Source organism: Cryptomeria japonica, chromosome 1 (genome assembly GCF_030272615.1).
Source record: "Cryptomeria japonica chromosome 1, Sugi_1.0, whole genome shotgun sequence".
Lineage (NCBI taxonomy): Eukaryota > Viridiplantae > Streptophyta > Pinopsida > Cupressales > Cupressaceae > Cryptomeria > Cryptomeria japonica.
In genome coordinates this window covers 191,562,114-191,706,292 of record NC_081405.1, presented here as the reverse complement: position 1 = coordinate 191,706,292, position 144,179 = coordinate 191,562,114, and positions in this window count along the sequence as shown.

The window sequence follows — 144,179 nt, the reverse complement described above, 5'->3', positions numbered from 1 at the left end:
TTTCTACTATTTTGTTAGATGATTTGATCAGACATTTAAATGCTTTGCTTCTAGAAGAATATCCTAGAAATGTTCCTTCTTCACTTTTCTGATCAAACTTGCCATTTCTATCATCCTTATGAACATAGCATTTGCTTCCAAAGATCTTAAAATAACTTACGTTAGGTTTCTTGCCATACCAGATTTCATAAGGTGTCTTCAAAGTACCTTTCTTCAATTGAACTTGGTTCAAGGTGTAAAGAACTGTGCTTATTGCTTCTCTCCAAAATGTTTGTGGAACCTTCTTCTCAATCATCAGTGTTCTAGCACAATCCACAATAGATCTGTTTCTTCTTTCAACTATTCCATTCTGTTGTGGAGTCCTCGGTGCAAAGACTTGTCTTTTAATATCATGATCATTGCAAAATAGGTTGAACTCATCAGATGTGAACTCTCCTCCTCTATCTGATCTAAGACATTTCAGTTGTCTTCCTATTTCATTTTCAACTCTAGCCTTGTACCACTTAAACATTTGAAAAGCTTCTAATTTTTCTTTTAAAAACATTACTGACACCATCCTTGAATAATCATCCACAAATAATATGAAATACTTATCACCATAATAACTTTGAACTTTCATAGGACCACAAAGATCAGTGTGTACAAGATCTAAAATTCCCTTAGAAGTGTAGGACTTACTTGTAAAGCTGGATCTTGTCATCTTTCCCATTTGGCATCCTCGGCACATAGCATTCTCAGGTTTTTCAAGACTTGGTAGACCTCTTACTCTGTGCTTCTTACTTATCTTGATCAGATTATCAAAATTAACATGACAAAACCTTTTATGCCATAATGAGGTGTTATCAATCTTTGCATGCAAGCAATTGTTGTGAGTAGAGTCAAGGTGAAATGTATTACCTTTTGTTTGTGTCCCGGTAGCAGCTAACTTTCCATTTTTGTCATGAACTTTGACAATTCCTTTCTAAAATTCTATTCGGTAACCTATGTTGTTTAGCTGTGCTACACTCAACAAATTATATTTCAAACCTTCAACCCAATAAACATCAATGCATCTTGCTTTATCAAGAAGTGTTATGGATCCTTTACCTCTTACCGGACATGGTGCATCATTACCAAATCTAACATAGCCTCCATCATATCTTCTAACACAACAAACTTGTGTTTATCTCCTATCATATGATGTGAGCATCCACTATCTATAATCCAATAATCATTGGTGTTTATGTGAGATATTAGGGCTTTTTCTTCATACCTTTCTTCATCTGATCCATCCTTGATAGCCACATAAACAACTTCCTCTGTATCAGTCTCATCTGATTTATCATCTTCAGATTCCTCATTAGCAATTAAGCAGGTCTTTCTATCTCTTCTTTTGAAGTCTCGGTGACCTCTGTAATGATTATCTTTCTGTCTGTCATCTTGGTAATCTCTCTTTTCTTTGAAATCATTGTCAGGACAGTTAGAAGCCATATGTCCAATCTTATCACAATTGAAACATTTCAAGGGTAGTTTTCCCTTATACTTACCTTTGCTGCTCTTGTAACCTTTTGGCCAATAGTGCTTCAAACTCTTCTTGCTTTCTGATTTCTTCATACAGTTTGTGTACCTCCTCCATGTTCTTCTGAAATCTTTCACTTGCTCCACTATGATCTCCTCCAGAGTACTTATACATTCTTTCATTGTAATCATTAGATTCATTCAGATGAAAAGAACTAAATGCAGATTCAACTTTATTTACCAATGACCCACTGTTATCAAAATTACTTAACTCAAATGCATTTAGCTTACCAATAGTAGCATCCAAGGAAACTGGCATATTAGGTATAGACCTCAATTCATTGATTGCAGAGACTCGGATTGCATAGGCAGGTAGAAGGGTTCTTAATAACTTAATTGTCACATCCTTTTCTTCAATAGTTCCTCCTGCTCCCTTGATTTGATTTACAATCTCCTTTAGTCTTATACTGTACTGGGTTATGTTCTCACCTTCATTCATCCTCATAGATTCAAGTTGTCCTCTTAGACTATCAACTTTTTCTCTTTGAACATGTTCATCTCCTCCATATACAGATGAGAGCTTAGTCCACATAGCCTTCGCATCATTGCAGCCTTCTAGATCATTAAACTTAGAATCGGTCAATGCAGATGTTATTTCAATCATTGCTTGAATGTGTTCTTGCTTTGCCTTTATCTCTCCCATAGTTAATGGATAGTTGCTCAGTGTAACAAAATCATTCTCTAGATAGTATATAGCATATTCTCCAACTCTTGATAGATGTAGCTTCATCCTTTTTTGCCATGTAGAGAAACTTGACTTGTTCAGCTTAGGTGCATCCCTCTTATACATCTTTGGATCTTTAACTCAAGTGCCTTTAAACTTTCCTTTCGGAGTCCAAGGCTCTGATACCAATTGATAGTTTTGATACTTAATATAAGTACAAATCTGATAGCCAACAAGATGAGAGGGGGGGTGAATCATACAAACTTAATCATCAATGAAAACATCAGATTCAACCTTGGTAACATATATCAGCCATAGAATAAAAACTGTCAAACATGCAAACTCAAAAGCATATGAACAATATAAACCTCATAACACTAGATTTAACATGGAAACCCAAATAGGGAAAAACCACTATGGGATTTCGAACCCACTAAGAAATATACTCTTCTAGAGTATGCTCGGTTAAAAGCCAATCCTGTTAAAGATTACAAAACACATTGCTAGATGTGACCCAGTTAAGGGATTTCCCTCAGATCTGTTAGGATCTTCACTTTGTTAGAAGTGACCTTGTCAAAGGATTTCAAACAGTCATTTAGAATGTCACCTTGTTAGAGGATTTACTTATAAGACTGTTAAGTCCACTTGGTTAAGAGATTTCCTGTTACTTTCACAAGCTAACAGTAATACAATCTATCTGCAACTTTACATCTAAAATGCTAAAGCAGATTCTTATTTGTTCAACACAATCTACACAGAACTATTCTTGTCTATCTGCTGGGCATCAATACTCTGTTATTCCAATAGGTCTTCAAGCTTGTGTGCTCGGTGATCACTATGTAGCATCCCTGTGCATACACTTGCCTACATCCACTGTTTATCAACAGTTCCTTATTTATAAACAATTATCTAACCGCTTAATCTCCTTGATCACATTTCCAATGATCAATCATAGCCATCAAATCTTCAATCTTGTCCAGGTTCATTGTATCTTATGATCTGAAAAATGTTTTACCCTACCTCGGAACTTGCACAATCATCTTGGAACTTGTGTTAGGGTAATGCAGTTCAATCTGAGCTATAGATCTTCTTGCCGACTTTCCATTGCCTTAGATTTGTTAACAAACTTCTTCCACAGCTTGCCAATCATTGATCTGCTCCAGCTCATCAACTTCTTTCATTAAATATCACATGTAAACATTTAATGCATTCTGTTATAGCTCGGTTACAACTCGGTGAATACTAAACTTTACTCGGTAGACATTCTGTCTTCATTAACCGACTACGATAACCTTAGGGTTTACCAACTAGGTTCCTTAGGGTTTACCGACTAGGTTCTTTGGCTGATAACATAGTGTAGTATTAACCTTTACATTTTACAACATATGTATGATGTTAAAACAATCTAAAACATCAAGATCTCATCATTGTCTGACTCCGTAGAGTTGCCCATTAAATAACTTATCCCTTTATTCATCATATTCTTTCATGTGTCTTTACCGACTTCTTTATAATCTTCATATCATATTCCTTAAGATATGGCAACATCATACTGAATTAGAAAATCAACTTGACATCAATGACAAAATAATAATATCAAGATAGTAAAACATCTTTAATCAGTTATGTCCATAATCATCAACAACCTTCTCAATATCCTTGTTATATTGCCAACAGGGAATGACCCGACATATTTTATCTTTAAACCTAAGAAACCTTCTTTGATGCATCCTTCCTTAAAAGAATAAAAAAATCCTACACCCGATGATCCTAAAGCTTCACAACCTTAAGCTAAAACTAAATGAAACCATTGTGCGAGAGAATGTTGACAGAGACATCCTGTGAGGGCTCGCGATCTTGCTTTTCAAAATACTTATTCCCCAAAGACACCACATCTTGATATAATTCCATTTGTTCAACCTTCTCCTAATCAAGAGGTGCAACCTAATTCTCTAGGATGTAAAATGATTAAAACAAATGATGGTTCAAGTTCTATTCCTATTAGAGCTCCTATTTTTATTAATCTTGATAAAGAAAAAGGTAAGATTATTGTTCATGATGACAATTTTGATCATAATATTTCAGATGATGAATATGAATATGTTGATGTTGACAATTATTTATCTAAACAATTTTGAAAATCATTAATCCTAGATCCTAGTAGCAAACAAAGTGACTCATCATTAGAGAATGATCCTTGTTTGGAACTTGTGATAGCTCCATCTGTTGTTCTTGATGTGGCTCCTCTTGCATATTGTCCACCTTCTCGAAACAATGACAAGCAAGATTAGGAGGTAGATGACTTGCTTGATTAGCTCCATTCACGCTAATGATTCGCTCTCCCTCTCCCTCTCTCTCTCTCTCTCTCTCTCATCTCTTGCGTGTTCATGATCTTCCTCTATTTGTCTCTGAATTCTTCTATTTGTTTTCCATGGTTTTGTTTACTTGAGGATGATGCAAAGCATTGAGATATCTTTCAGTCTCTCCTATGTTGACTCAGAAGACACATGTGCATTTCTTCCATGGTGGTTTTTATTTCTTTGGTGGATGAGGACAATTCTATACATATATATACATGATATACATCATTTATCATAAAAAGAATGCTGACCCCAAAGTTAAGCGAAACCACCCTGTGCTTTGCATTTTGTGATATCACTATCCTTTGATTTGTCCTCTCTTGGGGGTATATTATTGCAATAACATGCTTTTCTATTTGGGTGTATCCTACCTTAAAGAAATTGCTCCTGATGAGGCATATGCAATCGCTTTAATGTGGGGGCATACACTTTGCTTAATGATTTTCTCTATTGGATATCTTGATACTTGAGTTACTGTATTGTCATAAAGTTGTGACCCTTGCAATTTTAACCATATTTTAGGTCCTCACCTCGGCAATGACATCTTCCTTACTAACTGAGACCCCTATTTCTGCATTCTCACCCCTTCACCCTTCCTCCTTCAAGACATGTGGCTACTCTAGACCCTGTCTAGGACCCAAAATAGGGCAAGATAGGGGTGTGGTGCCCCTGTCTCCACCCCTTAGGGTGGCCCTAAGTTAGGTCTGCCTGGTTTCCTATGCATAATTTTCTTTTGGGGTTTGTAATTCCTCTTTGTTGGCCTTTAGTGGTTGAAAATTAATCCTTGAGGCATGTATAAAATGGGATTTTAATTCCCTCATTGAGGGAACAAGAGGCATAAGGAGAAGATACATGATTTAAAGGTCATCATCAAGCATTCAAGTCTTCTTCATTCATCCATTCGAGCAACATTACAACATTCATTTGCAAGCATGTGTGTGTGTTAGGGTTTTTTCATGTTACATGTCATTTCATACAACATTTGTGGTTACATTCAAGAAGCAAAGCAATCATCATCAACATGTTGGAGATCTACAAGGTATACATTTTCGTTGTTTACATTCAAGCATTTGCAATTACTTTCTTTCCAGGTTGATTCCTCAACCGGGGTTTGACTGAGGGAAACCCCTATCCACAACCATTCTCCCTCTCTTTTCTGTGTGTAGGTTGTAGGTGTACAATTGTAATTGCAGATTTGGGCTTCATTTACAGAGATGGAAGAACCCTTTTTATTTCACAGATTTTGTGAAGGACCATGTACATTCCCACCATAGTCCCAATGACTTTTCTCCAAATTTACAGGACAGATCAGTATCAGTCTAATTAGCTCAAAGACACGTTATAGCTTGATCTTGAACTAGTAGCTCCTCATTTCACTCATTTTTTCTCTCTTTTCTGCATAGTCAACAAGTCAGCTTTCTCATTTACAAAAGAGGTTAAATCACATTTCAACCCTTGCAATCCATTTGGAATTCACATCCTTGGTTCCCTTGGATTTGGATCTAGTGGATTGAAGCCCCTCTCTTGAATGTAAAGTTCCCCCCAAGTGAAAATCATCCTAGTGGCTTCCTTTCTCTCTCCTAGGTGGGGAGTCACTAGGATCCAATTTTCCACTTTACATTTTGGTGAACTCGACATATTACACATTAATTATGATTTCTCATTCTTAGATTTGATTAATTGCAATTTGAATTTCAAATTTCATTTTCAAGTTTGATCGATTTGCAAATTTTAGAGGTTAATTGCATAAAAACCCCAGTTTTTCATTTTGAGAAAATTAAGCTTGTGAGGTGTAAAATTTTAATTTCTTGTTACAGATCTGATTTATATTTCAAATTTGCAATTCAAATCTATCTCTTTATTCTAAAAATTCAGTGGTTAAACCATAGAACCCTAATTTTTAAGATTCTTTTATTTTCGACCTTTGACTGCAATTTTGACCAATCTAGACATCTCCAAATCGGTTGTTTTTTTGGATTCCGCATTAAAATCATAATTTATATCATTCCTAAAAATTTTGAAAAAAATTGATCGGACCGTGTGTGTTCTCGCCACGATCCTCATTTTTTTTCCCAAAATTTTGGGAGATGGAATCGATAGTATTTTTCTACTCAAATCCAGAAAATTAGTGTACTTTATCAATTTTAACACTCTCTCAGGTCAAACACAAATTCAAAATTCATCAAATTCAAATCTTAAAATTAATTTTCATAGAAAAGTCCTAATTTTAGATATGCTTTTCCAGCAAATTTAGATTTCACTTAAGAGACTTTTATTGGAAATTAATAAATTGGATTTACTTTCTCTTTCGCATGTGATTGCATTGTTTTTTGCATGTATTTACTACAATCATGTGTTAGATAAGAGTTTCTGATAGCTCTAAAAAATGACTGCATGAAATTTTCAATTTTGAGCTAGAAAATTGATTTTCGGGTTTTATTTTTATCCTCTACAAATGATCCAAGGTCTAGGGTTTAGGGTTTATCAACATTTCTTACGTTTTATGAAGAAAACCCTAGCAATGATATATTCTAATTTTATTTTTTCCCACTTAAAGCCAAGGGCTTTTTACCATGGGCAGGGCCATTTATTTCCTTAAACATTAGGCAATGGTCTACCGGTTTAGATAAAATGATTTTTTCCTAAGTCGCAAAAAATTTCCTTATAACCGGTTTCATTTTTCGCACCCACGATTTCCCTAAGACTGAAAAGTCCTAAGTATTTAGACCGTTTGCTAAATACAGGATAGATCCAATGACTCACGCTTCCCCGTGATCAAAGATGCAAGGACTATAAAGACCATGACACTGCAAGATTGTGCCACATGTTCTTAGCGGAAACCTGTGATGTTGGGAGTATAACCGGTCAAAGCATTCTTACCGGTTCTCAGGTGGTAAAGGTCAGTCTACTAATAGTCCAATCAATTTTCACATGTTCAAAATGAATGGAGATTTTTTATCCTAAGGTAAAAGGTGCTCAATATTTAAATTTGAAAGAGTTAACGGGTATTGTGCAAAGTGGTAAAGATTGAACAGATCTGATGGCCCCCGTGTTCCTACGATGGAAGTTGCAAGGAGGTTACGGACCGCGGCATCATGAGATGATGTCACATGTCCTAGGCTGACTAGGAAGATATAGGGTGGGGTCGCTAATGGAATCTGGTCGAAGGATGAAGTGGTGCTGATAGGACATGATTTGGTGGGTCCACGGATGCAGATGGAAGGACAAATTCCATGTTGGCATAAAATGACTGTTAGATTTGCCAAGCCGGATAGGATCTGCGGCTGATTTTCAAATGAAAAATAAGGAGGGATCACAGAAGGCGCCAGTCATAGCTTGCGCATGAAAAGTAGAATGAATGGGATATAGACTCGTCCCCTCAGGATGATTAGTGACCATTTGGGAAATTTTGATGCCGAGCCAACCTAGGAGGATTATTTTCAAAAAATTTATTGAGCAAAGTACCGATTAGACAAGATGAGGACAATATCTCAGAGATGTGAGAGGATATGGATAAGCTTCTGGTTCAAGTATGATGGATCACAAGTTCTCTGATGAATTTAGAGACTTTCCTATTGGCAGAGATCCTAAAGCAGAAGAATGTACACCTGTTGAAGAATAAAATCAGGATAAAATCACTCGCATCCGATGAACCTTGACAGAAGAATACAATAGATGTGATATGCATGAATTCTAGTGTCCATAGCTAGCAGAATAAATTGAGAACACCAGAGTGATGATGTTTCAAGAATAGGCACTACTTGATGAAGTATGGTTTAAATTATAAATACAGCAAGGTGGCGATCAAAATGGTAGGAGGAGTATGAAGCCTTTTCATTTTCTAAATGCAGTTTTTCCTTCTACAAAGGGAATATGTTTGAGAGAGCTTGTAGATGGAGTTGCAATATACTCTGTGATACTGGATGGGATTTTTCTCTCATGTGTGAGTATGTCTATTGCCAAAGGGGATGTGAAAGTGGGAAGGATTTCTATAGGGGTCGTGAAAGCCTTTTCTTATGAAGAAAGGCCATGCATGGCATAGCCTCTGTGCCTACTTCATCAGTGAGTGGCAGGGGTTTTTGAGAGAGAGCCTACAGAGGAATGAAAAAGGAACATGTCAGGGTAGGGAGTGGCAAAAATCCATCTATGTAGTTGCATGGAAGCTATGACCCCTCCCTAGCATATTATGTTTACCCTCTAACTCCCCCTCCCATTGCTTTTGATACTGGGCATGAAGGTTGGAGCTCCACCTCTAGTTTAGAGGCGAATTTTCTTCTTTTCGGGACCCCGTTTCCTTTCCTAGGAAGGGAAACACTCAATAGGACAAAAGCACAACATCTCACACTCCATCCAAAGGTGTTAGGGTGATAACAACATGGCTCAGACAATTTTGCCTCTACCAATTTTCAGTTAAGAAACAATGATTCACATGTGCCAGCGCATAGACATGTAAACATTTTGTAACAGGAATTGCATACAGCCTTTTAGGGAAAATTGTTAAGGATGAATCTTCTATTAACATGTGTCTTCTGGCTGGCAGCTTGTGGCTCCCTTTATTCTATAAAAAGGGAAATCATGGCTAGAAGAAGGGTTCTAATTTTGTTGAAAACATCTTGTAGGTTCATTTTTCTTGTCCCTTGGGTTTTCCTAGTCTGTTTCCAGTAGTGAGTCAAAGTGAAGCAAACAAGCTATAAAATCTCTTACAGAGAAAATAAAGAAATGTTTTAGTGTCAAATTTTGTACAAGTTCTTGAAGGAGTTATGCATAAATTTTATCTTGTAACCTAGATAGCATTTTACTTATAAAAATAGAATTTTGACCCTTTTATCTCCATTATATGATTCTATCAATTTTTAAGTGAAACGAATCAAGGGTTTATTTCATTTAGTGCATTGTTATGATGTATGTAGCTTTTTGTTTATGCTTGGGTCGAAGAGGTCAATTAAATTGCTTAAATGGAGTTGTAGAATGATAGGACTTATGCAAGGATTTTAGATAAGTAGTTTTGGGTTAGGGTTACGAATGGGATACATTGTAAGGCAGTATCATCTCAGATCATATGTTATCAAATAAAGTTTTGTCACACTTTCAGGTTTATGTTTCACATCTTTCAGGTGCCCAATGAAGTAAGGCACTAATCAGTGCTCGTAACTAGTTTTGTTTATCAACCTTGTTTTGGTTTTCAACTGGTGAAGCTCTACAAATCTTATAAATGTTAGAATATCTTTTATGTTTTATGTATTTTCTAAGAGTTGTCCTGCCCCATCTCATACTCCAGTATAAGGTTGAGGATCACTGAAGGATTTTCCATCCTTGAGCATTCTCCCTTTCTGTTGAGTCTTTTTATGAGATAATCTACTTTGTTTTCAGCAAATTCCTCAGTATCATTGCAGAGAGCAGGAGATTTACTGAAGGGATCACCCTCCCTAGTTCCGTAGAGCCTAAAGTGCAGAAGGATTTTGTGTCCTTGTTAATGTTGGTCCAATCTTGACAAATATTGATAGTTGGAGGTGGCTCTCCATTGATATTTGGAGGAATCAGCTTGGTCTCTACCTGGTAGCAGTGTAAACCCGTCATTTTTTGGGAACCAACAGTTTCTTTCATTTCCTGTTGCTTCTTTTTATTCATAGCACTTGTTCATATTGTGTTGTTAGGATTTCCATTTTTTTTTTCTTTTTAATTAGATCTCAAAGCTTTCATGTATCATTTATGTTGCATTATGGTGATGTTGTTAACAAATTGCATTTCCTATGTTAATCATCCTAAAGCTTTTATGGACCCTAAACCTAGAGATCCTAACCTTTGTACCTCTCCTAGGGTATCTTGTGTGGATGAAATGAGATCTAATGTCTTACCCAATGATCTTTCTACAAGAGAGAAAGCATTGGAAAGTAATATGGACCCATTTTCTCCTCATATACATACCCTTGAGCAAGGGGGTCAATATGAAAACATCAACATTCTTACATCTTTAGATCCTCCTTATTCTCCTAAGACCTATCTTCAACATCAAAGTCTATGTAGGGAGGATGATGTCATGCATTTTATTCATCACCTTTCCCCTCGCATATAAATCACTACAAACAAGCTTTTAGATGATGAATATCTTCTTCCCTAATCTTCCAAAAAGGATAAGCTTGATAAAGGAAAAGAGATTGTCCTTTCATGTGATACTCTTCCTTCATCTACAAATCCTTTTTTGCCTCCTTACATATCAGATTTCAAAGAAACTCATGATCCTATTCCACCATCTAGTCAACTGCAACATTCATATAATCATGGTTTTCATATAATTACAAAACAAGGTTTTAAAGGACAAGGAATTGGGAAATTTGAGAATGGAATTTGTGTCCCTATAAACCCTCCTACATAAACTACTACAAGAGGCCTAGGAAGTGGTACCCCTCTTTCTATGGAGCAATTCCTTAGGACTCAAAACTTTCAAGATTACCTTCAAAAACAATAAATCAAGAGAGCCCGTAAGAATGCTTCTTCTTTAAAGAGTCCTTTTTGTTTATTTCATCAAACCCATAACCATAATGCTGATGATTGCCCTAATTTTCAAAACTCTATTCAAGATGGCATAGATAGTAGCGAAATAAGAATTATGGATAATGAAACTTCTTCTCCTAACAAACCCTCTCCTTTATGACAAGATGATATTTACCATCCTGACATATTAGCCACAAGAATCTATTGGAGGTTGAAATATGACAAGAACATTTCCTTTCCTCCTCAAAATAAAAATAAAAATCTTAAGCAAGTGAAACGTATTGAATATTGCATTTTTAATGATTCATATTCACACTCTCTTGGAAAATGTTATGCATTTAATAAATTTATTCAACCACAATATGATCTTGCTCACATTTGTCTCACAAAAGATCTAGTTGTATTTTTTAGTAAAAACATCGTGCCTTAGCACTTCTTTTCCCTTCATGTTTTTGTTCAGCCTATGGCATAATTAGCCCATTTAATGGGAGCTCTTTATCATTAGTGGTGGTATTGTTTCACTTTAACGTACTTTGGGGCAGCAACATGAAGTCCATTTTTCTTCTTCTTTTGATACCTTTATCTCTATCTTTGTGCTTTATTCATTATTAGATCTCTTTTCTTACATAGGGATATTCTTATGTGAGCATATAATTGTTCTTTGGTTTTCCTCTTTGCTTGGAGAGGGGCATCTTTAATGAGTACTTCACTTCTTCTCTTTCCTTCATTCTCTTGTAAATCTTACCTCTTCTATGGTTTTGATTATTCGCAAGTATGATATGCCCCTTAGTAGGGAATGATCTCTTGAGGAGTATATATCTCTTCCTTGAAAGGATTTGTTCCACTAGGATGACATATCACTTGAAACTTGTTGGGTGAATATTTTGTTACTAGCGTACCAATGACAAAATATATAATTCACACACATCTATGTTGAAAAATTAATCTCTCCTCTCATCAAGGGGAGGTTCCCTTTGAAATTTCTTCTCTAATTAACAAGAAACTAAAATCGGTGGGTACATTTTGGGCATATAACTCTCTTTTTTCAGAGTTTATGTATTTTCCCTCCACTTGTTACTATTCTCTATCACTTATGATACTAAAATAAATAAACAAATTACTCCAACAAATTACACCAAAACTTATAATCAAGAAGCACAAAGTCTTTCTTGAATGTAATTCTAATTAAGCTAATGATTACAAATGATAAGAAATTTAACTTGCAGCTCAAAGTCTTCAAGTATAAATTCCCAATTCTTTAAACTTCAAGTAACATCAACAATACAAAACCTTCTACTAATCACTTAACATTAGAAAATTTCCAAAATATGTAAACAACACAAAGTCTATTTCCACAATTAGAAAGCTCTTTCATAAACTCGCAATTTCACCAAAAGATTCAAGATCATAAAGAATGATTATGAGAACTAAACATAAGAATGATTCCAATCACAATCACAATCTCCAGTCCAACACAAAGTTTGGAAACTAGGAGGTTGCTATCTTTATTTCCTTGAATCCACTTTTTTACATCAAAAGCACAAAGTCTTAATTGAGATAAAAATTTGGCAGAGTTTTTCTAAGCATATTCAAAGATAAATATTTACAAATGAGGGTCCTCCTTATATAGGAAAAGAGTGGAGAAAAATATGGGCACAGTTGCCTAATTCAACTGCATAGTCCCACTTGACTACAACTACATCAGAAAGAAAATATGCAACTATGAGAAAAAATGCAGCATCTAAAAATGCAACTACATGAAAAGATGGTGCCAATGCAGACACTTTGTGTTAGGATAATTGGTGAACAACTGAGAGGGGGGGTGAATCAGTTGTTAACAGATTATAACATTTAATCCACTTAATAACCTTTAACCATATTATGTACTGGTAAAGAAGAAACAAATACCGGTAAACAATGCAACTTAACAATTAAGCAGATAATCAATGCAAAGCAACCATACCACATAACACTATGATTTGTATGTGGAAAACCCAGAAAGGGAAAAACCATAGTGGGAAGCTTACCCACAGTTAGATGATCCTTCTGTAGAAAGTATGTGATACAATGAGGGGCCTACACATATAGGAAGGCACACTACCTAGAGCATACTACTCATTACAAAAGAGTCTCACTGACTACAGAGAGGCTACAACCATCTTAAAATAAATGGACAACAATCAAATAGAGTGAACTGCTAGAGATAGCATCTACCATGCCTGATTATAGTCCCGGTTAAGCTCAATACTGGAGGCCTTTGACCTCTTCCTTAATCCCAATTCGATCACCTATGATCGACCAAATCTCCTCCGCATATGATATTGCATTCCAAGACCACAAAAACTTATTCCATTCCCATACCCATGATCTACAATGAGATCTTACATTATTTTATACAAACCCTAAGGCCTAAACCAATTAGGTCGACCACCTAAATGATATTACAATAATATCATTGCATAAATCCATATTACAATGATATGCCATGTTGGCTTAAGACCAAAACAACAATAAAAAATCCATAAAACATCCTGAAACATCCCGGTAACGTGTAGAGTACACGTTAACATGATACCGGTCCATAACCTAGATAGGTATCGAACCTATTTTGGGTCCACCATGCCAAAGAAATGTATTCAAGCAGTTGAAGCATAATCAAATAACATCTTCAGCATCCTGAAATCCACGTAGAAGCTGCACCAACACCAATTATGCATCTTATCACGATTCCTTAGTGAGAGCTTTGTCGGTAAAGCCTTAAACTAGTGCTAGTAAGGGTTTACCAGAGTGTATGATAGCATCTGATTACCAAGTCAATACCATCTGACCAAGACATGTTCCAGAAGAACGTACCACATGTAACCAATCACATTCCATAGATCCAAACATGGCAGAAGTGTCCAACAAATAGTCTCTTCTATCGGTAACACTAGATCTTCTACCAGTAACCAAAACCTTTCTGTCGATAACCAACCATAACAACTAGTGCTGAAATCAATGACAAAACATCATTGTAAGACATAATCAATTCATCCAATAATGCCAAAAATGTCCCCCTTGGGCATTGGTGGCAACACTAGATGTGAAAAACATCTAAGTACCAAGAAATGCCAAACAAGTCTCCCCCTGTGGAAGACAACCAACAATCTCTTGAATATCAATAACTTTCTCCCTAATGTATACAACTCCTTTTATTATTTTTCACATCAATATCTCTCCCCCTTTGACATTAATACCAGAAATCTGACAAAAATATCAAAGAAAGAATATAAACCTCTGTATCTCAAAGCTGACTACTCCCCCTGAGCAGTAGCACCACTCATCAGTGCCGGAATGAACAATGTCTCTGATAATGCATGTCAGACTGATGACAAACTGCATCAATCAAGTCTTTGTCAGAGGGGAAGAAACCCCTAACCTGTCTCTAATACTCAAATGATTTCTTAGACAACGGTTTAGTGAATATGTCTACAATCTATTCTTTAGTGTTCACATAAACCAATTTGACTTCCTTTCCTTCTACCTTGTCCTCCAAAAAGTTGTACTTTATTGATATATGGTTAGTCTTAGAGTGAAATACTAGATTCTTAGACATGTCAATAGTTGCAGAGTTATCACAGTATATAACTACCGGTTCACTACAATTTACCCAGATATCCTTCAACATTTGTTTCATCCACAAGACTTGAGTGCAATTAGTTGCTGCTGCAACATAATCAGCTTCTGCAGTAGATAAAGAAATGCATGACTATTTTTTGTTGATCCATGAAACCAGTTTCTTTCCAAGAAAGAAAGCTCCACCAGAAGTGCTCTTCCTGTCATCAATATCTGTTGCCCAATCTGAGTTAGTATATACACATAATGTGAAAACATCATTTTTAGAATACCATAAACCATATTTTGTTGTTCCTTGCAAATACCGGAATATCCTCTTTACTGCACATTCATGAATTTATTTAGGATTACTTTGATATCTTGATACAATACTTATTGCATTCATAATATCTAGTCTAGTCTAAGTTAAATATAATAGACCACCAATCACAGACTTATACCTTGTCGGATTTACTAGTGTAGAAGTATCCTTGATAGATAATTTCTCACTAGTCACCATAGGAGTACTTACCAGTTTGGAATTATCCATACCAAACTTCTTCAACAATTCCCTCAGATACTTAGTTTGAAAGATATTAATGCCTTTGTTAGTTTGAGTAATCTGCAAACCTAAGAAAAATTTCATCTCACCAATCATGGACATTTCAAATTCATTCTTTATATTGTTAGCAAATTCCATGCACAATTTATCTTCTCCTCCAAAAATGATATCATCAACAAATACTTCAATAATCAGAATATCATTATCACTAATCTTATAATATAAATTACTATCAACACTGCCTTTATTAAAACCAAGTTTCAAAAGATATTTATCCAACCTTGCATACCAAGCTCTAGGAGCCTGTTTCAATCCATATAAAAATTTCTTCAATCTACAAACCATATCTTTATCATTTGTCAGTGAAAATCCATCAGGTTTCTCAATGTATACTTCTTCTTCAAGTTCACCATTCAAAAATGCACATTTAACATCCATTTGATAAACCTTATAGTTCTTATAAGTTGCATAGACAAGAAATAGTCTAACAGCTTCAATTCTAGCTACAGGTGAAAATGTCTCACCATAATCAATCCCTTCCATCTAAGAATATCCTTTACAAACCAATCTAGCCTTGTTTCTTACAACTTGACCATCCTCATTCAGTTTATTCTTAAAAACCCATTTAGTTCCAATAACATTCTTATTTTTAGGGTGGGGAACTAAAGTCCAATTTTCATTCTTCTTTATCTGAGCTAATTCATCTTCCATAGCCTTTAACCAATGTTTATCCTTACAAGCTCCAATAATAGATGTTCGTTCAACTTGAGAAATAAGACATATCTCTTTATTTGCCAGTCTTCTTCTTGTCATAACTCCCTTGTTCCTATATCCAATGATTTGATCTTCAGAATGATTTAATCTTACATACCTTGGTGTCTTCTGAACTTTAGGTTCACTGCTCTGATCATCAGTCACAGTTGAACTTTCTGATTGTGTCGGTGTAACTATCTCATTTTCTTGTACCATTTGAGCCATTGTCGGTTCAGTTATGATCATTTCCACTATCGGTTCCTTGTCATATGCTATAGAATTATTTCTATACTACTCATCTACTTTCACATTAGCACTCTCCACAATTTTTTGCAATCTTTTGTTATAACATCTATATGCTTTGCTTTGAATTGAATAACCAAAAAATATCCCTTCATCACAAAATTTTTGCAATACTTAACAGTAGGTGTATGTCCAAACCATAATTCATAAGGGGTCTTACCGGTTTCACCTTTGATGTGAAGTCTGTTTAATGTGTAAACTGTTGTACTCACTGCTTCTCTCCAGTAGATATGAGGAAATTTGGCTTCTATCACCATAGATCTTTCTACATCCAAAATGGTTTTGTTCTTTCTTTCCATCACTCCATTCTGTTGAAGATTCTGAGGTGCAGATAACTATCTCCTGATTCCATTTGTCTCACAGTAACTGTTAAATTCATGAGAAGTGAACTCACCGCCATGATATGATCTTAGACATTTGATTTTCAATCCAGTTTATGTTTCAACCTTCTCTCTAAAGATCTTGAATTTCTCAAAAGCTTCAGACTTCTCCTTAAGAAAAGTCACCCACATCATCCTAGAATAGTCATCAATAATCGACATGAAATGCCTATCGCCTTGAAATCTTCTAATCCTTGCTGAACCACATAAGTCAGTGTGAATAAAATCAAGTACATCATTAGATTTATCATGTATTCTCTTAAAATAATTTCTAACTTGCTTTCCCAATTGACATTCCTTACATACCGGATTATGAGGCTTCATAATCTTAGGTATATCTCTAACTGCCTTAGTTGAACTGATCTTAACAATACAATCAAAATTTAACATGACACAACCTCTTATGCCATAACTAACTCTCATCAATATGAGCAATCAAACATGTCTTATTGCCAGTGTTCAAGTGAAAGATATTACCTCTAGTCTGAGTACTGATTGCAATCTCCAAACCAGTCTTGTTAATGATTTTGCATTTTCTATCTTTAAACTGAAGATGGAAACCCTTGTCTACCAATTGACCAACACTCAAAAGATTCTACTTTAAACCTTCTACATAATAGACATTATTAGTATTATGCTTTCCATCCAAAGAAATAATACCTCTACCTCTGATCATACATGCTTTGTCATCTCCAAATCTGACTTGACCACCATTGTATTCTTGCAAGGACATAAATTTCCCTTTATCTCTAGTCATATGATGTGATCATCCACTATCAATTACCCATTCATCCTTATCTTCAACTTTTTTTGCTAGGGCCTTTTCTTCATTTTTGATAGCCGGTTCTGATTCATCTTGCTTTAAAGCATAGAACACCCATTCCTTTCCATTGCCAGATCCACTAGTAGAGTCTTCTGTTGATTCATCTCTAGAGTCATCAGTTACTCCTTCCTAATCTGCTATGTAGCATTGTTTACTTTTCTTGAATCTATATCTATTCTAATTAGGCTTAAATGATTTCTTAACTCTTTCCTCAAATCTTGCATTCTTTTTAGGACATCTAGATGCAAAATGACCAATCTTATTACATGAAAAACATTTAAAAGGTGCTTTTCCTTCATACTTACTTCCTCTCAGACCTTTAGCTACTCTTCTAGCAAATAAGGCTTCAAGTTGCTCAAATTATTCATCTTCTTTCCTTATGGCTTCCAATTCTTTTGCATATAAGACTTTCCAATCACTTTTGTCGGTAGATGATGATGATGATGCATGAAAAGAAGGTTCAGAATTTATAGCTCCAGAAGATCCAAATTATTCAAGCTCAAAAGCAAATAATTTTGCAATCAGAATGTCTCCATTAACTGAAGAGTTTTCCATTGTTCTCAACTCATTAATTGCAGTTGCCTTCATCCTATATGCCGGCGGAAGGGCTATCAATACTTTGGAAACTATTTCATCTTCACTCAGAAATCCTCCACAACATTGAATTCCCATAACAATCTCATTTACTCTTTCCATAAACATGACAATTCTTTCATTATCTTCCATCTTTAAGTTTTCATATCTTACCCAATAACCATCAAGTTTAGCAATTTTGACAGTAGGATCACCTTCATTCAAAGTTTGTAATTTTTCCCACATAACCTTAGCCAATGATTTATCAGCCAATCCCATGATCTGCTGATTAGTAAGTGCACACAAGAGGGCTTATCTAGCTCTGCAATCATTTTCAATATTCTTGTCCAAATCTGCAGAAGCAGGATTGCTATATGCTAGATCATAAGGTGTATATCCTTTCTCAGTGATCTCCCAAATGTCTTTTCCAAGACATCTAAAATGAGTCTCCATTCAAATTTTCCATATCCCATAATTTGTTCCATCAAGCTTAGGGATTTCTCTGATAATAGTTGCCAGTGGATTAGAAATGTTAGTTGCCATAGGATCTACCTCAAGCGGTTAAGCTTCTGCAAAAGAGGACCAAATCTCTGATACCAATTGTTAGGATAACCGATGAACAACTAAGAGGGGAGGGTGAATCCATTGTTAACAAATTATAACATTTAATCCACTTAATAACCTTTAACCATATTATGTACCGGTAAAGCAGAAACAGATACCGGTAAACAATGCAACTTAACAATTAAACATATAATCAATGCAAAGCAACCATACCACATAACACTATGATTTGTACATGGAAAACCCGGAAAGAGAAAAACCATGGTGGGAAGCCTACCCATAGTTAGATGATACTTCTACAAAAAGTATGTGATACAATGATGGGTCTGCACATGCCGGAAGGCACACCGCCTAGAGCATACTGCTCATTACAAAAGAGTCTCACTGACTATAGAGAGGCTACAACCATCTCAAGATAAATGGACAACAATCCAATAGAGTGAACTACCAGAGATAGAATCTACCATAATTGATTATAGTCTCGGTTAAGCTCAATATCGGAGGCCTTTGACCTCTTCCTTAATCCAAATTCGATCACCTATGATCGACCAAATCTCCTTCGCTTATGATATTGCATTCCAAGAACACAAACAATTATTCGATTCCCATACCCATGATCTACAATGAGATTTTGCATTATTTTATACAAACCCTAAGGCCTAAACCAATTAGGTTGGCCACCTAAAAGATATTACAATAAGATCATTACATAAATCCATATTACAATGATATGCCATGTCGGCTTAAGACCAAAACAACAATAAAAAATCCATAAAACATCCTAAAACATCCCAGTAATGTGTAGAGTACACGTTAACATGATACCGGTCCATAACCTAGATAGGCATCAGACCTATTTTGGGTCCACCATGCCAAAGAAATGTATTCAAGCAGTTGAAGCACGATCAAAGAACATCTTCAGCATCTAAAAATCCATGTAGAAGCTGCACCAACACCAATTATGCATCCTGTCACGATTCCTCAGTGAGAGTTCTATCGGTGAAGCCTTAAACTAGTGCCAGTAAGGGTTTACCAGAGTGTATGATAGCATCCAATTACCAAGTCAATACCATCTAACCAAGACACGCTCCAAAAGCACATACCACATGTAACCAATCACATTCCATAGATCCAAACATGTCGGAAGTGTCCAACGGATAGTCTCTTCTATCAGTAACCCTAGATCTTCTACTGGTAACTAAAACCTATCTGCCATTAACCAACCATGATAGATAGTGTTAACATCAATGACAAAACAAGAATGCAACACATAATCAATTCATCCAATAATGCCAAAACTTTGTTCTTTATTTTCTTGCCTCTAGATTTACTTGGAGAAAGATCAATTATCCGCCAAAATTTGCAACATTTTCATCACAAACATTGATATTCACCATCAGATTGCCAGCTTCAAAGATCTAGAAAGATGCCCAAAAGATCAAAATTATCCTTAGACAAAAAGACAAAAATCAACATGTCGGGTTTTAAAACCCGATTTGCACTTGGGTAGGTCAAGGTTGCAAGTCGGGTTTTAAAACTCGATCTGCAATTGGGAAAAACCTAGGTTGCAGGTTAGGAAACATTTCTTGACATGCACATAGGATAACTTGCATGTCAAGAAAAATTCCCCAACCTACACTTAGGAAAACTTAGAGGTTGAGAAAAATTTCCTGACTTGCACTTAGACCTGTAGGTCAGGAAAAATTCCCCGACCTGCACTTAGACCTGCAGGTCAGGAAAAAAATTTATGGCCTGCACATAAAGGTAGACCTGTCGGACCTGCACATAAAGGTCGACCTGCAGGTCGGGAAAAGTTCCCTGACCTACACATAAAGGCAGACCTTTAGGTCGGGAAAAGTTCCCCAACCTGCACATAAAGGCAGACCTGTAGGTCAAGAAAAATTACTCGACCTGCACTTAGACTTGCAGGTCGAGAAAAATTTCCCGACCTGCACTTAGACTTGCAGGTCGGGAAAAATTTCTCGACCTGCACATAAAAGCAGATTTGCAGGTTGGGTTTTAAAACCCGACCTGCATTACTTGGCAGACCAAAAATACACTTCGGGTTTTAAAACCCAACGTGTAAGAAAACACAAGAAACGCTGCATTTTGGGTTTTAAAACCCGAAGTGTAGACAAAAGATGAAATAAAAGATGAAGGTAAAAAACATGAAAATGAAAAAAATGAAGATGCAAATTGACACGACTTATGAGGTAAGTTGACTGACCTTGGAGGACATAGGCTACAAAATGGATAGGTTTCGTAGGGTTGCCTCATGATTTTAGCTATACTGAAATCAAGGACAAAAAAACTAATCACCATCAAAAAATGTGTAATGTTTCTCCTTGTTCTCCTCACTTGGGGGGCAAGGATTTTCACTCCTTTCCCTTTTCTTTCTTATCATTATTTCTTTTAGGGGCTGCATTTTTCATATGTGATTATCATTTCTTACAATGGTATGCTTTTATGATTAATCCCCCTTGGGCAATATATCATGTTTTTTTCCTTTCGAAGATTACCACTTCTTGAGAGGTGTATTTTACATTTGCTAATGTCTTTTCTTGCATTTGTTCATGTAAGTTCATTGCACATTTTCTTATGTTTAATCTCTCTCTAGTAGATTGTGTAAGCTCTTCTCATTGTCCCTTAGATTGGGGGGCAATGATCCTTCTCTCTCTCTTTCTCTAGGGATCCACTTTGCCCTATTAAGTGGATGGTGTGAGTTCTATTACTTGATGTCATTACTTTTGTGGAATTGTTGTTGTTCACTCAAGGATTCTCTCTTATATAAGAGGTGTTAGTCCTTGAATACGACCTCTTTTATACTTGGTAATGTACATCTATGATAAATCCAACAATCCCTTTGGGGGATAAAAGTGAGTCATCCCTCATCAAGAATCCCTTTCACCTACAAATAGGAGGAAGGATTGCAATCTTGTTCTTTCCTTTTCTTGTTCTAGAAGATGTTATATTTATCTAAGACAACTCCTCTTGAGGGAAGATGTTTTTTGAACAAAGATCTCTTCTCCTCCAAGGATCACCTTTAGACTTACAACAAGATATCTCTTTTCAACCATCTTACCCTTGTTTGAAGAGTATTCCCTCTCTAGCTTGGATTTATGACATTGTTTCATAGCGGATATATTATTTGTCATTAAGGTAGGTATCCTTGTTCTAGTTTCCTTAAGATATCAACATCAATCTATGTTAACTTCTTAAGGGTGTCAGACAATTCAAATAACTAGAAGACAATTGAGAGGGGGGCTGAATTAGTTATCACAGATTACCAAAACCATTAGAAATTAAGACTTTAATGTTAGAACCCAAAACATTAATACCAGAATAGTAGTTAAACCAGTTAAGCATAAAAAATAATCACATAATAAATACCATCTACGTGACACCAAGATTTATACCTGGAAAACCCGGTAAAGGGAAAAAATACGGTGGGAAGCCTACCCGTGCAGTCAGATAATACTTCTGCAATAAGTATGTGAATTACAATTAAGGGGACTGCACTTGTAGGAAGGCCAATATCCTAGAGTTCACTTCTCATCACAAAAGGAGTCTCGCTGACTACATAGAAATCTAGACTACAATCCAGAGAAGTATTGAACTACAAAATATAGCATCTCCTATTTCTGAGTACAGTTCCAGTTAAGCTCAATACCGAAGGACTAAATCCTCTTACATAAACCCAATTTTATCTCCAATGATCGACCAAATCCTCTGCCCAGATGATATTACATTATTTGCACATTACATACCCATTTCCCATTCACATTATAATCTCTACCATATATATAATCTACAATGAGATCTTACATCTATATATATAAACCCTCAACCATAAACAATTAGGTCAGCCACCAGATAATAAACCAATTACATAATTACAAAACATGTCAGCCTTAGACCAAACAAATAATATCCAACACATAAGACATCTCAAAAACATATCGAGAAGTCCAATCCACACGCTTCATTAAACCGGTCCATAACCTAGACCAACTGGGACCCAGTATAGGTCCATATGCTACAACAATAATCTCCAACTGCCAAGTCTCGAACATGATCACCAACAACATACAAAAACCATACCGGAAGCTACACTAACACCACTTATGCATTTCATCAAAGATATTTATCAAAAGCTCTGTCGGTGAAACCCTTTCCCTAACCAGAAACTAGGCTTCTAAGCAAATAGGATAGCATACGATCACTAGACCAAAACCCACTTACTGAATATGAGCATGAGTGTCATGAATAAGCCAATTCCATAACCAAACTATATCTAAGCCTATCAGATCATGCCATATCCAAACCAACCAGAAACCAATCATCCTACTAGGACCAGAAGGGTTCTAGTAAAGCATCCAAACAACTAGTGTTGGCATCAATGACAAAACATCAATGCAACACATAATCAATTCCTCCAAATGGCCAACAATCTCCCCCTTTGGCATTGATGGCAACACTATATGTGAAAAACATCTAAGTACCAAGAAATGCCAAACAAATCTCCCACATATAGATGTAGCAATGAGGTTCTAAATCAAAGACCAAACTCCCCCTATGAATGATATATCTGTAAAACTCTAAATTATACATGTATCTTTCCCTCTATCAATATCTCTCCCTTTTAATTTTCTTATAAAAATCTCTCCCCCTTTTATTTTTCCTTTTTCACATCAACATCTCTCCCCCTTTGACATTAATGCCAGAATTCTGACAAAAATATTAAAGAAAAAAAATAAACCACTGAATCACAAAGCTGACTACTCCCCCTGAGTAGTAGCATCCCTACATCAGTGTCGAAATGAATAGAATCTCTAATAATTCATACCAAACTGATGTCAAACCACATCAATCAAGTCTCTACTAGAGGGGCGGAAACTCCCAATCTATCTCTCAGGTACTTAATATTAGGGCAAGTGCAAGGTAATGAGTCACAAATTCGCGGAAGTCTGCGCGTTGGAAAACGTGCTCTTATAAACAGGGGCCCGTTTGTGCTTCGGGCTCCCGAGCTGAAAGGTAACGGGGGTCCGAAGCAAAAAAAAAGGGCCCCCGTTTTGTTCTAAAATGGGCCCCCGTTTTGTTCTAAAATGGGGGCCCGCTTTTAAACAAAATGGGGGCCCGTTTTGTTTAAAAGCGGGCCCCCGTTTCTAAATGGCATTTTTCCTTTTTTTCCCTCAAGCCGCCCTTGTTTGAAAACGGGGGCCCGTTTTGTGGAAGTTGATTCCACAACCCACCACTTGGCTCGGGATTAGGCCCGGGATAGGCCTGGGATGGCCACACCTGAGACATGGACCTGCAAATTCAAACCTCCATGAATGAAAGCACAAATATGAACTTTAGGAATAGTTTACGCGCCTCTAATCAGAGAATTTTTATACGAAATTAAAACCCATTTCAGATTATACTGTCTAGATTCTAAATATGTAAATTTATTTAAAAATTGATTATTTTAACTATTTTTCATTTAATTTATACTAAATCGGGTCCATAAATTTGAAATATTAACTAATTTTGTTAATTTAATAACTTTTTTATTTTAAAGAATTTTGGAAAAAAAATTATATGTCATCAATCTACACAAAATTCTTTTGTATTTAAAAAAAAAAAAAATCAAAAAATGTTAAGTTTATATCAAATTATGTGGGTCGTACACGTCAAATTTTTAAAACGATAATTACGGCCATTAAAAAATTAATTAAAAAAAAAATATTAGAAAAAAAAATATAGAAAAATATGCTCATCAATCTTCAATGTGTTACAAACCATTTCCCAAAACGGTTTGAGAAAATAATTTTAATTGTATCAAAAAGTGTGGGTCATACACATGCATGGTATGGTCCTGAAACAAGCATTTTTAAAACATAGTTTTCAGAACTCCATTTAAAAAGTTATTTTTTATTATGTGGGTATTAAAATAAATTATATATTTGGAAAGTAAACTCAGAGGGCTATCTTTTATATTGATGACTTTTTCCAAGATTCAATCTCTAAGTGTTTCAAAATTTAAGCTCAAATGAGACAAAATCTGAAAATCAGGGAAAACACTTCCACTTTTTGGCCAAAAAGTGGACTCATCTTCTTGCACTGGTACTCAAACAATTCCTTGGGCAAAGGTTTAGTGAAAATATATACAATATGCTCTTTAGTGTTCACATAAACTTGTCTAACTTCATTTGCTTCTACCTTTTCCTTCAAAAAAGGTATACTTGATATATATGTGTTTTGTCTTAGAATGAAATACTGAATTCTTTGATATATCGATAGCAACAGAGTTATCACAATGAATAACTACCAGTGCATCACAATCCACCTTTATGTTTTTTAACATTTTCTTCATCCATAAAACATGTGTACAGTTAGTAGCTGCAGCAACATACTCAGCTTCAGCAGTAGATAAAGATGTACATGACTATTTTTTGTTGATCCATGAAACCAACTTCTTTCCAAGAAAGAAAGCTCTACCAGAAGTACTTTTCCGGTCATCAATATCTCCAGTCCAATCAGCATCTGTATATGCACATAAGGTAAAGTTATCATCCTTAGGGTACCACAAACCATATTCTGATGTAGCTTGCAAGTATCTAAAAATCCTTTTCACCATACTCTCATGATTTTCTCTAGGATCACTCTGAAATCTTGAAACAATACAAACAACATTCATTATGTCTGGCCTAGTCTGAGTCAAGTAAATCAGACCTCCAATCATAGATTTGTATCTTGTAGGATTTACCAGTGAAGAAACATCTTTTCATGTTAATTTCTCACTTGTAACCATAGGAGTACTTACCGGTTTAGAATCTCCCATACCAAATATCTTCAACAATTCCCTAGCATACTTAGTTTAACAGATGAAGATACCTTTATTAGTCTGAGTAATCTGCAAACCTAAGAAAAATTTCATCTCACCAATCATAGACATCTCAAATTCTTTCTCCATATTCTTAGAAAAATCTATGCACAACTTATCTTCACCTCCAAAAATAATGTCATCAACAAATCCTTCAATAATCAGTATATATGTTGGAATAGAAGGAATCCAAGAACATTGAGAGGGGGGGTGAATCAGTGTTTTGCCGGTGTTATAAGATTTTACCTTATTACAGCATACACATATAAACCGGTAAATGAAGAAACCTATAACATGAAGTAAATAAACCAGCCACATGAATGAACACCATAACACACTGAATTTTATACGTGGAAAACCTCAAAGAGGAAAAACCACGGTAGGATTTGTGACCCACAATATCAATTCACTAGCCATATGAAAGATATTACATAGCATGGGGGCCTGCACATGCAGGAAGGCACAATGCCTAGAGCACACTACTCAACACAAAAATTCTGACTGACCACAAGTTTCTGTTGTGATAAAACAATAATGGTGAACTCACAAATAACATTTGCAATGCCAAAAAGAGTTCTGGTTATAGCTTTGTTCTATATCGGTTCATAAACCCTAAACCATTTTACCAGTATCTCCTTTTCTCTAAGAATGTTTTATAAACCATCTACTAACCATTGCATGATATTACTTTCACAAACAAATGATCTACATACATATCATTCACATCATTTTTCTTCTCCACATTGTTATATATCAAAATGACCTAATAAACTGACTTATATACCCTTTACAAATAATATGCCTTATGTTGGCCTACAACATGTTATAAAATATATTCAATGTCGGCTCTATACAATAATTATAAAATGATACTGATGTCGGCTTCACTGAAGTGTTGGATGCCGGTGTTGGTGCCGATGTCGATATTTATCGGTGTATGCCTTCTACAGAATATTGTTTCCATCAGTGACAACATATGAATCCAATGAGTGTCAATTGCCATCAATCTCCCCCTTTAGCATTAATGGCAACACTCATGTGAAAAATGGAGTCCCTGTCGGTTCAACTGAAACTGAAACATACTCCCCTTGAGCTGATTGACTACGATTGCATTTATCTCCTCCTTTGATTCATATACTCTCTATCTAATATCCTCCCCCTAGGATTATATACATACTTTCCTTTTCATTTCATTTTTCACATACATATCCCCCCCTTTGTCATCAATGCCAAATACTGCTGAAAGAATTGAAATAATTGTTAGGAATCTATGCAAAACAATGAATCAGATTACTTACCAAAGCTTGACCAATTTCAAGATTTTCAGATAAGCTTTCTCTAGTAACTCTATATAAGTATCCCAGCCGGTTTTGAATGTGTTGGATATGGATAAAAGTCTACTCAATAAATGTGCAAGTGATTCTTTCTCAGTGACTTCTGTCTATGTGGGCTTCCCAAGCATATCCATGCATTCCCTCTTATATACACCAAGTGAATCCAATCTCGGACTCACCAAACCTCTGAGACTTCTGGCTCTCCGAATGATCTTATCTCTTTAAAATTCTTTACATACTAGATTATAGGGCTTCATAATCTTAGGTATATCTCTAACTGCCTTAGTTGAACTGATCTTTACATTGCAATCAAAATTCACATGACACGGCCTTTTATGCCATAACCAACTCCCATCAATATATGTAATCAAACATGTCTTCTCACTAAAGTTCAAATGAAATATATTACCTTTTTTTTGTGTACTGGTTGCAATCTCCAAACCAGATCCGTTAATAATTTTGCATTTTCCATCCTTGAACTCTAATTGTAATCCCTTATCCACTAATTGTCCTACACTCAAAAGATTATGCCTTAAGCCTTCAACATAATAAAAATTGTCAGTATTTCTCTTACCATCCAATTAGATAGTTCCTTTTCCTTTGATCATACATGCTTTGTCATCTCCAAATCTGACTAGACTGCTATCAAATTCTTGCAAAGATAGAAACTTCCCTTTATCTCTAGTCATATTATGTGAACAACCGTTGTCAATTACCCATTCATCTTTGTCTTCAATTTTAGCAGCAAGTTCCTTCTTTTCAGGAACATTCTCTTTTAGTGTTGGAACATCTTCCTTGATAGCCAGGAACACCCATTCCTTTCCATTGTTAGAAACACTAGTAGAGTCTTCTGCTAGTTCATCATCAAGAATCAGTAATGCCTTCCTCATCCGCTTTGTAGCATGATTTGTCTCTGCATTTCTTATACTTGTTCTGGTATGCAAGGTTAAGCTTAAAAGATCTATTAACTCTTTCTTCAAATCTTGAATTCCTTTCAGGACATCTAGATGCAAAATGACCAATCTTATTACATGCAAAACATTTAAAAGGTGCTTTTCCTTCATACTTACTTCCTACCGGTCCTTTAGGTACTCTTCTAGAAAATAGTGCTTCAAGTTTCTCAAACTCATCATCTTCTCTTTTCATATCTTCCAATTCCTTTGCATATAAAACTTTCAAATCTTGCTTATCAATTACAGATGTAAATGCATGAAAAGAAGGTTCAGTCTTCACAGCTCCAGAAGGTCCAAATTCTTCAAGCTCAAAAAGAAACAGATAGTTTCCCAACCAAGGTATCTCTATTCATAGATGTATTAGCCATTGTTCTCAACTCATTAATTGGAGTAGCCTTCATTTTGTAAGCCAGTGGTAGGGCTCTCAAAACTTTAGAAATAATTTCATCTTTGCTCAGAGTTCCACCACAACATTGAATTCTCATAACAATCTCATTTACCCTTTCCATCAATGCGGTAATCCTTTCATCTTCTTCCATCTTTAGGTTTTCATATCTCACTCAATAACCATCAAGTTTAGATATCTTCACTATAGAGTCACCTTCATTAAGAGTCTCCAACTTATCCCATATAGCCTTTCTACATGATTTATCAGTTAATATCATTAATTGCTGATCAGAAAGTGCACACAAGAGGGCTTCTCTTTCTCTACAATCATTCTCAAGCTCCTTATCCAGGTTTTCCAAAAGAGGATTTCCAGATACTAGATTATAAGGTGTGACACTATAGTACCCCTTCTCAATTGAACTTATTAGACTCATATTTTGCTATTGTTTACTTTTAGTGGATACATTACCATTATGTGTTATTTAGACTTATATGACATTATTTCATGCTTTATTTGGATATGGGATGCATGCTTTATTTACAGTATTTCAGTACTTGTGAATTGTGGTATTTTAGGGATTATTGCTATGTACTGACACTTCACCTTATCTATGTGATGTGTCAATTATATGTTGCGTGTTTACAAGTGTATTAGATATGAGGGGATGATTTTCATTGACTCACTCTGACAAGATAGGGAACGTCACAATTCTCCTTCATCAGTGTGTATGCCATGTATTATATATTTGTATATATGCATGCATGGTTCGATGATGCAGGACATTGCAGGTACAAGTATCGGGTAGGTATGGGGTATCGTCTCCACCTGGCTTCACAGGTCTAAGCGTGCCTTATTTGTTTGATGGGAGTGGAGGAGATAATGGTTGACCCTAATTCCACCCCTGTTACACTCTTGTGAGTGTCGTCAGTCAGTTGTCCTTTCTGTTGGTCTCCCAAATCTCCTTACTAAGACATCTCAGATGAGTCTCCATCTGAATCTTCCATACTATGTAATTTGTTCCATCAAACCTAGGAATATCTCTCTGAAATATAGCTCTAGATGAACTGAATGAAATTGAATTGTTAGATGCCATAGGATCTTCCTCAAGCAGTTAAGATTTCTACAAAGAAGACCAATTCTCTAATACCAAATGTTAGATAGTTCAAATAACTGGAAGACAACTGAGAGGGGGGGGGGGGTGAATCAGTTGTCATAGACTACCAAAACCATTAGAAATTAAAACTTTAATGCTGGAACCCAAAACATTAATACTGGAATAGTCGTTAAACCAATTAAGCATAAACAATAATTACAGAATAAATACCATCCACATGACACCAAGATTTATACGTGGAAAACCTTGTAAAGGGAAAAACCATCATGGGAAGCCTACCCATAGTCAGATAATACTTTTGGAGTAAGTATGTGAATTATAATTGAGGGGCCTACACTTGCAGGAAGCCCAATAGCCTAGAGCGCACTTCTCATCACAAAAGGAGTCTCACTGACTACATAGAAATCCAAACTACAATCTGGAGAAGTGTTGAACTACAAAAGATAGCATCTCCTATGCTTGAGTATAGTTCCGGTTAAACTCAATGCCAGAGGACTAAATCCTCTTACATAAACCCAATTCAATCTACAATGATTGACCAAATCCTCTACCTGAATGATATTACTTTATTTGCACATTACATACCCATTTCCCATTCATGTTATAATCTCTACCATATATATGATCTAAAATGAGATCTTACATCTATATATACAAACCCTCGACCATAAACAATTAGGTCGGCCACCAGACAATAAACCAGTTACATAATTACAAAACATGTCATCCTTAGACCAAACAAATAATATCCAACACATAAGACATCTTGGAAACGTATCGAGAAGTCCAATACACATGCTTCATTAAACTGGTCCATAACCTAGACTAACCGGGACCTAGTATATGTCCATACACTACAACAATAATCTCCAACCACCAAGTCTCAAACATGATCAACAACAACATCCGAAAACCATACCAGAACCTGCACTAACACCACTTATGCAATTCATCAAATGTTGTGCCAGTGAAACCCTCGTTGGAACCAGAAACTGAGCTTCTAAGCAAATAGGGTAGCATCTGATCACCAGACCAAAACCAACTTACTGAATATGAGCATGAGTATCATGAATAAGCCAATTACATAACCAAACTATACTGGATCCTACCGGATTATGTCGAATCCAAACCAACCAGAAATCAATCATCCTACCGGGACCAGAAGGGTGCCGGTAAAGCATCCAAACAACTAGTGTTGGCATCAATGACAAAGCATCAATGCAACAAATAATCAATTCCTCCAAATGGCCAACAAAGGGCGGGTACCCACAGTGGTCCTTTGTACTATACTTGTCTCATACATTATACAATGGGACATTCTTGGAACTAGAGGGCAACCTCTTAGAGCAAGGTGTCATTACTTTTCTTGTACAGTGAGACATCTTGGAACCAGAGGCAAACCTCTTAGAGAAAGATGTTGTCACTTTTATCTTGTATAGTGGGTCATTCTCAGAACCAGAGCAAGGTCTCTTAGAGAGAGATGACACCACTTTTATTTTATGCGGGGTGATTATTCTTGGAACCAGAGCACATACTCTTAGAGCGGGATGTCACACCTTTCTTGACACTTGTACTATACATTCTATATAGGTTGTAGCATACTCAGGCATAGACTCCTATGAGGCACTTTGAACCTCACATGCACACACTTGCATGAGGTTGAGTGGAACTAACGGTGTTCTCACTCTCTCCCTTTACATGGATCACCTAGACAGGTTCTAGGGATGAGATTTTCCATTTCCTTCTCTCCATGGATCACTTATTTTTAGGGGTGAGACATCCATGGTTTCTTTCTTCTTCGCTTTTCTTCTCATGGATCACCAAAGTGTGTATTCATGTTCTCTCTCTTCTTCCTCTCATGAACTCCTAGTTTTACTATTGATGGTTCATGGATGATGTCAGCTTTTCCCTTTTATGTGATTATTTGTGTTTATGTGTTGGCATTGGTCTTTGTGTCCTGATTAGTTGTTGAGACATCTGAGTATCAAGGTCTCTTTGGCTAGTTAGTTTTGTGTCTTTTTCTTGTCGTGTTTCTATTGCGCTTTGTCTTTGTTCTTTTGTGGCTTGTGCCTTTTTGTGTTCTCTTGCATATGTTGGTGTGAGTTGAGACCCTAAGATTGGGCCTTTTTGCTCCTCAATATTAGTGGTGTCTTATACTCCTTGTGGTATTTCTCCACATCCCTCATCTTCATCTTTTCTTTTCTTCTACTTTACCGACAGTATTGGTGTAGGCAATACTCCTATTAAAGTGGGGGATAAATGTAGTGTCATAAAATTGCAACCCCTACAATTTTAACCATATTTTAGGTCCTCACCTTGCCGACGACATCTTCCTTCCTAACCAAGACCCCTATTTATACATTCTCACCCCTTCATCCTTCCTCCTTCAAGACCTGTGGCTGCTCTAGACCCTATTCGAGCCCCAAAATAGGGCAAGAAAGGGGCATGGTTCCCTTGTCCCCCTAGGATAGGGGTGTGGCACCCATGTCCCCACCCCTTAGGGTGGCCCTAAGTGATAACTCAATGATAAAAAGTGAGTACCAAACTGGTACTGAGAGGCAGGGTGAATCAGTACAGGCACAAAATCTTTTCTTGAACCGGTTTGATTGCAGACTGTAAACTACTGGCAATCCCTAACACCAGTCCAAACTAGATTACTACCGGTTTAAACACACTGCAACTGTGAAAGATGTGAACCGGTCAATCTTCTTAGCTTTCCATACAACCTACTCCCTCATTTCCACTTTGTCCTTATGCATAAATGGATAATCTATCATCAGAAATATAATAACTTGCTAGATCAACATGATTCATCATTTGATAGAAAATAACAAAGCATCACATGAAAAACACATCACATATGACACACATATTTTTCATGTGGAAACCCAACTGGGAAAAACCACAATGGGGATGAATACCCACAATCTATTTTTGAACTCTTTAGAAGTCTGCTCTGTTAGAAGCCTAGTCCGGTTAAAGACTGTTACAACAAGTTCTATTAGGAACCGGTCCTATTAGGGATCACTTGGTTAAGGGATGGCTAGAATACCTGATTAAGGGTTAAACCCTGTTAGAGGTTACCTTGTTAGAGGATTTTATGATCTCAATGGCTTTGAGTCACCCTGTTAAAGGATTTACAGCAAGCTAGTTAAAGCTACCCTATTAAGGGATTTTCCAACTATTGAAGTGGTTAGAGATCAATAGGTATCACAATGATCTGGTAAAAGCACTCAATGCCAATGCAGATCCACTTTAGTTCCTTCCTTCTGCACACACACTATGCAGGTATCAATCCTCTCAACTGTTTTGGCAAGAATCATGTATCTCTGCACATAGATACACACACAACATTTGCCAACAACCTCAACATGAAACACCACATTGACCTTATAGGAAACAGATACGTCGGAAGCATAAACCCTAAACCCTAAACACTTAGGTTGAGAAATTTAGTCGATTCAATCCTGACCATTGAACACTTTGCATTTGAATACGACGGTCTTGAAAAGATCTCAAGACATTCTCCATCGTTCATTCTTCCCCACTTCTTGGAGGTGATAACCAATCATGCATTCTCCACCGTTTGTAGAGACTTCGCACATTCTCGAGGTAGATAGGATCAATCTCCTTCATGCAAGATCCTTGATGTGCACGAGGCTGACATGGCAACATGGTCTAATCTTCGTTATAATGCTAACTCATCACACAATGCCATCAGTTGAGACACACAGGCTCGAAACACTTCAACCAGAAACCCTGAAGCTGAGACTACCAACTAGTAGTCATGCCATATAAACCCTTGACACAAAACATTCCATATACCGGTTCTCAATCTGACATACCTGTTCTGGTTCACAACATCATACTGGTTCACTTTGTCAGTTACTTAACTTCAATAATCCTATTCACTCTTTATCATGTTACCGGTTCACTCTTCATCATATTACCGGTTCTCTTTCAGCATATTGACATCAATGACAACACAATATCATCATGTCAATATATTCTACACATATTCCAACACTAAGTTATATCTTCTCGGTCTCCTAGATGCATAATTTTTCTTCGAGGTTTGTAATTCCTCTTTGTCGGCCTTCAGTGGTTAAAAATTAATCCTTGAGGCATGTATAAAAGGGGATTCAATTACCTCATTTATGGAAAAAGAGGCATAAGGAGAAGATACAGGATTTAAAGGTCATCATCAAGTATTCAAGTCTTCTTCATTCATCCATTCGAGCAACATTACAACATTCATTTGCAAGCACGTGTGTGTGTTAGGGTTTTTTCATGTTACATGTCATTTCATACAACATTTGTGGTTACATTCAAGAAGCAAAGCAATCATCATCAACAAGTTGGAGATCTACAAGGTATACATTTTCATTGTTTACATTCAATCATTTGCAATTGTATTCTTTCCAAGTTGATTCCTCAACTGGGGTTTGACTAAGGCAAACCCCTACCCACAACCATTCTCCCTCTCTTTTATGTTTGTAGGTTGCAAGTGTCCAACTGTAATTGCAAGTTTGGGCTTCATTTGTGGAGATGGAAGAACCCTTTTCGTTTCACATATTTTGTGGAGGACCATGTACATTCCCGCCACGGTCCCGACAAATTTTCTCCAAATTTACAAGGCAAATCCATATGAGTCTAATTATCTCATATCCAAAGTTACATCACAATCCGGATCTAGTAGCTCCTCATTTCACTCATTTTCTCTCTTTTCGCATAATCAACAAGTCAAATTTCTCAATTATAAAACAGGGTAAATCACACTTCAACCCTTGCAATCTATTTGGAATTCACATCCTTGTTTCACTCAGATTTGGATCTAGTCGATTCAAGCCCCTCTTTTGAATGTAAAGTTACTCCCAAGTGAAAATCATCCTAGTGGCTTCCTTTCTCTCTCCTAGGTGGGGAGTCACTAGGATCCAATTTTCCACTTTACAGTTACTTAGCGAACTTTGTCTTTTGATTTGTAATTTTGGTATTTTTCTTTTCATGACTCATAGTAATAGAACCTTACTAGTTTGTAGTCATGGTTCTCTCTTTCTCTTTCCTTCATGATGTCCCTTTTATTTTGTTATCAAATTTGTGAGATCCTAAATTCCATTGGGGGCTTGGTGTAACTTGCCTCCTCGATGAATTGGTGAAAGTTTTTCAATGTTAGCCCTTTGTACTTTACTAAGAGTATAATTGACTTCATACTCATGCTAAAATAGGGACTAAATGTAGTATCCTAAAATTAAACCCCTTTGTAATTTTGACTGTATTGGGTCCCTACCTTAGCGTTTTCACCCCTTGGACTGATTGGGACCTGATTATGCTCATGCCTCTCATGTATTACATCATTTTTTAATTTTTTCATGCATTTTTTACCTTGTCCTAGCTCCAAAATAAGGCAGGACCAAGGTGTGGTGCCTTGGTCCTCACTAGGAGGGGCCCTCACTCAGACCATAGCGTGGCACCATGGTCCTCCTTATTTTGGGGCCCTCAAAACCCAATTTAGCATTTCAAATTTGCGTGGGATTCCTATCTTTATGTCAGCTCATGTCAAAAAATTAATTAGTTTTGCCGATAGAAAAGGATAAAAGGATGTTTCCCCTCTAATTTAGGAATGACATGATATCAAGCATTCAAGAGCAATTGAGAAGTAAACAGTCTTTCTTGAAGCCTTAGAGCAATAATAAAGTCAAGATTCAAGCATTGAAGTAGACATTTTCATCTTATTTTGTTGAAGACTTCATAAAACCCTAATCCTATGTGGAGACAAACAAATCTTCACAAGGAGGTATATCACTTGATTTTCACTCATTATTCAGCATCTCCCTCAAAATAAGAATCTTTCATTACAACGATTTCAGTTATCTTTATCTCAATTTCATGGTTAATTCCAAATTTGGGGTTTGACTTAGGAAAGCCCCTATTCCCAACCTATTTCCCTTTCTTTTTGTGTGTAGGAAGCAGGTATGAAGTTGTGATCTTCATAATCAACATTATTTTCATAGATGTATCAATCCCCCTTTGGTGTACAAAACGTTTTGAGGACCATGACGACTGGCACCATGGTCCTGACATTTTAGGTGTTGTTTTGTGGATCAAATCCAAGTCTATGAACATTTCTGAGATCTAGTTCCACAGCTCAATCCTGCATCTGTAGCTTGTTGTTTTCATGTTTTCACCTTCATTTCCAACCCTTTATCTAAATTCAAGTATTCAATTTATAAAAGAAGAAACCTCCAAAGGAATCCAACTGGTATTTAATCTTAATCCTTACTAGTTTTTGAATGAATCTATTGGATTCCCCCTTTTGAATGTAATGGTCAATTTAAGCAAAAATTAGTGGTTTTCATCTCTCTTGTGGTGGAAACCCTAATTTTTCACCATTATAGGATCTTAGAGATTTTTGATGAAATTAAGCTAAACCTTATCAATCATCACCTTATTGTGTGAAATTATCATATGTTTTTGCATTATCTATATCTTGATGTATCTTTAAATGATTTCAAATGAAGGGAAACACACCTAGGTTTTTCAAAGCCTAAAGTGTAGAGAGAATTCAAAATAAATTTTCTATTAAGTTGGACACTTACTTGAGATTCTTAAATATTAGAAGTATCTTATCTATCAAGGCAAATCGATAATTAGTTTGAAAACATCAATATGGTCTACAATGAGAATAGGTAAACTCTCTTTCTCTTCGAGATCAACTTAAAATTAGGAGGGCGTTTGTAGAGGCAATCTAAATAGGTTTACACATAAAATAAAATGTAACATGATTGCAACATATTTATAGTTATACCCAAATGTACACTTGATACCTATAAATGTGCACTTGATTCCTATAAATATGACTAGGTCAAGATCAACTAGCTACTTTAAACCTTCATAGAAATAATAATGTACCTTTCACATGCATCTTTTTTTTTTTGCTTTATTATGATCCCTAAAGATGATTTAATTTATCAATTCTTTGACAATGACAAGTATGCATGTTCAAATTGTCTATAAATTTTTCTTAAAATAGTTCCTTGGTTTATATTAATAAATAATGAATAACATGATTAAACCTAATCTAACCTCCAATCGACTATAATAGAGATGTTATTTAAATGGACGTGTTTTATCTTAAATTAACATGGGTATATACCCACTTCATTAGGTAGGCAAGTCATAAATAGTAAAGAGGAGGGATATATAACTAAGAAAAAGAATCAACATAACTAGATGTATGAACAAAAGTGAAAACCAAGAAGAATAGTTATGCAAATGAAATGATTAATAATATAGAACCAAAGATAAAATACTCCATATTGGATAAAGGATTGTGTATTAAAAATTATTTTAAATGCATTAAAGATGTTGTCACACACACACCCCAAATTCTTACTACATTCATGCCACTATATGTGACAAACAAAAACATATAACAATGATTATACATTTCCCTAAATCACCATAAACAATAATGGAGAAATTGATATTACAAAATGTTGTCAATAAAAAACCATACCTATGATATCACATATCATATCTTTCATGTATAGTTCAAACATGCATCATTTGATGTCGTAAAATAACTTGTAAACTTTACTAGACCAATTAAGTTGATTGATGGCAAACCCTTCAATATGAACAAATGACTAATTTATAGAGACCTATTATTTGGAGTACAAACCATAAAAAAAGCCTCAAGATGATAAATTTCATGGCATGTGAAAGATCACCATTTTATAGTTGTATTTTTCAATCCTCCAACATTAAAATTTGAAAACATGTAAAATCAATGAATGCATTTAAATTTGTGCATACATCATGACAGAACTTTTATCAAAGGTCTACAAATTCTCTTAATTTATTACTCCTCCAGATATGGTATGGAATATCATGAAAAATATTAACAAATCTACTATGGACACATCAATTTGGGAATGTATGAAAAAGATAAATGAAAACCTAATAGTTGCATTAAACATAATATGGGATAATCTTGTCATTTTTCATCACAAATTTACATTTACATGAATAAATATGACTTTCATAAATATGACTTTCATGTGCTATTTGATTTGATTTATAACTTATAAATCATTAGTGTATTTAATTTAGGTTATTTAGGTATTTCCTCAATATTATTACAAATAATAAGAAAATCCACATACCTTCAACTAAAAGTAGTTTCTAGACAAGATAAACCTTGATTTAACTGTTATGACATAATTCCTAATCAAAACATGATTTATTGAGAGCACAAGGAGGTAGGTGAAGTATAATAGTAAAAAGAATAGGAATTTTAAATTATTGAGGGTTTTAGAAAATCCATATTGCATTCCTTTAGTTGGAGTATCAAGAATAAGAGGTGGAAGGGAACTCATGCCAATGAGGCATCTACAATGGAGGAGGTTTGAAAGAGAAAAATCAAACAGAAGTTATTTTTTTTATAATGTTAGGGACTAGGAGTCAATAATACCTCATGAAAGGTACTAATATGAAGGGGAGGGCACTCAAGGATGGAAAAGTCCAATTTAGGTTAATAGGTATATAGGAAAATTCAAAATTTAAATAGGTGGTATGAAAGTAGAGAGAAGTCCAAAAGTATAACAAAAATAAAGTAAAATTAGATCATTGGAGCCTAGGGGAAAGACATTCTAGGAGAACCAAGTTTGTAGTACTAAAAACCTTAGGTAGTTTATTTCTTTGTTAGCGATTTACTCCATAGTTACACCTAGTTGGTGATTTGATGATTTGGTGAATTGAAGAACCTATGAAATTGTTAGCACCAAGACTCTCCACATATTCTACACTTGCATGTTTTGGATTAAGGAAAAAAAAGGTTTTGAAGGGGCCCTAAAACCCTTTACAAAAATTATTCTAAAAGATTTAAATCAAAGCTTTAAAAAGTATGCAAAACAAGACAGGTTGCAAAGTATAGAACATTACAAACAACAACCAAAAGACAACAAAAAACTAGCAAAGAGACCGAACCCACAAACTAACAGAACCAATAGCCCAATTACATGAGGCTCTTTATGGTTTCAACCACCTCCACCTCTAGGGTACTCATCATCTCAGCTACAGTCTTCATTCCCTTGTAGTCCACATTCTGAGTGGCCACTTTCTTCTTGATATTGCCTCAAGTCCTCTTACTAGGTCCTTCATCAGCCTGGATCACATCAATATCATCTCCAATGGTAACAATAGTTTTGTCCTGCTACATACTATCAAAGTTGTTTACCATTGTATTCATGGCATCTATAGTTTTCTTGACAATCTTATGGCTACTAGACATAATAGTCTTGAGGGTAGCCTGGATTTTCTCATAGCCAGCTTCCACATTGGAGATTCTATCCTCAAACCCTTTTTTCATTTGGTCAATACCTTCTCCAACCCTTTTAATGCACTCCAACATAGATTTCTTCTCCTCCTCCAATCATTGCTCAACATCTTTTTGATTGCCTTGAATATTACCCACAGGAATGGCCTCCAAATTGCTTCCTAGAGCTCTCTGATTAAGTCTGATTTATTTTAGCTCTTGAAATAGCCACTTGAACATACTAAAAGTATCAATGGAATGTTCCCTATCCATACCCAGCACATCATCATGTATTCCTCCTTCTTTTCACTAAGCTCAACACATTTAGGATGAAGATCCTCATGAACTGTGACACCAATATTAGCAGTAGTAGCACTGGGGGCGGCAGAGGGGGAGATTGAAGTTTTTTGCTACCCTCCTTCTCACCTCTGGAAACCATAGGGTTAGCTTTACGTCCACTAGAAACATGGGTATCCTTAGCCACTAAAGTAGAAGAATAAGAAATCACAACTTTCTTCTACCCTTTTCTACCTTTTCCCATAGCAGACGGTCATTGGGTTCTTTTTAGACAACTTTTTAAAGAGGGGGAGGAGACTCAACATCAAAATCTGAGTAAGTCTCGACCACCCGACTCTCTAGCACTAGTAGCATCCTAAGAGGAGGCATGAATAGAAACATTTGGAATAGGGAGGGCACAAAAATGGGAGTCTATTAGGACTAAAATTCCTTCATGAAGGATGGGGAATTTAGAAGGATTCTTTGGTCATTGAAATTGGCCCTTAAAGTAGACATAAGATAGAACAAAAAGGACATTTTGACCCAATAACAAAAATGGTTCATAATAAAAAAATGATATCCATAAACTCTAGAGAAATGACCATCTAGGGTTAAATGCTCCATAATTACCTTTAGGAATCTTGCCCAGAAGACCTTGGTCACAGAAATATCGTAGTAGCTAGTGGTCTTCTTCATAAGTTTAGCTCTCTTCTTCATTCTTTGGGAAGTTCTATACAACCTACTTAGTATAAGTCCTAACTCTGTAAAACTTCATACCATCAATCAATAGGTCAGTGACTTGGGAAATAAGGCTCTCATCAATCAACACCTTCCTCTCATGGAGAGTAATAGTTTTATTTTTCCAGTGCTTGGCAAAATAGTTGGTGATATCCTTGTTTGGACCTTGCAGCCTTTCAATGTAAGGGGTAAAACCCCCTTTCTCCAAGATCCCCCAAATCTTCTACTCTTTCTTCAACTACACACTACTTAGTGGCTCGGCTCTCTTCCTAGTGCCCCCCATTGTCAGCTTCTCTCTATGAATAGAAATCTCACTACTTGCAATCTAAAAACAAATCCTACAAAATACCAATATACACCCACAAAGCATGCGAAATAACTTCACACTTATTATTCTATCTTCTTTGTCAACATGCCAAAATCGGAAAGGAACCAATCTTTCTAGACTCACTTCTAGTCATGATGGCAAAAATTATCATTAATATCGCTACCTTGACTTCTATAATGAAAGATAAGCATGAATAGTTCAGCCTCCATCTTGTCCCCATTGGTCCAACTCAACTGACTCTTACTAATAACTCCTTTATTTGCAAGGTAGTTGGCCACAACATTAGACTCCCTATAGATATGGGATATAAAACATTTATCAAAAGTTTTAATAATATCCCTAGCTTTTTATATCCAAATATCAACATTCTAAGAGGGTTTAGAAATACCCCTTAGATAGTTTATAATATTTTTTGAATCTCCCTCCAACCAAACACATTTGAAATTGTGTTGTCTAGCAAGAATGAGGCTTTGGTAGGCTCTAATGGCTTCAACAAGTTGGTTAGTCTATGTTCCCAATGGGAGGGCCATCACTAAAAGAAAGTTGCACTTAGATCATGCAACACTCCACCACATCCTATCGACCCAGGGTTACCTTTGGCCACCCCATCAAAATTAATTTTGGCCCAACCCTAAAGTGGTTTCCTCCAATCAATATTACGTCTGATATTAGGATTGGGCCCAACAAACTAATTGTTGGCCATATGATGAAATTTATTATGTGTTGCATTGATATTTTTTCATTGATGTAAACACTTGTTGTTATGGTTGTTTACTAGCTTCTAGTAGAAGGATTGGATTGGGAAGATAATCAGTTGATTGTCACCAGTATGATCTGGATGATGGAATAAGTTTGTATGGATGGTTCATATACTTCTGAAGTATGTTTCAGTTAGTTGGTATTGACTTGATGATTAGATACTATCTCATGTTCTAGTAAGCCTACTTTATAGGTCCGGTAAGGGTTTCACTGGCAGAGCTTTATTGAATATCTTTGATGTAATGCATAAGTGGTGTTGGTGCAACTTCTAGAAGGGATTCAGGATGCTAATGGTGATTGTGTTCATGCCTCCACTGATTGGTGTCATTTCTTTAGCATGTGTGGATCTAATTTAGGTCTGGTGCTATCTAGGTTATGGACCAGTTTGCATGAAACGTATTGGTGGATCCTTTGATGCGCTCTCGGGATGTTTTATTGATTGGATGATATTTGTTTGGCCTTAGGCTAACATGTGTTATGATTTTATTTTAGGATTATGTAATAGATCTATTTAATTATCATTTGTGCATCTGACCTAATTGGTTAGGTCTCAGGTTGCTATAAATATATGTAAGATCTCATTGTAGATAATGGCAAGGAGCAAATAATGTAATAATCATTTGTACAAAGTATTTAGTCGATCATAGGTGATCAAGTTGGTTTTATGTAAGAGGTTTTAGACCTTTGGTATTGATCTTAACCAGAACTATAATCTGGCATGTTTGATGCTATCACCGGTAGTTCTTCTCTCTAAATTGTTGTCCAAATATCTTGAGGTGGGTGACATCTCTGTAGTTAGTGAGACTCCATTGTGATGAGCAGTGCGCTCTAGGAAGTGTTCCTTCTTGCATGTGCAAGCCCCTGTTTTAATCATATACTTGTTGTAGAAGTATCATCTGACTGTGGGTAGGGTTTCCCACCATGGTTTTTCCCTTTACCGGGTTTTCCATGTACAAATCATGGTGTTATGTGTTATGGTTGCATGGTATTGATTCTCTGGTTTTTAATTATGCTTTAATGCTTTATTAGTTATTCCAGTATAAGGTTTTAAGTGCTTTAATTCACATAATCTGTTAACAATTGATTCACCCCACTCACTCAATTGTTCATCAGGTATTCTAACAATTGGTATCAGAGCCTGGTTCTCTTTTTGCATAAGCTTTACCACTTGAGGAAGATCCTATGGAAACTAATAGTTAAACTCCTATTTTTCAAAAGGACAACCTTCAGCTTGATGGAACAAACTATGGAGTATGAAAGATTCAGATGGAGACTCATTTAAGATGCATTGGAAAGGAAAATTGGGAAATAACTCATAATGGTTATACTCATGATCTGGCATCTGGCATTCCTACATCGATAGACTTGGACAAGAACATTGAAAATGACTGTAGATCTAGAGAAGCCCTCTTAAGCACCTTATCAAATCAGAAAATCATGGAACTATCAGACAAATCATCGGCAAAAGCTATATGGGACAAGTTGGAGACTCTAAATGAAGGTGATCCTAGTGTTAAAATTGCAAAACTTGAATGTTACTAGGTAATATATGAAGGCTTGAAGATGGGGGAAGATGAAAGAATTTTTACATTCATGGAAAGGGTAAATGAAATTGTATTAGGAATTCAATGTTGTGGTAGATCTTTGAGCAAGGAAGAGATTGTTTCAAAAGTGTTAAGGGTTTTTCCACTAACATATAAGATGAAGGTAACTGTAATTAATGAGCTAAGAACCATTCCTAATTCTTCTGTCAATAGAGATACTCTTGTTGGGAAGATATCTTCTTTTGAGTTTGAGGAATTTGGTCCTCCTGGAGCTACAAAGATTGATACTACATTTAAGGTATCTACATCATCAACCAGTAAGCATAATTAGAAACTGTTGTATGCAAAGGAATTGGAAGAGATTAGGAAAGAAGATGAAGAGATTGAGCAACTTGAAGCCCTATTTTCTAGAAGGATACCTAAAGGTCCATTAGGAAGTAAGTATGAAGGAAAATCTCCTTTCAAATGTTTTGCATGTAATAAGATAGGTCATTTTGCATCTAGATGTCCTGAAAGGAATTCAAAATTGGAAGAAAGAGCAAGAAGACATTTTAAGCCTAACCCTAAATATCAGATCAAGAATAAGTACAGGAGAAACAAAAACAAATCATGCTACTATGTTGATGAGGAAGGAGTAACTGATGACTCAGAAGATGAATCGGCAGGAGATTCAGCTAATGGATCTGGAAATGGAAAAGACTGGATATTTTATGCTATGAAGGAAGATGATCTGGAATCAGTTATCAAAAATGAGGAAAAGGCCCTTGTAGAAAAAGTTGAAGACAAAGATTGATGGGTAATATACAGTGGATTTTCTCATCATATGACAAGAAACAAAGGAAAGTTTCTAACCCTGCAAGAATTTGATGGTGGTCAAGTCAGATTTGGTAATACAAGGCATGCATGATCAAAGGAAGAGGAACCATTTCATTTGATGGTAAGCATAACATTGATAATGTCTATTATGTTGAAGGTCTGAAGCATAATCTTTTGAGTGTAGGACAATTTCTAGACAGAGGATTTCAATTACAATTCAAGGATGGAAAGTTAAAAAGTTATTAAAAATCAGGATTGGAGATTCTAACTGGTACACAAACAAAAGGTAACATCTTTCATTTGAACTCTAGTGAAAAGACATGTTTGATTGCACATATTGATGAAAGTTGGCTATGGTATAAGAGGTTGTGTCATGTAAATTTTGGTTGCATTGTAAATATCAGTTCAGCTAAGGCAGTTAGAGATTTACCTAAGATTGTGAAGCCTCGTAATCCGGTATGTAAGGAATGTCAAATGGGTAAGCATATCAAAACTTCTTTTAAGAGCATAACTAAAACTTTAATGATATTCTTGATTTGATTCATAGTAACCTATGTGGTCCTAATAATACAAGAAGCTTTCGAGGAGATAGATATTTCATGTTAATCATTGATGACTATTCTAGAATGATGTGGGTTTCTTTTCTAAGGGAGAAATCTAAAACCTTTGAGAAATTCAAGATCTTTAAAGATATGGTTCAGACAAAGATAGGAATAAAAATCAAGTGTTTGAGATCAGATCAAGCTGGTGAATTCACATTCAATGAATTCATCAGTTATTGTGAGAAAAATGGCATTAGGAGATAGTTATCTGCACCCTGGACACCTCAGTAGAATGGCATTGTGGAAAGAAAGAATATAACCATTTTGGATGCAGCCAGAAGCATGATGATGGAAGCTAATTTACCTAATATCTACTAGAAAGAAGTAGTAATTACAATGGTCTATACATTCAAAAAATTTCATATCAAAGGAGATACTGATAAGACACCTTATGAATTATGGTTTGGTCATTCCCCTACTCTTAAGTATTTCAAAATATTTGAAAGTAAGTGTTATATCAAAAGAGATGATTCTATTGGAAAGTTTGACCCTAGATGTGATGAAGGAATATTTCTTGGTTATTCAACTAAATGCAAAGCATATAGATGTTATAACAAAAGATTGTAGAGAATTGTGGAGAGCGCTAATGTGAAAGTGGATGAGCAGTATAAAGACGAAGCTAAATCTTATGACACTGAACCGATAGTGGAAATGATCATAATTGAACCGTAGTGCCTGTACTGGAATAGAATACTGAACTAGTTACCTTAACATCATCATAAAACTCAACTGTAACTAAAGAGCAGCACAAAGAACCTAAAAATTAAAAAAACACCAAGGCATGTAAGGCTAAATAATTCTGAAAAATTAGATCATTGGAGACAAAATATGGGAGTTATGACAAGGAGAAGATTGACAAATCAAGAGGTATGTTTCATTTCTCAGATTGAACTAGCATCAGTAATTGAAGCTTGTAAATATATATGTTGGATTAAATCTATGGAAGATTAATTAGATCAGATAGAAAATAACAATACTTGGACTTTGGTTCCCCGACCTAAAAATAAGAATGTCATTGGAACTAAATGGGGTTTTAGAAACAAAATGAATGAGGATGGTCAAGTTGTAAGAAACAAGGCTAGATCTGTCTAAAAAGTATATTCACAAAAGGAAGGAATTTATTATGGTGAAACTTTTTCACCATTAGCTAGAATTGAAGTTGTTAGACTATTTCTTGCTTATGCAGCCTATTTCTTGATGATTGGTGGTTTGCTATATTTAACTCAGACTAGATGGGATATAATGAATGCAATCAGTATTGTATCAAAATTTCAAAGTAATCCAAGAGAAAATCATGAAAGTTCAATAAAAAGGATATTTCGTTATTTGCAAGGAACAATTAAATATGGTTTATGGTAGCCTAAAGATGATGACTTTACTTTATGTGCATATACAAATGTAGATTGGGTAGGTGATGTTGATGACCGGAAGAGAACATTCGATGGAGCATTCTTCCTTGGGAAGAAGTTGGTTTCATGGATCAGCAAGAAGCAGTCATGCATTTCTTTATCTACTGTTGAAGCTGAATATGTTGTAGCCGCAACCAATTGCACTCAAGTTCTATGGGTGAAGCAAATGTTGAAGGATATACAAGTGAGTTGTAATGATACAGTAGTTATTCATTGTGATAACTCTACAACTATTGACATATCAAAGAATTTGGTATTTCACTCCAAGACTAAGCACACATTGATCAAGTATAACTTTTTGAAGGAAAAGGTGGAAGCAAAAGAAGTCGGATTGGTTTATGTGAACACTAAAGAGCATATAACAAACATCTTCACTAAACCTTTGTCCCAGGAACCATTTGAGTATTTGAGAGACAGATTAGGGGTTTACTTAAATGATGTATATGTGCATCAATCCGGTATGCATTATCAGAGCTATCTTTTGCTCTGAATTGATGAAACAATGCTACTACTCAGGGGGAGTAGTCAACCTTGAGATTTAGAGTTTTAGTATTTTGTTTGATTCTTTGGCATTGTTGTCAAAGGGGGAGGAATATATGTGTAAAATCATTACTATTTATTTTTCAAATTGATTGCACTCCTTAGGGGGAGTTTGGCGGTATTTTCTTTTTTGATTTAGATCTGGTTGAGAGCCTCATTGCTATATCATTTTATGGGAGATTGTTGGTGGTCTTCCATTAGGGAAGACTTGTTTGGCATTTCTTGGCACTTGGATGTTTTTCACATCTAGTGTTGCCATCAATACCAAAGGGGGAGATTGTTAGCCATATGATTGAATTGATTATGTGTTGCATTGATGTTTTGTCATTGATGTTAACACTTGTTGTTATGGTTGTTTACCGGCTTCCAGTAGAAGGATTGGATTGGGAAGATAATCAGTTGATTGTCACCGGTATGATCTGGTTGATGGAATAAGTTTGTATGGATAGTTCATATGCTTCTGAAGTATGTTTTAGTTAGTTGGTATTGACATGATGATTGGATGCTATCTCATGTTCTAGTAAGCCTGCTTTATAGGTCTAGTAAGGGTTTCACTGATAGAGATTTATTGAATATCTTTGATGTAATGCATAAGTGGTATTGGTGCATCTTCTAGAAGGGATTCAGGATGCTAATGGTGATTGTTTTAGTGCCTCGACTGATTGGTGTAAATGCTTTGGCGTGTGTGGATCTAATTTAGGTTTGGTGCTTTCTAGGTTATGGACTGGTTTGTATGAAATGTGTTGGTGGATCCTCCAATGCGCTTTCAGGATGTTTTATTGATTGGATGATATTTGTTTGGCCTTAGGCTGACATGTGTTATGATTTTATTTTAGGATTATAAAATGGATCTATTGAATTATCATTTGTGTGGCCTACCTAATTGGTTAGGTCCCAGGTTGGTATAAATATATGTAAGATCTCATTGTAGATAACGAAAAGGAGTGAATAATGTAATAATCATTTGTTCAGAGGATTTGGTTGATCATAGGTGATCAAGTTGGGTTTATGTAAGAGGTTTTAGACCTACAGTATTGAGCTTAACTAGAACTATAATCTAGCATGTTTGATGCTATCGCCGACATTTCTTCTCTCTAGATTGTTGTCCAAATATCTTGAGGTGGTTGACATCGTTGTAGTTAGTGAGACTCCATTGTGATGAGCAGTGCACTCTAGGCAGTGTGTCTTCTTGCATGTGCAGGACCCTATTGTAATCATATAATTTCTACAAAAGTATCATCTAACGGTGGGTAGGGTTTCCCACTATGGTTTTTCCCTTTACCAAGTTTTCCACGTACAAGTCATGGTGTTATGTGTTATGGTTGAATGGTATTGATTCTCTAGTTTTCAATTATGCTTTAATGCTTTATTAGTTATTCTAGTATAAGGTTTTAAGTGCTTTAATTCATATAATCTATTAACAGCTAATTCACCACCCCTCTCAGTTGTTCACTGGTTATCCTAGCACAGACATATCCCATAATCAATTTCCCAAGCATTGGCAACCTTGATCTCATAGTCTATAAGACCATTGTTTTGAGTCTTTCACTTTAAGCTAATAATAGAGAGATTATCAATTATGGCCTGATTAATTTTCCTGAAAACAATCTCAGGCTGAAGATAGGTCTGCCTAAAGATTCAATTATTTCATTGCTTCCATAAACCCCATGTCACATGAGGAAACATAAAGGACCATAAAGTTTTTAATAAATATTTCCTAGTAGGCACCCTCCATTGGTCAGAAAACTCCTTAACCATCCCAAGAAAGATCCAGCAAAGGTCCCATCTCTGAAGAACTTGACTCCAAACTTCCATCACATAAGAACAATACAAAAAAGATGATCAACAGATTTTGCTTCCTTCAAAAATAAATAACATCTATTAGGTATAGAAAAGCCCCTCTTACAAAGATTATCTGTAGTAAGGATTTTATTCAAAATGAGAAGCCAATAAAACATGTTGATCTTAGGTATTAAATGCTTAATCCAGACTTTCAACCACCATGGAACATGAGGATCATAACAGCAGGTGGAAAAAGCAACAAAAAATTTACCAGTAGAGGAGAGCCTCTAGATCAATGCATCTTCAGAATGATTCTCTAACCTAAAGGAGTTTAGAGAAACCCATAACTGGGCAAGAGACAGGTGAATAATAAAGAGATTCACCCATTTACCTTCAACCCAATAATCCACCACCATCGACCCAAAAGAAGCAATACAAACATCTCTAAAAGCTCCCAACAAACGATCAAGGGCCAACAAACTCTTATCGATCCAGCTGTCATCCCCAAAAAATATACTCCTTCCATTCCCAACCTTCCATTAAACTCCACAATTAGCCACATCCCTAGCCTTAATAATTTTATTCCAAAGATGTGATCCAACAGGGATTTGATGGGAGTTCAAAAAATCCTAAAAAGTATGAACATTGTAGAGATATTTGTTATGCCAAAGAGTATTCCATTCTCTACTACAATCATAAGTTCTCCACACTTGTTTAGCTAAGATAGCTAAATTAAAAGACTTGATGCTCCTAATCCCCAAACCCCCATATTTTCTAGGTTTACAAATATTATCCCATGACGCGAGAGGGATTATTTTCCTTTCCTCCACCCCCAACCAAAGAAATCTTTTTTGAATTTTTTCAATAACCTCTGCAAACTTTGAGGGAATCTTGAACAAGCTAAAGGCATACACGGGAAGGTTTTGTAGTGTAGCCTTTAGCAACTAAATTTTCCTTGCTTGACTAAGAAGGGCACCCTTCCATCTCGCCAGTTTCCTATTGAAGTGATCAATCAAGGAAATCCAAAATGACTCAAAAGGTTTTTGTAGCGTCGTAAATTGTACGCACTTGCTAGGGTGGTACAATTTCACACCTAGTTTAGCACCCGCCTTGGCGCATTTTGCATTTTGCATTGCATTTCCCCTTTAGCACTTAATTAGTCAAATTAATTAGGTCTAAGGTTCTATTTTATCATCTCCCATATCATAAAGTTGGGCCCTTTTCATTAAAGTGTGCCCCTTTCATTTTATTCTTCCAATGCATCATTTAATCTAAAACCCTAATTAGGTCCTATTTTGAACTTGGGGGCTTGATTAGTGGGGGTCAAAACATCTCAAAATCACCTGTAACTTCGTGATTCTCTCTAAAATCATCATATCCGATGGCCCTAAAAATTTGGTGAAAAGTTGTCAGGACCATGGCGCCCGGCGTGCACATGGTCCCGGACATTTTTCCCGAAATTTTAGGAGCACGACCCAATCATAAAATAAAGCTTAACCCCAAGAAATTGGCGGGAGATTCAATCTCTAAGTCAGCCTAAAGTTGAAATTAAGACCTAGGGTTTCATACATAAGAGCTCTCTTTCTTCATTTGAAAGGATCCGAATTTTGGCTTTCGAGGACCTTCTATGCAGCGAAAGAGTAGATCTTTGAAGACTTCAATAACATTCAACATCCATCCATCAAGCATTCATCAATTTCATTCATTTAGGGCTTGGGAGACATTGAAGAACAATAGGAGATTACCGACTGAAGATTGGCTTGTACTCCTCCCTTGAGGGTTGGGTATGATTTCATGTTGTTTTCATGTCTTTGCATAAGCTTCAATATATCCTTTATTCATGCTTTAGATCACTTTGCATCTTGATTTAGAGCATTTACATTATAATTTACAAGCAATTAGGGTTTACTATCTAGGTTGCTCTAGTTTGCTTTCTTGCATTTAAGGACCTTGCACACACACTAGGTCTGCACACACAATACATTTTACAATACAACTTGGCTATTCGTGGAGGTGGAAATCACCGAAGTGGGGGTTTGACTAAGGCAAAACCCTATATAGCCGCCCACCACACCTTTTCAGATATAAGTGCAGGTTTCGAAATTCGGACGACGCCGCAAGTTACAGATCCGGAAGAAGCAGACGGAGACCGAACTTCACACCAAATCTCAGAGAAAAAGACCAAGACAGGGGCGTGGGGCACCCTGGTCCCTGGGACAGGGGCGCTGGGCACCCTGGTCCCTGGGACAGGGGCGCTGGGTGCCCTGGTCCTCCTGACAGACAGCATTTTCAGCATTTTTGACAGCTTTTTCCAGAGTGCAAAACAACAGTTTCTAGAGCAGTTTCAGGGGCAGAATCAGGACAGTGGCGCTCGCGCCCCCGTCCCGAACATTTTCAGTCAGATTTTAACTCTGGGTACGCATTTGCATTCTTGTCTTGTCCTTGTGTTTACAGCTTTCCATCATTTAAGTTCAATTCTGTAATCTTGTTGTTAGTTCATACTTGCACTTTGGGGTTAGGGATTGAACTTGCATCATTTCATCTTTCAATTACAACAAAGGAATAGAAATCCTAATAGGTAGCCCGTGGCTCTCTCTTCCACAAGAAGAAGTAGCCAATTGTGTGATACCTCTAGGCTCTTTCGTATTCCACAAGTGTGTGGTTGAAAGTGAGATTAGGGCATGTTTGCTTAGTGTCACTTTTTCCCCCACACATTTTGGTGAACCCGACGTGAATCTATCATTGCTTCCTCTTGCATTGCATTTGTTAGATCTAGATCTAGATTTAGTGTGTTTTCATTTCATTTTCATTAAAAAGAGAAAAAAAAAAAAAAAAAAAAGTGTGTTTCTTTGCATTGTGTGTTTAAATTTTATGCAATTTCAAAATGTCAGATTTTTATTTGCAAGATGTTCATATTTGTGATGATTATGAGTTAGATGAAGCTTTAGATGAGTTTTTGAAACCTAAATATACCAAACCTTCATTTTACCAAAAACTCATAAACATTGTTACTATGCCATTTCATTGTGATGAGAAAGATAAGTCAAATGATTCCTCTCAAGGGTACATTGCTATCAGCTCTTCCACTAAATCTAGTAACATGGTTGTTTTCAATGATCCCCTCTATGAAGAGATATCTCCTTTTGAATCAAAAGATAAACCTTTTAATAGATATGATCATGCTTTGTTGAATGAGGATCCTTTTGTGCAAGAAGATGACATTATCCCTACATTTCCTAGTGATGGCCTTTCCTTTTCCAACAAAATTCCCACTAGAGATGATGAATTAATGGTAAATGCTTACCCTTCTCCTAAAGTTGATCTTACCCATAAGCATCCCTTAGAGAAAGAAGATGAAATAATAAGCAATTTCCTTAATTCTCTCTCCCCTATTGAACATATTTTGAGGAAAGAGGATGAGTTTAACACATCTATTGATGCTCTCCCTCCTAAGGATGAGGAATTAATAAACAATGTTATCTCCTCTCCCGAAATTGACAATACTTCAAACATTCCTTTCAACAACCTCACTATTTGGGATGAACCATTAGAAGAAGGTATAGATTATTCTCTACCCCTAGCCAAAGGGGATGAAATCAAGATTGGAAACTCCCTTGATAGTTTCTCCCCTTCCTTGAATCTCAATTATTCTCCCTCTCCTCAACTTGGTTCTACTCATAAGGAAACCCTAGTTCAAAGCAAGATGGTTAACATTTCTTTCAAAGATCTCCCTCTCAAAAGTGAGACTTTAGAGAGTAGTGTTGATCCTTCTCCTAGAGAGTTTATTCCCCATGTAGATCCTATGATGATAAAGGATGATATGACCTTTCCTAGTATTACTCTTCCTACTAGAACATCAATGCCTATCCCTTGTCTCTCTCCTAAAATTGATTTGATCCGTGATAAGATTTTAGTGCAAGAGAAGACTATCAATAATTCTTTTAACACTTTTGTTCATTCCTCTAAACCATCCTCAATCAATTTGATACATGTGAATGAGACACCTAACAAACCTCTCTTCACTGTCCAAGGTGCTTGTCCTTCTCAAAATTCTCAACCTTTAAATAAGACTATCTTAGTGGTTCAAGGTGGTTATGCTAATGATTCTTTTTGCACTCCTAAGAAACCTATTATTACTGTGCAAGGAGGTTATTCTTCTAAGAGTCCTTATGAGTATGCTAAGCAAATGACTAGAGAGAGTTATCATGCGGTTGCTCATACCTATAACACAAGAAACAATAGGCAACGTAATCCTCCTCCAGTTATCCCAACTTCACTTCCTCCTTCCCAACCAATTCTTCCGCAAGCTCCACGTATTTCACAAATGCTTAGTAAGGACTATGATCTCATAGAACAACTTAAAACTACCCCTGCTAAGATATCCCTTTGGGATTTGATCCAAACTTCTTTTGCTCATCATGGAATGTTACAAGATGCCTTGAAAGATTTGAATGTTCCTCCACCTAATACATCTAGTAATATAGTGTCTTTGGTTAACTCTGTGATGAATCCTAAAGCTCAAATTGTGTTTGCCCAAGATGAGTTGCCTACTAGTGAAATTCAACAACAATATGATCCCTTGATGATTGTGGTTATCATAAATGACACTGCTATAAGACGAACACTGGTAGATAATGGTTCTGGCCTTAATGTGTGTAGCATTAATCTATTGCATAAGATGAATGTGGATACATCCCTTATTGAGCCCGACTCTCATCCCATTCGAGGCTTTGATAATGTGGCTAAGTCTTCATTAGGTATTATCACCTTACCCATCACAGTGGGACCTGTTACTTTGCCTACTCCTATCCATGTTATGTCGGGAAATCTAACATACAACTTGTTATTAGGGAGACCTTGGATTCACAGTATGCAAGCTGTTCCCTCTACATTGCATAGACAAGTTAAATTCATTTATAACAATAAGACATATACCTTGATAGGTGACACTAATCTTCAAGCTTGTTTGCAAACATCTAAGCCTTCCTCTTCTAGTAATGACTCGTTGAACAAGATACCTATGGATGAATCATCACCCTCTAATAATCAAAATTCTTTGGATGAGTGTGAAGCTCCTGAAGAAGATCCTTCTCGACTTGAGTCTACACATGAAAAGGCTTTTGATCCTGAGAGGGTTCTCGCAGAAGATGATTGGGGATCCCTTGATTTTAATCCCACCTTTGTAGGTGAATATAGGGTTCCTCCTAGAGATCTTAAAGGTAAAAAGAAGGAAGAAACTAGAGATCAATCAGTCTTACTTGAACCTATGAGCAATAATTTGGTGGCCGCTTCTCAAACTTCTTCTCCTCACACTTCTAATTCCGAAGGATTTGATTCTTTGTCTTATGAAAAACCACTTTCTCTTCCTAAAATGGCTGATCGTTATGGTCGTGGTTTTCGCATTTTTGCTAAGCATGGGTATCATGGAAATGGTTGTGGCGCTCATGAACAAGGGATAAAAGTTCCTCTAGAGACTAATTTTCACAATTATGCCTTTGGACTCGACTATAATCCCTGCAAACGTACCAAAGCATCTAAAAGACCATCTCTCAATGTGAATGCTATATTTAGTAGTGATGATGTTCTCACTTCAACTAAATCATCTTCTACTTCTATCAACTCTTATTCCTCTCATAAGGAAATCTTGGCAATGAACAAATCTCTTTATGAATCCCCTCAAATTTCTAAATCCACTTATGAATCTTTATCTCCTATTCATCATAAAGTCCTTTCCTCTAGGGATAAGGCTCTAATAAATTACACTCATTCCTCTTCTAAGATTTCATGTGACTTTTCGTCTTCAATTTTTATCATTTTATACATGTTTTTGATCTCACTTATAGTTGAGCATTTAGCATGTCATATTCAAATACCTCATTCAATCTATCATGTCTTTAAATAACATTAATGGCTATTATGTTGCTCATCATTATGTGACATTGGTAGCTCATATACTGGGGGCTCATTGTCATTCATGATGGTACAATTTCAAGTGCAATCATATTTTTGAAGCAACATAATAGCCTAATTTTCTTGTTCCTATGGGGACAAGAGTGATTTCATACATCTCTTCTTTTTATGGTTAAAATTTCCCTTTGGGGTAATAGTGTGGAAATATTGATCATCTTTTCTTTAGAATCCTCTTTTCCTAGATATGGGAGAAGATGTGTATTCTCTTTCCTATCCTACCCACTTCTTGTGAGGAGCATTTTACATACACTAATGTCTTGCTTGCATGAACTCATGTGAGTATGTAGTACATTTTGTTCAAGTCCAAATCTCTCCCTAGAAGACTGTGTAAGTCCTTCTCATTGTCCTTATCCTTGGGAGGCAATGATCTTTCCTTATTTTTATCTAAGGATCCACTTTTTCCTATTTTGTGGATGGTGTGGACTTTATTACTTGATGTTATGCCTTGTACGCATTTGTTGTTGTTTGTTCAAGGATTCTCTCTTACAAGAGGTGTAAGTCCTTGACTACAACCTCTTTTGCACTTGGTAAAATACATCCATAATGAATTCACTCTCCCGATTGGGTTAAAAAGAGCGTCATCCTTCATTAAGAATCACTTTCACCTCGCAAAAGAAGGAAGTATTGCATTCTTATTCTCTTCTTTGTCTTATTCTAGAAGATGTTATATTTGTCTAAGACAATTCCTCTCGGGGATAGGTGTCTTTTGTACAAAGATCTCTTCTCCTCTAAGGATCTCCTTTTCACATACTACAAGATATCCCTTTTCAACTATCTTATCATGGCTTAAAGAGTGCAAAACTCTCTTGCTTGGATCTATGACATTGTTGCATTTTTGGGGTATCTTCTTTTGTGATGAAGGTAGGTAGCCTTGTTCTACTTTGCTTATAACATAAACATTACACTTTTTGAGCAATGGGTCATTCTCGGAACCAGAGCACAGACTCTTAGAGCGAGATGTCTCCATTTTTCTTTTATGCAAGGTGATTATTCTCAGAACCAGAGCACAGACTCTTAGAGCGAGATGTCACGCTTTTGTACTATACATATACAGGTTGTAGCATAATTAGGCATAGACTCCTATGAGATGCTTCTAACCTCACTTACACACACATGCACGAGGTTGAGTGGAACTAGCGGCATAAGGCTAGACTTTCTCACTCTCCTCCCTTACATGGATCACCTAGACGGACTCTAGGGGCTAGTTTTCCATGTCCTTTTCCCATGGATCACCTAGACAAGATCTAGGGGCGAGAAGTCCATGTTTTCTCTCTCACTATTCTTCTCATGGACCACCAATGTGTGTATTCATGCTTTTTTCCTTTCTTTTCTTCTCTTTGCATTTTGTTTCCATTTACATCCTTCATCTTGTGTTAGAGATCCTCACACTCTTTGTTGTATTGGAATTGAGATTTAGTCCTCTTTCTTACCAAATGATTCTCCATTAGTTTTTGATCTCATATCAAATCTTCTTGTGAGCATTTGTCATCAATTTTCTTTAACAATTCGAAGTGGTAAACATGATACCCTGTTTCAACTCACTAAAATTAGCAAGCCGAAACAGGGGGGGGCATCTAGCTACCCTCGAATTTTCATCACCTTCCTTAGTAAGAATTAGGTGATTTTGTGATCTAACATGTGGTTTTGTAGGTTGTGGTTCCTAACTGTGTACTGCAGATACCGCTGGGGGCTTCGTTCGACAGACTTATGGATATATCCTTTTTCAAATAATGTTTACTTTTCTGTACTTTAGCTTGCATATGCACGTAGTGTTCATATGACCGCTAAAGTGGGGGCTAAATGTAGCGTCATAAATTGTACGCACTTGCTAGGGTGGTACAATTTCACACCTAGTTTAGCACCCGCCTTGGCGCATTTTGCATTTTGCATTGCATTTCCCCTTTAGCACTTAATTAGTCAAATTAATTAGGTCTAAGGTTCTATTTTATCATCTCCCATATCATAAAGTTGGGCCCTTTTCATTAAAGTGTGCCCCTTTCATTTTATTCTTCCAATGCATCATTTAATCTAAAACCCTAATTAGGTCCTATTTTGAACTTGGGGGCTTGATTTCGGGGGTCAAAACATCTCAAAATCACCTGTAACTTCGAGATTCTCTCTAAAATCATCATATTCGACGGCCCTGAAAATTTGGTGAAAAGTTGTCAGGACCATGGCGCCCGGTGTGCACATGGTCCCAGACATTTTTCCCGAAATTTTAGAAGCACGACCCAATCATAAAATAAAGCTTAACCCCAAGAAATTGGCGGGAGATTCAATCTCTAAGTCGGCCTAAAGTTGAAATTAAGACCTAGGGTTTCATACATAAGAGCTCTCTTTCTTCATTTGAAAGGATCCGAATTTTGGCTTTCGAGGACCTTCTCTGCAGTGAAAGAGTAGATCTTTGAAGACTTCAATAAAATTCAACATCCATCCATCAAGCATTCATCAATTTCATTCATTTAGGGCTTGGGAGACATTGAAGAACAATAGGAGATTACCGACTGAAGATTGGCTTGTACTCCTCCCTTGAGGGTTGGGTATGATTTCATGTTGTTTTCATGTCTTTGCATAAGCTTCAATATATCCTTTATTCATGCTTTAGATCACTTTGCATCTTGATTTAGAGCATTTACATTATCATTTACAAGCAATTAGGGTTTACTTTCTAGGTTGCTCTAGTTTGCTTTCTTGCATTTAAGGACCTTGCACACACACTAGGTCTGCACACACAATACATTTTACAATACAACTTGGCTATTCGTGGAGGTGGAAATCACCGAAGTGGGGTTTTGACTAAGGCAAAACCCTATATAGCCGCCCACCACACCTTTTCAGATATAAGTGCAGGTTTCGAAATTCGGACGACGCCGCAAGTTACAAATCTGGAAGAAGCAGACGGAGACCGAACTTCACACCAAATCTCAGAGAAAAAGACCAGGACAGGGGCGCTGGGCACTGGGTGCCTTGGTCCCTGGGACAGGGGCGCTGGGCGCCCTGGTCCTCCTGACAGACAGCATTTTCAGCATTTTTGACAGCTTTTTCCAGAGTGCAAAACACCAGTTTCTAGAGCAGTTTCAGGGGCAGAATCAGGACAGTGGCGCCCGCGCCCCCGTCCTGAACATTTTCAGTCAGATTTTAACTCTGGATATGCATTTGCATTCTTGTCTTGTCCTTGTGTTTACAACTTTCCATCATTTAAGTTCAATTCTGTAATCTTGTTGTTAGTTCATACTTGCACTTTGGGGTTAGGGATTGAACTTGCATCATTTCATCTTTCAATTACAACAAAGGAATAGAAATCCTAATAGGTAGCCCGTGGCTCTCTCTTCCACAAGAAGAAGTAGCCAATTATGTGATACCTCTAGGCTCTTTCGTATTCCACAAGTGTGTCGTTGAAAGTGAGATTAGGGCATGTTTGCTTAGTGTCACTTTTTCCCCCACACAGTTTTGATCCAAGAGGAATGCCTAAATAGGTTGAGGGGAGCGAGCCAATCTTGTAGCCAAGGATATCAACAATCTTCTTTTGTGTAGCCTTAGGAGTATTGAAGAAGAAAATGGAACTCTTCGCTTTATTAACCATCTGTCTCGAAGCCTTTTCATAGAGGCTTAATGTGGACTTTATAACTCCATCTTCCCCAACAAAAGAGCTCCCCATCTGGATAGTATCATCAACGAATTGTTGATGAGAACAAGTTAAACAGGTAGATGACGTGCACTTACATGTTAGATCTTTTGAATTCATTTGAACCTTTTTAGATGTTCAATAAGTTTTGACACAACACAAGAGAATTTATTTTCTTTCACTTTGAAACTTTAGACAACTTTTTAACTTGGTTGGAGGTTCAAAAGGTTATTGAACCATTGGATTTTTTTGTCTTTGCATACAAAAACACTCATGGCATACACTAAGGCCATTTTTGGATTCTTCACCTTGGGCAAATAACATAGGAATGGGGGAAACTAGCACAACACACCTATCTTAGTTAATCAAAGTAGCCCACTAAGGATCTCTCAAATTAGGTATAAATAATGGGAAAATGAGATTTATGTGCCCAAATAAATTGGGGCTTAACATAATGATACATAGAATCCTCACCAAAACCATCTTGGGGAGATTTCTTTCTCCCAACTCACCTATCCAATAGGTATAACTTTTCAATGACTTCACAAATCCACTCACAAGGCTAAAATAGCCCAAACACATCCAAGCTTCTCAATCCCTTAACCAAATTCTCACACAAATTCTTCCATACACATTCAACCATCTTGAACCTCAAACCATGCTCCACAACTCTCAAGCACCTTCAAACTCCTTACTAATCACTCAACTAGGAGTGCCCCCAAATAGGACTTCCACTCTTCCTCTAATGCCAACTCACATCTTGCAACAGCACCCCAAACCAAGTACTTCATGGAACCCTTGAAGACTCTTCTTCCTTGACCAAATCACCTTTGTACACACCCCCATCTACCCTAAGGGATTTAACATTTATTGCATATTTACTGTATTTAGGACAACCTAACTCCATGTAGGGACAATGATGTGTTGTTTTGGACACTCATTCTTCATAAGACACTCCTTCCCCCCAATAATATTAGACATTAATTTAGATGAAAGTGGACCTCCTTACACCTCCTACCAACACCAAACTTCAATTCCAAACTCATCCCAACCTTGCTATTTCATATATTCAATTCATTGTCAAATTGTAAAACTCAAGGCCCATTCTTTGAGACAGTCATAGACCCTTAAGGATAGGTTAGTTCTAATGGTTATTAGCCACTTGGGATATGTTGGTGACACCTCCTCACACACTTCTATACCTCTTATCAACCTTTAAAACCCTACCCTTTGCAATTCTTAATCCAACTTGACATCAAACCTTTGTCCAGGCAAACTGAGACACCCAAAATTAGACCTTCCAACTCCTATAGCACATGCCAAAATCATTCATGGTTTCCTGCAAGAAAAGTGAAAAAAAAATACATACAAGTTTTTTCCATTCCACCAATATTAGGCCTTTTATCAACATGAAATGGAGGTTTATACATTTTATTTTCTCACTGTTTACCCTAGTAGGGTTTTGACAGTGTTTTACAAAATTTATTAGATCTCTCACAAAAATCAACCAAAATAAATGAAATAAGAACCAAACTAGAGAGGATTCAATCCTCTTTCATTCCCAATGGGTTTCCAATGAAAATGAATCACTTTTTACAAATAAAAGAAATAAATATCAAATTGTTACGTCTGAAACACATAGGAAAGTGCATGAAATCACAATTTTTTTTAATATTCTTCTTCAACACATTGAACAAAAACCACCTCCAAATGTTTACAAGGATTTTATAATTCCTTCCAATCCTTCATATGGTTACAACCACCCTCATAATTTATTTGGGACAAACCATGTCTAATTACCCCTTACAAACTCAAAAATTGCATGACAACTTTTTTGTCAACTTTGACATTTTTTGCTCAAAATGAACACAGACCTAATATATGACTTCCATGACTCCATAGTGATTCAAATAGGTCCAATTACATCAAAAATACCCTTATACATCATAAAATAACTTACATGACTCATTGACACACATTTGTGATATCTTGACAATTTTTGACAATCTTGTTAATATGACCTCATTATGACTCAAAACCCTATCTAAGGACCTCAAAGAAACTTATTAGATCAAGAGTAGTCATGATTGACCTTATTACATAAAATTAACTAAAAAAACTTAGGATATTTCATCATGGCTTCATTAAGCCATGAAGGTCTATTAGGTGCTCCTCCACCATACTCTCGACCTTGAAATCTTTCCAAATCTCTTGGAACTGTTGTACCTACAAAAAAACTTGATTAGATGCTCCTCTCTATCCTTTAAATGATCTCATCTTCACTTTAGGCTTGTACATATCCTCTTCTTGAATTTTCATTCTTTCTTGGCTACTTGGATCCTTCATGGTTGCTCTACCAACTTGGATCTACACCTCTAAACTCCGATTTGCCTTCTTCCATCTTTTTCCAATCTGTCCTTCAAATTCCTTCATGACAAAACAACCTGTACCCTGACTGTCTTCTTTCATTTTTACCTTTTTTTAATCATTCATCAGGAAAATCAAGAAGCAACAACAAGCTCCTAACACCATCTGCCTCTTACCTTTCCTCCTCACAGTCATTACTAACTTCCTTATGCTTGGAATCAATGTTAAAATAGTATACATTTGTATCACAACTAATCTTACCAACCAAAGATAACTCATTGCCTTGAAATTAGCATATCCTCTCATTTCCATCTCACTTGGAGACGACACACTCTCTTTAGCCTTCTCATGGCCCATCACAATCAACTTTTTAGTCTTAGTCTCTTTCCTCATTGAGAACCTTTGCTCAGTCTTTACCTACTCATCTTCACCCTTCATGGTGACTACAACTTCCATCTCTTTCACAATCTCATTACCTCTACTTGTCATGCTCTCATCGTGGTTTACTTCAACCAACTTCTTCTCCATGACATGCCATTCCGTTTGGCACTCCTTCTCACTTACTTCCAACTTATTATCCACTTGTATCATTGTATCTTCAACCTCATAACTCACTATCATTGTGGCACCTTGTCGTCCTGTACCTTTTCCCATCTCCAATGGACACAACATAGTCCCAATCATGATCTTCTTACCATCTTCAAGCCCTTCAAGACTTATTTCTTTGCTATCATTTTAAATACCTATGTCCTTTACCTTTATCTCATTTTTTAGAACCTCCTTGCCAATAGGTTCACTATCCTCTTCATCAACTATTTGTTGCATCTTACATTCTTGTCCATTCAGTAGACAACTCACCTCTTCTTTTATGTCTTCACTATCCCAATGTTGCAACTTACTATATTTTCTCATGTTCTTATAGTCTTTCCTTGTTAGGATCTCTTTCCCAAGCATCTTCTTGTCACAAATCTCTTCATTCTTCATGGTTATCTACTCCAAAACACCATCATCATTCATTGAACAAACTCTTACTTGTGCCTCATCTTCATCTTCATTTTACTCATGCATTAGAACTCTCTTCTTCCAATCAACCCTATCCTTGCCACCTTCTTTGATGCCTCAACATCCTGCAATGGAATCAACACACACTTTTCTCCATCTTTGTCAATGGTATATGCATTCTTCCTACCATCATGTAATGAAAATCTATCAAAGTGCCAAACTTTACCCAAGATCAAATGACAATCCTTCAAAGGCATAACATCACAAATTAAAGTATCATGAAATGAACCAATATTCAAATCCACAAATGCTTGTTCTCTAACATCAACCCATTGATCATCATTCACCCAATATTCTTTGTAGGGTGTTTCATGAAGTTTTCTTGGCCAATTTAGTTTTTCAACCATTTCCACTGAAACTATGTTATCAAATGAACCATTATCAATAATCATCGCACACACCTTGCCTTGCCATTTTCAAATTTTCATGAACATGGATTTCCTCTGAGTCATATCCTTCAACTTGGCAGACCTTGCTCACATTTCTTCAACCTCCTACATGATGGCTTCAACTCCTTCAACCTCTCAATCTTCACTTGATCTAATTGATAGCTCCAATACCAATATGATGTAAAGCATCCTCACCAAAACCATCTTAGGGAGATTTATTTCTCCCAACTCACCTATCCAATAGATATAACGTTTCAATAACTTCACAAATCCACTCACAAGGCTCATAATCCACTCACAAGGCTACAATAGCCCAAACACATCCAAGCTTATCAATCCCTTAACCAAATTATAGCACATTTTTCCATAAATATTCAACCATCTTGAACCTCAAATCATTCTCCACAACTCTCAAACACCTTAAAACTCCTTACTAAACACTCAACTAGGACTACCCCCAAATAGGACTTCTACTCTTCCTCTAATGCCAATTCACAACTTGCAATAAAACCCCAAACCAAGTACTTCATGGAACCCTTGAAGACTCTTCTTCATTGAACAAATCACCTTTCTACACCCCCCATCCACCCTAAGGGATTCAACAACATTTATTGCAGATTTATTGTCTTTAGGACAACCTAACTCCATGTAGAGACAATCATGTCTTGTTTTTGACAATAATTCTTCATAAGCCACTCCTTCCCCTCAATACTCTTAGAAATTAATGAAGATGATAGTGGACCTCCTTACACCTCCTACCAACACCAAACTTCAATTCCAAACTCATCCCAACCTTGCTATTGCATTAATTTTGTTGGCATTACATGAAGATTGCATTGATGAAGTATAGTGTTGCCATTGATGTCAATAGAAACTAGTAATGAAGTTGTATTATAACTGGTAGTGATGTAGTAAAGCAACCGGTAGTAAAGCAGTGATGGAAACCAGTATTATTATTGAAGCAAAGTAACCAACTGGTAACCCTAACCTATTGATAAGAAGAACCCTAACTGATGGATCTTGGAGAATCGATTGTGATGATCTATGACCGAATGATGATCAAAGATGAAGATGCCACATATGCATGATGCACGTGATGATTTTTGAAGTGGATTTGGGATGTAGAGATAAGCGTTTATCTTGGGAATGATCAATTTCATAGTATGGAGTGACAAATGTGTTATGAGCTACAAGATCCAATGTGTAGTGATCCAGGAGTGGTTGAAGTTGTCTTGAACAATGCGTAGTTGATTGCTATGTAATCTAACGGTCAAGATTGAACCGATATGTTTGTAATCTCTATGAGATTTGTAGATTTTGTGTTGTTTTACCAACCTATTGTATTTGTTTTTAAGGTTGATGAGTTGTTTGTAATTGTGTTGGAAAATTTGGCTAGGTGTGTGAGTTGTTGTTTTCGAACCAGAAGGTGTATCTGCAGAATTTTATGAAGGAAGATAGGAGCAAGAAAGGATCTGATTAAGAAAAGTAGTGCTATTACCAGATCAACAAAGAACATATTGTTCTCTAACCATTACAACAATTAAATCTCCTAACCGGGTAAGATTTAATAGGATTCTTGTTGAAATCCTCTAACCACGAGATCCATTAGTTTGGATTTTAAATCCTCCACCGAAGTTACCTTTAACAGGGATTACCTTTGACAAGGTATTGTAGTCAATCCCTTAACCGAGTGGTCCTTAACCAGATCTGTTCTTAACAGAACATTTTTGCAAAAGCTTCTAACAAGGCTTGGATCCTAACGAAATGAACTTCAAAAGAGTTCAGAATACTTGTGAGTGTTCATCCCCACCATGGTTTTCTCATTTGGGTTTCCACGTGAAAAATTATTGTGTCAAGTGGTGAATAATTTTGTGGATGTGTTCTTGATATAGTTGATATGAATGACTAGTAAACCCACTTAGACATGTTTGAATGACCAGAAGTGATCTGAAATGAGCTATTATTGATGTTAGTAAAATTGTTTAAAGTTTTGGTTAGATGGTATTTTAGTTTCAGATTTTTTACACTGTATCGTTGATATTTTGGTCAACCAGTAAAGTTTGATAGTGCAGTTGCAGTTTTTTATATAGAGACTAAACCGGTTAGTTTAGTAAGTTGTTTCTAAGTTTAAATTAAGTTTGGTGAAAGTTTAGTATATTTTCTATCTATTGATTCACCCCCCCTCTCATTAGTTGACCAGATCATTATAGTTTCATCATATTATCAAATTCAACTCACTGTCAAATTATGATAGTCAAGGCCAATTCTTTGAGACAGATATAGACCCTTGAGGCTAGGTTAGTTCTAATGTTATTAGTCACTTGGGATATTTAGGTGACACCTCCTCAAACCCTTCTAGAGCTCTTATCAACCTTTCAAACCCTGACCTTTGCAATTCTTAATCCAACTTGACATCAAACCTCTATCCAAGCAGACTGAGACACCCAAAATCAGACCTTCCAACTCTTGTAGCACATTCCAAAATCATTCATGGTTTCCTAAAAGAAAATTAAAAACAAAATACTTACAAGTTCCCTCCATTACACCAAGATTAGGCCTTTGATCAACGTGGAATGAACGTGTATTACATTTTGTTTTCTCACTGTTTACCCTAGTAGGGTTTTGATAGTGTTTTACAAAATTTATTAGATCTCTCACAAAACTCAACCAAAATAAATGAAACAAGGACTAAACTGGAGAGGAGTCAATCCTCTTTCATTCCCAATGAGTCTTCAATGCAAATGAACCAATTTTTACAAAGAAAAGCAGTAAATATAAGACTGTTACATCTGAAACACACATGAAAGTGCATGAAATCACAAATTTTATTGATATTCTTCTTTAGCACATTAAACAGCAACCACCTCCAAAAATTTACAAGGATTTTATAATGCCTTCCAAGCCTTCATACGGTTACAACCACCCTCATAACTTATTTGGGACAAACCATTTCTAATTACCCCTTACAAACTCAAAAATTGTATGACAACTTTTTTGTCAACTTTGACAATTTTTGCTCAAAATGAACATAGACCTAATCTATGAATTCCATGACTCCATAGTGATTCAAATTGGTCTAATTGCATCAAAAATACCCTTATAAATCATAAAATACCTCACATGACTCATTGACACACATTTGTGATATCTTGACATTTTTTAATAATCTCGTCAATATGACCTCATTATGACTCAAAACCCTATCTAAGGACCTCAAAGACACTTATTACATCAAGAGTGGTCATGATTGACCTTATTACATAAAATTAACTCAAAAACCTTAGGATATTTCATCATGGCCCCATCAAGGCATGAAGCCCTATTAGGTGCTCCTGCACCATATAAAGATTTGGTACTACATAATTGAGTCCCAACATTTCAACCCTAGAAATTTATGTTATCATTATAGATGAAGGAATAGTTGGTTGTTCAAGGAAATGCCACAATAGTAACTCACTATCGGAGACTACATGTTGGATTGCACATGGGCTTCACTCAATGAACCTGGGTATTCATTTTATTTATCTATAGTATTTAATTAGATATAATTTTAAACATGTAGAATCTAAAATTCAATAATAAATAAAAGAAAATAATATATTGTCATCAAATTTAAAATATTACATTCGAGGTAAAAAGTTAATAATTATCTAGGATAAAATTCAAAAATAGCTCAACATCCTCTAGAAGATTAGTGACAAGGCCTTGTAACTACATGACCCACTCTAGGAGGTACCTATGTAAAAAATACATGTTCCTACACACTATGTCACTACATGCACCAAAAACCTTCAATAGGGCAATCACAAGTGTGCTTTATACCTTGGCTTAGAGATATTCTATAAACCCCCTCTTATGCTTATAGCATACTTACAAAACCATTGGCTTCCAACCATCATATATAATCATTACAAAATAGTGAATATTATTATTTTTTTAATTCACTCCTAATAAGAAACACTATAATCCAAATGCTTTTTATTTTATAAGGTTTTCAAAACCTCTTAACTTGTTTTTAACTTAAGAGTAACTTCTTTTCATTCTTTTATTTTACTATCAAATAGACTATTATTCTTTATTTCTTTGAAAATTCATTAATAAAAAATTATAAACTTTATTTGTGTAAATATTCTTATGGGTGAAAAAGTTGTATATCAATTTTTACTTTGGAAGTAGGACACTTGAACTAAGAGGACTTTGTACAAAATGTATGTAGCTAGTAATCTCTCACCAAGTGAAAAAGATGCTTAATAATGTGATGTACAAGGGTGTGCCTCTATTGCTTTCATTACAAGTGCAATAGTTAAGGGTCGTATATCACTAAATCCACATGATATTATAGATGGTCACTCAATAATTTTGGGGGATAGGCCAAAATGATGGCTTCCTAAAAGAGATTGAAATTATGTTTGAAGGCACCCTCGACCATCTATCACCTCTTCTTTGAAGGTAGACTAAAATGTTAAAGTAGTGAAATAAAACATTCAATACCTGGATGAGCTACTCTCAAGTCTTAAGGAGAATAAGTAAATGTCACAAAATAAAATGATTAGCAAGTTGATCAATACACAATTTCAACCTAGATATGATTATTAGGGCTTGATGTGAAGGGTGGAAACTTATTAGTACTTGAAGGAATCCTTATACACAAACCAAACAATGACACATAATGGAGAACACTACGTATCTAATCAAGTGAAAGAACAAAGATGCATCAAGTGAAGATGAAGCATCCATAGATCATCAAAATCGAGGACAGTAATTTTAAGGGGAGTGACATGCTACAACTTTATTCTATAACATGCATTGGGACATGTGATAAATCATTATGGTCCAAAGAGTTGTTAATTGAGTCTTTGATGAGTGCATAAGTATGGTTATAATACAACTATGTTGTCCCCATTGAGATCAAAACCCTAGAATATTCCAATTATGCCTATACGTAGGATGTGATGAGAAGTTTTAATCATAATATTGTGAATTATGTTCTTATTTAAAACTTATGATGGCCTTCCCTCTATAAGAGATATGTTATTATCAAGTATTTGCAATGTATTATTATATTCCTCTTTTGTACAAGTTATTTCATTATAAAATATATAGGCATTGAAAGTCATTAGAAGATATATCATATCAACACTCAAATTCTTTCTTCTCTATCCTCTCTTTTTGGACTCAAAGGAGAGGGGTTATGCATTCACCAATATTTTCTAATAATTTATCTTCCTTCAAATAGACTTTATTTCTATTACAATACTTCCTTCCTACCCCAATGTGTAAGGAAGGTGGAGTCTTATACATCATATCGATAAGAAAACAAACAAACATATAAAATATCACTCTTACAAAAATATTTAAAATTAAGACATTTAAAAAAAAAAAGTTATAACATCAAAATAGATGAATGAAAATATTCACACCTCAATGTTTAAGAAAAATGGAGTCTTATAAATCATATAAATAAATAAATAAATAAACAAAATAAAATCTTAAACGTCACATTAAAGAAAAACAAACAAACAATAGAGAACCTTATACATCATATCAAAAACCAACAAACAAAACTTTAAGCAGCAAAACTAAAGTACCAACTATAAAAGGTGGGACACATCTAATTTCCCCAAAATTATTCTCATTGTTACCCAACTAGATAGATAGTGCATCTTCACATTGCCTAAATTTGACGGTCTTCCCTGCCTGCTAGGCAATTTTTTCTGTGACACTTACCCGTTGGAAGTTGTCGTTTCAAATGCTACTTTTAACGGTCACAATCTTCCTTTTAATGGCAGACATATTTCCAATAGTTTTAGTTATACTTTACAACAAAAGTGCTAAATAAGTCCACACGACCATTAATTTTTCTAGCTATCATCAGATTACAGTTGGAATTCCAATGCTCCCCCACTACCATGAATCGATGACTATCCGTCAAGCAAGTGACATCGGACATATAGCATCCTTGTCGGATGTTTCATTAGTTTTCATCACAATTACGATGGTATCAGATGTTGTGGGTCAGACGGCTTGGCTATCGATGCATGAAAGCATTGCATGAGTTTAGCTACTTTTAAAATTTTCATAAAACATTTTTAATTTATTTAATTCTATGTTATTTAAAAAAAAAGATTATCAATGATGTTTCCTTTCTCCAAGAATTGTCTAGGATCTTTCCATCAAATAATATGTAACATCCAATGACTAAATATTTTCTTTACAAATGTTTATTTTATTTAATTATCATCCAAGCATGAATTATAATTTATATCTATGCGGAAGAAGAATATACAAGCTGAAGACTCATGTGCAAGTAAATTTCGTAAAACAAAGCAAGCAAGCATTATCTTGAATGGCATGGAAACAAGCTCATTAGTTTCCTACAAGAAAGCAATTGGAGAAAAGCAGAGGAAAGTGTTAAAGGGTGATAAATACATATAGAGTATGTAATACAAACAAATAATGTCTGGAGTGTGTGATGTGACCTCTCTAATTTATGTCCGGAGGGACTAACTGGTTTTGGAATTCTTGGGAATCCTATTGGGCTACACTTGTAGGAAATCAATGTGTTCATGCAAGGGCCACCTTTTTTCTATTATGAGAATGATTCTTTTGTACCAAAGGATATTTGGAAGGCAATATCCAAAAATTTCTATAGTGCATGGAACCAGAGTTGGTGGACTCGAAGTGCTTTTCGGCTTCTAGAAGACCAAGAGGTTATGTACACAATCTCCTAATAGAAGGGTGATTTCAAGCATTACCTCTCCCCCCCATGAATATTCAGGAAGCACTTCCTCAGATAAAGGAATATTGGCCTCCATGGGATCAAATAGAAAAATTGAAGCATAGACTCTAGATGATGTGGTGGTGTCCTTCGTGAAGAAATCTTCACTATAATTGAAAATTCATGAGGGAAATTGCAAGATAGTGAATAGAAATACATTCTTGAAAAGTGCAAAGAATGGAACTTGGTTTGGGTGGGGCCAGGTCAAGTGGCTCCTCTAGAGGTTGATGAGATAGAAATTATATTAGGATTTGAAAAATATTGCACTTGTGGAACTTCATGTGCGACTGATCGATTGCGTTGTTTGGGTAATGCATTCTAAGTAGATACAGTTGCATACCATTTATCTATCTTGAAAGCATTTTATCCTGATGGCATTAAATTTCTTTCTCTATTTTCTAGTGATCTCTGGAGAAGAAGTTGCTTTGCATCAACCTCGGATACATTTAAGTTGTGTTGTATCCGCGAAAATATGTATTCGAGGTTGATGAAAGCAACCTCTGCTCCACCAATACCAGAAAATACAGAAAGTACTTTAATTTAATGCCATCAGGATAAAATACTTTCAAGACAAATAAATGGTATGCAATTGTATCTATTTGGAATGCATTACCCAAACAGTGAAATCGACCAATTGCACACGAAGTTCCACGAGTGTGATCTTTTTCAAATCATAATATAATTTCTATCTCGTCAACCTCTGGAGGAGCCACCTGACCTGGCCCCATCCAAACCAAGTTCCATTCTTCTCACTTTTCAAGAATGTATTTTTGCTCACTATCTTACAGTTTCCCTTGTGAATTTTCAATTATAGTGTAGATTCCTTCACGAAGGACACCACCACATCGTCTAGAGTCTATGCAATTCAATTATTTTATTTGATCCCATGGAGCCAATAATCCTTTGTCTAAGGAATTTCTTCCTAAATAGTCATGGGGGGAGAGGTAATGCTTGAAATTGCCCTTCTATTGGGATATTGTGCACATAACCTCTTGGTCTTCTAGAAGCCGAAAAGTACTTCGAGTCCACCAACTCTGGTTCCATGCACTATAGAAATTTTTGGATATTGCCTTCCAAATATCCTTTGGTGCAAAAGAATCATTCTCATAATAGAAAAAAGGGGGCCCTTGCATGAACACATTGATATCCTCCAAGTGTGGCCCAATAGGTTTCCCAAGAATTCCAAAACTAGTTAGTCCCTTTGGACATAAATTAGAGACGTCACATCACACACTCCAGACATTGTTTGTTTGTATTGCATACTCTCTATGTATTTATCACCCTTTAACACTTTCCTCTTATTTTCTCCAATTGCTCTCTTCTAGGAAGCTAATGAGCTTGTTTCCATGTCATTCAAGATAATATATGCTTGCTTTCTTTTACGAAATTTACTTGCACACGAGTCTTTAGCTTGTATCTTTTGCTTCTGCATGGATATAAATTATAATTCACACTCATATGATAATTAAATAAAATAAACATTTGTAAAAAAAAGATTTAGTCATTGGATGTTACATATTATCTAACGGAAAGAGCCGAGATCTAATTCTTGGAGAAAGGAAACATCATTGATAATCTTTTTTTCAAATAACACTGAATCAAATAAATTAAAAATGTTTCATGTAATTTTTAAAAGTAGAACTCATGCACTGATGACCAAGTCGTCTAACCCACAACATTATCCATAATAGAAAAAATCGCCATAATAGGCTATTATAAAGTATCTATACAAAAATATGAAAGAACATTAAATTACCATTACAAACCAATAAACCATAAAATAGTGAAAATACAACCATAACCAAAAAAACATAAATAGCAAGGGATAAATAAAAACTCAATAATTTCAAAATATTGAATTCACTATACCACATTACTTACCACTAAGTATTCAACCTCTATGCCCATTGTCTCAACACATTTTAAGCTATTCTGATGCCCAATGAGACTAACAGGATAACTCTCATTGATCAGCAAGAAGAGAGGTCATCGACTTATGTTATCTCGATGAGTACGAAAAAATCAATGATAACACAAAATCATATTTAAAACATCTCCCCCTTTGTCATTGATGGAAACACTAATGAAACCACCAAAACACCAATATATCTCTCCCCCTTTGACATCAAAGATAAGGACGTCTCTTCATCATTGTACAAACTCCATCAATATCTACAAAATTTCTTCCCCTATCTTCATCATCTCCCCCTTAGTATATGAACAAAATTGAGAGCCAAAATTGTGCTCCAAAAATCTTCTACTCATCTACATATGTTTGTACAAATAGAGAAAAATTCTTACCTGCAAAAACTAAGTAGCTTTCATGGTAGGGGGCATGATGCCCTTGTGAACGAACTTAATTTGATACCAAGAGGTCTTCCAATCTTCTTATGTAGAGGCCAAAATATTGTATTAACTTTAAATATTCAAAAGAATATCCTTTGCCTCCCTACAGTTATCTGAAATCTTCACCATCAAATCAAGCTTCTAAGAATCTTCAAACAGTCTCACCATGCTGGTAGGTTGCAAGTCTACAACATCTCTCAAATGATCAAACTGTTTCTTAATTTTTTTCTTTTGATTAGTCAATGGATTTAGTTGCATGTACAAGTTTTCTATTTGAAGCCTTTCATTTCCTTCTGCATTTTTTTCATGTCTATAGTATTGGATAGTTGTACAATTTGTGATGCTATAATATCTATGTGACCCTTAATGTCCTTAGTATATTTAGGTCATTTCTTTTAAAACATGTATGTCACCACTACATCTAATCACCAAAACTTCTAGTCTTTTCTCTTCCACCTTCTTCTCTACATCCTTCAAAACTTTGGCTTCCAATTTGAAAGCGTGTTCCTTAAATCAATTAAGCATCAATTGTATTTTCTCTGCACTTGACAAAGACTCATCCAAAAATACTTCTAGACGTCCTTCATGAAGGACTTTCACTGAATCATTAATAAGTTATGAGCCCTATATTTGAGACTTAATAAAATTCTTGTGAGTAGATTGGTGAAGTATATCACCCAAACAAATCATATGCAAGGGAGACAATCACTTAAGGTCCATCTGATCTTGAGACATTGATGCCCCCACTTTAGCATGTCCCATCCTAAATATCCCCTAAGCATGTTTTGCTTTGTGCCCACTTTGATTCTACTCACATCATCTTGAAATATGCATTTTCAACTCCTTCCTCAACCTTTGTTCAATTCTAAGTCCTCATTGACAAGACTAGGATGCCTTAGGTGCTCTGGTACTCGTGATTGGGACCCAAAATAGGACACCTCATTTCTTGCCACATGTGTACGATTAAAAATTAGCTTCATGTCAGTCGGCTCCAAAAATTCAAACATTTGAAGGGGTCTACCTACAATTCAAGCGATCTCTTAATTATAAAATCAATTCAATTCCAAGTGAACCAGCAATCAAGCATTCATCAAGAATTGAATGAGAATTCAAGTTAAAGCACAACATTCATGATCAACATTCTACATGACATCCTAAAACCTTGTGTGAGGATTCAAGAAAGATTCATCAAGGTATCATGTTCAATTTCAAGCATTTTTAGATTAGATCTATCCTTTCCCTCAAAAGGAAAACATTATACTTCAAGGTTAATTCACAACTCAATGTTTGACCTAGGAAAGACCCCATCAACAAACCTATTTTCATCATTTTGTGTGTAGGAAATTGATTCAGGAGTTGCGTGTGAAGAATTTGGCAAAGTAAATGATGGCAATCAATCTCAAATTTTGATGGCATGAAAAGCAGAAGACTAGGCCAGTTCACACCTCCTAGTCCCAAGAATTTATGACAACCTTTTGATAGTATATTCTATGTACCATCCTAATCCAAAAAGCATTCATTTTGTCTACATCCGACAGGTGGAGGATCTGGTCGATCCACACTTCCTAGTCCCAACAATTCTACTTGAACACTCTGTCACAGGAGAAGAGATATGACTTCTAGGTCTACTAAGGAGATGCTTACTATTAGTCATATGATAAGAGAAAAGAGAAGAAACGTGAATACTACTAGCTAACAAGTTGTGTAATGCTGGGTGATTCATGCTACATCATGGATTTCATTGACTAGCAAGTTGTGTTATGCTAGGTGATCCATGATAGAGAAGATTCAAAAACAAAACCATTTGTCTGCAAGGCAATTGAAAAACTCTACTACAAAATGGTTGTTGTAGTGACACAAAACACAAACAAAAATAATAACCAACACTTGCAAAGGTGTAAACAAAAATAATGATCACACTAGAAATCCATGCTATTCCAAGTAACCTTTAACGAATCTCAAAAAAATGATAACCATGCCCTAGGGGGCGCTATGTAACACAACACTTCTAGTTTGAGGATATAACATAAATACATTAACATGAGAAAAAAGGAGAGCTCATATGCATCCCCTTAAGATGTCAACATACCTCTAGGTTGATATCTTAAGGTAGATAACGATCAAGGATAAGCACCTTCAACACCAAGAAGATACCCTTAATAAACATACATGCATTCCAAGCTAGGAAGAAAGATCCTTGTACATGCCTCATTGCTATAAGAAAGGAAGAGATGGTTGTAAAAGAGATATTTTTCAACAAGTGTAAAGGGATCATTTTAAAGAGGGAGGAAGAGATATTTTCCTAAAGATGTCTACCTCCAAAAATAGAGGAGATATTTAATAAAGATATCATCTTTTAAATTAAGAAATGGGCAAGAGATTAAGAATACAAACCTTCCATATTGCTAGGAAATGGTATCCTTGATGAAGGATTGCACACTTTCTATCACTAAGGAGAGATCATTCATAAAATACATACCATTTCAAGAAAGAAAGAGGTCCTAATAAAGGAACACACATGTCCAAGCAAGGAGAGAATTTGGATTGAGGATAATTCTATGCAAGGAAGGATATCAAGTTATAAAAGATAAAAATCAACAAAGGTAAAGTGGATCCTTAAAAAAGAGGAACAATTGACAACTATTATTGCTCCATAATGTAGAGACAAGAAGAACTAGGCTATTACATTGTCTCCCAAGTATGATTGCACATGAAATCGTACGTAGTACCATGAATGACAATGAGCCCCTAATAGGTAATTTTGTCTTAATTTTGTTTATGGTTTTTTCTTCAATTTTTCAAGGGGAGAGTAATAAAGTTGGCTTTAAGAAACTCATACAAAATTATCTCTTGTTGTGATTAAAAGTTGTTGGAAAATTCATAGATATATTTAAAAATGGGGGAGGGGATGTCAACAAAGGAGGAGGATAGAAACCTAAATCTTCTTCAGAAAAATGTAATGTATATTTCTCATGAACCTCCACACTTCATTGAACACATCCTAAATCATGTCCATTGCATCCATGTTTATAATTAAATGTGGTATTTAAATCATGTCTAGAGGAGTGTGTTCATTCATATTTTCAAAGTTTAAAGATCCTCAACCATCATCAAGACGTGAGTTGGAAGAAGAGGTTGGAATAGATTTAGAAGAAGCTTGAGTAATTGACACATACAACTCCCTGGAGACTTCATATTTGGATAGAGGGACCTTATATAAAATTAAGGAAGGCATGAGAGTGATATATGTATTAGTGTAATTATTATACTTTTTGAATATTTATCCTTAGTATAATATTGGAAATAGTATCTTATACTAATTAGAGAGTCGTAATTAGGATATTATTTTCCCATTTTTAGTTGTTGATCTCATTATTTAAGACACAAATGATTTTCATCATTTTAAGATATGAAATAAGAGGAATTTGAGGTTTCATCATCACACGCCCATTTTCTGAGGACTCTTGACAATTGTTTGACATAATGTCAGCAAGCTAAACATTCTAATTTTGAGTCTAATTTGGTGTTAGATCATCATAATTTGATTGTATATGCATTCTTGGCTATCATTCTTTCACTTGCAGTCAATTGTAGTTGTACATTTATGAGAAATATGTGATGGTTCACCTCTATACCAAACTGAAAAATTCTGAGACAGTAGTCCGCATAACATGCAACAGTAGCAAACATCATAACACATAGATTTGACAATGAATATTCCTTGTTTTTCATTCATCATTGGACAAGGGATATTACACAATCATACTAAATAGATTTCAAACCCCATAATTTGTATAGAGAACAACAAATTTGCTTGCCTAAAGGAATAGTTTCATGAAAATAGACATCAGTTAGGAATACGATATCCAAATTTTAAAAAATAAATAGACATTGGAATGTTGATTCTATGATACAAAACATCTTTAAAACATGTACCCTGGCAATTGTAGCTACAAAATGTGACAAAACTACTCTAGTATTCATCTTATGATAGATGTTCATACCTTGTTCCAAAACTTCCAATTTCTCTGAGGCAGTCTGTCAAACAGTCAGTGTGCCATTTCAAAGCTCCCATTTTCACACAGGCCGGGGGATGTTGACAGATCCTTACACCTGCGCCTAGGCCAATGGAGAATCAGAAACGTCACTATCTACAGGTACAAAATAGATGGGTGACTGATACTAATGAATGAAAGAAGGGGAATGAAGCCTATTGGTCTTTATCCCCTGGGAGCATGCCCCTATTCCATGAGTCGACAGTGCTCCCATTTTTGCACGAGCTGGTGGATGTTGACAGAGATTTACACCTACCCTATTCCATGAGCCAACATTTCTCCCATTTTCACAAACCCTATTCCATGAGCCAACATTGCTTGGAGCTGGCATTAATCGGTCAAAATGGTTCACGTGCCTCATCCAAAACTTGGAGTACATTGTTGCGGCGACAACATGAGAATTGAAAGAGGCCGCGAAAATGATGTTTGAAATGTCTTGGTCTTTTTTTTTTTAAGTAATGCCCACAGTTGTCGGAATTTCGACGAACACGAGCACTTTTTGTAAAAAAGCACAAATTTCATTGCCAATTCCTTCTTTGTCGAAAACAGATATTGAATTATCGTCGGAATTCCAAAGAATGCGGGCAATTTTTCAAAAAAAATCAAATTTGTTCACAATATACCTTCTTCGTCAGAGAGAGAGAGAGAGAGAGAGAGAGAGAGAGAGAGAGAGAAGGAGGGAGAGGGAGAGAGGGAGAGAGAGAGAGGGAGGGGAAGGGAGGGAGGGAGAGAAGAAGGGTTATGGAGGAAGGGAGAAGGGGAGAGAGGGAGAGAGAGAGGTAGAGGGAGGGAGAGGGAGAGGGAGAGGGAGAGAGAGAGAGAGAAGGAGAGAGAGAGAGAGAGAGAGAGAGAGAGAGAGGGAGGGAGAGAGGGAGAGGGAGAGGAAGAGAGAGAGAGAGAGAGAGAGAGAGAGAGAGAGAGAGAGAGAGAGGAAGGGGGGGAGGGAGAGGAAGAGAGAGACCATAACGCACTTGATTTATTTCATGGGTATGTACCCTTTCAGGCCTTTTGACAAGTGATGATCATCATATACTACCACTACCATGCTTACAATAAACTTAATTTCTTTAGGTGACAGGCATTATGTAACAACATGGGAACTCTCGCATACCCACCACTATCATTCTCCAGGACATCATCTGTGTTACTCTCCCTCTTTCTCTTCCTACCGGTTGTTTCCTTTTGAAAAACACATTGTAGGTACTCTGACTCATCATTTTGCTTTTTTGACACTATTTTCCACATCTGCTTTGCTCATTAAAAACACATTCAAGAAGAATATTGTTGCAGGTTTCCTTTTTTGTCACGGTAATGCACCCGTGGTTCAATTTCAGACCCTTCTTTCTCCTATTCAGTACACACACACAAATCCATCAATCAATTTTCTTAGGAGAGCATACATGATAAACATAATTTAAACAAAATTAGCGAGTACGCGATATTTATAGTAAGAATAGAACGTACACGTTATTTATGGTAAATATAGCGCGTAAGCACTGTTTATAGTAAACATAGCACATGCGGACTACTTACAACATAAGTACTCCATATGCACTTTTGACTGTTTAGGCTTGGAAATAGGTTTGGATGACAAAGCTACAGTTTGGAAGTTTGATATCCCTCCATTTCTCTCATTTTTGATGTGTTTCATTTTATCAACTTGGTTTGTTGACTTTGTCATCATCAGGTTTACACTTCATCAAGTGGATATTTCTAAAATTGTCACCATATTTTCACCCATCTTCTGAGCTTTCTAACCATATAATTTTTTTAAAATTTGAACAACAATAACATATTATTATTGAATTTATTTTACCAGTGTCTCCATAGTTCTCACAGACATAAGTGCACCATGTTTTCAATAACTTTTGATATACTTATCCAAATTTAAAAAACTTTATATATTATTGTAGTGCACTTGATTCTTTACAATTAAAAATAAATAAATTATATTTTCGATTTGTTTAGTGCAACTTATGCTTCGCGCACGAACATGTGCCTAATTTTTCAGAATGTGATCGATTGGAAAAATCATTAAAAAAAACACTCAACAAAAAATTACAAAAAATACACATCTTCTATTGCTCACTCTTAACTATCTTTCTGCCAAAGGATGTGTTAAAATACTAAATGTAACTATGACGTTTTTGATGCGCACGTCAGACACTATGTTATGTTTCAGAAAAAATCAGGGTTTTTTTTTCGTGTGCGAAAGATTTGACCCCCTTAATCTTATCCAATTTTGAAAAAGTTTAGTAGTTTGGAAACTAGATTCAGAGTACTACAATATTTGTTCTTTGATTATCTTCATATCTTGAGTGGATGACTTTCAAATTTTGCCTCCAAGTTCAGGTTCACCTGATTTCAGAAAAAAAGTGTCCACTTATACCTCCCTTTTTTACCACCATCTTTGTACACTTACTCTACATTCAAGGTAAAAAGTTAATAATTATCTAGGATAAAATTTAAAAATAGCTCAACATCCTCTAGAAGATTAGTGGCAAGGCCTTGTAACTACATGACCCACTCTAGGAGGTACCTATGTAAAAAATACATGTTCCTACACACTATGTCACTACATGCACCACAAACCTTCAATAGGGCAATCACAAGTGTGCTTTGTACCTTGAGTTAGAGACATTCTATAAACCCCCTCTTATGCTCATAGCATACTTACAAAACCATTGGCTTCCAACCATCATATATAATCATTACAAAATAATGAATATTATTATTTTTTTAATTCACTTCTAATAAGAATCACTCTAATCGAAATGCTTTTTATTTTATAAGGCTTTCAAAACCTCTTAACTTGTTTTTAACTTAAGAGTAACTTGTTTTCATCTTTTTATTTTACTATAAGTAGACTATTATTCTTTATTTCTTTGAAAATCCATTAATAAAAAATTATAAACTTTATTTGTGTAAATATTCTTATGGGTAAAAAAGTTGTATATCAATTTTTACTTTGGAAGTAGGACACTTGAACTAAGAGGACTTTGTACAAAATGTATGTAGCTAGTAATCTCTCACCAAGTGAAAAATATGCTTAATAATGTGGTGTACAAGGGTGTGCCTCTATTTCTTTCAGTACAAGTGCAATAGTTAAGGGTCATATATCACTAGATCCACATGATATTATAGATGGTCACTCAATAATTTTGGGGGATAGGCCAAAATGATGGCTTCCTAAAAGAGATCGAAATTATGTTTGAAGGCACCCTCCACCATCTATCACCTCTTCTTTGAAGGTAGACTAAAATGTTAAAGTAGTGAAATAAAACATTCAATACCTAGATGAGCTACTCTCAAGTCTTAAGGAGAATAAGTAAATGTCACAAAATAAAATGATTAGCAAGTTGATCAATACACAATTTCAACCTAGATATGATTATTAGGGCTTGATGCGAAGGGTGGAAACTTATTAGTACTTGAAGGAATCCTTATACACAAACCAAACAATGACACATAAGGGAGAACACTACGTATCTAATCAAGTGAAAGAACAAAGATGCATCAAGTGAAGATGAAGCATCCATAGATCATCAAAATCGAGGACAATAATTTTAAGGGGAGTGACATGCTACAACTTTATTCTATAGCATGCATTGGGACATGTGATAAATCATTATGGTCCAAAGAGTTGTTAATTGAGTCTTTGATGAGTGCATAAGTATGGTTATAATACAACTATGTTGTCCCCATTGAGATCAAAACCCTAGAATATTCCAATTATGCCTATACGTAGGATGTGATGAGAAGTTTTAATCATAATATTGTGAATTATGTTCTTATTTAAAACTTATGATGGCCTTCCCTCTATAAGCGATCTGTTATTATCAAGTATTTGCAATGTATTATTATATTCCTCTTTTGTACAAGTTATTTCATTATAAAATATATAGGCATTGAAAGTCATTAGAAGATATATCATATCAACACTCAAATTCTTTCTTCTCTATCTTCTCTTTTTGGACTCAAAGGAGAGGGGTTATGCATTCACCAATATTTTCTAATAATTTCTCTTCCTCCAAATAGACTTTATTTCTACTACAATACTTCCTTCCTACCCCAATGTGTAAGGAAGGTGGAGTCTTATACATTATATCGATAAGAAAACAAAGAAACATATAAAATATCACTCTTACAAAAATATTTAAAATTAAGACATTTAAAAAAAAAAAGTTATAACATCAAAATAGATGAATGAAAATATTCAAACCTCAATGTTTAAGAAAAGTGGAATCTTATAAATCATATAAATAAATAAACAAAATAAAATCTTCAACGTCACATTAAAGAAAAACAAACAAACAATATAGAACCTTATACATCATATCAAAAACCAACAAAACAAAACTTTAAGCAGCAAAACTAAAGTACCAACTATAAAAAGGTGGGACACATCTAATTTCCCCAAAATTATTCTCATTGTTACCCAACTAGATAGATAGTGCCAAGAACAATCTTCACCTTGCCTAAATTTGACGGTCTTCCCTGCCTGTTAGGCAATTTTTTCCGTGACACTTACCCGTTGGAAGTTGCCGTTTCAAATGCTACTTTTAACGGTCACAATCTTCCCTTTAATGGCAGACATATTTCCAATAGTTTTAGTTATACTTTACAGCAAAAGTGCTAAATAAGTCCACACGGCCATTAATTTTAGTCCAAATCTATACATTGATGTGCTTAAATAGCGGCGCTCTACTTGTTTAAGCTTTTTGGAGACAATCCAACAGATATTCTTCACAGACCCAAAATAAAATAATCCCAACTATTATGACTGGACTTTTGCAGTGCACCTTAAAATTAGATCTATTTTACCATTGTGTTGATATTTCTAAAAAATTAATATTTATTTTAAATTACATATAAAATGTATTTTTGATCCTAAGGTTTTACAAAATATCTTTCTGAATTCAAAATTGGAGACCCAAATCATCTGTCAAAATTGTTTGGCAGAATGAATACCCCTCAATTCTTGTCTGTGAATTTTATATAAAACCCCCAAATCATTGTGTTACATTCAACAACAAAATCCACTTAAATTAAAAATTGTATTTCATTGAAAATGGGTATTTTTAAACAGTAATACCCATTTTAAATTACATACAAAAATGTCTTTTTGACTGTAAGGTTTTACAAAATATCTTGCTGAACTCAAGTTTCTCAAACTACAAGTGAGGAGGCTGAAATCATGTATCAAAACATTTTTGACAGAATGAGTACCTCTCAATTCTTGTCTGTGAATTTGATGTAAAATCCCCAAACACCATTCACCATTGTATTGCATTCAACAACAAAATCAGTTTTAAAGTAAATAAAAAATTGTATTTCATTGAAAATGGGTATTTTTGAAAAATCATACCCATTTAAAATTACATACAAGATGTCTTTTCTGACTGTAAGATTTTACAAAAAATCTTCCAGAACTCAAGATTCCCGAGACCAAAAACATGTGAAAACAATCTTTGACAGAATGAATACAGCCAATGAATACCCATCAATTCTTATTTCAGATCTGTCTAAGATCCGTACTTCTGTGAGTTTGATATAAAACCCCCACCAAAAATACACTTAAAACCCTAATTTCGACATCAATACTACTGCACAAAAACTACTACCCCTTAGCCCTGCAAAACTAATCTGCCCTTACTACTAAAAACATGGGCAGAAATTGCTAATTACAATACGCCATCTTCCTAATTCTGAATACCCACATGCTTCAACTGATTCAGAGCCTCCACCCATGAAGTATTCCTGAGATAACTGTTTGAGCAGAGACACATTTTACAGAGGAAGAGAACAATCTGATTATAGTTCAGTTTGTTCAACTTCTGTCCTCTCTTTCTCAGGGCTCTCAGAAATTCAACCAATGAGTCAGCCATGGAAGCAAAGATCTGCCTCTTTATATCCCCCCTTCTTGGTGGGAGCCTTATCATTGCCCTCCCCTGAAGCTCAGTTAGCAGAAAATATTGACCTTCATAACTGTAACCACCATTGATCTTCTCCATCTGCACACCTTTGCCCACTAGAAATCTGCTCTCTTCTGATTCAGAAGACTTCACAAAAACAATTGCAATTTGCAAACCGACTTAGAAGCCTGAGAATATATAGAAACAATCAAGAAACTTGGCCCTTAAGGCAACTCGAACCCTTCAAAAGGGTTATAACTTTACTCAGCTTATCTTTACAACAATTCAACTTGCGGTTAACCATTCTTTTCAAACTTTCCCAGATACAGTGAATCCAACTCTGGATTGAGTTATATGATTGAAGTAAGATATCTAATCATGGGTTTGTTGATGACCTCCATTGATTTTGGAGAATATTCGACAGATTATTTTATGTCAAAAACCAAAAACTAAAACCTAACGTTCTTTAGCGTTTCTTCGACAGCAAGCTACCTGAATTTGTTTAATTTTTTATTGGGAAACTTCGACAGATTCTTCCTTCGAAGTCTCAGATATTTCAACTTTTGGAAAACTCGGTCTGAAAATGTTTTTCACTTTTCTAAGGCGGCAGTACTTACAATGATGCTTAACTTCTTTTTTATTCTCATTGGATAAAAGTATATTATTAATATTGGTAACAGATAAATACGAACTAAAAACAATTTTTTTTTAAATTATAAAAGATAGGGTTAAAAATATAAAAAACTTTGAACAATCCAACTTTCTAGAATGTTCTAGCACACCCTTCTTTTGTCATATAGTTAAAAGACTCACTTTTTTTATGTGTAATTTTTAAATGGTAATAGAGACACTATTTATTAAAAAAAGAGATTAATATTGATGGGTTATTGTCAAGTTAGCTTTTACTTATATTTATTTTAAAATGAAGTGTAATAGTGAAAATTGTATGTGTGTTTTGATCTACTAATAAATGTATAAGTGGTATGATCTTTGCTAAATGCTAGTAAATCATTTAAGATTTGTGTGATTCTTAGAGATCAATCTTGACCTTTATTTTAATCATTTATTGTTTAGGTTTAAATCTACAGTTTATAATGTTAATATAGATTAATAATGTGTTTTGCAGAATTGAATCTAGAATTTTTTAAATTTGTATTTGAGGCTAACCTAATCCTTCCATCCAAGCATTGTGTGTGAACTCAAAGCGTGAACCATTTCACTTGCGACTTATGAAATTATATTTGAGGACTAAACTTAATTTATTTCCAATCATTTTGTAAGAGAGATACATTAATTTGTATAACCAACACATTGTTATTGTATTACCCACCATCCTAGGATCTAGGTTATTCTCTACATGATTTCATATTGTCTTTGATATTTTCCAAAAGTTAAATTAGTATCCTACAAGTTGATCAAGGAAGAAACCCCTTACCTAGCAATTTCCTTAAAAGTGTTCTTAGACATTGCTATCTTGCTATAAAAAATTATAGACATTGAGACAAACAAAAAATTTAATATCATACTTAAAAACAAGGATCATATTCATGCACAAAGTTGAGATCTATCACACACATCATTTTTATAGTCATGAAAGTGGCATAGAACAACAAATAGTCAATTTATTGATTTTGAAATGTTCGTCTTATAAATCCATTTTAGCACACTAATGAATCTGTAGAGTGGGAAAAAGGAACTACTACAAAGGATAATAAGTCCTTCGAGAGCTCATATTCCTACCCTCCACTCAAACAAATATGAAGGTAATCACAACCAAAACTAGTTTATCTAATTAATAATAAAACATAGTTTTTAGTGAGCACATAGTTAAATTAAAATCCCAAGACTTCAAGAATAGATAATGCAAACTACAAAGGTCTCCCTGATAGTTTGATTAACTCTTTGTCTAGGGCATTTGCACAATGAAAAAACAATAACACTGAGCACTAGCACCCCATATGGATGAAGAATAAAAACTATGAACAAACAAACAACGAGATAATATACACAAAGTCTGAGGTCCAGGGAATGTAGAAATACAATTAAATAACAAGCTACACTAAATAAACATGAGTGTGCATTAAATTAAACTAATTTATGAAATGATAAGGAAAAGGGAGAGAAATCACCAAAGAACTTTTAATAACCTTAAGAACCTTTACTAGACAACTTGTTTTCAACACCTACACACAAAAGACTAAAGAAATTTTTTAGGGGTGGTTGTATAGTGGCTTGCTATAGTTAAACCCCAATTTTGGTGTTTCAACCTCCATGGATAGTGAAGATAGATAAATGATAGTAGAGATGCAATAAAAAGAAGAACAATATGCTATCGAATGTAAATAAGTCAATATGAGAAATAATCCTTAAAGACAATAGTTACCACTTCCTTGGCAAAAGAGAGTAACCAGTCTGCAAGACAAAGTTACACTTATGTAAATATCTTGAGGAAGCAATTGCAATCTTCAAAGTCCTTGTGTATGATCTTCAATAAAATCAATGAAGTTTTAAACAATGGTGTGTGTGATGAAATAAGACTGATTCTGGGCAAACAACTGAGAGGGGAGGGTGAATTAGTTGTTTCACAAACACACAAAAATTAAACTTAATGTTTGATTTGATTATTAAGCATGAAAACATGAATCAACAACACATCAAGAACACATATAACACCAATATTTTTGACATGGAAAATCTAGTCAAGGGAAAAACCATAGTGGGAACCTACCCAAAATATGATGATACTTTGTTAGAAGTATATGAAATATTACAATGGTGAATGTACATGCATTTAGGCACACTTCCTAGAGCTCACTGCTCAAAACAACAAAGGGCTATAACCGAGGGAAGACTTGTTGTCTTACAAACACATTCAAATTACATCCAGAAGATCATGAATTGATAGAATTGAATCTCCTGATGCCTGGTACAGTTACAGTTAAGAACATAAACAACTTCTCTTCACTCTTCTTCTCTACCTCCAAAAGATATATACATTATTCACTCATACACATCTGATTCTCATCCATACACTTTTTGCACACTCAATTACAAAGATATTACATCTATTTATACATGACATCAACCTCACCAAGGTCAGCACAACACACATTACCTAATAACAAAAATATAACCATACACGCTGCACGATCAAATGTCGACCAACAATGTCAACCCAGATATAGCACAGACCAATATCACACGACTTGGATATGAGATACCTCCAAGAATTATGCATCAAATATCAGCAACACGCTACAAGAATCTGGTCGACCAAAAGAATGAAGAACACCAACACACCAAAGAAAATAATTAATTGTGTGCACAATGATCAATGTAGACCACCAAAACAAAAGGTACATGATCTAGAAACATTCACAAGCATTACGAATTACCACTGCAACAACCAAAATAACTCAAATTACTAGAATCGTATCATCGTTATACTGAACTTCAATAACACTAACTACAACAACTGACAACTTGGAAAAATCATTCGCGGAGCTCCAAATCATGAACCACTTGAATTGAAGACACACAGAAATGTCCTAAACATTCCTCCAAATCCGCAAATCAAGATATTGCAATGCAGAGCAATGCAGATCAAATTACTAACACTCCAGCATCACTAAACAACAGAAAACACAACCTCAACACAGTTAACCATAACTCACTCAAATCTTCATGCGGACCTCTACAAATTGCATTGAAACATCCAAACACAATCCTCTACAAACCCTTTAATCCACAAACATTGTTCATCAACATGATGAACAAACCAACTCATTGATCTCACTGCAATATTGCCATAGACAGAGAAATATGTTGACATCAATGACAAAACATCTCTCGGATATCATTAAAGCACATATTTGTCGCAAACATCCAACAGTGTGAGAGAGAGATTGCATTTTTCTTTTGAGAAAATAGTTTGAGCAAGTAAGACTATGAAATAAAGTTGTTCTATGTAAGTGAATCCTAGAATGAAGTTAAAAAATCAGTATTGGAGGAAAAAGAAAGGTTTCAAAAGCCAGTCAAAAGGATTCCTAATGACAATGTAGGTTGACAAAGGTGTTACATTATTGAAATTCAACAAGTTTAATGTCTCAATGGTTAGCATGGTTGTGGGTTTTCATGGGATGCTAGCATGTCTTGCCAATGTTTGCACATGGTGCATTCGTCTAGGAAAAAATTGGACCCCATAGTTAGGAAATGAGATATACTTAAAAAATTAGGAATAATGTACATTAAGGTGTTACATAATTGTCTTAAATTAAGCTAAAAGGAAGGCATATGTGATGTAAAATTACATAGGATACAATTTATGACATTACACTTTGCCCCCACTTTACTGAGCATACATGTTCTAGAATAGATGCAAGCTAAAGTAGAGAGAAAAAGGTTTGAGAGTCTTTTACCTAGGATGTGAAGGCAATGCAAAATATTCTATCCATGTGGAGTTGCCTCCAAAAAAGAGACCCATGTTGATCCTACATAAAAATTGTTATTGTTGTAGAATCACCATAAATATGTTAACTACAAATAAACATGTTAGGTGAAAAAGCAAAAAATAGACATAGTTTTTTTTAAGTATGCCAATCCAATTGGCATGTTATGCTAGAGACCATATGACAATACAATTGGAATGTGACTACTATAAATTGCATTGCAAGACAATCATAGAAAAGAGGCATAGACACACATATATAGACAAAGCCTAGTAGGGTAACTCCATGCTAGATGATAGTTATGTTATAAGACAACTAAATTTAGACATATTTCTAATATATGAGAGATAAGAATGCAATAATGTGAAGATGATACCCCCACTTAGAATGATTTATGCTATACAAAGGAGCATGCGTCATTCTAAGGAGGATAGATGTTGCACCATGAAACCCATAACAAGATGTATTCATGGAATGTTATCTTGCAAAAGCAAACACATAAAAAATCACAACATCAACAAAAACACACAAAATCGGACAAAGAGATCCTAGTACTTGGGGTAGTAGGATTATGTAAGTATGAAATATAACTACATATGAATTGTCATCATATCCCAAATAGGTCAGAAAATGAAAAAGGATCACACGAAGCCAATTAAAAAATTTGGTCAATATGGAAGAGGCCTAAATATCTCAACACTTTGCACCATCCCTAAATGTTGAAGATTAAATCAAAGCACAACAATGAGAAGAATTATGAGACAAGTAGAGGAAGAATTGACAAAAAATTTCCTCTCCTATATCCAAGTACCTATGAGGGTATCTTGGGTCCTCTAGGAGAGAGCACAAACAAATAGGAAAACTCTAATCTAAATACATGAAGGATGCCTCCCTAGTCAATTACCTTTAACAAATCATCGCTTTCCTCATAATCTTGATTATAGGAGGAAGGACTCAAGAGATCAATCTCATAGAGGGACAACAACCAACACAATACCAAGCATCTCTTCTACAACAAGAGCCAACAATGAAGTTGCCTCAACATTTTCATCTAAGAGATCATGCAAGTCAAGTGTCAATATTCTTGTAAAGATAGTTGACATTGTTGCAATGTCCTTTATAGAGTCAAACATACACTTCCCCTAAGAGGAGTGAGGTAACTCATCTATAGGTTGTGGAAGAATATGAGCCTTAATGTTGACCTCTGAGAAAGGAATAGAGATGAACTCAAGAGAAGGAGGAACCTCCTTGACTACAAGGACAAAAAAGATAGGCTAGTAGGAGGAAGAGTAGGCGAAGTGTAATTCTTGCAATATAACTCAAGAATGGGACCCTTCTAAAACTTGCACTTAGGTGGATAATGTGAAACATTTACACCAATTGTGGTAGGTAGAACGACCCTAAGGAAACTAGGGTGAAGGGCCTATTGAGAAGGAGGAGGAGAAGGGAAAGTTGCACTAGACATGACCTTTGTGTGAAGAATGTTTATGGGTTGTCCAAAAGGAGGAACATTAGGTAGATAAATGATAAGAGGCAATTCCAAAGAGGGAGTGATAAACACTTACACCATTTTGGAGAGAGGTTCGTCATAATCTCTCAAAGAAACTAAAATTATGATGAAAGTAGTGGAAATGGAAGTGACAACTATTACAATTTTGTGCTTTGTTGTAATTGATGTCTAACAATGTGGTTCAGATATGTTCTGGTTTGGACATCAATTGATTTGGATACTGTGTTGAAGTATTTGCAGTTATGCTTTTGACTAGAGGTCGCTATGATTGGTTTTATGGTTTGATGTAGACAGGTTGCATCGGTAGTTGATCCAATTGATGTTAGCTTGTTTTTTATGGTGACAACAATTGGAAGCTTTAGCTGTGTGGTCTGGGTGGTGCTTGTTTTGGTCCAAACTCTTTCTTTTGTAATATAACTAGTTCATGCATTATGTCATGATATCAGAGTTAGATGTATCATATATTTGTTTGTCTAATGATTGCATGTGAAGTATTCTAATGGTTTTTTATTGCACATTGGATGTTGGTTTAGATCTAGTTTATGTTCCATGTGTTTCATATTTTGGTCTGGTGGTATATCATGGGTCAGAAATGTGCATACATGTTACAATCTTTGTTTTGACTGACTTGGTGAGGACTTTTTGTTTCGAGTTGGTATATATGAGATAATTTGTTGAAAAGATATATAGAGATGAAGATGCAAATATAGAGTTCGGTGGTAAATGAAGGAGTGTGTATGATATTTAGTGGTATAGTATGTGTGCATGAGAATTTTAGTGATAAGTGTGTAAGCGACTTGATGTAAGGATGTCTATGTGATTTGAGTTGCTATTGTAGGCATCTAAAAATGGTCAATGCTTGTGGCGTCATATTTTAACATGTCCGTGTGACCTTATTTTAGGGTTTTTGCATCTTATTAACATTTCTTCTATGACGCTCACTTGATATTTATCATTTGTCAACATCTTGTCATTCTTCTGCACTTCTTCCCCCTTAGATTGTGTTTTTCGCATTCACAATTAGGTCTTGTCAATATCATTTTGAAATTGCAATCTTTAGTTGTGATCATCTTATCATTGGACATCGTCAATCCTAATTAGTGTCAAATTAGGGTTTTGTCCTTGATCTTTATCATTATCAATCATATTTCATCATTTATCAATCAGCCTTAATCATTTTGGATCTCTTTCAATCATCAATTATCGATCCTTTATCAATTTGTGACTGATTCGTCATTGGTCTTTTGTCATTTGACCTTCATAAAGTCGACCTTTTATCAATCTTTGATCAATTTGTCATCTCAATCAATCATCATTTCTCATTAATTTTGGAGCGATTAGCTATTGGTCCTTATCAATTATCGTCTATTAATTTGGTTCCTTTTGTCAGTTATTGATCAATTCATCATTGATCTTTGTCAATCAATTATTAAGCCTTCATCATTTAATGATGATCAACCTTATATCAATTGTTTCAATCTTGTCATGACCTAATTCTTGTCCTTTCATTTCTAATTTCTTTCTTAGGGTTTTATGATTTAATCATGTAATCCTATTAACTTTTCCCTCTAGGATTAAATAAATTCATTTATTTATCCTAGGTCCCTCTTGTCACAATTAAATGTTTCATTTAATTGGTTAAATTGTGTTCCTTTGTGAGTTAATTAATAAATGAGAATTTATTTATTAATTTCACCTAATTCCTAATTTCTATTTTCCTAATTTCCTAACTCTCTAATTCCTCTTTTCCACCTAATTTCCTATTTTTTAAATTCAATTTCCCACTAATTGCCCTCTTTTAGTTCCTCCTATTTTTCTGCTTCATTTTGTCATGAGTTGGAAGCATGATTCTCTCAACATGTCATAACACCTTGCATAGCAACATGTCATAACCCTTGACATAGCAAGTTGTCATAACACCTTTCATGGAAATGTGTCATAACCTATCTGTTTTCGAATCAATGTGCCAATTTCGAATGAAATTGCTTCTTTCATTCTCTTTCATGCTAATTTGATCCTTCCTCAAATTTGCCTATAAATTGGTCGCATTTCTTCATCTTTTTCAACCATATTTTTTGAGTATCCTTACACTGTCAATTTCACTTGCAAATTTTGCTTTCACTTGCAATTGTACTTTGTAGGTCAAATCCACAACATATTTGAAGGAGAAGGAGAAACAATGGAGGTCAATTGAAAGAGATTGTATTTGGTTTGCATTCCTTGTTTATATCTTATCTTCAATTCTTTTGTTGAATGTCTTAGGATCCATTTCATTTCAATTTAGCTTTCATGGTTGACTAATTGATATTGCTTTGATGTTTCCCCAAATTCCTAGTTACAACTACATCAGATGGTATTGCAGTGCAAAAGTGATAGTTGATGTAGTTACAATGATTTGGTGGTCCAGATATTTTAGTAAGATCAAGGATTGTGATATAACAGTAACTATAATCAGCATATTGAGATGCTTTTATTCATACAGTTCTTTATCTCAAAGTTGTAAATCTGTATCTTGCCCTATTGTAGTTAGCTTTAGGTTTGCAAGTCCACTTTTTTTTTATCTTGGCCCAAGAGAAGTTAGCCTTGGTGTGCAAGTCTAGAGCAGTGATCTCCCTCTTCTATAAATAATTTTATATAATGGATCATTTCTGCGAGCAAGTTCTCACTTTGGTTTTTCCCTATCTGGGTTTTCCATGCATAAATTCTAGTGTTCATGTGCAATTGATGTGAATTATTTTATGATTATTTATGAAATTTTGTCATCTGAAATAAAGTTTCTAATTGATAGTTTGAGGTCCAAAATTTTGGTTTATTCTAATTTAACCCCCCCCCCCCCTCAACATCCAGTGTGTGTTCAATAATTGGTATCAGAGCAAGGTTAACTGCTTGAGCTAGATCTAGAGTCTTGAGCACTATGTTTGAAGAAGAGTTGAATGATATGGATGCTTTAGATCATTGTGATTAGGAGGATGTTGAAAGAGTTGTTGATATGGAAGGAGAATTGAGATTTTCTATGGCTGATCTAGATGAGTGTAGAGACAAATATAAGAAGTTAGTTGAGAAGATTTCTATCTTAAGGGAATTACTGGACAAAGGAAAGAAGGCCATTAATGAATATGAAACAAGCTTGATGAGAAGACCAAATAATGTTCAAAATTAGAAGAAGTGACAAATTTGAAAAGGGAACTCAAATATGCTAAATATCAGAATAGTAATGGTTTAAGTCTATGTTGATTACAAATTTGTCACCTAACTCTATATTCTCATGCCCACGAAGATGACAAATGTAACCACAATTGAACCAGTCTAACAAACTATTAACTAATTGATTTTGTGCTTATTTTAGAAGGTGACAACTACCTTCTAATGATTTTCAATGAATAAGTAAACAACTCATATGCTTTTCAGGGAAAACCTTAAGAAACCCCCCCCTTGGACAAGGTGTAAAAACTTGGAGAAAGCTGTATAATTCTTGAGGAAAATTTTTAATTTTCCTAGAGAATTTTTGCAGTTTACGGAGAAAAATAATAATCTCCATTGGCGAATTAGCCATGATCGCTCAAAGTTTGTGAAAAATCCCAGCGAATTGTAATGTTTTTAAAACCAAAACAATATTTGCATGGGCGAATTGTAATGTTTTTAAAACCAGAAAAATATTTGCATTGGCGATTTCAACCTATTTTCAAACCATTAAGAAAAAATATTGGCAATTTCAACCTATTTTCAAACCATAAAAATAAAATATTGGCGATTTCAAGATATTAAGTCATTAAAACACGTGGCACACAGTCGTCAACTATTTGCCTGAAAGATTGCCCATTAGAAAATGTCGCGACCTAGCGACAAGCCCTTACGACTCTATCTTCGACTCACAAGCTGAAAATGCTAAGCCTTCATAACCTCGAGATCTAGCGACTGAGGGAAATTAAACTACCACTCGCCAATTCTCGACCACAAAATTTTGTCCTCATCACCGCATCGACTTGGAGATAGTGGTAACTTTAACCCTTGTTGTGTACTTGCCAACATAAAACTGTTTATCTCTTAGCCACTAGCACTTCACTCGCAAGCTCGCGGCTTGATCAGATCTTCACATTTAACTTCGCGAGCTAGCAATAACCATAAAAATTAACCACAAACTGTCTAGTCGCTAGCTCGCGACCTAAAAATGCTAACATTAAACAAACATGAGAGCTAGCGACAATTGTATGAAATGAGTTACTTTTTAACTCTCATGGCTATAATGTATGACATCAAACCAACTCGAGACCTTGTGACCAAAGCAATTTCACTAACAATCTCCAGCTCGGTAACATAAAATGCTAACACCCAAAAAGCTAGAGACCTCGCGATGTAAACCCAAACCAACTTGTCGCCAACTTGCAGCTTGATCATGTCTTCAGACATTTTACCTCGCAAGATGGCAATAACCACAAAACTTAACCATAAACTATTTGGTCACTAGCTCGCAACCTAAAAATGCTAACATTAAACAAACATGAGAGCTAGCGACAACTGTGGTGGCAAGATAATATGTACGAGGAATTTTTAAGGCTTGGATGTTGACTCATTCCTGAGGGACTAGTTTGAAGGTTTCTCCTAAGTCGAGGTTGATTAGACAAGTGAGGACAACGGTTTCAGAGGCATAAAAGGATTGGATAGCTTATGAGTTAGAGATGGGAGATCACGGATTTCTCTGAGAAATCAGAGCTCAGGTTGCTTGTTGTCAGGGATTCTGAAGTAGAATTTGTCCAATCAAGGAGGAATAAAATCATAACAAAATCATTCACAATAGATGAGCCTTAGCAAGATGCAGTGGATTTGATAGGCATGACTTCTAGAGTCTACAGTCATGTTGAAAAACACCAAAATGATGATTTTTCATGTGAATGAGCATCACCAAATGAAGTGTTAAAAGGTTATAAATACAATGGAGTGGTGACTTAATTGGTAGAAGAGAAAAGAAACCTTTTTCATTTTCTCGAGAGTGGTTTTTTCCTCAGAAAGAAAGATGATGTTCGAGAAGGATCGTGCATGGAGTTGTTGTGTGCTCTGTGATACCAGATGGGTGTTTTTTTGTTTTCTCTTGTGTGACTTTGTTAATTGTCAGAGGGGTTGTGAAAGTGAGAAGGATTTCCAGAGGGGGTGTGAAAGCCTTTTCTTATCAAGAAAGGCCAAGCATGGTACATCCTTTGCTTTTACTTTGCCACAAGATGGTAGGGGGTTTGAAGAAGGAGCCCACAGAGGAATGAAAGAAGGATTTGTTTGGGTGGGGAGTGGCAGCCAGTCATATTTGTGATGACATGGAAGCTACAACCCCTCCCCAACATATTACATTTACCCTAAAGCTCCTTTTTCCACTTTCCTTGATCGTGGGCATGAAGGCTCGAGCTCCTCTTTCCATTATCTTTGTTTCTGGGCATGAAGGCTTCCTCCTCTATTTGGAAATGATCTGTTGGACAAAACATAACATCTCACATTCCATCTGAAGGCATTAGGGTGATAATGGCATGGCTCAAGTAGTTTTGCAAGTTGTATAGTCATTGGGGTTCCTTTTCTAGTTCTAGTAGTGACTCTAGACTCTAGGTGAAGGGAGCAAGTTGTATAGTCATTTACAGAGCAAATGAAAGCATTTAGTGTCAAGCTTTGTGCATGTTCTTGAAAGAGATATATAAATTTATTTTGTGACGATCGACAGAAGTAGTAATTTTATTCAATAGAAATTAAATTATGATCTATTTCTCTCCAGTGTATAATTCTATCTCTTTCAAATGATCAGAATCATGAGTTTTAACTTTTTTCATTTGTTGCATTGTTATGGTGTATGTAATTTTTCATTTAATTCTTCCTATTGTGCCTAGGAATGTAAAATTTTTGTTAGTCTGGAATCGTATTAAGGATTCACCTCATTGTAATTGGTGGGAGGATTATAGGTATGAGTAAATGCCAACTTTATGGAGGAGGGAAAACATGTACATAATAGTCATAGAACACCTTCATATATATTACATAAACATCCATAGCATATAAAATCATAAGAGTATTAAGAATGAAAGTATCAAACACCACAATAGATATGAATACAACATAATTAGTAAAACATGCATGCAACTCAATTAAAGGGAATATCTTTTGAGGATCCAATTCCATGATAGATGTTATAGACAAATCACAATTTCATAATCAAAGGCAAACAAGAAAACATATTCACCCACAATGAATCAACTATTATAATTGGAAGGTCACTTCACCAAGTCAACATCAAGACAATATACCAGTGCCTTATCCTAGGGCATAGAGTCACTTAAAATTCAAAGACAACCTGATAATAAACTTCAATAAGATTCATTTGCAGATAAATAGGAATGAATATGCCATTACATACACAACCTAGATTCATACGTAAACTGAAAAACCCTTGACCATTCAATTCATAGTGAAAACATAAATTCAACACAAAGACAATTATGTGAAGATATCAAACTACAAATGATATTGATATTATATTCATAATGATATCAGAAAGTAAATTCAAAATGCGATTCAGCTATGCACTTATCAAATTATTGAATAGTTGAACTATTATAACTATATAAGAGTTTTCAACATCAATAAAAGTGGCCAAATGGCCATCCCTCTCTACCGATCAAAAAGAAAAAGTGGCCATCCCTCTCAAATTAAACTTGGAATCCTTTTATAAGATGAGGATCCAACAAGCTTAGAATTACTGTGAGGAATATTGGGTAGCAACCTGACATTTCTTCTTTTGCTTTAGCATGGCTTGCCACCTGTCCACATCTTTGTCTGTTGACCAACTGAATTCCTTTACCTCTTCCAACTTTGCAACTGAATCTATCTATCTGGCATCTGTAACTACCCTGGCCTCAACAATAAACTTTGCATGGTCAACCTCTACCTTGAATAGTGAATCAAGCATATTGTTAAGGAAATCAACATCAACTTGTTCACCTATATGCTTGATTATTTATTCTTGCTCCATAATCAAATCAAATTCGTTGGTCCAATCAGAAACTAATTTCAAATCTCCACTACTACCATAAATTGAAGGCACCAATTTACTATAACCTTCCCCAAATGTCTGCAATTTTTCATTTATAAGCACATCCTTCCCTGTGAAAAATGCATAAGATTCATTCATTACCCCCACCATGTCTTTAGTGTCACTGATCTTGGGAGGGAACCCGTCACTATACATCATTGCAGTATCTAGCTTATCCATTAATCTACTTCTTCCTAACCAAACATTGAACAAAGGTCCAAGAAAAGCGACAACCTCAGAGGATGTTTTACTTGCCTCTTTCAAAGAAATGTGCAAATCATGCACTACCATCAATTTTCCTTTCAATACATTAATCCTGTGTTTCAGAATTCCTGAGACAATAGAGATAGCCTTGACATTTTGTTCCTTTTCAAGCTTTTCAATTTTCTTTGTGTATTCCTCCATTTTTGCTATCACATCAGCTAGTATTTCTTGTACTTGTTTTGTAATCTGTATTGGAGGGGGCTCATTTGCAATTTTTTCTTTCAACTCCACTAACTCTTCCTCCAGAGTGCCCTTCTTCATCAGTGTCTCTTCATATTTTTTTAGATAATGCAATCAATTGGCTATATGTTTCTATGTATCTTCTTGACAAATCCTCTATTTTTGATAAATTCATGAAAGAAACTTGAGTAAAAAATGAGGCAATCTTTGTGTCAGTTGTGTTCTGCAAATTCCAGATCATTCTGTCGACTTTCTTTTCTGCTTGGATATTTAGAAGGTGGGGATTTTGAGTGGAAGGTGCCAAAGACCAAGCAACAAGTGTCTTTGACTTAGGATTAAATCCTAATCCTCTTATTACATCTCCAATTTCAAATTCAGTTTTAAACATTGGGTCCTCTTGCTTCCTAATCTGATCAATAATAAAAATAGGTTGGATATCCAGTCAGGCATCATAATCATACCAGTACTCTTAATCAATTGTCTTTCCTATTCCACAGATATTTGCTCCCTGTCAAGATCATAATCCTATAGTGCCTTGATGATCTCCTCTTTCTTTTCTACATTTTCTTCCTCTATGATCAGATTTTGTCTTAATTGATTTTGTTTCAACCTTGTCAAAAAAAAATTAAATTCATTTGACTTAATAAAGTCATCATCTTTCATGAACTCATTTGACAACATCACACACTCATCAAATCCTTGAGCAAGGGCTTTGTTTGTTTCTCCCCGTTCTTCATTGTGCCCTGCTTCTCTGAGATTTGTCCTTATTTGATGAAAGTAGTGTCCTTGTTCTATAACAATTGCTCTAGTAGGGTCTCTCCTCACAATTGTACCGACCTCTTTGGTTTTTTGTTTCTTTGCAGCTGGCACTCGGGTAGATTGAACTTCATCCCCACTCTCTACATCATCAACATACACACTAAGTGGCCTCTTGCCATGTGAAGAATGTCCATCTTGGGGGTCTTGTTGCTGAGCAGCCACTTCTAGAATTTTAGGCATTTGTTCCATCAAAGTTTCATATAAACTCAGCATTTTGTTAATCCTCTCCAAGTATGGGTTATCAGGGCAAAAACCTGAGAAACTAGGGTCAACAACCTTCAATTATGCTTCAACTCTCATCAAATTTTTCTATTTTGTTCTCCTTTCTTGTACTTCCTCTTTTCTCAGCAAATTTCTAACCACATCTTCACCATCCAATTGTTCATGGTCCTTTATTGTGGCCCAAGGTGCCATCTTTGGCAATGCACATTTAATAAATTGTTCAGGATCATAGAATCTAGACACAACATTAACCAACCTATAATGTTTAAGGAAATTGTTTACTTCATCAAAGGAACTCCTATCAATGGTAAAATCAGACACAACCCAAAGCCTAGGAAGAAGAGAACCCTTCTTGTGTTTGTCAAGGTATTCTTTTTCAACTAGGGTCAATTGCCAAATAAACTCCATAAAAGCAATCCTAATTGGAACAAATTTTAGTAAAATATGGGGAGGCTGAGGACACCCATAGACTCTGATCACAGTTATGTGAAATAGACCAGTTTGGAACATAGTGGTAAGGTCTCAAAACTCTCCTAACATTAATTGACAATCGTTCCCTATTTATTCCTAGCATTTCCATAATTGGCAAAACAATCCAATTTTCAAAGAAAAGGAAAGAAGAATGGGGAGAACTACTGTCCCAAACTTGGGTCCATCTTTCTATTGGCATTAAGACACCCAATTCCTCTTTGAAAAGCTCCAATTTTTTATCCATGAACTCAACATTATAGAACAAGATTAGATGCATCAACAATGAATAATTCTTGAATGTAGGGCTGGGTGCACCACTCTGAATTTCAACTAGAGCATTATGAATGTGTTCAACCACATAGCCCACATAATCATAATCTTTGTTAACATTTCAGTGTTGAATGTCCATAGCCATCATCAGTAATTCAGTTGACACTGTTGAATCTCCATCAAAACCCAACACTTTGCATAATCCATAGATTGTACAATGCATATAATGGTGGAAAGGTGTGATGTGAAATGGTGGTTCGATACTATTTGGAATTATAACCGGTTTCCTATTCACCCTAGGCATGTATTTGGGCATTGCATGTTTCTTTATAACACCTTTGTATTTGTCATAATCCTCTGCAATCTGCTCCAAATCTATATCTGTACATGTAACACCAGTAATCTGGAAAGCTTCAACAAAGCTATCTCTGTTAATTGAAACTAGGATAGACTAGTTCTTTCTTTTGATTACCCTAGATACTTGGCAATAGCATTTGGCCAACTCTTTGATCAAATCCACATCAACATACACATCTAGCACAATTAACTTTGCCATATTTAAATCCCAAGGGTTTGACATCGGGACACCCTTAACCCTATTATTCCATAAATAATGAAATAGAGCAAAACCAGTCATATTAAGTGTGGTAGGGTTTCTGAATTGGCTCCATAAATCTTTCCATGCCAATTCATTTGTATTCAAAGCAACAGAAGTCCTTGGCAACAAATCTACAAATTCTTCTTTGTATTTCTTAACTGTCTTTTCCTCAGTGGTCTTGGGCTTGGAACCTCCAGGTCCTCCACTTGTCATGGCCTTGGGCTTGGGCTTGGAACCTCTAGTTCCACTCATCGCCTTGTTCATTTTAGCTGCAGGAGAAAAACTTAACCAATTTTCTAAAATTTTCCCACACCAACACTCCGAATTCTCCAGCATTGTTGCAGAGCTCAATTCACTAGATTACCTCAAAGATAGAATGCATTAATGCAATTATACAAAATCTTGGCTCGATCATACAATTTATGGTATTTGGGCGCTGTCACTTCTCTCAAGTCTCATTAATTGCCACACTTGCATGAACTAGCTACTATGGCATTAATTCAAAGCTGAAGTACTTGAGCAAAATTTGAATTCATGCTCTTCTATTTGATTGGAAATTTCCATTCAAAACTTTTACAGAACCCAGCAAACAAGTCCACATGTCAATCCCCATCTTTAATCGCACACTTGCAACCAGTTATAACAATTTAGAAAGTAATTGGTGAGTTAGCGACAATGGTACCAAATCCTCTTAATCGCAAGCTCACAACCCCTTTTACGAGTCCTCAAAGAATCTCGCAAGTTAGCGACAGCCATTGATCTTCATCAAGCCCTTCAGTTGCAACCTCACAACAACATTTATAATATTCTTTCTTTACCTGCAAGCTGGCAACCACTGCAAATCTAACAAAACAACTTATTTCATTACAAGATCGTGTAGTGTCCTAAAATTGTGACACTTGCAATTTCGACCGCATTTGGGTCTTCATGATGGCGACGCGACACTGAACCTGAATGGAGACCCCGAAACATGTTCATGACATCAAAAACTGCATTTTTCAGCACCTTGGCCTGATCCTCCTTGCACCCTGCTATCCCGGGAGGTGGGACCATGGCGCCCAGCGCCCTGGTCCTTCAGGACCATGGCGCCCAGCACCCTGGTCCTTCAGGACCATGGTGCCCAGCGCCCTGGTCCCCCAGGACCATGGCACCCTGGTCCCTGGCCCTATTTTGGGCCCGGTCTCTTATGGGGCTTCGGGTCTTTTAGTTTGCAAATTGGAAAATAATCTTCCTAGGTTGGCCTAAGGTCGGAAAAATTAGTCTTTCAACCCTAATTGGCAAGTATATAAACTACTTTTCCTCTCCTAGAAAAGATGAAAAAAAGGAAAAACATATGTGTACAAGATGCGGAAGCGATATTCAAACATTCAAGCATTCAAGCATTCCTTCAAGCAGTTGAACATTCTAAGTCTCCATTCAAGGCTAAGTGTTGCATTCAAGACAAGGATTCAACCATTGAAGAGGAGATCACTTACAACATACAACATACAACAACATTTACACCTTCGCATGTAAGAATACAAACATTCTTACAACAAGGTATCAGTACTTGTTTACATTACAAACATTTACATTTACAGCATTCTCATTTCTTGGTTAATTCCAAAACTGGGGTTTGACCTAAGGGAAAACCCCTAATCCCTAACCCCCTAATCATCCTCTCTTTTCTGTGTGTAGGTTGTAGGTACGCGGTTGAAATTGAAGATCTGGAATCCTTGTGCAGAGACGAACAGATCCCCCTTCGTTTCGAGGATTTTTCGGAGGGCCGTGTGCATGCCGGGCGCCATTGTCCCGTCAACTTTCACTCAAATTTGCAGGACAACATCATTTCGACATTTTACTAATAATTCCAGGTCCGCAGCTTCATCCCATATTCCTATCTCTGTTTATAAGTGAATCTTTCTCACTTTACATGCATTCCTAGCTCAATCCTTCTATTTACATTCTTTACAAAAGAGGGTAGCCTTGCTGTCTTAACCCTTGAAACTCATTTAGAATCCAATCTTGCATTGTGTGGGATTGGATCTTGTGGGTTTCAACCCCTCTTTTGAATGTAAAGTCTCCCCTAAGTGAAAACCGTCAACCCTAGTGACCTCCTTTCTCTCTCCTTGGAGTGGTGGGGGGAACACCTAGGGTTCGCTTGCGATTTTTCGCTTTACATTTTGGTGAACCCGACGTGAACATCCTTTTTGATTATTCATTGTTAGATCTGAAAATTGGATGCCTTGATTACATTTCCATGTTTGATCTTTTGCAAATTTTAGAGGTTAATTGCATAAAAACCCTAAATCTTCTTTTTAGTAATTGAGCTTGTGAAATGTTTAATTGTTAATGCTTGTTTCAGATCTACCCTTCTATTACAAATTGTCAATTCATATTTGTGCTTTAATTCTGAAAATTAAGTGGTTAAGTGTCAAAACCCTAATTTTTAAAACCCTCTTGATTCAACCTTTGACTGATGATTTCACTGATCAAAACATCTCCAAATCGGCTGTAACTTTGGATTTCGCAATAAAATCATAATATCTTTCATCCCTGAAAATTTGAAAAAAAGTTGCGAGGACCGTGTGCACCCGGAGCACCATCGTCCCCGACATTTTTTCTGAAATTTTGGGAGTTAGATCTTCCTGTATTTTTCTGCTAAAATCCAGAATCTTGGCTGATTTCATCAATTCTAACACTTTCAATATTAAAGTCAAAGTGGGTCTAGTGATTGCTTGGATTAAGGCTTCTAATCATTCAAAAATTGTTGAAATTGAAATTTTGTGTCAAAATTGTGTTTCTTACTATCCTAAATCTGAAAAGTGTGTTGGCATTCATTCGAAATTTCAGTGCTTTATTCAAATTCTTACAATTTGTGACTTTTGAAATTAAGTGTTTAATTGTAACAACTTTGATTTCCGCTTTCAAAATTGAATTTTGCGTGAAATTGAGTCAACTTTTAAAATTCAAAACTTGCATTGCTTTTGGTATTCCCTCTAAAATCATAAAATTCAAAATTTCAGTTTCCCTCTCTTTTTCAAAATTCAAATTTTGCATTTTTCAACAATCTTGGTAGGGTTCAATTTTGAGATTGCAACTTTAATTTGGCCTATCTACAGATCGTAAAATCACTCAATTTTTTCAGATTAGCTTTAAAATCATCATAACTTTCATCCCTGAAAATTTTGAAAAAAGTTGCGAGGACCGTGTGCACTCCGTTCGCCACGGTCCCTGACATTTTTTCTGAAATTTCGGGAGATTGTCGTGATTGCATTTAACAGCTTAAATCTAGGAGATTGGCTGATTTTATTGAAATTTGCTACTTCTAAATTCAAAATCTTCTCTCTCTCTCTAGTGCATGAGTTTTACAACAATAAGCCCTACTTACACTATTCCCGTTAGACGAAGCCTTAGAATTAAGTCTTTCCAAGGTTTAACTACCGAGGAGATGGAACCTAATTTGAATAGCCTTTTTAATGAGGACACAGGTAATTCCTCTAATCCTCCCAATGATGAAGAAGCTCTGCATGAGGTTTCTGCAGAACAACTTTCGAAATTGGATAACCAATTTGATGATTTTCAGCGATGGATGTCTCAAGAGTATCCCGATAGTCAAGCTCTTTCATTAATTGAGGGTCTAAAATGTATGGTTCAAAGTGATAAGAATGGAATTGATATTTTGCATGGTATTGCACACATTGTGGATTCGAATGTGATGCCTATGAAGAGTTGTGCCGAAGCTTTAGGTTATACACAACCTCCCACTCAAGTCAATCATTTTGTTCCTTTAACAACCTCTATTGCTAGCATACCTACCTTTACATCAAACATAATGACTACTTCAATACAAAACATTCCACCTATGATCACCAGTCATGGGGGCAATCCTTCCTCTTCAATTAACCCTCTTCCTTCATTCAATCTGACTTCTTCATTCATTCCTTCAATGAGTGTCCCTATTACATCTCCACAAATGAACATGATGCAAGGGGGCAATTCATTCAACCATTCCATTCCTCCTTGTAGTGCTCCTCTTTTCCAATCATCTCCTATGACTAACTATCATAGTGTCCCGCCACCTTACTCTCAATCAATACCTTCTTTCAATAACATAATACCTCCATCACAATCTAACATGTCTAATATGAACTCTTCAACTGAAGCGACCATTAACAATCTTGCACAAACTTTCTCTTCTTTACAGCAACAAATTGCATCTATGAATCAATCTAAGTTTAGTGTGCCCACATTTGATGTTGTGAGCCCACTTTCTCTTGACATTGTTCAAGCTATCCCTCCTAAACATGTTGAAATCCCACATTTGGAGCTTTATAATGGTAAAGGTGATCCTCTAACACATGTTAAGACTTTTCAAACAATATGTACCGATTTTGCTTATGACCAAAGGTTGCTTGCAAAACTATTTACTAGGACATTAAGAGATAAAGCCCTACAATGGTATTGCTCATTACCTTCTTATTCTATTACTTCTTTCAAACAACTTGCAAATGCTTTTATTCAACAATTTCAAAACAATATAAGTCCTCAAGTTACTTTGATTGATTTAATGCATTGTAAACAAGGTGTTAAAGAAAAAGTGACTGATTTCATTGGTAGATATAAGCATTTGTATGCTCAAATTTCTTTTCCAGTGCCTGACAATGATATTCAAAGAATCTTTATTTCTAATTTACAAAAAGATATTCGAGACAAACTTCTATTTTCTGAGTTTACTTCTTTCCAACAGTTGTGTGCAACTCTTCACAATTATCAACTGACTGTGAGTCAAATGGAACAAGCAAATCCTATGGCTCCGAGTGATAAGGGTGATAGTAGTCAACAACCATTTGGAAAGTTTAAACCGAACAGAGTATCCATCAAATTCAATGAAAACATCATCAACAACAATGTGAATGCAGCATCAGGTGTGCCTCCTATTTCTAAGTTTTTCAAGAAAGAAAGAAAGTTTACTCCTTTGAATGAATCATTGCATAGTATTATGAATAAGTTATTGGAACAAAATGTGCTTACTCTCCCTCCTATAAAGCAAATAGATCCTACAAAGATTAATTCACGCTATTTTGATAACAAATCTTTTTGTCAATTTCATCGTCAACCTGGGCATGATACTGAAAAATGTTTTGCTTTAAAGGGTAAAATTCAAGATTTGATTGATAATAATACTATCTCTGTTTCTAGTATGAATGATAAAGGCAACACATCTGTAGCTCCTTCTAACCAAAATCTTAAGATTTTTACTGATCCATTACCTTCTCATACCTCTAATGTGATTGAGACTAATGATTCCTCTTTCTCATTTGATGGTCTTGTGTCTATGACTCCGAATGTGATTAACTTTGTAGAGAAGCAAGAAAACCCTAAAGAACCTTCCATCACATTTGATTCTAGTGAAACTATCAAGGCACCTGATGGTCCTTTATACATAGTTGCAAAAGTCAAGAATACACCTTGTCGTGGAGTGCTTATTGATTCTTCTTGCATGGTTAATGTTATTACTGAAGAATTTCTCTTTACTTTACAATTGAATCAAGTGATCTATGACAAAACAAATGTGGTTGTGAAATTATTTGATGCATTTTCTTCTCCTGCAATTGGTTCTATTACATTACCTATTGAGGTCCATAACAAATCCCTTGATGTGAACTTTGCTATTATTCCATCTTCCAAACAATTTCGTGTGAAGCTTGGCTATCCTTGGCTATCTTCCATGAAAGCTATTGCTTCTCCTATTCATAAATGTTTGAAATTTCCCCATAATGGTGAAGTTGTTACTGTCAATCATAGTCTCTTTAAACCAGCTGAAAGAACTTCTAGTGTTCCTATTGATTATTTTTGGCCTAAACAATTCCAATCTCTTCCTCCACGAAGTGATCATCTTTTCAAATCTTATCAAAAGTGGAAAACATATATGATCCTATCTCTAAGTGAACCTAGAACACCCAAAATTGATATTCCTATCATTCTTGAGAAGGGAGTTCTTCCTTTGAAAGATAAAACTAATGTCTTTCCTCAAGAAGATTCCCAACCCATTCCTATGGATGTGACTATGTCTATGTCTAAAAAACTTTCTAAAAGTAGACCTATACCTCCTCCTCATGATGGACTTGGTCTTCTTCCTAAACCAAATATTCCTCCTTTATATGGAGCAGTTCCTCCTCCTTCCTCTTATGGAGAGAAGAGACCTTCCTCTTCTCCTATTATCCAGCCTAAGAGACCACAACCTAAACACCCAAGTGATAAGGATGAGAACATTCCTCCTCTTCAATCTTCTCAACTTCCTACTAAGACTAGATGAAATCATTCTGCGCGTGAACGCCGACGAAAGCATCGTCTTAGAGCTCAAGTAGCTGCTTCTCAAACTTTGCAATCCCCAAAAACACCTTCAACAAGTATTATTCCATTTTCTCCAAAATCTCCTAAACATAAGATGCATGATGGTCTTGATCTTGTGCGAGTTAAAGATCCTATTTTTATAAATCTTGATGATGATATAGATGAAAATGTTATTCATGATTAAAATGTTACTTCTCTTGCTTCTGATAGTGAATATGAATATGTTGATGTTGACAACCATTTATCTAACAAATTTTCTAAAGCACTTATCCTAGCTCCTAGACAAGAACAACATGGCTTGGAACATGAACATAGCCCTTGTTTGGATCTTGTGATAGCTCCATCTGCTGTGTTGAATGTTCCTCCTCTAGCGTGTTTCCTGCCTTCCGGAAATATTGATCAGCAAGATCGGGGGGTAGATGACGTGCTAGACTAGTTTCATTAGCATAGCAGATTCTCTCCTCCTCTCTTTTGTTACTTCTTCTATGTGTTATTCTCATTCTTCTATTTGTTGTCCTTAGTGTTGTCTACTTGAGGATGATGCAAAGCATTGAGATCTCTTTTGGTCTCTCTCATGTTGACTCAAAAGACACATGTGTTCCCTTCTTCTAGGTGACCTTCCTTGATTGGGGAATGAAGAGAAATTATGCATACATACATATGATAAACATGAATTATCATACAGCATACTGACCCCGAGGAAAGCGAAGTCACCTCGTGCTTTGTGTTTTGTGTCTATTATCCTTGGGTTTATCTCACACTTGGGGGCTAAATCTTTGTGATAACGTGCTCCTTTCCCTTCTCATTTCTTATGTGTATCACTACCTTAAAGCAATCACCCCCGTTGAGGCGTGTGCGATCTCTTTAACGTAGGGGGCATACACCCCGTCTATCTCTTCAAGATACTTGAAAATTTCTTGGCGAACTTAGCTTTGCCTTGAAAATTTTTGGTGTTTCTCTTGCATGACTCATAGTGAGGGAACCTTACTACTGATAGTCATGGTTCTCCCTCATGATCTTCCCTTTTACTTTGTCAATTGAAGTCATAAGATCCTTAGTCCACTGGGGGCTTGGTGTGTCTTGCCTCCTTGACGTGGTGAAAGTCTTTCAATGTTGTTTCCTTGTACTTTACTGGAAGTATGAGTGTACGCTTATACTCCTGCTAAAGTGGGGGCTAAATGTAGCGTCCTAAAATTGCGACACTTGCAATTTCGACTGCATTTGGGTCTTCACGATGGCGACGCGACACTGAACTTGAATGGAGACCCCGAAACTTGTTCATGACATCAAAAACTGCATTTTTCAACATCCTGGCCTGATCCTCCTTGCACCCTGTTGTCCCGGGAGGTGGGACCATGGCGCCCAGTGCCCTGGTCATTCAGGACCATGGTGCCCAGCGCCCTAGTCCCCCAGGACCATGGCGCCTAGCGCCCTGGTCCCTGGCCCTATTTTGGGCCCGGTCTCTTATGGGGCTTCGGGTCTTTTAGTTTGCAAATTGGAAAATAATCTTCCTAGGTCAGCCTAAGGTCAGAAAAATCAGTCTTTCAACCCTAATTGGCAAGTATATAAACTACTTTTCCTCTCCTAGAAAAGATGAAAAAAAGGAAAAACATATGTGTACGAGACGCGGAAGCGATATTCAAACATTCAAGCATTCAAGCATTCAAGCATTCCTTCAAGCAGTTGAACATTCTAAGTCTCTATTCAAGGCTAAGTGTTGCATTCAAGACAAGGATTCAACCATTGAAGAGGAGATCACTTACAACATACAACATACAACAACATTTACACCTTCGCATGTAAGAATACAAACATTCTTACAACAAGGTATCAGTACTTGTTTACATTACAAACATTTACATTTACAACATTCTCATTTCTTGGTTAATTCCAAAACTAGGGTTTGACCTAAGGGCAAACCCCTAATCCCTAACCCCCCAATCATCCTCTCTTTTTGTGTGTAGGTTGCAGGTACACGGCTGAAATTGAAGATCTGGAATCCTTGTGTAGAGACGAACAGATCCCCCTTCGTTTCACGAATTTTTCGGAGGACCGTGTGCATGTCGGGCGCCATCGTCCCATCAACTTTCGCTCAAATTTGCAGGACAACATCATTTCGACATTTTACTACTAATTCCAGGTCCGCAGCTTCATCCCATATTCCTATCTCTGTTTATAAGTGAATCTTTCTCACTTTACATGCATTCCTAGCTCAATCCTTCTATCTACATTCTTTACAAAAGAGGGTAGCCTTGCTGTCTTAACCCTTGAAACTCATTTAGAATCCAATCTTGCATTGTGTGGGATTGGATCTTGTGGGTTTCAACCCCTCTTTTGAATGTAAAGTCTCCCCTAAGTGAAAACCGTCAACCCTAGTGACCTCCTTTCTCTCTCCTTGGAGTGGTGGCGGGAACACTTAGGGTTCGCTCGCGATTTTCCGCTTTACAGATCACAACTTGAAACTTAACTTCACTTAAACCCTTGGGATCCTGCGACAACAAATGCCTCATAATACTAGTTCTTATATCTTCCCCAGTAGAGTTGCCAAAAATCTGTTAGTTAACAGATTTGTCACCTAACTCTATATACTCATGCCCAAAGAGATGAAAAATTTAACCACAATTGAACCAGTCTAACAAACTATTAAATGACTGATTCTCTGCTTATTTTACAAGGTGGCAGCTACCTTCTAATGATTTTCAATGAATAAGTAAACAACTCATATCCTTTTACCCAGGAAGAAAATAAGGAAAGAGATTTTAACCATAAATATTTGTAAAGGCATTCACAAGACTAACTATTATTTTTAGGATTTTTCAAATTTTCAAATAAAAGCCACTATGAAACACCATTCATAGATAATATTCCATAGTAACTAAAAATTCAAATCATCCACCACTTCAATATAAATTCACCAACTGACATCCATTTTGAAGAATAGAAAAAAAATCACACACCATAATTCAAAGATTACAAATATATGAAAGCCACCAGTAGTTCTTCTATATTAAAGTAGTAGATAACCACATGCATAAAAGTTTTTTTTCTTATGAGAAAAATAAAGTTTGCGCAAAAGATCCTAATCAGAAACAAAGTCCAAATATTTAAAACATGAAAGATAACGGTTTCTTGAAGAAAACCATTATTTAAAGAAAGTATTTAGGCCCCCCGGCCAATAATCAAGAAAAATAATTAAAACATTAAACAAGAAACCACCACCACCTATTCAGCTTCTGGTTCACCATCTTTAACAACCTCCACCTCTTGCTCAACACATGCTACCTCTTGAGCTTCGATATTTTGTCTGTATTCATGGTACCTATTCATAGATGGCTCCATATTCGGGTCCTTTGGTAGAGTAGTGATCTGCAACCTTGTCTTCCAATTTGCAACCAACCCATCAGTAGCAGCTATGTTCCTATGCATCTCATCCATCTTAGATTCAAAGGTAGAGGTGTGTATCTGCAGGTGACCCAATGCTTTAAAATATTCTAAAGATATGCTTTGAGGGTCCCTAACATTCTTCTGATAATTATCTTTGAATTGACGCATCATTTCACTAAGTTCCAACACATTCTCTTCGAAACTGTCCATAAGGTCAACATCCAGAGTGTAGAGGTTCTCCTTTATTTTCAGCGGATCACTCAAGTAATACTTCAGAGCATTGTCAATGTCATCAATATAGTCATGATATATTTTTTCCTTCCAATCTAATGCATCACGCCAAATAGGATTAACTTCTCTAAGATGACCAACTATTTTCTTGGTGGTTAATATGGTATGGATCAATGACATAATCTCTATGACTTCCTTCAAGAGCACAAAGATGCTCCCGTGTTCTCTCCTAACTTGTTGCGACTCTATTAACAATTCCTTTCTTTTATTCCAAATATTTACATACAAAATTCTAAACTTAGTGATATAACTGACACCAACACTATGCATTTCATCAATCCAGGTAGTGACAACTTTGGCATATCCCAAGTTACCTTTGACTTTTCTTACAATGTCTGCATCAATTCCTTGCACTTGTGAACTTGAAGACTCTCTAGCAGTAGGATTTACGAAGGATGAAATGAAATCTTTTAATGATTGCACCTAGGATTGGAGTTCAAGATTCTTCTTCTTTTGTTCCTGTGCTCTCTTGATCAATGCATGGACTAAGAAGTCAACATGATATACATCCCCTTTCAAGGTAGAGGGTCCCATATCAACATGGCTGATCTTATAATCCTTCTCAATTACATTACTTGCATCTATACTCCCAATAGAATCAATAATTTCTAAAATTTGGTGGCCAGAAGAAGAATCAAAGATAATTCAAGACATTTGTTTAGCCTTCTTAGGCTTATGAGAAATTTGTAGCAACAATGAAACAATGTCTATTTCAATGGAGATAGGAGTGGAAACCTTTCTTTTCTTTTCAACCTCTGGTTTCAGCCAAGCTAGAGAGGTTATTTCAAATTTTGATCCTCTATTGATAATACCAAGGGTACTTTGTATAGGAGAGGAAGGGATTTCAAGAAAAGCAAAGAAATACTGATCATCAATTATTTGCTAATAAATACCTTCAGAATCAGAGAGATGTGCTTTTCCTTTGAGTGGTGTAGCTTGGTCATCCTTCTCACAAGTGGACTTTAGCCTAGCAGTCAGCTCTTCCGAATTTTCTCCATCACCGCCTAATTGAAAGCTCCTATTTAGCAGCCTATCTGTTGTAAGGAGAACCTCATATAACTCCTCTTGAATACTTCAACATCATCTAAATAATCCTCCCAAAAATATTCAAGCTTAGGGAAATGCATATAACCTTTGGCTCCACACAAATAGTGTCTCACATACCCTTTACTATCAATATTGCTTCTAGCTGGTAAGGATAAAAAATGAAATGTCTCTAGAAGTGTTCCCACTGCCTTGGCATCACCATTATATTTATAGCAAAAGACACTAGAGGATAATGGAAAAGAGTATCCCCTCTTTCCCATACTCAAGTATTTCACATTTACTATAGATATTTGGAGGCAGACTTCTAAAAACACAATATAATCAGAGAGAAAATGGGGCAATTTCAGTGGCCCTTTCTCAAAACCCTTAATTCTAAGGTATGAGAACTGGTCAAATTGAGTGTAAAAGCTTCCAAATTTCATCAAAAATTCAGTAGATACATGGGAAAACCATAGGCCAGGGTTTCCTTCTAATTTTCTGACTAGGCCCATTAAGTATCCATCATTAACATGTGTAAAAGCATGTATATCCTTCCACAAGGTTAGGTGAGGAAATTTCTAGTAAACAAGTGTGAAAATAGGAGAAGGGTGATGAAGCTCTAAACCCGACCAAGCAGAATCTTGACTAGCTAGGATGTAAACAAGATATGATCACATATGAAAGACTAGGGACTGGTGAAAATTCTACAATTGCTCATTCAAATGAAAACTGATGATGGAGGCCCAATTAATGAAACTTTCAGGAGAACAAATAGTAAGAATGAAATGACACATCTGGAATTCAAAATATTCAGTGGAATTATTACCAATAACACAATGTAAAAGAACTATTATCTCTACAACTTCATCTTTGAAATGCATTCTTTTAAGCTTTGTGGGTAGCTAAGACTTACCTCCCTTTTCTGACTTTAACCAGTTCCTGGCTATACAATTCATGCAAAAGTCTCCATGCACGCAGAAATATTCCTCGCCAACCAAAATAGACATATTCTTAGCAATTTCTTTTTTAGGGAGGCACAAAGTGCGAGAAATGCTTTCAGGGTTAATTCATGCGACTACTTTACCACCCTTCGACCGAATTTCCTGAGTCTCAAGGTTGTATGTCTCAGAGCAGGCAACAACCAAATCTGTGTAGGAAACAACAAATGGAAAACCAACTGTAGAGGCCAAACCACATTGAACAATTTACTCTCGTAGCAAAGTTCTCTCTCCTACTTCTAGCTCTTGCAGAAAGGTTTCAAAATTCAACTGCTCTATCACCATGTCCCACATACCTACCCACTAATTTTGTATTATACTCTACATGAGCGCAAGCTAGATAATACACTTAGAGAATTTTGAAAAATGGAGACCAGTTCAAAAATAATCCACCACCTCATTTGTGTACTTTAATGATGTGACATTCCTTAAATGTCACATTTAGTTCGCCTTTTAAAACAGTCCCTTAATTCGACTTGTTCCTGAAAAGTCAAACAATGTTAATCCATATAAAACTTGACAGAGAGGCGAAGCTCCGAAACCTAGGAATGATTTGACAAGTTTCTCGATCAAGGAAAATGCGAACTAATGAACCTATGGTCAGGACTTGCGAGATTTTTACAACCCGCAAAAGAATGACCAAACACAAGATGGAAAACATCTTGTGATCAGGGACTTTAAGAAGTTTCTAACTCTCAGACTAACTTAGAAAAGGGATGCGATACACAACATAACTTCGGGAAATCACCAAGCCTGCGACTAAAGGGGAACAATTTAAAAATTTAAAATAGGGATAACACATTGGCTCTGAATGGGGGCAAGGACTTTTAGGATGCAGAGGATCCATAAAAATTGTCTTAAGCCTTATTCATTGGGCAACAGAGATGAAAGAAAGCAAGCAAAAGAGACTAACCAAGAAAACAAAACTATGTACAAAGGGGAAAGAAATTGCTTTAATTAAAGATTTTCAAATCTTTCCCATTGTAGGAAAGAGGTAATGGAGTACCATTAGGATAGGCCAACACAAAAGCATTATTGCCAAGGATTTTCTTGATATAAAAAGGCCCCTTCTATAATGAATCAAACTTATTGTGTGATCCCTTTGGTTCCCTTCTCTTATCCCAAAGAAGGACCATATCTCCGGTTGTAAAATCTCTTTGCTTGGCTATTTTGTCAAAAACCTTCTTAACCATCTATTGGTGGTGAGAAATTTTATCCATCACCATGTCTCTTTGCTCTTCTAGCTTATTCAGGTACACGATCCTCTTCTCCACTGCAAATTGAAATTGTTCATATTCAATAGCCTTCTGTAAATTGAGCATAGAGAGTTCCAATGGAAAAGGTAAAACACTCTCCACCCCATAGACAAGCTAAAAAGGAGACATGCCTATAGCCCTTTTATATGTTACCCTATCTTCCCATAGAGAATCATATAAGTTTTTATGCCATTCCTTCTGGTTATCATCCACTAATTTCTTGATGATTGAAGCAAGATTTTTGTTAGTAGAGTCAACCTATCCATTCCCTTGAGGATAATAATTTGAGGAGTGTGCCAGGCTTATGCCATTTTCATAGCAAAACAGGGTAATTTTGGTTGATGAGAAATAACTAGCATTATCAACAACTATTTTCTTGGGAACTCCAAATCGTACCAAGATATTTTCTTTCAATTTATCGTACACTACTTCAGAAGTAGTATGTTTCACAGGGATGGCTTCTACCCATTCAGTGAAATAATCAGTGGCTATCAAAATATGGGTATGTCCGACAGAAGAATGTGGATTGATTGGGCCTATAAAGTCAATGCCCCACTATTGAAAAGGCTCATCAATTACAAGAAGTCTCAAGGATAATGCATATGGGGGACCAAAAAGGGGTCTTAAGGTGCCACTTTTTTTTTTAACTGAAAACAACGAAGTTTGAAATTCTACAAGAAAATGAAGGTAGTTACACTCAAAATATGAAGATGTAGCAAGAACAAGAGTTGTAGTGCCTCAAGTATACTTTCTAAACTACTAATATTTATTGAAAATGGTGGAGATTAAGGGTTTAGAAAAGGGGAAGCACACAAAGTGGTCCTATATTTTTAGAAAACATAACATAGCACCTGGTGTGCTCGGCCTAAAATATCAACCTTTTTGGGGGGGAATTTTAAAAATCACTTTAGTGAGAAATTAGCTAACACCGTGTAGTTTATGCTAGATTTTTTTGCTAATTTCTTAATGAATATATGATTTTTTACTAATTTTTGAAGTGGACACATCCTGAAAAATAAAATTTTGAGCATGATCCCCCTAAACATTTGTGAAAACTAATCAAAACTCAATTTTTATTTTTATTTTTTAAATTGTGTAGAATGAAGCCTAGTTTCTAAAAATGTAATTTGTTTCAAAATTTTATGAACAAGTAAAAATCTATGCCCAAAATAGACACACTAACAAAGTAAATTAGAGATGAAGACCCTAATATAATCAAAATAAAAAAAGAATTATATGGTTGGATAGCTAAAAGAGAGCTTGACAATGTCATGGTGTTTATTTTTGTTTGCATTGAAACTCGTGCAAACTTGACAGAGAGCACGAACAAAAACTTGAGAAAATTTTATATGTTTGCTAAAAAACACATCTTAGGCCTAAGAAGGATGTCCAAGCCTTTGGGTTAGATGCCAAAGGCAAACCCAAGCCTAAGGCTTGGGTTTCCCTAAGGCAGTTACTTTGATGCATGTCAAGTATATTCCATCAGTAATTTTTAAATCCCTCTCTTTATTCGACAATGCAATATATACATAAAATATAACATTTAAATATACTTTAGGTTATATATTATGTATATATTGGCGGGATTTTTTTAGATTAGTTTCAGATCTCTAGGATTTATAATGCAAATTCTAGTTTTTAGAGTATTCATATAGATTTCAGATAGTCAAATTTTAGTTATTAGCATACTCATATCAACATTATCTCTCTCTAGTCTCTTCCCTGTATTCCCCCCCCTCTCTCTCTCTCTCTCACACACACACACACACACACACTCACTCACTTGGGCTCTCTATCTCTCACTCTCTCAGTCTCTCTTTCTCTCCCTCATCTCTCTATCTTGGGAACTCTCTCTCTCTCTCTCTCTATTGCACTTAGGATCTCTCTCTCTCTCTCTCTAATATCTACCTTTCTTTCCATAAATCTCTCTATTAACCCCTCTATCTCTTTCACTTGCTCTTTTTGGTCTCTCCCTCTCTTTCCATGCCTTCCTCTCTCTCTAGTCTCTCACTCTAATTCCATCAACTCCTCTCTCTCTCTCTCTCTCAAGTCTCTCCCTCTCTTACACTTTCTCTCTCTCACTTGGGCTCTCTTTGTCTAAAGGTGACAGACATAGAGCCTAGGAAGAGAGGGGTGAAAGACCTAGGGAGAGAGGTAGATGTGATAGAGATAGAGGGGGGTAGAGTTGGATAACAAGATAAGGAGATAGAGGTAGATAAAGGTCTATATGGAGGGAGGGAGAGACATAGGGATGAGGAGAGAGAGAGGGATAGGGAAGAGAGAGAAAGGGAGGCATGAATAGAGATGGCTGTAAGAAGGCAAGGCAAGGTAGAGAAGGAGAGATGTGTTGGATATTGTAGAGAAGTTTGATGGAATAATGTGTTGTCATTGATGTCAACATATTCTTCTATGTATTCCAGTGTTGCAGCTAGGCTAAATGAGTTGGTTTAGCCCGTGTGTTGCAAATGAGATGATTTAGATTAAAGGGTTTTTGGCATATTGTCTATAAATTGTTCATTCCCATTTGCAGAGGTCAGCATGATGTTTTGATCAATTTATGAGACCTGGTATTGAGGATGATATTTAGTTGTTTATGTTATTCGTATTATGGTTTACTTTGGAATCATAATATCTTTAGTGGCGGATGTGTGGGATGAATTCTTGACATTGATGTGTGTCCTCCGTTCAATTGGTTCATGACTTGGAAATCTACAAGTGAATCTTTCAGGTTGAGAGTCAATTATGATGGTGTTCTTGAGCTCTGATAGTAAGATGATGATGATTCTATTAATTCAAGTTATTACAGTTGTTGTGGTGCAATTCATGTTGCTTGTGAATATCTCTAAATTGTGTTCTATGCATATTGGTGGTCTGCATTGATTATTGTGTATGTTATTGAAGATTTTCTTTGTCCGGTGATGTTTTTTGTGTTATGTGGCATTCTTGATGTTGTAACGTGTTGCAGATGATCAAGACATAATTTTTGGAGATATTGCGTATTTACAGTGGTTGTTTGGGTCCTGACTATGTCTTAGCCTATTAGGACCTAAAGGCAACTGAGAGGGGGGGGGGTGAATCAGTTGAGATTTTATTTCAAATACAACTTTAATCAAACTTGAAACATAATACCAGTAAACCAAACTAAATGTTGGTAAACAGATTAACGGTTAATAATAGTACCGGTGAAGCTTAATGCATGAAACAAAAAGAGAAACAATATCCAAAACACATAACACAATGATTTGTACGTGGAAACCCTTTAAGGGGAAAAACCATGGTGGGAAACCTTACCCACAATGAGATGATACTACTATAGATAGTATGTGTTTACAAATGGAGTCTACACATGCAGAAAGGCTAGTTACCTAGAGCTCACTACTCAATCACAAAATGGGAGTCACACTAACTACAAAATGGATGATTAAATCCAATGATAATGTACTATTCAAAGTGGCATCTTCTATGCTGGATTCAGTACTAGTTAAGCTCTAATTGTCTTCTACAAACCTTCCTTGAATCTTCAAATTATGTTTGCATGAGTAGCTCTACTTATATTCGCATATACTGAATATAACCTTACAATACCTTATTACATACCATACCCATACCATGTTAATCTCACAATTGAGATCTTACATATATACCAAAACCTAAGACCAAATGTGTAGGTCGGCTCACTAAGAATATTACAATAAAAATCAATTACAACAAGTCAAGATGCGATGCATCATGTCAACTCAATAATAATATTAATTGATTAAACCATCTCCATAACGTGTCATGCTGATCTAGAATAGATAATCCATGCCGGTCCATAACCTAGACCAATTTGTCGGTAACAACAAATATGTCAACCCGTTTAGACCAATAATCAAATCTCCAAAACCAAGTGTCCAAACCATATCTTCGACATAACCAACTGATCTCCAGATGATAACAAGTCATCCTTAGTGCTGGTAAACAATATAACCTATCAGTGAACCAAATACCGATGACTGTGCATAGGTCACTGAACTTGCCGGTGAACATAATCAAAGATCTCTAGAAGGATAAGTGTTGATAAGTGTTGACATCAATGAAAAAACCAAGCAACATATCCATAATACCAACAATATCCCCCTTTGGCATTGATGGCAACACAAGATGGAAAAACCATCTAAGTGCTAAAGCAGAAATGCCAATAAACTAAAAACCAACAATCTCCAAAATATATCAATACCAGAAATTAAAATACAAATGTAGAGAGTAAAAATCTCTCCCCCAATGAATGATCTCTCCCCAAAGGATAATGTGTTTTTCCATAGATATCTCTCCCCCTTTCACATCAAATGCAAAGTAATATAAATACCAGATACAACCAGTTCATAGAACCAACTTATTCAACTACTCCCCTTGGGAAGTAGCTCTCCTCCATCAAAGACAGGAAACAGTTTCTTTGTGAATTTTGACGGTTTGATGCCAAGCATCAACTGTCTAAGTCTCTACCGGTGAGGGTATAACCCCAAGCTTCTCTCTGATATATTCAAAGGTTTCCTTAGACAAAGACTTAGTAAAGATATCTGCAATCTTCTCTTTAGTATTCACATAAACCAATTTCACTTCTTTTGCTTCAACATTCTCTTTCAGAAAATTGTATTTAATAGAAACATATTTAGTTTTAGAGTGAAATACCAGATTCTTAGATATATCAATTGCTGTTGAATTATCATAATAGATGATTATAGGTTCTTTGCATTTTACCTTTATGTCCTTCAACATTTTCTTAATCCATAATACCTAAGTACAACTAGTTGTTGCTCCAACATATTTTGATTCTGCTGTTGATAGTGATGTACAACTCTATTTCTTTCTCAACCATGAAATCAATCTGCTACCAAGAAAGAATGCCCTGTCAGTGGTACTCTTTTTGTCATCTACATCTCCTGCCCAATTAGCATTGGTGTATGCACATAAATCAAAAATTTTATCTTTAGGATACCATAAACCAAGATTTGTTGTGCCTTGTAAATACTAGAAAATCCTTTTCATTGTTGATTCATGATTTTCCTTAGGATTACTCTAAAATCTTGAAACAATACATACTGCATTCATAATATTAGGTCTTGTTTGTTTCAAATACAGTAAACCTCCAATCATGGATTTATATCTTGTCAAATTAGTAGGGGTTGAATCATCCTTCAATGATAGTTTATCAGTTGTTGTCATAGGAGTACTTACTGGTTTAGAGTTTTCTATACCAAATTTCTTCAGTAATTCCTTCAAGTACTTTGATTTACATAAGAATATACCTTTACCAATTTGAGAAATCTACAATCCTAAAAATAATTTTATCTACCCAGTCATAGACATTTCAAATTAGAAAAGTCTTTACACAATCCATCTTCTCCTCCAAAAATGATGTCATCAACAAAAACTTCAATAACCAAAATGTCTTCATTAGTCTCTTTGAAATATAAGTTGATCTCAGCATTACCTTTAGTGTAACCAAGCTTCAAAAGATACTTGTCCAATCTAGCATACCAGGCTCTAGGAGCTTGCTTCAATCCATATAAAGCTTTCCTTAACCTGCAAACCATATCTTTATCATTTGTCAATGAAAATCCATCAGGTTGTTCAATGTAAACTTCCTCTTCAAGATCACCATTTAGAAATGCACATTTAACATCCATTTGATAAAATTTATAGTTCTTGTGTGCTACAAATGCAAGAAACAATTTGACTACCTCAATTCTAGCTACTGGTGCAAAGGTTTCATTGTAATCAATTCCTTCTTTTTGTGAATATCCCTTACACACTAATCTTTCTTTGTTTCTAATTACCTTACCATCTTCATTAAGTTTATTTTTGAATACCCATTGAGTTCCAATTACATTTTTACTTTTAGGCCGGGGAACCAGTGTCCATGTATTGTTCTTTTCAATTTGTTCTAATTCATCTTCCATAGGTTTAATCCAATGTTTATATTCACATGCCTCATTAACTGATGTTGGTTCAATTTGAGAAATTAAACATACCTCTTCATTTGCTAGTCTTCCTCTAGTCATAACTCCTTGATACTTATTCCCAATTATCTGACTTTTAGAGTGATTCAATCTAACATACCTGGGTGTGTTCACTTGTTGTTGTTCTTCAGTCACTCTGGAATTCTCTGATGATGTCAATGTGACTAGATCAACATTCTATACCAGTGCATTCTGTATAGGTTCATTTGTGATTATCTCAAATGTCGGTTCAGAATCCATAGACCCTGAATCTCTTCTAAAGTGTTCATCAATCTTCACAATTTGCACTTTCAATGATCTTTTGCAATTTCTTATTAAAACATCTATATGCTTTGCTTTGAGATGAATACCCCAGAAATATTCCTTCATCACTTCTAGGATCAAATTTGCCAATATACTCATCTCTCCTAATGTAAAATTTGCTTCCAAACATTCTGAAGTGCTTAAGAGTAGGAATATCACCAAACCATAATTCATAGGGTGTCTTACTAGTTTCACCTTTGATGTGAACTCTGTTGAAAGTGTAAACTGATGTATTCACTGCTTTTCTAAGCCAATATATATGAGGTAGATTTTCTTCTGATATCATGCTTCTAGATGCATCCAGAATAGTTCTATTCTTCCTTTCCACAACTCCATTTTGCTGAGGTGTCCAGGGTGCTGATACTTCTCTTGTAATTCCATTCACTTCACAAAATGTATTGAACTCCTTAAATGTAAATTCACCTCCTTGATCTGATCTTAAACATTTGATTTTCTTGCCGGTTTCATTCTCTACAAGTTCCTTGAACAATTTGAATTTCCCAAAATCTTCTGATTTATCCTTGAGAAAGGTAACCCAACACATTCTAGAATAATCATCAATGATTAGCATAAAATATCTATCTCCCTGTAGACTTCTTGTTCTTTCCAAACCACATAATTTAGTATGAATTAAATCAAGAACATTATTGTTTTTATTAGAAATGCTTTTGAAAGTTGTTCTAACTTGCTTTCCCAATTTACATTCCTTGCATACTAGATTCTGAGGTTTTACAATCTTAGGTAAATCCCTTACTGCCTTAGATGAACTAATCTTCACAATGCAATCAAAATTTACATGACAAAGTCATTTATGCCATAACCAACTTTAATCAATATGTGCAATCAGGCATGTCTTTTCAATGTTATTCAAATGAAAGATATTACCTTTAGTCTGATTACCAGTTGCAACTTCCAAACCAGTTCTATTCATGATTTTGCATTTACCATTCTTGAATTGTAACTGAAATCCTTTTTCAACTAATTGACCAACACTCAAAAGATTGTGCTTCAAACCTTCAACATAATAAACATTGTTAGTATTGTGCTTACCATCAAAAGATATAGTGCCTTTTCCTCTGATCAAACAAGCTTTGTCATCTCCAAATCTTACTAGACCTCCATTGTATTCCTAAAAAAGATAAGAATTTACTTTTATCACCAATCATGTGATGTGAACATCCAGAATCTATAATCCATTCATCCTTTTCTTCAATTTTAGCTCCTAGGACCTGTTCTACCAGTGGAATAGTAGGTGCGGTTGATCTTCAGTTATTGCAACAAAAGCCCATCCATTGTCTCCTGGTTCTTCATCAGAATCATCAGTAACTCCTTCATTAGCATAGTAACATGATTTGTCTTTATTCTTCTTAAATCTGTATCTCTGATATTCAATGTTAGGCTTATATGTTCTTTTATCTTCTTCTCTCAATCTTGCATGTCTATCTGGACATCTAGATGCCATATGACCAATTTTAGTACAGTTAAAACATTTAAAAGGTGCTTTACCTTCATACTTACATCCAATAGGACCTTTAGGCATTTTTCTTGCAAATAGTGCTTCAAGCTCTTCAAGTTCTTCATTTTCCCTTCTGATGTCTTCAAGTTCTCTTGCATATAGTGCTTTCCAATCAAATTTATCAACTGATGATGAAGATGTTGCAGATGATGATGCTTTGAAATCCAAATCTGTCTTAATTGTAGTAACAAGACCAAACTCCTCAAGCTCAAATGCTGAAAGTTTTCCAACCAAGGTATCTCTAGATACTGATGTATTAGGCATAGTTCTCAACTCATTAATAGCAATTCCTTTCATTTTGTATGCTGGTGGCAATGCTCTTAAAACTTTAGAAACAATTTCATCTTCACTTAAGGAACCTCCACAACATTGTATTCCCAAAACAATTTCATTAACCCTTTCCATAAAAGCAAAAATTCTTTCATCTTCTTCCATTTTCAAATTTTCATACCTGACCCGAAAGCATTCCAGTTTTGCAATTTTGACAGTGGTATCACCTTCATTCAATGTCTCCAACTTATCCCATATAGCTTTAGCAGTATATCGATCTGATAGTCCCATGATTTGCTGATCTGACAAGGCGCTCAAAAGTGCTTCTCTTGCTTTACAATCATTCTCTTGATCCTTAGCCAATGTAGGTGGATTAGGTTTCCCTGGTGTAGGACTAACATAACCATTCTATGTAACATCCCATATATCTTTTCCAATGCAATTCAGATATGTTTCCATTCTGATCTTCCATATACCATAATTAGTTCCATCAAGTTTCAGATTGTCCTTCCTGAAATAGTTAGTTGCCATAGAATCTCCTCAAGTTGTTAAACTTCTGCAAAAATAGGATTGGGCTTTGATACCAATTGTTAGGACCCAGAGGCAACTAAGAGGGGGGGGGGGGTGAATTAGTTGTCTAAAGATTTTATCTCAAATACAAATTTAACCAAACTTGAAACATAATACCGGTAAACCAAACTAAATGTCAGTAAACAGATTAACAGTTAATAATAGTATTGGTGAAGCTTTATGCATGAAACAAAAAGAGAAACAATATCCAAAACACATAACATAGAGATTTGTATGTGGAAACCCTATAAGGAGAAAAACAATGGTGGGAAACCTTACCCACAATCAGATGATACTACTGCAGATAGTATGTGTTTACAAATGGAGTCTGCACATGCAGAAAGGCCAGCTGCCTAGAGCCCACTACTCAATCACAGAATGGGAGTCACACTGACTATAAAATGGATGATTAAATCCAATGATAATGTACTGCTCAAAATGGCATCTTCTACACTGGATTCAGTACCGGTTAAGCTTTGATTGTCTTCTCCAAACCTTTCTTAAATCTTCAAATGATGTTTGTGTGAGTACCTCTACTTATATTCGCATATACCGAATATAACCTTACAATACCTTATTACATACCATACCCATACCATGTTAATCTCACAATTGAGATCTTACATATATACCAAAAGCTAAGACCAAATGTGTAGGTCGTCTCACTAAGAATATTACAATAAAAATCAATTACAACAAGTCAAGATGCGATGTATCATGTCAGCTCAACAATAATATTAATTGATTAAACCATCTCCATAACGTGTCGTGCTTATCTGAAATAGATAATCCATTTTGGTCCATAACCTAGACCAATTTGTTGATAACAACAAATATGTCAACCCATTTAGACCAATAATCAAATCTCCAAAACCAAGTGATCTCCAGATGATAACAAGTCATGCTTAGTGCTAGTGAACAATATAACCTGTTGGTGAACCAAATACCGGTGACTGTGCCTAGGTCACTGAACTTGCTGGTGAACATAATCAAAGATCTTTAGAAGGATATGTGTTGATAAGTGTTGACATCAATTGAAAAACCAAGCAACATATCCATAATACCAACATAGCCGACATTATTTTGGTCTGCATGTATTGTTGTAGCATGTGAGATTATTATTTTGTAATTTGCATTAAGGGTTTAGCCGACCTATATTTCATCGATTGATGAATGGTATAAATAAATGTAATAATCATGTAAGATTTATGTCTGCAATCTTTTAGAGTGTGTATGATCAAGTTTAATTTGCGAACAAGTGATTTGATCTTTCAGGGGTGTGAAGGAGAGAATAGAAGTGTTGCAAAGCAGATTGTGTGCTTAATCAGAACTGTACTCAGGCATATGGAAATGTTATTGTCATAGTTCATGTAATCCAAATTGTTGTTTGAATTCTTTTGTAAGTCAGTGAATCTTTCCTATAAGATAGTGAGCTTTCCCTAAAGGTTGTAGCCTTTTTGGGTTTCTTGTTTGAGCAGTGAGCTCTAGGCATTGTGCCTAAATGCATGTGCATTCCCCATTGTAATATTTTTATTTACTCCTAACAGGGTATTATCTCATTGTGGGTAGGTTCCCATTGTGGTTTTTCCCTTAACCAAGTTTTCCACGTCAAAAATATTGGTGCTATGTGTGTTATTGATGTGGTATTGTTTCATGCTTTCACTATTAATTATCAGATCTAATTTGTGGTTTAAGTTGCAGATGTTTTTATGCAACCTGGTTCACCCTCCCCCCTCGATGTGTTGCATTATTGCCAACAATTAGTATCAGAGCTAGATCCTTCAGAAGGAGATTGACCACTTGAGGAGATTAGGGATGGAAACCTTTTCTTTCAAGAAGGATAGTCTGAGATTTGATGGAATCAACTACACCTCTGGAAAAGCCAAATGTAATGTAATTTGAGATGCATTGCAGAAGAGTACTAGAATATTACTAAGAATGTATATAATGTTCCTCAAAATGGTCCTACTACTTTGGATGAGATAAAGGAAGCAAAATACAATATCAGAGCTAAGGAAGCATTGTTGAGTTCCTTGTCAGATTCTAAGATGACTAATGTGATGGACATAGAGACTACTCATGAGAACTAGATAAAATTGGAGAGCTTTCATAAAGGTAATAGTCATGTGAAGATTGCTAAGTTGCTGAGATGGAGGGTAAATATGAGAACTTGAAGATGAGAAGATGAAAACATTACTTCTTTTATGCATAAAGTGAATGAGCTTGTGTGTCAAATCAGATGTGTTAGTGGAGTATTAGAAGAACCTAAGATTATTTCTAAAGCGTTGAGATCCTTGCCTCCTTCTTACAAACATAAAGTTGCTTCTATTGATGAGATTCAGACTGTCAATAATGTGACAAGAGACATGTTGATTGATAAACTTGTTGCTTTTGAGCTGAGTAAGTTTGGATATTCTCTTCCTAAGACTGAATCTACATTCAAAGCTATTGTTTCTAGGAAGCAAAGATATGATCCAAGAGAAATTTTTACAAGAGTATCTAGATAAGAGAAAGAGATAAAAGAGATGGAAGATGAAGAAAGAGAGATTAAGGAGCTTGAAGTACTTATTGCCAGAAGATTGTCTAAGGGTGCTAGTGAGTATGAAGGAAAGTTACCTCTTAAATGTTTTTCATGTAATAAGATAGGACATTTTACATCAAGGTGTCCAAAAATAGATAGAAATCGTAAGAAGCCATTTAAGCCATATAAGCCTAAATATGAAAAGAAGTGTTATTATGTTGTTGATGAAGGTGTGATAGATGATGAGTTGGATAAGGGAAATTCAGGAGATGAATTTGTGTTCATTTCTATCAAGGAAGATGATCATGTAACTACAGATTCTACAAGCTGCATTTATGAGGAGAAAGCTTTAGCTACTAAAGTTGAGGAGAAATATGAATAGGTAATTGATAGTGGTTTCTCTCATAATATGATAGGTGATAAGAGTAAATTTGGAAAGGTATGATGGTGTTATAGTAAGATTTGGTGACAATAAAGCTTGTGTAATCCATGGTAGAGGCTCTATTTCTCTTGATGGTAATCACAATATTGATGATGTGTTGTATGTTGAAGGTTTAAAGCGTAATATTTTGAGTGTTGGTCAAATGGTTGATAAGGGATATAACTTGAAATTCAAGAATGGTAAATGTGAGATCTTGAGTAACTCTGGAACTGAGATTGAATTAGGTACAAAGACTAAAGGTAAAATCTTTCACTTGAATACTGGTGGTAAAAGTTGTTTGATTTGTCAGGTTGATGAAAGTTGGTTATGGAATAGAAGAAAGTGTCATGTAAATTTTGATTTCATGGTTATGATAAGTTCTACTTAAGCAATGAGAGATCTACCGAAAGTTAGTAGAGCCTTCTAATTTGGTGTGTAAGGAATGCTAATTAGGGGCAGACAAGACTTACTTATAAGAGCAAACAATATAATTCTAATGATTGTTAGATCTTGTACATACTGATTTGTGTGGTCCTTCTAGAGTAAGAAGCTTGCAGGGTGACAAGTATTTCATGTTTTTGATTGATGATTATTCAAGGATGATGTGGGTTACCTTCTTAAGGGAGAAGTTTGAAGTGTTGGAGAAGTTCAAGATTTTCAAAGATAGAGTTGAAACTAAGACTAGATTGAAGTTGAAGTATTTGAGATTTGATAGAGGTGGAGAATTCACTTCTAGTGAGTTTAATGCATATTGTGAAGAGCATGGAGTTAAGAGATGGTTATCTGCTCCTAGGACACCACAACAGAATGGTGTTGTAGAGAGGAAGAATAGAGCAGTTCAAGAAGCTACTAGAACCATGATGATTGAAGGAAATGTTACGCATATGTATTGGAGAGAAGCTATGAGTACTACAATATACACTCTTAATTGGGTAAATGTCAAAGGTGATGTTGGTAAGACTTCTTATGAGTTATGGTTTGGTCATGCTCCTACTATTCGATATTTTAAAATTTCTGGAAGCAAATGCTATATCAAAAGAGATGAAGATCTTGGAAAGTTTGATGCTAGATGTGATGAAGGAATCTTTCTTGGTTATTCTACTAGAAGTAAGGCTTACTGGTGTTATAATAAAATATTGAGGAAGATTGTTGAAAGTACTAATGTGAAGGTTGATGAAGGTAATGTAAGACAGATCAGATCGTGTGGATATAATTTTCATGATTAGGATGCTAGATTAGGTGAAGGAAAGCAAGTGTAGACCCAAAGTCATGTTTAGATTGCTCTGGAAAATCCCAATAATGAAGGTGCAGATGCTTGTGTAGAAGAAGGAGTTCAAGAGCTTGAAATTCAAGAAAATCCTAAAACTCCCAAGTATGTGAGGTTGAATCATTCAAAAAATCAGATTATTGGTGATAGGAGTAAAGGTGTGCTAACTAGGAGAAGACTTGCTAAAGAAATTTGTTTGATTTCTAAGATTGAGCCTAAAAATGTTGATGAAGCATGTAAAGATGAAAATTGGATTAAAGATATGGAAGAAGAATTGAATTAGATTGAGAAAAATAATACATGGATTCTTGTTCCTAGGCCTAAGGATAAAAATGTAATTGAAACTAAATGGATATTCTAGAATAAGTTGAATGAACAGGGTGAAGTTGTGCGGAATAAAGGTAGAATTGTTTGTAATGGTTATTCACAAATGGAAGGTATTGACTATGAGGAGACTTTTTCTCCAATATCTAGAATTATTTCTTACCTATGCTGCTCACAAACATTTCAATGTTTATCAAATGGATGTCAAATCAACCTTTCTTAATGGTGAGTTGGAAGAAGAAGTCTACATTGAGCAACTAGATGGATTTCAGCTAACAGATGAAATGGACATGGTTTGCAGGTTGAAGAAAGCATTGTATGGATTGAAGAAATCTCCTAGAGCCTAGTATGCCAGACTGGATAAGTATTTGATGAAGCTTGGATTCAATAAAGGTACTATTGACAGTAATTTTTATTTCAAGATTGATCAGAATAACATTTTGATTGTTGAACTTTTTGTTGATGACATTATCTTTGGAGGAAATGATTGCCTATGTAAGAAATTTTCTGAAGAGATGCAGAATGAATTTGAGATGTCCATTATGGGTGAGATTAAATTCTTTTTGGGATTGCAAATTACGCAGTTGGATAAAGGGATTTTCATATCTTAGTCTAAGTATGTGAAGGAATTATTGAATAAATTTGGTTGTCAGGACTCTAAACTAGTTGGTACACCTATGGTGACTAGACGTAAGTTCACAAAGGATGATGATTTACTGAAAGCTAATTAGACCAGATATAGATCTATGATTAGTGGTTTGTTGTATTTGAATCAGAGTAGACCTGATATAATGAATGTTGTGTGTCATGTTACTAGATTTCAAGCTAAACATAAAGAATCTCATGTTACAACTATAAAAGGGATATTTAGATATTTGAAAGGGACAATTGATTTTGGTTTGTGGTATTCTAAGAATGATGACTTTACTTTGGGTGATTTCACATATGCTAATTGGGCATGTGATGTTGATGATCGAAAGAGTACTACATGTGGTGCATTCTTTTTGGGTAAGAAGTTGGTCTCTTGGGCAAGTAAGAAGAAAAATTCTATTTCCTTATCTACTGCAGAAGTTGACTACATTGTTGCTGCTAGTAATTGTACTCAGGTAATTTGGATGAAGAAGAAGTTGAAGGATATAGGATTTATTTATGATGATCCTAGTTCTATATAATATGATAAACCAAGTGCTATCAATATTTAAAATAATTTGGTCTTTCATTCCAAAACAAAGCATATGTCAATCAAGTTTCATTTCTTGAGAGAGAAGGTGAATGAGAAAGAAGTCAGACTGGAGTATGTATCTACAAAGGATCGAATTGTAGATATTTTTACAAAGCCTTTTCCTAAAGATAATTTTGAGTATGTTGGCATTTTTGATGATGTTGTTGTGATTGTCATTGATGGACACACACATGCTTTGAGATCACCTTTTGTATGTATGAGTTATGCTCAATCGATATTTGTTCCAATAGGTATTATGTATTATAGTCTTTAGACTATTGGTGTTTTTTAGAAAGTGTTTATCGATCCCAAGCGGTATGAAGACCCAAGCGGTATGAAGACCTCAAGTGGTTTGAGGATCTCAAAGCAGTATGAAGAAACAAAGCGGTTGTTATCATTTTTCCCAATCTTCATTTAGGCAAACTGATAATTGGTAAAATATGTGAACCGGTAATAGGTAAATGTATGAACCGGTATTACTCTGTGATGAGTTACCAACTGGTATTATTTTTGTGATGAGTTATCATTTATCATCCACCGACACTTTGGCGGTGATTCTATGTAGTGTTACCAAAGGTGTCCAAATGCACTGAACCTAGGAACTTGCAATGTAATCCTATTGGACTGACATGAAATCAGATTCCTTAATAAGGACATCATGTCTAGGGTTTTGTGTGGTTGATTAGGTTTTTGCATGTGCGATCATAGAAGAAGATTAGATCTATGTGAAGAAATAGAGTGTGAAGATTTTGAAGACTGAAGTAATGCTGAAATGCATTAACAATGAGCTATCAAGGATCTAACCAAGAATACTGTGCTAGTATTGTTTGGTCCAACTAGGAAAGCTAATGTACTTAGAGGGGAGGGGTGAATTAGTACATCAAAACTTTTCTTCTAAAACAATCTTACTGATAAACATAAACTGTTTATAGCTGATCTCATAATATATAATGCTAAAACATAATCATAGAAATAACATTCATACATATTTCACTCCATAACTCAAATATTTTGGTTACGCAGAAACTCTTTGTTAGAGAGAAAAACTACAGTGGGGATGGCACCCACAACTTCACTACTGCAATAATAAAGGTTGCTTGATTAGAGCTACATGTTAGCTATTTCTGATAGCTTACCCTATTAGGAGTATCAAGATCTTTAAATCTACCTTGCTAAAGGATTTTACAAACACTTTTACAAAATGATGTACCTGGTTAAAGGCTTTACAATTTATAGACTTTGTTAGAGTCTTTTACCCTATTAAAGGTTTCTATTGCAACTCAAAATAATTCAATCAAAATCTTTACAAATATTTGCAACTTTACATCTTGAAATGTTATAGCAGACTCTATGTGCTCAATATGAAATTACCTTGCTCATAGCATCCCTCGGTAATTGATAAATCAACTCGGTGACCTCTTCTGTATACTCTATCCCTTAAACTGTTTTCTAAAAAACCTTCCTCGGTGACCTCTGAATATCTCTGTCACTTATCTTCTCTCATGATTTTCATTTTCAAATCATCAATTCATCAATCTTCCCTCTCTCTATTAGATACTCAAATCACTCTGTATATATAGATATCTGAGACGGTGATCTTGTTCATACATTGATCATAGAAACATGTTTTATCGAATGAATAAACATAGAAATTATTTAATTGGATAAACTTCCTCAAAATCATACAAAATCTTTAAGTGCAATTCCCTATGTAATAACGGTTCCTTATTCTTGAATCTTGTAACACGTTTCCACATGTGTCCAAGTTCATTGAATCTGGTAACACATTTCCATTCGGTTCAAATTAACTCGGTATACCTTCTTTTCTGCTCGGTAGGCATAGGAACTTTACTTGGTAGGCAGCTCGGTATAACTTATCTTGGTGACTAGCCTTTCTTCTATAACCGACATCCTTAGTACATACCGACTGAATATTTCGGTAGTAATAACCGACTAGAGTATATAGGATGACTTTGGACATAAAACTAATGACAACTTAGTAAATAGTAATAGTATTTAGATCACTCACTTGTTGATTACTCACATCTTCGACAAGTTTGTAACCCTTAATCAGGTAGGCCTGGAAAAGCCTTTGTAAATCCTCTAACAAGGTGGTTCACAACCGTGGATCTGAAATCCTCTCACAAGGTAGTCTTTAATCAAACTTATCTCCTAACAAAGATTGAGATTCCTAACATGATCTATTCTATTAAAGAACATTGTATGACCTTAACAAATCTGACCTTAACCAATTTGTTTACTATTCTACAGATAGTTACTTGTGAGTTTCATCTCACCATGGTTTTTCTCATTTGGGTTTCCACGTCAAAATCTCTTGTGTTATGGTGATTGTGCTTTTGTGGGTGAATGCCTTATTTGCTATTTGGTTTGCATTTGTGTTAACTAGTTTGTTAGTAAACCTATTATACTGGTTTACTGCTAGACTATTTAAGTGTTTAAGTTTAGTATTTTTTGGTATACTAATTCACCCCCCCCCCCTCTTAGTATTCATCAATTGGTATCAGAGCCAACCTTTCTATAAGTCTAACCACTTGGAAGGAGATATGGGGGAATACATTGTGAGGGAACTTACCCATCATCTCACTCGGACTGATAAAGCCTTTGATGAACTCAAAGTCAAATATAAAGGCTATCTAGCAAAGAGAAGAGAGCATGCTGAGAAACTGATGGAGCTTACTAAAAATAGTTATTCTGATGAAGTAGACATGGAAGCCCTAGTTGAAGAAGTTGAAAAATTGAATCAATCTAATGCTAACCTAAGAAGGGAACTGGAAGGACTGGCTATCAGAATGTGTCAAGAGCTTGAAAACCAAAGGAAAGCTAAAGATCTGGTGAAAGACAAAGATCATGAGATCTCCAAGATGAAGCAAGAAATCAGTGCACTTAGCGCTCATCTCCAAGAGAGTAAAGTAGAAAAAGAAGAAATGCAAGGTGAACTAAACATGGCTATTTTTGAGAATGCAACCTTAAAGGAATCCAATGCTGCTATTTCCAAAGAACTCATTGAGTCAAAGGAAATACTTGCCAAATTCAACAAGAGCACTGTTAAGCTAGAACAAAAGCTTGAATCAGCAAAACCGGTGAAGAATACCACTGGACTTGGTTTTTCTAGTTATGAGGAAGGTGAGACCTCTGGAACAAAAGATGGAGCTTCAAAGAAGCAACTGGCACCAAAGGATAAAGGTAAGAAAAAGTTCAAACCTATTTTCTTTAATTGTCTCAAGGAAGGACACACTGCCAATGTATGTAGAAGTAAGGCTTACAATAATTTTCCCTACTTTCTAAACAATAAGCCTAGATCTAATAGATTCAATAGTAACTATTATGCATGCAATAAGTTTGGGCATAGAGCATTTGAGTGCAGGTTTTCTATACACAACACTGGAAGATATCCATAAAGGAGTCTAGGAGTTTTTCCTGAATCCTTTGTGAACTGGAATCCAAACCGGTATAATGCCTATGACCATCAGTCAGGTGGTGGTGGCTATCAAGCGACAACCGGTTGGAGAGAAACCTATTTGATTTGTCATGGTAGCGGTCACACTGCTACAACATGCAAGAGGAAGAATGGTAGAATGAATAATAGACCATGGAGAACACCTAGAAAGGTTTGCTATCATTGCAACAAACCGGGACACCTTGCCAGAACCTGCAAAATGAGAAAGAACATATCAAATGATATACCGGTCACTCCAGAAGGAAAGATTAATGTTGAAACTATTAAAACATATATAAAGACAACATGGAAGAAGAAACCTAAAGAAGTGTCACAAGAAGAACTGATTTCTGCACCTAGTGTGGAAGTCATTGAACCAACAAACTAAGCTTCAAAAAAGCTTAGGGGGAGAAAAACAGTGAAATGTTTCGAACCCCCAGTTTACACCAGTAAAAGACCTTAACTTGTATGTGATACCTATCAATTGACAGAAGACCGAAAATGGTAAAAGGAAAATTAGGGTTTACACCCTAATGGTGGAGCATTTATTATGGTAGGTGAAGAATTTGTTTAAAAGGGATTTTCAAGTCATTTTCACTTATCATTTGTGAGCGAAGAAATTTTCAACTGCTGAGTGACAAAAGCCAATTTTTCTTGCGATTCGGAGAGATTTCTAAATGTTGAAAGAAGAATCTGGAGATAATATCAATCAGTTTGGTGAAGAACACAAAGCGGTAATCGAGCAATCGAAGTAGTGTGTGGTGAAACTGAAGTTGCAAACTGTAAATTGCGGATTTTTGAAGGTATTTATCGAAAATTCTTGTTTATCCTTTTATCATGGCTTCTACATCGCACTCCAATCCTAGTGCACTTGATGATTCAGTAGATTTCATCCAACAGAAGGCAAAATACAATGCCCTGTCCCAGATACCTCCTAGTGTTATAGTTGAGGAAGGTATTTTAGATTTTATTGATTGCAAAATAGAAGACCTAGGATCTCTAGTGATCCATTCTCAGTTAAGTTTATTCTATGGGAAGGACAATAATATCAAACCGGAATATAGCATCCTGGAAAAGAAGAAGCTTCACAATATGGTGTATTTTCTTGAAGAGTTCATAGAAGATCGCCTTCAAATCATTCTAAGCAAAGTGCACCGTGACAAAATGTATCTTGAGCACACACATGACATGACATCGAAAGCTATTCATGTCATCACCAGTTTCTGTAATGTTGGAGATGTGCTAGCCCTAAGGAAAGTCATTAAGATGGAAATGACCAAGCTCACTGGTTCTGTGAGTGACCAATGGGGAATGACTGTCAATACCATCAAGGACGATCTAGTCAAATATGCTTGTATGGTGATAGATTATCGGATGTTCTATGCTAGCAAAATTAACTCTGTCTCTACTACAATAGTAAATGCCACCTACAGGATGATCATGGAAGATTCCTCATTTGATTTATGCACCTGTATGCAAAGGCAACTTCTAGTGAATCTGAAGTCAATTAAACAAGACAATGCCTTAAGATTTAAATTTGGACAACTGCTGGTAGGATTGTTTTTCTATTTTCAAGGCTATTTCCCAGGAGTTGGTGATATACAATGGTCTGCTGACCAACCGGTTACCAAGAAAATCAGAGAGAGTCTACAAGCGGTAGGAACCAGTTATCCTAAAGTCCTGAACAAATAATTTGATGAGTTCATATGCAAGATGAGCCAGAGGGTGAGAATATTTGGTGATATTGTCAAGAAGTATGAAGAGGACATCTTATTTATCAACATAGTAGATGAGTGCATAATGGAGGTGGTTGAGCCTAGAAAAGAAGAAGTGGAGCCCATGGGATATGAGGTAATGTATGACATGCTAGATGGGTATGCCTCTACCCTACTTGCCTCACCTCCTTATCCTAAGAAGAAGAGAACCAACATCTATTTGGAGAGGGTAACACCAGTTGAAGAACCTTTGGTAAAGAAGGGAAAGGCAGTGCCATCTGTATTAGCACTAGTTACTTCAGCAAGTCCTAAAGTGACCAACCAGTCACTGGCAAAGAAGAAACTGGAAGCTGCACCTACCAAGGTCTTTGAAAGGAAGTGGAAAACTAAGAACACCTCACCAAACTCAGAGGATACAAAACTTGAGGTACAACCTAAAAAGACTAGGCAAATGAGGAAGAAGACAAAGACAACCAGCATCATCAACATTGGTAAACATAGACATTTCCTCTTACAAACCTTTGACACATTGTCAAAGAACTATAAAGAATATTAGGAGAAAGGTGCTAAATGATTTAATAGATCATTTTGATGATTTTAATGACAATGAAAAGGAGGAAGTTGAACATAAAGTTATTCAATATTTATGTATTAATGATCGGTCGCCATTAGAAATTAGATCTGTGACACTAGATTCTTTATATAACTCTTTAGATAACAAATGGCGCATTGCCATAGAAAAGGAACAGGAAATAAGACAAGAAATATTGTGAAAATATTTTCCTAATGTGTCAAATTCAGAACTTTATGAAGTTATGGAAAAGTACAAAGGCCTCTTCTTTATGAGAAGAAGAAGACTACTGTTATTGGAAGGGAAAGTCCCTGAAGTGGTAAAAGATACCCAGTCACATGCAAAAGTCAGTCTGAGGTTGCACCAAGTGTCTGAAGCCAACAAGAAAGTTGAGCAAGAACTAGAAACTAGAAAACCGGATGAGGTGTATGACAGTGAAGGAGAACCATTCACTGAACAAATGGACCCTATTGACATTGATTCTTTGGATGGTGAAAATGTCACTCCGGATGCAACAAAGGACAAGGCTGCTAAAGTGGAAGCAGAGAAAGAGAAAAAGAATAAAAAGGAAGAGGAGAAGAAAGAAGAAGAGGAGAAGAAGCAAAAGGAAGAGGAGAAGAAGAAAGAGGAAGAGGAGAAGAAGAAAAAGGAAGAGGAGAAGAAGAAAGAGGAAGAGGATGAGAAGAAAAAGGAAGAGGAGAAGAGGAAATAGGAAGAGGAAAAGAAGAAAGAAGAAGACAAGCGGAAAGAAGAAGATAGAAAGAAGGAAGAAGAAAAGAGAAAGAAATAAGTAGAGGAGCAAAAGAAGGCTGAAGCAGAAAAGAAAAGAGCCAAAGAGAAGGAGGAAGCGGCAAAGAGCGCACAAGTGGAGACCCCTAAGGCAACTAGTAGTCAAGCCAAACTAGCTGACACTACCAGTCCCATTGACCTACAATCTGCAAATGAAACAGAGCTGCTGCAAAGCATTAAGCTTTCCCAAGAATGACTGGAAGCACTAAGGAGGAAGAAGGAACAAGATGTTATTTAAACTATGGTAGAAACTCTTACCAATTTGATATCTAGTACCAACCTCCCCAGTACCAATTCCTCTCTGGCCCAATTGAAACTTTTATGCATAGTTATAGAGGACCAGGTGCAATGCTTGGAAGATGTTGCTGAAGCCAATGCACAAAAGAAGCATCAAACAACACTGAACACTACCTTAGTGAAGAAATTAAATGAGCTCCAGTCAGAACTTCAGAAAGCGCAAAAAGACATAAGAGATGCTATGGATGAGGGGAAATTACTGCTCAGTAAGATAAGCCAACCCCATCTATTCTGTGATGATGTGCTTGCTCAGAAAGACAAATTGCAATCTGATTTGCAGGCATATATAAGCACCTTCAAGATGCCCTATGATTCCTTCACCACATTTGGGCAAACCATTCACCAGTTTCAACTCTAGACTGCCAAAATAGAGCTGGAAATCACCAACCGGACTAGAGATTTGCAGGAACTTCAATTGGTTCTACTACCATGACTGCAAATACTTCAGAAGTGCTATCTCAATCTGGATGCCTTAACGGTCACTCAAGAAATGAGTACCTTGGACGCCATGGAGGAATAGGTATCCCAGATGCAAATGGAAAGTGAGGTTTCTACCTCATTGCTTGAGTCATGGTCCTTATCCATGAAGACATTTATGCAGGATTTTAAATCATTTTTTGATAAGTTTCACTCATTATTGTCATAAAAATTTATTATTTTAATGATAATGAGAAACTAGGGTTATTCTGCAGTACTTTGTCATTGTTGGCAAAGGGGGAGTAGTATAATTTTGATACATGTTATGTATACTTTCATGTTTATTGTTGTAAGGGAGGAGTATAAATTGTATTTTCTACAAAAGGGGTAGTGTATATGCTTAGGGGGAGTAATTTTGACTATGGCATATTTTTGTTGTAAAACACTTAGATGTCAAATTTTTTCCTAAGTGTTGCCATCAATGCCAAAGGGGGAGATTGTTGGCATTTTTGATGATGTTGTTGTGATTGTCATTGATGGACACACACGTGCTTTGAGATCACTTTTTGTATGTATGAGTTATGCTCAACCGATATTTTTTCCAATTGGTATTATGTATTATAGTATTTAGACTATTGGTGTTTTGTAGAAAGTGTTTACCAATCCCAAGTGGTATGAAGACCTCAAGCGGTTTGAGGATCCCAAAGCAGTACGAAGAAACAAAGCGGTTGTTATCATTTTTCCCAATCTTCATTTTGGCAAACCGGTAATCGGTAAAATATGTGAACCAGTAATAGGTAAATGTATGAACTAGTATTACTCTATGATGAGTTACCAACTGGTATTATTTTTGTGATGAGTTATTATCCATCGACACTTTGGTGGTGATTCTATGTTATGTTACCAAATGTGTTCAGATGCACTGAACCTAGGAACTTGCAATGTAATCCTATTGGACCGACATGAAATCAAATTCCTTTATAAGGACATCATATCTAGGGTTTTAGTAGTTGTTAGGGTTTTGTGTGGTTGATGAGGTTTTTGTATGTGCGATCACAGAAGAAGATTAGGTTTGTGTGAAGAAACAAAGTGTGAATATTTTGAAGACTGAAGTAATGCTTGAATGCATTAACAATGAGCTATCAAGGATCTAACCAAGCATATTGTGCTAGTATTTAGATCACACACTTGTTGATTACTCACATCTTTGACAAGTTTATAACCCTTAATCAGGTAGGCCTGGCAAAGCCTTTGTAAATCCTCTAACAAGGTGGTTCACAATTGTGGATCTGAAATCCTCTCACAAGGTAGTCTTTAATCGGACTTATCTCCTAACAGAGATTGAGATTCCTAATAGGATTTGTTTTGGTAAAGAACATTGTATGACCTTAACCGGTCTAGTTACTATTCTGCAGATAGTTATTTGTGAGTTTCATCTCACCATGTTTTTTCCCATTTGGGTTTCCATGTCAAAATCTCTTGCGTGATGGTGATTGTGCTTCTGTGGGTGAATGCCTTATTTTTTGTTTTGTTTGCATTTTTGTTAACCGGTTTGTTAGTAAAACTATTATACTAGTTTACTGCTAAATTGTTTAAGTGTTTAAGTTCAGTATTTTTTGGTATACTAATTCACCCCCACTCTTAGTATTCATCAGAGTATCTCAGAGAGAAGTTAGGGGTGATTGCCCCTCTTGATGAGAACTAAGATGGATGGATTTGCATCATTTCGGTGAACTTCATAGAGATATTTTGTGATTTGGATTGATGACTGAGGCTGCTACTCAGAGGGAGTAGTCAATGTTGGTGTTCAGTTGTTTAGATGTATAGATTTGTGGGGAGAGATTCCTGATTCCCGAGCCTTTGTCATTGATGTCAAAGGGAGAGAGAAGCATGTGAAAAACTCTATAGGAAAGAAGAGCAATTTGAGATTTGAGATTTGAATTGTTTGTCTAAGGGGGAGTTTATCCTTTTGATTTTGAGAGAGATTATTGTGAGTTGATTTCTTTCTTTGCATTGATTGTTTTTCATATTCATATTCTGCCATCAATGCCAAAGGGGGAGATTGTTGGGTGTTGCTGAGAAGTTTGCTGGAATAATGTGTTGTCATTGATGTCAACATATTCTCCTGTGTATTCTAGTGTTGAAGTTAGGTTGAATGAGCTGGTTTAGCATGTGAGTTGTAGATGAGCTAATGTAGATTAAAGGGTTTCTGGTATACTATCTATAGATGGTCCCATTTGCAGAGGTTTGCATGATGTTTTGATTGAGTTATGAGATCTGGTATAGAGGATGTTATTTAGTTGTTCGTGTTATTTGGTATTCTAGTTTGTGCTTCGTATTTCTCTGAAATTGTAATATCTCTAGTTTCGGATGTGTGGGATATATTTTGGACATTGATGTGTGTCCTTAGTTCAATTGGTTCATGATTTGGAAATCCACAAGCGAATCTTTCGGGTTGAGAGTCAATTATGATGGTGTTCTTGAGCTTCGATAGTAAGATGGTGATGATTCTACTAATTCAAGTTATTGCGGTTGTTGTGGTACAATTCATGTTGCTTGTGAATATCTCTAAATTGTTTTCTATGCACATTGGTGGTCTGCATTGATTATTGTGTATGTTAGTGAAAATTTTCTTTGTCCAGTGGTGTTCTTTGTGGTATGCATCATTCTTGATGTTGTAGCATGTTGTGCATGATCGAGGCGTAATTGTTGGAGGTATTGTGTATTTGCAGTGGTTGTTTGGGTCCTGACTATGTCTTAGAAAACATTGTTTTGGTCTATATGTATTGTTGTAGTGTGTGAGGTTATTATTTTGTAATTTGTATTAAGGGTTTAGCTGACCTATATTTAAAGGGTTGATGAATGGTATAAATAAATATAATAATAATGTAAGATGCATGTCTATGATCATTGAGAGCGTGTATGATTGAGTTGTATGTGCGAACAAGTGATTTGATCTTTCAAGAGTGTGAAGGAGAGAATAGAAGTGTTGTAGAGAAGATTGTGTGCTTAACCAAAACTGTACTTAGGCATATGGAGATGATATTTGCATAGTTCATGTAATCCAGATTATTGTCCAAATGGTTTTGTAAGTTAGTGAGACTTCATGTAAGGTAGTGAGCCTTCCCTAAAGGTTGTAGCCTTTCTGAGTTTCTTGTTTGATCAGTGAGCTCTAGGCAATGTGCCTGAATGCATGTGCATCCTCCATTGTAATATTTTAATTTACTCCTGATAGGGTATTATCTCATTGTGGGTAGGTTCCCACCATGGTTTTTCCCTTAACCAAGTTTTCCATGTAAAAAATCTTGGTGTTATGTGTGTTATTGATGTGGTGTTGTTTCATGCTTTAACTATTAATTATCAATTCTGATTTTCTAGTTTAAGTTGCAATAAGTTTTTGTGCAAACTGATTCACCCCCCGCGCCCCCCCCCCCCCCAAGTTTGTTGCATTGTTGCCAACAAGATGGTGGGAGAGACCTAGAGAGGGGATATGTAGAGATGTGAGGGAGAGAGAGATGTTCATATAGAGAGAAAGATAGGTAAGGAGATAGGGAGAGAGATGGGGAGGGAGGTAAATAACTAGAGAGTGAAGAGACCTAGAGCCTGGGGAGAGAGGGGTGAGAGACCTATGCAGGAAGATACATGTGAGAGAGAGAGATGGAGAGAGAGGTGGATAATAAGATTGGGATGGAGAGGTAGAGAGGTAAAGATAAAGGGATGTAGAGAGATAAAGGGTGGGAGGAAGAAGTAATGATCAAGAGAATGGAGTGAGGGGAGAGAAACATTAAGAGAGGGAGAGAGAAGAAGAGAGAGAAAGGGAGGAAGGGATAAAGATGGGGGTAAGGAATCAAGGTGAGGTAGAAAGGGAGATAAGGTGGGAGAGACCTAGAGAAATAAAGGTAGTGAGGGGGATATATGTAAGGAGAGAGAGATAAAACATATAGTAGAGAATAAAGGGTAGGAAAGAGAGGTAAAGAGGTAGTGTTAGATCTTAGGGTTGAGATACATAGAGGTAGAAATGATATGGAGGGAGAGTGATAGAGAGAGATCTATAGGTTTAGAGTTAGGTAGATATAAAGATAATCCCATAGAGAGAGTTAGAGAATGTTGATAGAAGTATGCTAAAACTAAAATTTGACTAATTCTAAAAATTTAAATGACCATCTAAAACCTAGAATCTACATTCTAACTCCTAGAGATCTAAAACCACTCAAAAATCTTGCCAATATATATATGAAATATAACTTAAAGTATAAGAAAGGAAAAATACATATTGACTAACTTATACTTAAATTTTATATTTCTTGTACAAATTCAGAGAGAGTGAAATAGAAAGATAATTTTTCACTTTTCATTTAATGAAAATGCACTTTCCATAATGCAATTCCATTTGGTGCACACCAAATTTGGAACTCACCTTATTTGGCATGACCAAGTCTTAGATTCAACATGCCAAACCTATTAAACCACACGTCAAATATGGTGAGCACCTTATTTGGCATGCACCAAATGGCTACCTTTGGGAAAAAAATAATTGACAACTTTTTGGTCCCTCATCTTGGTGCACTTACCCCTTCAAATTTATTTATTTTGCATTTCACACCCAATATCAAAAGGATCTTAGAGGGTTTTGAGGAAATTAAGCTAAACCTTAAAACTCCTCACCTTATTGTGTGAAATTTTTATATGCTTTTGCATCATTTATATCTCGAGGTATCTCAAAATGATGTCAAATGAAGGGAAACCCACCTAGGTTTTGCAAAGCCTAAAGTTTAGAGAGAATTTATAATAAATTCTCTATTAACTTGGCAATTGAATTGAGAGTCTTAAGTATTAGAAGTATCTTATCTATAGAGACAATTAGATAATTAGTTTGAAAACAACAATATGGTATACAATGAGAATAGGTAAACTCTCTTGCTCTTTTGAATTAACTTAAACTTGGGATAGTGTTTGTAGAAGTAACATAAATAGGCTTACAAAAAATAAAATATAACATGATTATAACATATATGTAGTTGTACCCAAATGTACACTTCATCCCTATAAATGTAACTAGGTCAAGATCAACTAGCTACTGTAGACCTTCATATAACTATTAATATACCTTTCAGATGCATATACATTTTTTGGCTCTATTATGATCCCTAAAGATGATTTCAATTTTCAATTCACATAATGAAAAGGTGTACATATGCATGATCGAATTCTCTAATGACGTATCTATAAAAAAAATTTAAAATATTTGCTTGGTTTATATTAATAAATCTTGAATAACATGATTAAATTGATAGTTCCTTGTTTAACATAACATGATTAAACCTAATCTAACCTCCAATTGACTAGATTTGAGATTTTATTTAAATAGAAGTGTTTTATCTTGAATTAAAATGGATATATACCTACTACATTGGGTAAATAAGTCATAAATAGTTAAGAGGGGGGAATATATTAAGCAAAAAATTAACATAACTAGATGTATGCATGAAAGTGAAAACTAAAAAGTATAGTTCTGATGAATACTAGGAGGGGGGGGTGAATTAGTATGCCAAAAATCTTTGTACTTAAACACTTTACTATTCTAACAGTAAACTGGTAAAGCAGTTTAGCAAACAAACCAGTTAGCACACATGCAAACCAAATAGAAAATATTGCATTCACCCACAGAAGCACAAATACCATAACACAAGATATTTTGACGTGGAAACCCAAATGGGAAAAACCACGATGAGATGAAACTCACAAGTAGCTATCAGCAGAATAGGAACCAAACTGGTTAAGGTCATACAATGTTCTTTACCAGAACAGATCCTGCTAGGAATCTCAATCTCTGTTAGGAGATAAGTCCGATTAAAGACTACCTTGCTAGAGGATTTTAGATTCACATATGTGAACCACCTTGTTAGAGGATTTACAAAGGGCTTCAGACTTGTTGAAGATGTGAGTAATCAACAAGTGAGTGATCTAGCAAATAGCATAGATTGCTTGGTTAGATCCTTGATAGCTCATTCCTAATGCATTCCATCATTACTTCAATCTTCAATGCATTCACACTCTACTTTCTTTCACAAACCTGAGCTTCTCTTCTATGTTCACACTTACAAGAACTCTTCAACCACCTTAAAACCCTAGACATGATGTCCTTATCAAGGAATCTGATTTCATGTCAGTCCAATAGGATTACAATACAATTTCCTAGGTTCAATGCATCTAGACATATTTGGTAACACGACACAAAAAGCACCGTTAAAGTGTCGGCACCGCCAAACAATCGGTGGATGGTAACTCATCATAAAATGTCGATAACTCATCACAAAGTATTACCGGTTCATATAGAATAACGGTTTAAGCAAAATACCAATTGCCGGTTTGACAAAATGAAGACTGGGAAATATGAGTTGTGCCTCTTTGTTCCTTTGTATTGCTTGAGATCCTCGAGCTGCTTGGGGTCTTCATACCACTTCAAATTGGTAAACACTTTCTGCAAAACATCGATAGTCTAAAGACTATAATACATCATACTGGTTGGAACAAATACCGATTGAGCTTTAACTCATACATACAAAAAGTGATCTCATAGAAAGTGTGTGTCCATCAATGACAATCACAACATTATCATCAAAAATGCCAACAATCTCCCCCTTCGGCATTGATGGCAACACTTAGGAAATTTTTGACATCTAAGTGTTTTACAATAAAGAAATATGCCATAATCAAAATTACTCCCCCTAAGCATATACACTATCCCTTTTACAGAAAATACAATGTATACTACTCCTTAACAGAAATAACATGAAAGTATACATCAAAACATTCAGAATTTATACTTCTCCCCCTTTGCCAACAATGACAAAAGTATTGCAGACTAACCCCCGTTTCATTAAAATAATAAGTGTTTATGACAGTAAAGAGTAAAACTTGTCAAAAACTGATTTAAAGTCCTGCAAAAATTGTTTCATGGATAAGGACCATGATTCAAGTAGGGAGGTAGCCACCTCTTTCTCTATCTGCATCTGGAAGACCTATTCTTCCATGGCATCTATCGTGCTCATCTCTTGAGTGACCATTAGGGCATCAAGATTTAGTTAGCACTTTTGGAGAATTTGCTGTCTTGGCAGTAGGACTAGTTGAAGTTCCTACAAATTTTGTGTCTGATTGCTTATCTCTACCTCTAGTCTTGCAGACTACAGTTGAAGCCGGTGAACAGTTTGACCATATGTGGAAAAGGCGTCATAGGGCATCTTGAAGGTGCTAATAAATGACTGCATATCAGATTGCAATTTGTTCTTCTGAGTGAGCACATCATCACAAAATAACTGAGGTTGGCAAATCTTGTTGAGTAGTAGATTGCCCTCATTCATTGCATCTCTAATATCCTTTTGTGCCTTCTGGAGATCAGACCGGAGCTTTGTTAGCTTTCTCACCAAGGCAGTGTCCAGAGCCTTTTGATGTTCCTTCTTGGCATTTTCTTCTACAACCTCTTCCAGGATTTGCACTTGATCATCGACATCTGCACATAGAAGCTTCAATTGTGCAAGTGAGGAATCTTTATTGGGAAGGTTTGTACCGGGTATCAAACCGGTGAGAGTGTCCACCACATCTTGGATAACATCTTCCTCCTTTTCCCTCCTTAGAGCATCCAGTCGCTCTTGAGAAAGCTTAATGCTCTGTAGTAGCTCTGATTCATTTGCAGACTGGAGGTCAATAGGACTGGTAATGTTAGCTGGTTTAGCCTGACTACCAATTGCCATTGGAGTCTCCACCTGTGTGCTCTTTTCCACTGCTTCCTTGTCCTTGGTTTTTTTCTTATCTTCTTTAGCCTTCCTCTGCTCCTCTTCTTCTTGTCTCTTCTCTTCATCCTTTCACTTCTTCTCTTCTTCATCCTTCTTCTTCTCCTCTTCCTTCTTCCTCTTCTCCTCTTCCTTTTTCTTCTCTTCCTCTTTCCACTTCTCCTCTTCTTTCTTTTCCTCTTCTTTCTTCCTCTTCTCTGCTTCTTGTTTCTTCTTTTCTTCTTCGTTTCTCTTCTTCTCCTCTTCTTTTCTCTTGTCCTCTTCTTCTTTCTTCTTTTCCTCTTCTTTTCTCTTATCCTCTTCATCTTTCTTCTTTTTCTTCTCTTTTCTCTTATCCTCTTCATCTGCCTATTTCTTCTTTTCATCTTTTGCCTTCTTTTCCTATTCTGTTCCTTCTAATGGTGTATCCTGAGGAACATTTTCACCATCTAAGGCATCAACATCAATGGGGTCCATTTGTTTTGTGACCGGTTCTTCTTCACTGTTATACACCTCATCTGGTTTGCTAGTTTCTATTTCTTGCTCATCTTTTCTGTTGGCTTCAACCACTTGATGCATATTAAGAGCTTCTTGAGCATGAGTATGTGTATCCTTGATCACTTCACAACCCTTTCCTACCAGTAACAAGAGTCTTCTTCTTCTCATGAAGAAGAGGCCTTTGTATTTATTCATAACTTTGAAAAGTTATGAATTTGATACATCAGGAAAATGTTGAGCAAATATTTCCTCTCTCATTTCCTGTTCCTTTTCTATGGCAATGCACCATTTATTGTCTAAAGAATTATACAAAGAATCTAGTGTCTCAGATCTTATTTCTGAAGGCAACCAGTCATTAACACACAAATACTTAATGATTTCTTGTTCAACTTCTTCCTTTTCTTCATCATTGAAGTCATCAAAACAATCAATTAAATCATTCAGCCCTTTTCTCCTAATATTCTTTATATTTCTTTGACAATGTGTCAAAGGTTTGTAAGAAGAAATATCAATATTTACCGGTGCAGATGATGTCAGTTCATTCTTTGTCTTTTTCTTTGTTTGCCTAGTCTTCTTCTTAGGTGGTTCTTGTAACACAATTTCTTCTGAGTCAGGTGTATTGCTTTTTGTCTTCCGCTTCCTCTCAAAGACTTTTGTAGGTGTCGCTTCTGGTTTCTTCTTAACTAGTGATCGCTTGGTCACTTTGGGACTGGTTGCAATAACTGGTGCTGATGCTGAAGGCACTGCCTTTCCTTTCTTTTTTGAGGGTTCCATAATCGGTGTAACCCTTTCCAAATAGGTGCCGGTTCTCTTTGCCTTAGGATCAAGGGGTGAGGTGATTAGGGTAGAGGCATACCCGTCCAGCGTATCATTCATCACCTCATAGCCCATAGGCTCTACTTCTTCCCATTTGAGCTCAACAACCTCCATTATACATTCATCCACTTTGATGGTGAAGTAGATGTCTTCCTCATACTTTTTGACTAAATCACTGGATATTCTTATCCTTTGGCTCATCTTACATCTGAACTCATCAAAGTATTTGTTCAGTGCTTCTGGATAGCCAGTTCCAACTGCTTGTAGACTTTCCTTGATTTGTTTTGTCACCAAATGGTTGGTAGACCACTAAATATCACCTACTCCTGGAAAGTAGCCTTGAAAGTAAAAGAACAACCCAACCAATAGTTGTCCGAACTTGAATCTCAGTGCATTGTCTTGTTTGATCAACTTAAGATTCAACATAAGTTGTCTTTGCATACAAGTGCACAAATCAAATGATGCATCTTCTTTGATCATCTTGTAAGCGGCATTTACCACTGCAGTAGAGACAGAATTAATTTTGTTAGTAGAGAATGTCCGGTAACCTATCACCATGCAGGCATACTTGACTAGATCATCCTTGATTGAGTTGACGATCATTCCACGTGAGTCACTCACTGAACTAGTGAGCTTGGACATTTCAGTCTTGCTGACCTTCCTTAGGGCTGGCACTTCCCCTATATTGCAGAAACCAGTGATGACAAGAATCGCTTCCAGTGTGATATCATGCATTAGCTCTATGTACATCTTGTCGTTGTGTACCCTGCTTAGAATAATGCGAATGTGATCATCTGAAAATTCTTCAAGAAAGTAAACTGCATTTTGAAGTTTCTTCTTTTCCAGAATGTTGAATTCCGGTTTAATCTTCTTATCCTTTCCACAGAATAAGCTCAGCTAGGAATGGATTACAAGAGACCCTAGGTCTTCAATTTTGTAGTCTATGTAATCAGAAATCCCTTCTTCTACTATAACACCAGTCGATACTTGAGATAGGGCATTGTATTTTGACTTTTGCTTAATGAAGTCCATAGAATCAACAGTTGCACTAGAGCTATCATGAGATGCAGAAGCCATGATAAACAGAGAATTATGAAAAATACCTTCACTGATCAAAATTTAGGGCTTCACAATTTGAACTTCCCCACACACTTCTTCAGTTGCAGGGATATTGCTTTGCATTCTACACTCCTCCAACAGATGTTTGCTTCAGATTATTCTTCGGGAATTTGATAAATTCTTTCATTCGCAGTGTATTCCTTCACTCTGCACTTGAAAAACTTCTTCGCTCGAAAAATGATAAGTGAGAAATGATTTGAAAATACCTTTTAAATAGGTTCTCCACCTACCATAATAAATGCTCCAATATTAGGGCGTAAAGCCTAATTTGGCTTTTACCATTTCTGGTCTTCTGCCGACTGACAGGTATCTCATACCAATTAAGGTCTTTTACCGGTGTAAACTGGGGGTTCGAAGTATTTCACCGTTTGCTCCCCCTAAGCTTTTTTGATGCTTAGTTTGCTGGTTCCGTTATTTCCACACTAGGTCTAGAAACTGGTTCTTCTTGCAACACTCCTGGTTTCTTTTTCCAAGTTTTGTTCATATCCACTTGAATAGTTTCAATTTCAATCTTTCCTTCTAGAGTGACCGGTATGTCATCTAATATGTTCTTTCTTGTTCTGCAAAATCTGGCAATGTGACCCAGTTTGTTGCAATGATAGCAGACCATTCTAGGTGCTCTCCAAGGTCCATTATTCATGTTACCATTCTTCCTCCTACATGTTGCAGCAGTGTGACCATGAAAATGATAGATCAAATAGTTTTCTCTCCATCTAGTTGCCGCTTGATAGCCACCGCTTCCTAACTGATGATTAAAGGTATTAAACCGGTTGGGATTCCGGTTCACAAAAGGTTCCGGATCAACTCCTTGATTCCTATGAGGATATCTTCCAGTGTTGTTCATAACAGACCTACATTCAGATGCTCTATGCCCAAACTTGTTGCATGCATAACAATTACCATTGAACTTATTGGATCTAGGTACATTGTTTATAAAGTAAGGAAAATTATTGTAGGCTTTGCTCCTCCATACATTAGCAGTATGTCCTTCTTTAAGACAGTTAAAACAAAAAGGTTTGAACTTTTGCTTACCTTTACTTTTGAATGCCAGTTGCTTCTTTGATGCTTCAACATTTGCACCAGAGGTCTCACCTTGCTCATGACTGGAGTAACCAAGTCCATTAGTATTCTTGACAGGTTTGGCCGATTCAAGCTTTTGCTCTAGCTTAATAGTACTCTTGTTGAACTTAGCAAGTATTTCCTTTGACTCAAAGAGTTCTTTGGAAATAGCAGCATTTGTTTCCATCAAGTTTGCATTCTCAGAGATGGCTATGTTTAGTTCTCCTTGCATGTCTTCCTTTTCCACTTTGCTTGCATGGAGTTGAGAGGTTAGGGAACTGATTTCTTGCTTCAACTTGGAGATTTCATGATCTTTGTCTTTTACCAGATCTTCAGCTTTCCTTTGGTTCTCAATCTCTTGGCACATTTGAATAGTCAGTCCTTCCAACTCTTTTCTTAGGTTGGAATTGGATTCATTTAGCTTTTCTACTTCTTGAATTAGGGCTTGCATGTCCGCTTCATTAGAAGAACTATTTTCAGATAGCTCCATCAGTTTTTCAACATGTTCTCTCCTTTTTGCCTGAGAGGCCTTATATTTGACCATAAGATCATCATAGGCTTGCTCAAACTGAGTGAGCCGATGAGTAAGTTCCCTCATAGTGTATTCCCCCATATCTCTTTCCAAGTGGTTAGATTTATAGAAAGGTAGGCTCTGATACCAATTGATGAATACTAAGAGGGGGGGTGAATTAGTATGCCAAACATATATGTACTTAAACACTTTACTATTCTAATAGTAAACTGGTAAAGCAGTTTAGCAAACAAACTGGTTAGCACACATGCAAACCAAATAGCAAATAATGCATTCACCCACAGAAGCACAAATACCATAGCACAAGATATTTTGATGTGGAAACCCAAATGGGAAAAACCACGGTGAGATAAAACTCACAAGTAACTATCTGTAGAATAGGAACCAGACCAGTTAAGGTCATACAATGTTCTTTACCAAAATGGATCCTATTAGGAATCTCAATCTCTATTAGGAGATAAGTCCGATTAAAGACTACCTTGCTAGAGGATTTTAGATTCACAGATGTGAACCACCTTGTTAGAGGATTTACAAAAGGCTTTTTGGGCCTACTTGGTTAAGGGCTTCAGACTTATCGAAGATGTGAGTAATCAACAAGTGAGTGATCTAGCAAATAGCATAGATTGCTTGGTTAGATCCTTGATATCTCGTTCCTAATGCATTCAAGCATTACTTTAGTCTTCAACACATTCATACTCTACTTTCTTTCAAAGACCTGAGCTTCTCTTCTATGTTCACACTTACAAGAACTCTTCAACCACCTTAAAACCCTAATAACAACATAAAACCCTAGACATGATGTCCTTATCAAGGAATCTGATTTCATGTCGGTCCAATAGGATTACAATACAATTTCCTAGGTTCAATGCATCTTGACATATTTGGTAACACGACACAAAAAGCACCGTTAAAGTGTTGGCACTGCCAAATAATTGGTGGATGGTAACTCATCACAGAGTATTACCGATTCATATAAAATATCAGTTTAAGCAAAATACCATTTGCCGATTTGACAAAATAAAGACTGGGAAATATGAGTTGTGCCACTTCGTTCCTTCGTACCACTTGAGATCCTCGAGCTGCTTGGGGTCTTCATACCGCTTCAGATCGGTAAACACTTTCTGCAAAACATTGATAGTCTAAAGACTATAATACATCATACTGGTTGGAACAAATACCGGTTGAGCTTTAACTCATACATACAAAAAGTGATCTCATAGCAAGTGTGTGTCCATCAATAACAATCACAAAATAATCATCAAAAATGCCAACAAGTTCTACAAAAGAAATGCTTAATAATATACAACCAAAGCTACAATAATCCATATGGAATAAAGGAGTGGGTACTACAAATCATTTGCAATACATTATATGTTGTCACACACACACACACACACATGCCAGATCCTTAGTACATTCATTGCAACATATATGACAAACAAAAATATATAACTATTATTTCACATTTCCCTAAATCCCCATAAACAATAATGGAGAAATCTATTACCAAATAATTTTAATACAAAACCATTCCTATGATATCACAAATCATATCATAAATTTATAGTTCAAATATGCATAATTTGATGTTATAAAATAGCTTGTAAACTTTACTAGACCAAAGAAATTTTTTGATGACAAACCCTTCAACATGAAAGATTGACTAATTTATAGAGATCTATTATTTGGTGTACA